Source organism: Pleurodeles waltl, chromosome 11 (assembly GCF_031143425.1).
Source record: "Pleurodeles waltl isolate 20211129_DDA chromosome 11, aPleWal1.hap1.20221129, whole genome shotgun sequence".
Lineage (NCBI taxonomy): Eukaryota > Metazoa > Chordata > Amphibia > Caudata > Salamandridae > Pleurodeles > Pleurodeles waltl.
The window spans coordinates 380,674,090-380,818,268 of record NC_090450.1 but is presented as its reverse complement, the minus strand read 5'-3'; positions in this window follow the sequence as shown (position 1 = coordinate 380,818,268).

Genomic DNA, 144,179 nt, shown 5'->3' with positions numbered 1-144,179 from the left:
TTGGTCCAAGTTCTGCTGGCCACCAGCTGTGTTCCCATAGGAAGTGTTCCTCCCGAAGATCAGAGCTCCTGTTTTGTTGGAGGTGAGTTTAAGGCAGTTGGCTCTCATCCAGTTAGCTGGACTGGTCATGATGTTGCAGAAGTTGGTTCTGGTGGTGGAGGGGCCTTTGGTGAGCGAGAGGATAAGATGACTGTTGTTCGCGCAGGAAATTATGTTGAGGCCATGGGATCTGACCCTGTCTGCGAGGGGGGCATGTAGATTTTGAACAAAATGGGGCTGAGGGATGATCCTCCCTCAGCCCAAAATAGCCCTTGGGTTTGGAGGTGAAGGGGGCAGCCGGATGCTCAGAGTGCATCCTAAGAGGAAAAAGGCAATCCAGTAAAACGTTTCTCATGGAAGACTGCACTTTTATTAGCACTAAGACTGCATTTTTACTGGCATTAGGACTGTGCTTTTACTAACATTAACATCTGCGATGAAAGTGAGAGGGATTCACGCATTTACCATCAAGGAACCTTTCCTTAGGTTTGCAAAGGACAAAGGGCCTGATTTAGATTTCAGCAGACAGGTTACTCCATCACAACAGTGACAAGAGTAACCCATCCGCCAAAATCCGTCGATAATTTGTAGAACCAACCTCAAGTTCATACCTTAGGCCCCAACTGACTTTTATTTGAACTAACCTGTTATTCTTCGATCTCCTTCCCAAATCCATCTAAGTCAGCAGAAGGATAATATTACTTACCCTGTAGCATCTGTTTGTGGCATTTAGTGCTGCAGATTGACATGCTGTGAATAGTCCTGCCATCTAGTGTTGGCTCGGATGTGTGCAAGTTGTTTTTCTTTGAAAAATTCTTCTTGAGTCACGAGATACTGTGATTCTACATCTTGTTTGCAATGGGCATGGTCATCGGCTACGTTGTTAGATTGTTTTCCGCACAGCGAGTGAGGATGAAACTGTAGCAGAGCGACACAGAAAAAACAGAGATAGAAAGATGAGCATGGAAGAGAAGTAGAAAATAATCCAGAGGCGCCTTTGGAGGAGAGTGGGAGCATGTGAATCTACAGCACTACATGCCGCAAACACATGCTTACAGGGTAAGTAACATTTTCAGTTCAAGGCATGTGTGGCTCTAGAAACACAAGCTGTGTACACTGTAAAGTAATCATTCCCTAAGCGATGGCTAGCTTGTGGATGTTGCAGAAGACTGAAAGAGGGTATGTAGTACAGCTTGACCAACATTTGCTTGTTGGCGGGCTAATAAATCTACGCAATAGTGCTTAGTGAAAGTGTGTGGTGAAGACCAAGTAGCTGCTTTATAAATATGCTCTATTGAAATGTTCTAAAGGAAGGCCATAGACACCACTTTCTTTCTGGTGAATGGGTCCTATGAGAAGTAGGCAAAACTTTTTATGTTTTTGCGTAACAGGTTTGGATGCATTTAACTATCCACCTGGTTATGCCTGATTTCGATAAGGCCTTCCCTTTATGTGGATCATAAAAAGCAATAGACATTTGTTGGGTTTTTTTAAAGGGCTTTGTTGTGTCTGCACACTACATTAAGGCTTTGTTTGAAGTCTAATGTGTGAAGATCTCTTTCTGCAACTAAGTCAGTTTGTGAAGAAAACTGTAAGTTAGACTAGTTTAGGTGAAAAAGAGAGACCACCTTAGGGAGAAATTTAGGGTTGGTGTGAAGGACCACCCTCTCACTATGAACTTGAAAGAAAGGTTCTTCCAAAGTTAAGGCCTAGAGATCACTACCACGCATTAGTGATGTGATCGCTATTAGAAAAGCTACTTTTCAAGAAAGAAATTGTAATGATATGACTAAAGAAGCACTAAGGGGTACCTATAAGTCTTGTGTGAATATTAAGATTCCACACCAGGGCTGGAGGCACCCGGGGAGGAATGACTCTTTTATGCCCCTCCATAAAACTTTAATTACTGGATTACTGAAAATGCAACAGATGTTGCCTCTTTTGGAGATAAGTAGCCACAGCTGCCAGGTATAATCGAGTGGAGGTGAAGGCTAATCCACACATTTGGAGGTGTATAGGGTAACAAACGATGTTCTGAACTGTGGCTGCCAGGGGGTCAATGTGGTTTGAGAAGCAGTAGGAGACATACCTTTTCCACTTAGCAGCATAGCAGGAGCGAGTAGTGGGTTGCGTGCTTCCTTAAGGTTGTTCATGCATTCTGGAGGTAGATTGAGATAACCAACGTCTAAGATTTCAGGAGCCAGATCACAAGGTTGAGACTCTTGGGATTGGGTGTCTGATTTCTCCATGGTTCTGTGTGAGAAGGTCTGACCTGTCTGGGAGCCTCTTGTGGAGATCCACTGAAAATTAGAGGAGAGTGATGAACCACAGTTGTCTGGCCTAAGTGGCAGCCACTAGGATGAGAATGAGGGAGGTCTGCTGTAGCTTCCGATACACAAGTGGCACGAGTGGGAGTGTGGGAAAAGTGTAGGCAAATGTGCCTGACCAAACCATTGATAGAGCATTACCCATGGATTGTGGGTGTGAGAATCCAGAGGCGAAGTTTCGACACCTTGCATCTTCTGCACTGGTGAAGAGGTCCACATCTGGAAATCCTCAGTGCTTGAAGCATCATAGGAGGGCGGCTGGATGGATTTCCCACTTGTGGACTTGTTGCCTCATCCTGCTGAGATGGTTCACAAAGTAGCTGTTTACTCCTGAGAGGTATTCTGCTAACAGGTTTATCCTGTGGTGGACAGCCCAGCACCAGATGGACTGAGATAATAGAGAAAGCTGAGGGGAGTGAGTGCCCCCCCTGCTTCTGAATGTAATACATGGCTGTCATGTTATCTGTTCTTACAAGAACTACCTTGCCTATTATGGGGAGAAGGGAAGCCTTGAGGGCTAGAATGATAACTTGTGGCTCGAGATATTTGAAATGGAGATCTCTGTGACTGGGACCCCACTGGTCCTGGACAATCACGTTTTGTAGATGCACCCCCACCCACTGAGAAATGCATCCATTGTGATGATCTGTGGAACTGGATCACAAATAGACTGCCCCTGCAACAAATTGTTGGTATTCAACCACTGCAGAGAGCAATGAGACAGTGGATGATCAACACTAGATCTTCCCAATGGCCCTCTAGGATAAGCATTCCTGCAGCGGGTGTATGAGCAATCTTACATGGGGTGCTATGGGGATGCAGGAGGCCATCATGCCTAGGAGGCACATAACAGTCCATATTGTGACCTGTTGATTTATCTGGAAAAGAGGCAGCAACGCTTGGAAGAAATGGACTCTTGCCAGACTGGGATTGGCTTTGCTGACCTCTGCATTGAGTATGGCGCCCAGATAATGTTGAATGTGAAGGGGTTGGAGATGGGACTTTACTGCATTGATGGTAAAGCACAGTTTGTGCAGGAGGTCTAATGTGGTTTGGGTATGTGCACAGCACTGCTGTTGTGTTGCAGTCTTTATTAGCCAATCATCCAGGTATGGGAATACATGGATGCCCTGTCTTCGCATGTGCGTAGCTACCTCTGCAAGGCATTTGGGGCCATATGTATGAAAACTGGGGTCTGCGAATCGCAAATAGCGATTTTTAAGAAATCGCTATTTCCGAGTCGCAATTGGCCATGTAACAAAATTGCGATTCGGAATTAGCGATTTCTTAAAAATCGATATTTGTGGTTGGCGAGGCCCATTTACCGAATAGCAATTTGCATTCTCGCAATTTTCGATTTTTTTGCGATTCGGTAAAAAAACGCAAATTGCGAGAAAGTTCGAGAATGCACACCTGGAGGAGCCTGATGACATCACCAGCAGGAAATGAGTCATCCCAGGCAGTTTCAGGTGCCACACTCAAACCAGCATCCTGAGAGAGAGCAGCCCAGCCACATAGAGCAGCACTCAGCAGGACCAGAAACACCTGAGCCAGGATGGAGACCCCATGAACATCACAGGAGAAGCAGGAGAGGAAGCGCAAGCTCAAGTTTAGTGAACAGGAGCTGGAGGTACTGACTGAAGAGGTTGTGAAGAGCCATGACCGCCTGTTTGGGAAATCTTCACTCCAGGTTCCTGAGAGCGAAAAAAGAAGGTTATGGCTGGACATCCAGGGAAAAATCTGCACCATTGGAGTGGCACAGTGCTCCATAGAGGAGATTAAGAAAAGGTGGTACGACCTGCGCTCCCGTGCAAAGGAGAGGGTGGCAAGGAGACTTGCGAAGGCCAGGGGCACAGGTGGCGGACCACCAACCGAACCACCATCCACACCACTGGAGGACCTGGTGGAATCCACACTCCTCCCTGAAGCTGTGACAGGGGTCACAGATATCGACACCTCCGGTCAACCGAGTACCAGCCAAGGTAAGTGCAATTTTGTTTGTGAACCCAATATGTGTATGCACAAAAGCCCCTTAGGAATTAGCATGTAATGTGAAGTAGTGTGTGAAGTAGTCCAGTCCACATCTTAGAAGCAGCACAACAATGCATTATGGGAGTTGCGGTCCACTAACTAGTACAGACAGTAGCATAGCAATGTAATGAAGCATAGTGACACCCAAGGTAACACAACACACACAACACCATGTAGAGCAGTACCTGTACCTTTATTGCCATTTTCAGACAGATAATGTAACATACAGAACTGACATGCTGCATATTGTTGTTGCAGGTGGCCCAGGCCCAGCAGCCACACACAGTCCATGTGTAGGGGAGACGGACACCCAGCAGCCCTCTGACAACAACACCAGTGGGTCCCTCCACATCTCCACTGTGCGCTGCAGGCCCAGGGCACTACCACTGCCAGACTTCAGCGGCGACTCGGATGTGCAGCAGGAAGGGCCAAGCACACCATCTGCACCAGACAGGCGCAGCCAGATACTGGAGGGCAGGGGTCAGCCAGCACAACGCAGGAGTGCCACAGTGTCCCAGCAGCAACCTCATGAGGCAGGTGAGGGTCCGTCCTTGTTCGGGGGCCTTGAGGCTGCTATGTTGCAGCAACAGTGCCTGCAAAACAAGCGCATACTTAGTTTGGACCGGAACCTGAGAGTCCACAATAGATACATGATGGGCCTGCATCGGCAACTGGACGCACTGAACAGCAACATCACACAGCTGCGTCAGGGACAGGTGCAGGCTTCTGAGGACACTAGGGACCTTACTAGTGCAGTGTGTGACCTCTGCCAGGAGCTGCGCCATGAAAGGGTAGCCGGCACAGACAGGAACACCGATTCAGGACAATGTTTGGCAGCTACTGCAGGTTCTCCAACAGGATGGCGAACTCCACAGCATTCATCGACCGTTGCGCTGTGGCGGCACAAGTGGAGGCTGCACACACCAGCAGGGACGTGGTCCAGGGCCTTGTGCACATCACTAATGTGATTGAACTTGTCATGGGGCAGAGATCTGCCACTCCCAGTGAGGTAGCCTTCGGGGACACTGAGGACAGTTCTAGCCTCAGTAGTGTGGCCTTACCTGCAGCAGACACCAGACGGCGCAGTGCCAGGCGCAGCACTGACACTGAAGGTGACATTCAAGGTGCCAGTGAGTTAACTGGGCACCCAAGTGGTGTGCGTGGGAGAAGAAAGTGACTCTTGCCGCATTTACACTGGTGTTGCCACTATGACGTAATAGTGCGTGACTCAGTTCTTTTGTTAATTATAGTTTTTTCCATCACCTGTTTACTTCATTTATCACTCATTCATTACCTGACGTAAGGTTATAAATTTCTATCACTACAGGAACAGTTGTCAGTGGATTTTTGTCATTCATACTCACGTCTGAAATGGTTGTGTGTGATGTCGCAATGCCTTTGCCTTCCCTCTGCTGCACTGGTCCTGTATGCTGGCTGTAGAGGTGGTATGGGATTGTCATCCTCATCTGATTCAGTGTCACTTGTTTCTATAGGTATGCCCCTGGTTGTAGCTATATTGTGCAAGATTGCACAAGTAGCCACTATTCTACATGTGGTTTCTGGACTGTACTGTAGTGCCCCTCCACTTTTGTGAATGCAACGGAAGCGACTCTTCAGAAGGCCAAATGTGCACTCCACAACGTTGCGGGTTGCCCTGTGTGCTGCATTGTATCTCCGTTCTGCTGGTGTTGCGGGATTGAGGTAGGGCGTCATCATGTAGGTGCGCACTGCGTAGGCACTGTCTCCTGGAAGGGACAGAAGGTGTGATGAGTAACTCTGCCATATGACATGGGTTTGTCATCTATGCGCCAGTGTACAGAGTGACATTACCTAGTAGATATCCTTCACTAAACTCCTCAGCTAGCAGTCTTGTGTGAATGCCGCTGTGGCGAAAGATGTAAGAATCATGTGTGCTCCCTGGGTACCTGGCCACGAGATCAGTTATGATATAGGAGGCATTGCATATCACCTGTATATTCATGGAATGTTGGTATTTACGGTTTCGGTACACATACTCTGTGACTGATAGTGGACATATTGCCACATGTGTGCCATCTATGGCACCTAGGATGTGGGGGAACTGTGCTATCTGGTAAAACTCTATTTTTGTCGGCTATATTTCCTGTGGGGTGTGGGGGAATCTGATGTACTGTTGGAGTTTGCTTAGCATGGCGTTGATAAATGCATTGAAAAATCTAGAGAGGGTACTCTGTGACACCCCCCCAGCCGCTGCTATGACCCCTTGATAGCTCCCTGAGGCTAGTAGGTGGAGAGAGCATAATACCTGCACATGGGTGGGTATGCTGTGAGTCCTTAGTGTTCTGCGCTGCAGTATGGGTTGTAGCTCAGCTATCAGATCAAGTATCATGGCTGAGTTCAACCTATACCTCTCCAATATTTCCTCCTCTGTCAGGTCAAAAAGTGTAATGCGCACTCTGAAAATGCGCTCCTGTCTCCTCCTCCCTCTCCTCAAACCTGCCAAGATCCTCATCCTCCTCACCATGACGTAGAGTGCAGCCATTGTGGAAAAGAGTCTGAGGCATTCTGAGCCTTTTTATATAGGTTGCACCTGGTTACCACCTGGTTTCACTCAGTGGTATTTTGCATGTGTAAAATGCCATTCTGCGAAAAATCGCAAATTGCGATATTTTGATGCATCTATGTGCGATTTGGATTCTGCGAATCGCATCGCATTTTGCGCCTCGCAATTTCCTACTGGAAATACTGAATCGCAAAATGCGACTCGCAAAACCAGGTCGCACCGCAAAAAATCGCAAATTTCGCGATTTCCTATTTTTGGTCTGCAAATGCCTTTCATGCATTGCAGACCACGTTTTTGCACTCGCAAACGGACGATTTTTGCGATTCGCACCGTTTGCGAGTGCAAAAACTTTTCATACATTTGGCCCTTGGTAAGTATGTTGGGTGCAGTGGTGACAGGGAAGGGCAGCACTTTGAACTAGTAATGCTGACCACTTTCTACAAACGGGAGTTAGCAATGATGCACCAAATGAATAGGGATGTGGAATTAGGCGTATTTGAGGTTGAGTGCCATCATGAAGACACCTTGCTGTAGCAGAGGTATGACATCCTGAAGAATGACCATGTAGAAGAGTTCTGACAGAGTGTACTCGTTCAGGGGCCTGAGGTCCAGAATGAGCTTGAAGGACCAGTCCTTTTTGGGAATGAGGAAGTAAAGGGAATAGAGCCCTGAGGCCTGTAGGTGTTATGGACAGGCTCTATGGCCCCTTTGAGAAGACGCACTTGGACCTCTTCCCAAAGGAGGAGTTGGTGTTCTTGAGAGAGGACTTACCTGCGGGTTTGTGTGGTAGTGGAAACCATGTGATGTTTACGATATGACAAGCAGTTTCTTTAAATCTATCATTTTAACTATTATATAACAGGACCTTCAAGGGAAGAATCTATTCTGATACCTTCAGTAAAGATTCAGAATAAATAAAATGCACAGTAAAGACGAAATCATCCACGTGATTATATTTTCGGAACACATCGGGTATCTCCTTCATAAACATGCAGAGTCAGTAAAGAGGAGGGACAATATTACAATGTGCCAATTCCCACGCGCTATAAAGATAACAATCCAGCATGCACGAGTCCCAAGGCACAGCCAAGACAAATGAATAACATTGGCTCAGTGTACGAAACATCGTGCATATATCACCACCTCAATTAGTCCAAACGCCAGAAGTCTAGCAGGTGTGTACTACAATCGTCGAATAAACCTAAAGTGCAGTAGTATGTGCCTACTGTTCAAGGAGATGGACTATATATGTGCTAAGCAATAGGACCATGGTCACCTGTTAGCGTTTGACCTAGAAAAGCCCACTAAGCATGCCTGGTACCATGGAAGCCAGGAGCAGACGCAGTATGGGCCTCCCTATGCATTTAGGAGAACATGTGTTTACAATTTTGCATAGAGAGAAACCGGCTTTTCTGGGTAAGCAGAGGTGTTAGGGCGTTATAAATCCTGTAACACAGAAACATGTCTAGTTTTATCAGCGCACCACAAGTCCCAATATCAAGCTCCCAAGCACAAAAGCCCAAGTCTAGACAAATGCCAGGACTCTACCTCTTCAGAAGCCAGTGGCTGGCGACAAATGATACTCAAAAGGAAAAAAAAGACGCTCGAGTCCTTTCCTATGGGCCAGGCAGCTCTAGCAGTATGCGCGATAGTGCACCACAATCAAAACTCATCCGGGTAGTCCAGTCATGAAAAGCACTGAAGTATTCAGAGGGCATGGCGAAACCGCTTCCTGCAAAATGGTGCTGCTACTGGAAAGCGAAGTCTTGCCATGCATTGGTGCAGGGCACCTGCACCCTCAGAGCGAATGGATTAAGGATATGCTGATGCGCAATGACGCACTGTACATATCAGCATTGATGCAACCCCAGGCAGGCATGAGAGTACCCTGTCCTTTACAGACATAACCACTAATTGAGTGAACTAGATAGGTGTTATCCTAATATATGCTGCACAGAGAAGACATTGCATTCTTGCTTGTTAAAGCCCTACCTGACAAAAATGTCTTGGGATAAGGGGTGCGCAGCGTTTCAGGAAGGACATTTGACAGTGTGCTAGGCTCTCGGAGATGGCCACCAACTGCCGGGTGCTGGAAACATCGTGTGTACAATATACATTTGTAATTGTGGCATTATGTCATACTCACAAATAACACCAAGATTGAATTGGTCGACTTCTGTGTATATTCTTATGATGAATGAAAACATTTTCAAAAAAGAGAAAGAGAGAAGCCTCCAGCCTAATTCGGTTGGGTAGGCGCGCTCCAATTTACTCCAAGTCATCTAACTATTATAGCAATAAGAAGGAAGAACCAGCATTTTCTTAATAGTTATGTGCCCGTCCAGCGGGGGCATGATCTAGTTAGCAACATGCTCCAAGCACCATCCTATAATTATATTCAAAGACTTTCGGGGCTACAGGATGCACTGTAGCGCCCAAGTGTCGAACTAAGTCTTCCATCAACTGGAGGAGCTCCAGGGCACGGCCAGATGCACTTTCAGTCGATGGAAAAACTAAAAGCACATACAAATGTATCCTGAGCTCATAAATAACGTTAACCTGCAAGTTTTCACTTAGAATACGGGAGAAATTGGCATCAGGGTTCCTAATGTAGAAGATTATCATCCGTCTTTAGAAATATTGCCATATGCCAACTAGCGTATCTAATGCGCCTGTGCGAATGGTTTTCGTGACATGCACATGCTAGCTACTGTAAGCAGTGCTTTAAATGGAAAAATAGAAGCGTAGGTACTCTGTACCAGAGTATCTGCTTGTTTCTGAGAAGTGCCGGTACTCTCCAATTAAAATTATTACGTTTTTCTTGAGATGCGCCGGTACTCTCCCTCTCAAAATAAAAAAGTGCTGGTACTCAGTACCGGAGAGTACCGGCCCATTTAAAGCACTGACTGTAAGGCTATACATCATACAACAATTCGAAGAGAGGACAATCTTGAACAGTGCCATGTTTAATGTCCAGTCAATTCGACAGGCCCTGTTCATGCTAACTTCAGAGTTATCATAAAGTAGCAATCATATCCACATCAGTGCACTAATGACTCCCAGTCTGGAGGGTAGCCAACTGATAACCCCACACCAGCAAACCCAGTGCCTTTTCTGTATCTAAAAGGCTGTAACAGCCTTCACATCTAGATTCATTTGATCCACAGAAGTGACAACTGTGTGCACGTTATGCAGGGAGGACCAGCCAAGAATAAAACCAGCGTGGTTTTGCAGAACAATCTATTGCTCATTATGCCGGTTGGTAAATAGGGCATTGACAAAAATAACTTTCAATTGTTTTGCAAAACAAGTCCCAGCATAAACGGGATGAGATGATTAGCAATCATCATTGCCAATATTTTAGTGTCTGTATTAAGAAGAGACAGGGGCTTGTAAAATACACACCAGATTTACCCAGTTACAAACATGATAATAATCGCTTCCCTAGTGAACAGCAGACTAAAGCCAGAGTTGTGGCTTTGTAAAACATATCTAGAATATGCCGGGCCAAGCCATCAATGATTTTTTTGTAAAAAATATGCAAACAGACCATCAGGACCAGGAGCATGGCTACCCGGCATCTTACTGGCTTGCTTCTTAAACTTCCTGGATCATGATCTGTAAAAACAAATATTCCTTATCCTCCTTCTCCATCTACATCATAGTTAATCTGTCAAAATATTCTTATACTTTAATAGCTGAGTGAGTCAACTGTGAAGAATAGAGATATCGCTGGAGTATGCTGGACCAGGCCAAAATACTAAGAGTGCTGTACAGCATAACTTTATCAGAAGAAGTAGGAGCTGTGATGTTACCAGTAGCCCATGTGGGCCTCAAAATCCTAGCCAGTGTCCTCCACAGCTGATTGCTATTACCATAGGCCTTGACCATTGCATTTTTTTCTCAAGATTTTATCCTCGTGTTTTGCAACATCACAGAATTACTATTACTTAAAGTGAATCTCGCAAACCAGTCCTTGGTAACCCATTGAGGGATGGTGTAACTCCTGACCCTGGATCTGTCTCCAAGAGATCCAGACTACCACAGTTTCATTTGAGAAAGCCTGAGTACTTAGTAACACAAACGTCCTGAATACAGACCTTAAGCATGTTTCATGGGCCACTAGAGAGACAGAACATGCGTTATGAAAATAGTCTACTATAGATTTGCCCATCTCAGATATGAAAACTGAACCTTGCAAGGCTTCCAAGGAAAACCACCAAGGACAGATCAGCTGAGCACACAATGGTAGCTCCAACCCCAAAACAAATGGGGCATTATCAGAAAGTGCGCAGGGGAGGGAAGAGCATGGACACCCACAGGTAAACATCTTGTATGACAACTTAGAAGTTGATGTAGGAGCACATATTACCACAGATGAATAAAATGTAAAATCCAGAGTAACATGAAACTTAACTCTCTAAATGGCAACTAAGTGTCCTGTTCAACTATCTGGAGTAAGCCTCTGGAAGCATTTAAAATCTGTCTACATCAATATTAAGAATAGTGTTAAAATTCCCACCTCATATCTGGGAGTTGAAACATTTATATACCAAATGCAGATGTCATCCACCTCCCAATTTACTTTTAAACTACCCTCTGCCCCTTCAATACTAGAATGGAAAGTTCTGAACTAAGCACCACTCCACTCAAAAGGTAATGTGTCTGTACCAGCGTTCAAAGGAGTGCTATGAGCGACGAGCATTTCTTGGGCAGATCTCATTTTCTTCCTTGCAATAAAGCCATTTTGTTGACATATCTTGATCATTCATTTGAACATTTCTACTAACCCTTTGGCTTGGGGAGAATGGAATGCTGTTCTATGATGTTTAACAGCCATATGCTTAAAAAAGTAAACTTCGTATGTGAGTTCAGAAACTAATATTACAACAGTAGCTGTGATAATCACTCACAAACGAATCCTTCCAACCCTAACAGATTTTGGGTCGTGACAATCTCAGAATTATTCTGCCAACACCCATTTAGAATAGATCAAGAACATATGGTGGCTATGCTTTTGTTGTTTGCACAACCAACATTTATCTCACAATTTTTAGGGGTGCTGTCATAGATAGAATAATATTCAATAGGTTCCGTCCTGGTGTAACACCAGTCACCTAGGGTGTAAATGTCAAACTGGAAAAACCGCGTTAGGCTAATAAGTCCAACACCATCACCAAGCACACATTAAATGTCCAAAGAGAGGCACGTCTGCTCTAAATACTCAGAACTCTCCAACACGTCTCGTATTAAAATGTGTGATTTATTCTCAAAGACAACTTATCCAGTGCGGCTGTACAATCGCACTGGATAAGTTAGCTACGATAATAAATCACGAATTTTCATTCAAGATGTGTTGGAGAGTTCCGAGTATTTAGAACAGACGTGCTTCTCTTTGAACATTTAATATGTGCCATGGTGATTGTGTTGGACCCATTTAGAATAGTAACCCACAATTATCAAAATAAACCATTCACTGGTTGGTAACAAGTCTGGTAATAGGTAGAGGGGAACCATAATATCCATTTTATCTTTTGTCTAAGGAATCAGTACTTCAACCAGCGACATAGGTACTTCATGTGTTAATTTGTATTTGGCAATGGCAGCACACTGATGCCATTCTTTCCCAAACTCCTCCAACCTGGCGTTCTTCTTGGTCCACAAGTAAACGTCTCTGACCTTCACTATGGTTATAGTCCTTCCTTGTTGACCTTCATTTACAAGTTTTGCAAAGTTTTCTCACAGTACAACTGGTGGAATTATTCTCTCGCTCCCTCTGCATTCACATTTAATTCTTCTACACTCCAGAATTCTTCCTCCCATATCGCCCTGCTTATTCCTTGTCGGCCAGCTTTATATCCCCCTACAATTCTCATTTCAACACTTTATATTCTGCCAGCGCCTGGGTTCCACTGTTCTTCATATATGGCGGTTTTTTTCACCAGTATGATCCTCTTACTTTCACCTTTACCAAATGTTCATTTTAGGATTTATACGGTACAGTTCTTAGGGGGAGTAGTAGATAGATTCACTATTCGTTGGGGTACACAGTGTCATTGGAGGTTGTATGGGGATTTCACACTATTGCATACATGCAAGCTTTAATACTTTACAACCAGCATGAGAATATAAATATTTACCAGAAGTAACACTGATCCTTTTTAAATTTGCCACTATACTTGACAGAAAATAGCATTACCGTGGACAATGCACATAGAAAAAAAGGATTTACTTTAGCATTTAATCAAATCAAATCAAATCAAATCATTAACATTTATAAAGCGCGCTACTCACCCGTGCGGGTCTCAAGGCGCTAGGGGAAAAAAGGGGGGGTTATTGCTGCTCGAACAGCCAGGTCTTTAGGAGTCTCCGGAAAGCGGAGTGGTCCTGGGTGGTCCTGAGGCTGGTGGGGAGGGAGTTCCAGGTCTTGGCCGCCAGGAAGGAGAAAGATCTCCCACCCGCCGTGGAGCGGCGGATGCGAGGGACAACAGCGAGTGCGAGGCCAGAGGAGCGGAGGAGGCGGGTGGGGACGTAGAAGCTGAGGCGTCTGTTGAGGTATTCCGGTCCCTTGTCGTGGAGGGCTTTGTGTGCGTGGGTGAGAAGTCAGAAGGTGATCCTTTTGCTGACTGGGAGCCAATGCAGGTGTCTCAGGTGTGCGGAGATGTGGCTGCTGCGGGGTATGTCGAGGCTGAGGCGGGCCGAGGCGTTTTGAATGCGTTGCAGGCGATTTTGGAGTTTGGCTGTGGTCCCGGCGTAGAGGGTGTTGCCGTAGTCCAGGCGGCTCGTGACGAGGGCGTGGGTCACGGTTTTTCTGGTGTCGGCGGGGATCCAGCGGAAGATCTTGCGGAGCATGCGGAGGGTGAGGAAGCAGGCGGAGGACACGGCGTTGACTTGCTTGGTCATGGTGAGAAGAGGGTCCAAGATGAAGCTGAGGTTGAGGGCGTGGTCTGTGGGTGTCGGTGCGGTGCCGAGGGCCGTGGGCCACCAGGAGTCGTCCCAGGCGGACGGGGTGTTGCCGAGGATGAGGACTTCCGTTTTTTCAGAGTTCAGCTTTAGGCGGCTGAGCCTCATCCAATCTGCGACGTCCTTCATACCCTCTTGTAGGTTGGTTTTGGCGCTGGCGGGGTCCTTGGTGAGGGAGAGTATAAGTTGGGTGTCGTCGGCGTAGGAGGTGATGATGATGTCGTGCTTGCGTACGATGTTGGCGAGGGGGCTCATGTAGACATTGAAGAGTGTCGGGCTGAGTGATGAGCCTTGGGGTACGCCGCAGATGATCTCGGTGGGTTCTGAGCGAAACGGAGGGAGGTAAACTCTTTGGGAACGGTTTGCGAGGAAGGAGGCGATCCAGTCCAGGGCCTGGCCTTGGATCCCAGTGGAGCTTAAATGGGCTTAAAAAATATAAAACAAATCGGAGTATAACAGCTAACAATATCCTTAGCACTTGAGTTAAACAACACATTTATTTCAGCCTGGTCAGATTGTAAGACAAAGGTATACTAGAGGTTATATCTGATAGGGTGAAACACAAAATACAATGAATTGAGTAACATGTCTTGGATACCATAGGAATGGACGCACGCTAGCCGTGCTAAATTTCCAAAAAGCAATAACCACAAAAAACTGTATTTCGGTGCTTTCTACCTAGTGACTACTACTGCAGTTAAATGTCAAGAATACTTTACAGGTTCTTCACTTGGTGGATAGAAATAAGGCAATTAGAGCTTGATTGTATAATCCCGTTTGTCTTCACAGCTATGTTTCAGGCTCCCTTTGAAGCACTGACGGCTCCAAGCATGTCACTAGCTTATGTGTGGATTACTCCTAAGCTGCAGCGCTTGACTGTCACCTTTGTGATGTTGTAATAGGCAGAATCAAAAAAGGAGAGGAGCATTGGTAACCAGGGTGTGTAAGTGTGACACGGAAGTGAGAAAATGAGAGCCTTATCAACGTAACTGATTGTGGTAGGACAGGTGGCAACTGCATCGTGCTCTAAAATAAAGCACCATCAAAGTCCTGTGTCAGAAAGCACGGTGATGGGGTTGAAAGCAGTTTGTGACTGTTGATTGCGTTGAACCATTGACCATTACCAGGCACAAAGACACTGCAGCTAGTGAAGGATGTCACCAGAGAAGCCTCCTCTTTTGAGCTATTCTACATCATAATAAACCCAAGCTATGTCCTGTACTGAAGAGACCAGGACATTAGCAGTCTGAGGTGAGGTATTTTTGGCAAGGGGGGCAACTGGGCACAAAACTTTTTGGGGACTAAACCTTCAAGCGACCAGGTAGAGCTATAGCAAGAGCCATTTCAAGACAACAAAGTGACAGTCTGCACATTTTAAGCATATTGGAATAAACCAATACAAATTGTTTTCGTGTATTTAACCCTGTGTATAGGCTACTGTCAGAGGTCGTAATAAAGAACAAAGCAGTTTTTTACATATTTCAGTAAAAAAAACATATTAGACCCAGTGTTCACAAAGTTATTTCAAGACAACCCTTTGCCAGGTCTGAGATTTGCTTTAAAGGACAATGGCCCTCATTACAACCCTGGTGGTCGGTGTTAAAGCAGCGGTAATACCGCCAACAGGCCGGCGAAAAAAAAAATGGAATCACGACCATGGCGTAAACTGCCAACATAGACAGCCACTTTAACACTCCGACCACCACGGCGGTAGAAACAAACACCGCGGTGGTAACCGCCAACAGACAGGCGGAGGACAAAGTACCGCCCACCCTATCACAACAGGCCTATCCGCCATCTTCTCCGGGGCGGAACCAACACCATCAAAAGCACGGCGGAAACAGTACACAGAAGGGAAAACAGTCACCTCTTGACACCCAACAAGGAACCAGGCATCAGATCGAAAATAAACAGGCACCTCAGGGGGAGGGGGAGTGGGGCACCTCAGCCAGATGAACGCACAACGCCACTGCTGCACGAGGGGGCTCCATGCCCATTGCTGTATCCTGGGGAGTGCAAAGCCACAGTCTCTCAAGTCTCTCCAGTGGGTGGTTTACCCACTGCTTTATCCTGGGGAGTGCAAAGACACAGTCTCTCAAGTCTTTCGAGTGGTTGGTTTGCCCACTGCTTTATTTTGGGGAGTGCAAAGCCACAGTCTCTCAAGTCTCTCCAGTGGGTGGTTTGCCCACAGCTTTATGCTGGGGAGTGCAAAGCCACAGTCCCTCAAGTGGATGTCATTCTCCACTAATTCTGGAGGGGGCCTGCTGCCCAGAGTGCTCCACGTGCAGTGTGGCCGGGTGTGTGTGCCACGAGATTGCCAAGGAACAGGTAGCATGATATGCCATAGAGGCAGCGACATACCCCACACTGCTGCGGCTTCGCCTTCCACCTGCAGGTGCAAACAGTGATGGAAGTCATGCCTCATGGAAACTGGCCAGGGTACAGGAACTCTCCTCCAGCCTCGGACGACAGACCACTCGGGATGGTAGCCATGTCAGCGGTGGTGCCGCCGTCCGAGCACGTCGCGGGCTGGTGGCGGTGCTTGCAGCGGTGTCTGTGAAGGCGGTGCTGGCGGTGGTGCATGGGTCAGCACCTGCTAAGGGACACAGCAGGACGTCTCCTGCAGCCTCAGACGGCTGCCCACTGGGGAAGATGCTGGGGACTGTCGCTGAGGCTGTAGACGTGCCAGGGCTGTGCAGGTGGCAGTGCAGGTGGCGGGGCAGCTTGTGGTGTTCGCCGCCGTACAGGTTGGTGTTGTCGTGGACAGAAGGGGTGACACTGGTCCCTCAGTCAGTGCCACCGTGCCCTGTCCTGACCTGCTCTTCTGCTTTTGTCCCTTCCCCACCTTTGATGGTGCCGCAGGTGTCTTGCCACTATCCCCTTTTGTTTTTGCGGAGCCCTTGGTGGCTGGTAGGTGCAGCTTCTCCCTCCGTGATGTGGGCACCTACTTCAACTTGGCAGGTGGCGGAATGTCCTCACCCTCGCTACGTGGCACACTGGCAGCCCTGAAGGGTGGCGCACTCTATGACCCCGCAGTTGCTGGCACCACTGTGCCTGGGGATTTGGTGGCTGAGGTGCTGGGTTGGGACCTAGAAAGCCTGGCCCTAAGGGAAGGACGGGGGGGAGGTGAAGGGAAGAGGTCAAGGGTTGCCAGGAAAAGTTTTTTAGACGCACTGGGACGGGAAGAAGGAGTGGGTTTGGGAGTAGAGGAAGAGGTAGTGGTTGTAGGAGGTGTACGTCTGCTGAATTTGGGTGAAGGTGCATGGGCCGGAGGCTGTTGTGAGGTGGATGGCTGTTGGGTGGGTGTGTGCCTGCGTTTGTGTACTTTGGGAGGACGGTTCACAGACACACTGGGAGAGGACACAGGGGATGTGTGAATGGTAGTGGGGGTGGTGAGTGCACGTGAGCGGTGTGTGGTGATAGGCGTGCTGGTGATGTAGGTAGTGGCTGAGGATGTAGTGCATGCAGGTGTGAGTGGAGATGAGACAGGATGGGAGGAGGAGGACGTGGAGGAGGGGGGACACAGTGGAGGCAGTGGCTTTTGCTGTGTCTGCATGGGGATGGTGCTTGTGTGAGTGCTTGTGGGATGTGTGGTGCTTATGCTTGCCATGTCCACTCTTGTGTGTTGATGAGTGTGCATGCTGGTCTGATGGTGTGCCTGGGATAGACTAAGGTACAGGGGATTGGGTCTGGGTAGTGGAAGTTGGACACAGGGACAATGGCTGCCATCAGTGCTGAGGTCAGAGCCTGAAATGCTCTCTGTTGGGCCGCCTGCCCAGAATGAATGCCCTCCAGGTATGCATTTGTTTGTTGAAAATGCCTCTCAACACCCTGGATGGCATTCAAAATGGTAGATTGCCCAACAGTGAGGAATCTCACGAGGTCAATAGCCTCCTCACTGAGGGCAGCAGGGCTGACTGGGGCAGGGCCTGAGGTGCCTGGGGTGAAGGAGATGCTCACCCTCCCGGGTGAGCGGACACAGGACACACGCTGAGGGGCTGCTGGGAGGGCGGTGCTGGTAGGGGGTGTGGTGGCTGTACCTGTTGATTCAGTGGGCACAGAGGTGCCCGGCACCGCAAGGGAGCTCCCATCAGAGGAGGAGTCGCTGTCACTGGTGTATGCTCTTGTCCCTGTCATAGAGCTCTCCTTGCCCTCCGTCCCACTGGTGGCTTCAGACTCCGTTGCTTCACCCTCCAGGGCCAAGTGGGTTGCAGCTCCCTCCTGCTCAGGTGCCACTGCTCCTCCGCCTGATGATGCTATTGCACACAAGAACAGGGAGACAACAAAAAGGGGGGGGGGGGAAGACAGAAGAAAAACATGTTCAGTGCATGCAACACCACTACCGTTGGCGGACACAACACACATGGAGCAGCCCTCAGCACTACGTCATGCACTAACAGTTCCTAGAAAATTCACATGCCCATGGGGTACGAGGCCTAAGCCCAATTGCTGCACACCTGGAAGTCATAGGAGCCTGACTAGGTGTAGATGGCTATTACCACTAGTGGGGTTGGGGTGCCACATAGCCTGCCTCACAAGGGACGTTGCCTACCAAGTTCGCCACGGCCTAGGGGAACACACTGCCCACCTCCCCCACCCAGACACCTCGTAATGCGCGCAGAGTCAACTGAATGAGAGTGTACTCACCCCCTTGTGGTTGCTGTGATGCCCGCAAGCGCCCATCCAACTCCGGATAGGCCACCGCCAGGATCCGGTACATCAGGGGGGTCATGGTGCAACGGGCACCCCTTCCACGTTGGGAGGCCATCCCCAGCTGGGCCTCCACCATCTACTTGCTCCAGCAGCACAGGTCCTCCCATCTTTTACGGCAGTGGATGCTCCGTCTGTGGCAGACCCCGAGGGTCCGGACGTCCTTGGCGATGGCACGCCAAATACTCTTCTTCTGGTGGGCGCTGACCTAGAGGAATGGTACAGGGGGAAAGGAATTTACTCACCCGTCCGGACCGCCATACTCATTGCCCAACAGTTCCCACCCATGCCCTGATGCACATACACTCACCATCCGCACATGCAGGCCTCAGCACCCCCATGTATCTTCCATCCACACCACTCAAGGCAGGCATTGCCCATGCAGCATGCTCACGGTGTACTCACCTCTTTGTCTGGAGGACCGTACAGTTGCGTGTACTGGGGGAGGACCCTATCCACTAGTTTCTCCAACTCCTCCGAAGTGAAGGCAGGGGCCCTTTCCCCAGACACTGTAGCCATCGTTGCTTCCAGACACAGAGCACTTGCAGTGTAGGTCCTCTCCTGTTGAAGGTCAGGTATCAAGTGAGTGAACAGACAGAAAATAGCGTCACGTCTGCGGCGGTGCGTACCGTCACCGCCGGCGTACATCGTCATTGGCTCCTGGGACCCATAGGGCCCAATGTTAACCAATGCAGAATTGCGCCGCGGTCTTCGACCGCCCACCGCAATGTTGTACAACTCCAGCGCAGTTACCTCATTTCCACTTGTCCCACCTTACAGGTCAGGCAGCTGCCATTTCAGGGAGCCACATGGGATGGATAAAAACTGCGTCACGCCTTTCTAGGCCGGGAATACAGACAGATACCGGCACATTGTGGAATACAAACGTTTCTGCAAATAACACATTGTGATACCTCAGTGTTATATGACTCTCTGCTCGCTGTTCTCCTCCATAGGGCACGTCTGCTGGGGCAGGTGATGAGATGGCGGCATCCTCCGGTGTACTGACCCCTGGTGGACCTGTTGACAATGGAAGAGAGACACATCATAATCACATACAGACTTGATTGTGCAACAATCCTGGAACTGTGTGCCCAGTTGGAGCCAGACCTGATGTCAACCATCAGCCATCCCACAGGAATCCCCCCTCTAGTGCAGGTCCTGTCTGTACTCCATTTCCTGGCCAGTGGGTCTTTTCAAACAACAGTGGCCATGGCATCAGGGATGTCCCAGCCAATGTTCTCTAACGTGTTGTCCAGAGTGTTATCTGCCCTGCTGAAACACAAGCGCAGCTACATCGTTTTCCCTCAGGTGGAGGATTTGCCCACAGTGAAAGGTGACTTCTATGTCCTGGGACATATCCTCAACATTATTTGTGCCATTGATGGTACACAAGTGGCATTTGTACCCCCGCAGGAATGAACAGGTGTACAGAAACCTGAAAAGCTACCATTCGATGAATGTGCAGATGGTGTATTTGGCAGACCAGTACATATCCCATGTGAATAACAAGTATCCTGGCTCAGTACATGACGCTTACATTTTGAGGAATAGCAGCATCCCTTATGTGATGGGGCAACTCCTGAGGCACCGTGTGTGGCTAATAGGTGAGGCCAAGGTCCCAAAACAGTTGACATAGGTGTCTGGGTATGGGGTTGTCCCTAAGGGTTAGTGTGTGTCTAACAGTTGTCCCTCGACATTTGCAGGTGACTCTGGTTACCCCAACCTTTCACGGCTACTGACCCCCGTGAGGAATCCCAGGACAAGGGCAGAGGAACGCTACAATGAGGCACATGGGCGAACTAGGAGGGATATAGAACGCACCTTCAGCCTACTGAAGGCCAGATTCCAGTGCCTCCATCTGACAGGTGGATCCCTACACTACTCACCGAAGAAGGTGGACCAGATAATCGTGGCCTGCTGTATGCTGCACAACCTGGCTTTGCGACGCCAGGTGCCTTTTCTGCAGGAGGATGGGCCGTATGGGGGTCTTGTGGCAGCTGTGGAGCCTGTGGACAACCGAAACAACATCATCATGCAATACTTCCAGTGAGACACAGGTAAGAAGATGTAACTGATTCCCACAACTCATACTATTGTTGGAGCTAGCATAAGTCACTCAGTGTATGGACACTGACTTGTCACTTTGACTTTCCATTTCACAGATCCGGGTCCCACTTTGTGCCCTCTGCTATGCTTACTGCTGGCCTACAGCTGTGTTACATTGGTAAGTGAACAAGTAATTTGACATTGTTATATTCCATAGACATTGCAATTATACATTTGTGAAGGCACAGACTGACTCCAGATTGTTTTGTGATTGAAGTGTGTTTATTTCTATGCAAATAAGTGGAGGGGGTTGTAACATGGGCTGGGGTGATGGAGGAATGTCCATGGCAGAGTCCAGTCTATTTGTTTCATAGGTACATTGTCCAAAGGGGCATAGGAAGGGGAGCAATGGCAGTTTAAGGTGGACATGGTGACATAGTGGGACAGAAGGGTGACATTCAGGGGGGTCTTATTTCCTGGCGGGGGTCTTGGCAATGTTCTCTGTCTTGTTCCTGGATCTCAGGGACCTTTTGCGGGGTGGTTCTCCATCTGCAGGGGGTGGGGTGCTGGTGTCCTGTTGTTCCTGTGGCAGTGCCTCCTGTCCACTAGCGCCGGTGGAGGTGGAGGGCTGTTCATTGTCCAGGCTAGTGTCAGTGGCCCATTGGTGTGCCACTGTGTCCCTCCTGGTGTTGAGAAGGTCTGCCACCACCCCTGCAATGGTGACCAGGGTGGTGTTGATCGACTTCAAGTCCTCCCTGATCCCCAGGTAGTGTTCCTTCTGCAGCCGCTGGGTCTCCTAAAACTTGGCCAGTACCGTGCCCATGGTCTCCTGGGAATGGTGGTAAGCTCCCATGATGTTGGAGAGTGCCTCGTGGAGAGTGGGTTCCCTGGGCCTGTCCCCACCCTGTCGCACAGCAGTCCTCCCAGCTTCCCTGTTATCCTGTGCCTCTGTCCCCTGAACCGTGTGCCCACTGCCACTGGCCCCAGGTCCCTGATCGTCCTGTGTTAGTGGGTTTGCCTGGGTTCTCTGTAGTGGTGGACACACTGCTGATTGACGTGTCCTGGGGACAGAGGGATGGGCCAGCTGGGTGGGTGCTGTGGTGGTGTTTCCTGAGGGGGGAGGTTCAGTGGTGGTTTGTGACTGTGGCAGGGGAACAGACTGTCCCGCGGTCCCTGATGGGCCGGGCTGGTCATCTTGATCCAGGCGTGCAGAGCTGCTGTCGTCACTGTGGGACTCTTCTGTGGGGGGACTGGACATATCTGGCACCTCCTGTCCAGTGACGTTGAGTATGGGTCCTGTTGGGGTGTACATGCATAGTTATTGTAACTATGTGTGCCATCTTTTGCAATGGGTGAGTGACCCTCTACTTCTGTGCTTGCATTATTGCCATGGCCCGTATGTGATTGGTGATTTTGGGGCATGAGTGAGTCTCTCTACTGGACATGCTTTGGTGATGGGTGTCCATGCATTGGTGTTACATGCAGGGCTTGGTTTTGGGATGTGTGGGTTGTGTTAGTGGGGTATCTGTGGGTTGTTGGGGTGATGGATGTGATGGTAAGGGTGGCGGTATGTGATGGCATGCAGGTGGGGTGGGGGTATAAAGTAGTAAAGATTTGCCTTACCAGAGTCCAGTCCTCCTGCTACTCCTGCGAGGCCCTCAGGATGCATGATAGCCACGACTTGCTCCTCCCATGTTGTTAGTTGTGGGGAGGAGGTGGGGATCCACCGCCAGTCTTCTGTACAGCAATCTGGTGTCTGGATACCATGGAACGTACCTTCTCCCATAGGTCGTTCCACCTCTTTCTGATGTCATCCCATGTTCTTGGATGCTGTCCCACTGCATTAACCCTGCCAACAATTCTGCACCATAGCTCCGTCTTCCTTGCAATGGATGTCTGCTGCACCTGTGATCCGAATAGCTGTGGCTCTACCCGGACGATTTCCTCCACCATGACCCTGAGCTCCTCCTCAGAGAACCTGGGGTGTCTTCGAGGTGCCACAATGTGGTGTGGGTGATGTGTGAGGTGGTGTCGGTTGTGATGTGTGAGGGGATGTGTTGGGGTGTTTTGTTTGAGTTGCGTGGATGTTGTGTAAGTGATGGTGTTGTGTGTCTATGGATGCTGGTGTTGTTTTAGGTAGTCTCTCTCTCCGGCCTTCTTTCAAGTTTTTGGTTGTAGGGGTTTGTGGGTGATGTGGGTGTGTGCTTTATATTGGATTGGGTGTGTGGATGTGGTGTGTGTACGTGTATCAGGTGTGTGTATTTGGAATTGTCCAAAGTGGTTGTGTTTTGTTAGTGTGTGTGTATTTTGAGCGCAGTGGTGTGTACCGCCAATTGTTTACCACGGTTGAATGACCGCCGTGTTGATTCGTGTGCGTGATAGTGTGGGCGTATTCTTGCTGCCGTGACAGTGTAGGTTTTGGTATCGCAAGTTTATCACTGACCTTTGGTGTGGCGGACTTGTGTGGGTGTCTGTATTGTGGCGGATTCCGAGCTGTGGGTCGTAATACCTGCAGCGGAATTCCGCAGCCGCAGAGGTGTGTTGGTGGTCTTCTGCACGGCGGAAAGCTGGATTTACCGCCAGGGGTGTAATGAGGGCCAATGTGTTCATGAAAAAGTAATTATTCTATATGCAGAAGTGCTCCTGCCTTCTTACTGACCAAAGTATGTTTTATAATGTGCTCTTTGAATGTTGCAGTCTATGGATGTATACAGGGGTGTGGAATTTTTATAAATGATCTGCTTGTCCATCGGACGAGACGCTTCACAAATCTACTTGTCGTGTATAAAAATACACTTGTTCCATTAGTGCTATGCAGCAAGGTGATGAATTATAGCAAACGTTCTAATTGAACTAGAGCTCTGAAAACAGCATCTCTTATTAAGCCAGATTTAATATTATAGCAGGGTTTGTATTTTAGCAATCCACTGATTTGTCCACTTTTCTGCAAATCTACATACTAAGGCTGGAAGAAGGCAGAAGGGGTAGTTCAAGGGTTGGAATATCCTTTTGAGTTTGTGCACTCCTACAAACTTGTATGTTTAATGGTTTTTATGAAGTCTTCTCTAATTGTTTCCCTCACTGGGATGCACTGGAAATGTATTCCTGATAACAGCAGAAGTAAAACATTTTTGAGGGCAGGGGAAAAAAAAGGGGTTGTAGGGAAAGTGAACTTAAAAACACTCAGCGGATTCTTGCATAAGCAAACATACACATACATATTTGCTTGTTCAAAAATGAAGTCCACAAAGGAGTACGGTTTCCAGGCCTACTGCTGTAAATACTTGTGAATTCATGAAAGTCGTAAATCTGTAGATATACTAGGACATATACCATGGGTGTAGTTTTGTGACTTGCGTTCATAACTGGGCCCCTACATACATACTACCGGCCCGGCTTAACATAATATATCCTGCTAGGGTAGTGAAATTTGCTTGTTGCTGTAGTGCCCCGCATTGCGGAGGCGGTGGGAATCACTATACCTATGACACCGGGAGCTTGTGTGTTGAGTATAATGGCGAAGTCTAAGGGCTGAAATTTCTCATACAAGCTCCTACAACTGGCGCTGCTTCTTGCTAAGCATAGAGTTGCTGTGGGATGGGTGGAATCGCGAGCTCTGAACGAGGCTGCATGGGTAAAGATGTTCTGGATTGGGGAACTGCAAAGTAGCAACCCCTGAGATTCTCCCGTACAGATGACAGGGTGGTGGAGTGTCTGGCGGGCAATGCTTTCAATGAACACAGCGATTTAGATTTAGAATCAGATGATGGTGTACAGACTACCTTGAGTATGACTGGTTCTGTCGCCAGGTGGGGTTACAATTTGCTCCTTTATACAATTTGTGTGATGACTTGATGCATGGGATGTTGTCCAATATGTGATAGTCCTGGTGAGTTACCCAGAGTAATATGTGATACGATGCCTGCACTAGTTAATATGTACTATTTGTTATGTTAGTTTTTCACATGTGTAACAAAAAGCATAAATAAAGGTTTAAAAAAAATAACTGGGCCTCTAATTATGTGTTGCATTTGCCAGGGAGTTTTATTTTTAATTAACATTTTAAACACACATATATACATCAATAACGTAAGATCTGATTTGGAGATGATGGGATACCAACACAAATATTTTATCATAAACATCAATTAAAAAAAAAAAGCATAGTCCATTTATTTCCTATAGAACACAAAGACATTTTTTGTTCCATTTATCTTCACAATGTTTATTCTTCTCAAATTGCCATTGGATAATCTTCACAGCCAGCTGAAAGTCTGTCTCGCTGCACGGCGTTCAGTTGCTTGAATCACAGATATAGAATAATATGAAGAGGAAATCAGAGCTTTTTAACAATTACACATGTAAGATCATAATTTCAGGAAAAGAAAATGGAAGATTCAGATTGAAGTGGATTTCAATAACAAAACATAACAATTGACAGAATTAAGGTTCTCTGTTGCATATTTTTAGCTAATCTGGTAACCTGATAAAGTGGGGTGCCCAAAAAACACATGCAGGCTAGTCGTGAAGTTTATCTGAAAGCAATTTAAGAACAATGGTTTTGAAGATACAATGAAGCAAAAAAATCTTTGTGTTCTATAAGAAAGGGGAGAACTATGATTTAAAAAAATTATTGACTGTTTATTAAAAATATATTTTTATTGGTATCCCATCACCTCCAAATCACATTTAATTTTATTTATCAATACTCCAATCCCTCTATATGATAACTAGGGAGCTGGTAGGTGAAGCGCCTGGCTTTTTCTTGGTTTAACCCATTAGACAGTCACCAGTAGGGAGTTATAGTTAGGACCTAGTTTCCATAGGAAAAGCGTTTTTTGTTTTGCCAATGACGTTGGACGAACCTTCACGAAATTTTCCAAACTAATTTGCCACTCATTCCAGCTGCTGTGTTGAAAGTTTCAGGGTGATTCGTCAAGCAAGGGCCAAGAAAAAGGGAGAGGTCTCAAAATGCGTTTTCTCCATGCATTTTCCCATAGCGTCCTTAGACACGACTACAGCCCGAACCCCTGAATAGAATTACACCAAATTTGGCAGAAAGATACATCTTGGTACGCAGATCGTGCTTTTTGTGATTTGGTGTAAATTCATTCAGTAGTTTCAGAGATATTAAAGGAAAACAAAATTTGTGTATCTAGGGACGCAAACCCTCTCCTGATCTATCAGTGATGGATTCTTGGATTCATGCGCTAATGCAGGTCCCTGATTGGCTGACTGCAACCTGACAGAAAAGTTGTGTCTGCCATTTTATTGTATAGGGAAATAGTCACTGTGGCTGAAATGTGGGCTGTAATTCATATGAAAGGTTAAGGGTAGAGGTTCCCCGACCCCATCTTGATGTTATGTCAGTGGCAAAAGTAAATGTAATGGGCAGCAAAATGCCTTAACCTTAAAATGTTTCTTTTAAACAAGCGCAAGATCTGCGAATCAGCCCAATGCAAATCAGCGACAGATCTTGATCAAAGAAAACATATATATAAATATATACTCATATATCCACTCTGACACTCAGACACCCTCATACTCACATGACATCCAGACACTCTCACACCAACTCTGACATCCACACACTCTTACACCCACTCACACTCCCTCAGACAAGACAGACACTCCCACACACACACAGATGCTTTCACGCCCAAACACCCACTCACATACCAAGACACGCACCCATTCACACATCCAGACCCACTCCCACCCCCACTGACACACCCAGATAGTCACACCCACTCACACACCCAGCTAGACACTCTCACACCCACTCTGACACCCAGCTAGACACTCTCACACCCACTCTGACACCCAGACAGACTCACACACGACTCTGACACCCAAAGACACAATCTCACACCCACTCACTCCCAGACAGACACTGTCACACCCATTCACACACTGTCACACCCAGACAGACAAGGCCGCACCCACTGACACACCCAGACACACACTCACACACACCCAGAGAGAAACTGTAACACCCATTGACACACCAAGACACTGTCATACACCCAGGCACTCTCACGTCCACTGACTTACCCAGACATACACTTTCACACCCACTCACACATCCAGCTAGATACTCTCACACCCATTCACACATCCAGACACACTGTCACACCCACTGACACACCTAGACAGATATTGTCACAGCCACTCACAAACCTAGATAGACACTCTCACAACTACTCAGACACTCAGAGAGAAACTCTCACGCTACTGACTCACCAACACGCACACACTCCCACCCACTCACACTGATACTGTCACACCCAATCACTCACCCAGACAGCCACTCTCACACCCACTCACAGACCCAGACAGAGACTACTACACACACTGACACACCCAGACATACTGTAGTATTGCTGGTGTGTATTATATGAGTGCTTTTGATTTGTGAATCCACGATGAATCTACAGATCCACATGAGGATTAGAAAATAGGGATAACAAATTAAAGTAATATGTCTTTGATAAAAGGATTGTCTCTGAAAGGAGCCTTTGTTTATGATGTGTAGGTGATTTCACATAAAACAGGATGCAGTTTTTCAAGTTCTTGAGGAACACCCTGTTGTCTTTCACTGTCAAGTGAACTCCATAATTTCTAAATATACCATCCATATCAAATTGTAAATTAGTGTTGTATAAAGAGCCCATGTTGTGGTCTCTGAGGAATGCAGAAACAATTTTATTAACATGTTTCCTGGATTTGTCTGTCTGTGGGCAGAATTCACTTGACTGCTTTTCACTTCTGCCTTTGGCAAATGTTGGAAAATACCAAGGCAGTGTGTGGAAAAAGTGCCATTAATTTTCCAAGTGTATCTTTCTTTGGGATTTCCAATCCTAACCCAGTAGACGTGCCCATGTCACTGCCACCACAGTGCACAATCATGAGGTCTAGATGTTAGCAATCCATAATGCTTTCAACCAAAAGCAGCAATTGATGCCATTCTAACCATCTCATGCCAATCCAAGTAACGTCCACATTAAGTAAACCCAGGTCCCAGTCAATACCACTCTTTCTAGCACTCACTCTCTCTGCCCCAAAACACAAAGCTACGACCCACAATCCACACTCTAACCATTTTGGAGGGAATCTGGAGTAGCACACAGGAGAAGGCTGCAGCTGAATGAGACATATTTGAAATGAAAGGCAGTTAAAATGGAGCCTATCACCTACAATTTAATAGAACACATTTGATTGGATGGTGTAAATATGCTAGTGTGTAAAAGTAGGTAGCGTTAGTAAGATAAAAGTAAGTACACATGTGAATATCCTTGGAGAAATAACAAAAAAGTATTGGTGTTTGGGATATGTGTGTAATTCTAAACACTTAACCACACCTGCCACAGTTAGTTTAGATGCATGATGCTCTCTGAAAGTGTTATGAACCTATGACCTACTCCTGCCAGAGAATATTTAAGTATTGGCCACTATGGTAAAAGAGGTACAGGAGCATGGGGGGAAGGGAAGAAAAAAGACTAGAATGTCAATGTGAAGGCACAGTGGTAATATAAAAAATGCTCAAGGAGTGTTTGGGTGCAAATGCAGTCATTTATATAAAATGGAGTATAAATGACATTATGTGTGAGCAGATAATGAAAAGTATTCTCAAGCTCCAATGTGGACCCACCCAAAACCCCTGCCAAACTGGGTTTTCTTTAGGGGAGTGTTAGAAAGGCGTAGCTATACTCACCATTCAGAAATGGTATAACAATAAGTTACATATGAAAGGGAGATTGTGATTTGTTTTCTGACTGAGTAAACTTGAAAGCAAAGTAGAAAAGGTTGCCTTTAATGGTTGCCTTGTATGGGAGTGGTGTACCATTCTTCTGCTTTGTTTTTCACATTTTCAGTGAGAAGAAACTCTAACTGATACTGAGAGGCAAATATACCGACCAACAAACACATTTAACAAGTATGTGAATTAAAAGTAGTTTAAGTTAAAATGGGTAAGAAAAGGCATGAGAGTGTAAGGTGGATGAAAGTGAGTAATATGTTCACAAACTGTAAAAGGAAATATAAACGGAGTGTATGTCATGAAAATAAGGAAAGGTACAGTGATTAGTACAGGAGAAACACAATTTTGTAAAGAGCAACAACATCCAGACATACACCAATTTGCACACTGGCACAGCTATTCAAACACTAATACATGCAAAAACACACCCAGGCAAACTGATATGTATACGCTGACACACCCAGGTATACATTGAGATATCCAAGTACATAGTCCTACAAACACTGAGACACCCAGGCAGACACTGATGGATATGCTGACACACCCAGGCACAAATTGATGCATACACTAACACACACAGGCAAACAGTGATACATACATTAAGATACTGAGGTACACCCAGATGCATACACTGACACACCCAGGCATTCACTAAATCATGCGCTGACACACCCTGGCAGATACTGTTGCATACACTAACACACCCAGGCACAAACTGATTTATACACTGACACTCCCAGGCACGCACTGATTCATACACTAACACACCCAAACAGACATTGATGCATACACTAACACATGCAGGTAAATACTTATGCATACACTCACAAACCTAAGCATACATTAAAGCATATGCTGACACACCTAGGCTGGCACTGATCAATACACTGACACACTCAGGCACAGACTCTTGTATGCACTCGCACTCACAAGCAGACACGGAGGCATACACTGAGACACCCAGGCAGACAACGACATATCGTAACACACCCAGGTACACACTGATGCAAGCACTGACACATCCAGGATACATTGAGGTATAAACTGACAAACCCAGGTACACATTGATAGATAAATTAATTTACCCAGGCAAAAACTGATGTATACACTAACACACCAAGGTATACACTGATGCATATACTGACACACCCAGCCATACCGAAACATGCGCTGAGAAACTTAGGTAGACATTGATGCTTAAACTAACTCAGCCAGGGACAAACTGACACATATACTGACAGACCCAGACACACATGAATGCATACATAAACGTACACATGTACATATTCTTTCACACACTAACATACCTATGTATGCACTGACATACCCAGGCAGACCTTAAGACATACACTGACACACCCAGGTACACACTGATACCTACACTGACACACCCAGGCACATACTCATGCATACACTGATATACCCTGACAAACACTGATGCATACCCTGACAAATGCAGGCACACACTAATGCATACACTTACATACCCAGACACACATTCATGCATACACTAACATACTGAGGCTGACACCTCTTATTAAGAGAGGTAGGAACGCAATGACCCTCATTATGACATTGGCGGTAAATGCTGCTTACCGCCGTGCTGACGGCCGTCAACTTACTGCCACGCTGGCGAATATCCGTTCACCATATTATGACACACACACACACCAATCCAACAGAATACTGCCTCAGACACAAATCCGCCAGACCAAAGGTCAGTGCCAAAGTGGCAGTCCCAAAACCCACACTGTTACACCAACAGAACAACGCTCATCACATTATGACCCACAAATCACCATGGCGGACATTCAACTGTGGTAAACAACTGGCGGTACATACCGCCGCACTCACAGTGGACACCCACAGACAAAACACCACCACATTGGCCAATTCAAACAACAAACACCTGACACCCACACACCCACACCACTATAAAACACACACCCACATTACCCACAACCCTTTACAAATACAATTCATTGCCACAAGACTGACACTAAGACCACTGCGACAACTAGACACACACACCACTCACACCCATACACCCCTCATGCACTCCACATCACACACCCCAACACATTCCCCAACACACATCACATAACACCCATGGCACCACAAAGGCACCCCGTTACACTGAAGAGGAGTTAAGGGTCATGGTGGAGGAAATCATCAGGGTAGAGCCCCAGCTCTTTGGAGCACAGGTGCAACAGATATCAATAGCAAGGAAGATGAATCTATGGCGGAGAATCGTGGACAGGGTCAAAGCCATGGGACAGCACCCAAGAACAAGGGACAGCATCAGGAAGAGGTGGAACGACCTACGGGGGAAGGTACATTCCAGTGCAGCAAGACACCAGCTCGCTATAAAGAGGACTGGTAGCTAGATTGAAACAGCTAAGACCATTGCAAATGAACTGTGCATAGAATGAGCATAGAATTACTGACCTGTAGCTGGCTGTTGTGATCACAACAGGAGAATGTGTCATATCACCAACATCTGAAAAATGTATATCCAGAGGTAACAGTAAGTAGTGCAAAGAAGTGGGTAATGCCAGCATGGCAATGCTACACAGAATACAACAATAGTCATAGAAATGTAAAGTTGCACTGTCTCACCTGTGTGTCATTGGAAGTACTGACATATCACAGATGTTCTTTTGTCCACATCCTCATCATCTGCCTCTTCATCCTCACTGTCCTCAGGGTCCACTGCTGCCACAGGGGCATCTCCAGTCTCCTCATCCTGCAGAAAAGGTACATGGCGTCTGAAGGCCAAGTTGTTCATCATGCAGCATGCCACTACTATCTGGCAGACCTTCTTGGGTGAGTAGCACAGGGATCGACCTGTTAGATGGAAGCACCTGAACCTGGCCTTCAGGAGGCCAAAGGTCCTTTCAATGATCCTTCTGGTTTGCCCATGTGCCTCATTATAACATTCTTCTGCCCTTGTCCTGGCATTCCTCACAGGGGTCAGCAGCCACAATAGGTTTGGGTAACCAGAGTCCCATGCAAATATTGAGGGACAACATCTAGCCACACACTATCCTTTATGGCCAACACCATAGGCATATACTGGGTGGGAACCAGGGCTCACCTATTAGCCACACCCTGTGCCTTTGTAGTTGGGCCATCACATTTGGGATGCTGCTATTCTTCAGGCCAAAGGAATCATGCACCGACCCAGGATACTTAGCATTGGTGTGGGAGATGTACTGGTCCACCAAGCACACCATCTGCACATTCATGGAGTGGAAACTTTTACGATTCCTGAACACCTGTTAATTCTGGCGGGGGGCACAAATGCAATATGTGTTCAGTCAATCGCACCTATTATATTGGGGATATGTCCCATTGCATAGAATCCGGCCTTCACAGTGGTCAAATCCTCAACCTGGGGGAAAGCAATGTAGCTGCACATGTGTTTTATCAGGGCAGACAAGACTCTTGTTAGCACGTTTGAGAACATTAGCTGTGACATTCCTGTTGCCGAGCCCACTGCCGCTTGGAAAGAACCAGTTGCCAGGAAATGGAGCACTGATAGCACTTGCACAAGAGGGGGGGATCCCAGGGGGTGACGGATATCAGATATCAGGTCAGGCTCCAATTGGGCACATAGCTCTGTGATTGTGGCCCTGTCCAGTCTATAGGTGAGTATTATGTGCCTGTCCTCCAGTGCAGCCAAGTCCACAAGGGGTCTGTACACGGTGGTATGTCTCCATCTCCTATATATCCGCAGCGGTAAGTATCTAAAGGACACAAGAGTGAGCAGGCTCTCACAAACTGAACAATGGAGCCACAAGAGCAGTCCGCAATGTGCAAACATGTTATGGGACAGTGTAATTAGTGAAGGATGTGCCTATTTAGCCAGTGACGCAGCAATAATCGATAGGCCTGTCACCCCCCCTGAAATGGCGACCACCTGTCCTGTGTGTAGGGACAGGTGGAGGTGAGGTAATGCTGCTGACGTTGTGCGCTGTGGCAGTAGGCTGCCATGAACTGCTGTGCAATTCATCATTGGTTAATATTGGGCCTTATGGGTTACAATGGCCAATGGTGATCTACGCTGGCGGTGACGGTATGCACCGCCGTGGACGTGACTGCCATTTGCTAACTGATTCCTCACTTGTTTCCTCACCTTCCATAGGAGAAGACCATCACTGCATGTGCTGCTGTGACCTGTGTCTGGAACCTACCATGGACCGTGTGACCGGGGAAAGGGCCCCAGCCTTCACTTTTGAGGAGTTGGAGAGACTGGTGGATGGGGTCCTACCCCAGTACGGACTGCTGTATGGGCCTCCAGACCAACAGGTGAGTACACCTTGGGCACGATGAATGTGGCATGAATGCATGGAGTTGTGTGTGAAGTCCTTGTGTAAAGGGAGTGGGTGGATGTTTTCTTGGTGGTGTACATGTTGTGGGCTGGGCTATGCGTGTGCCAACGGTGATGCAAACAGGTATGGTGGGCCATTTGTGTGACAGGCTGGACTGTTTGTCTAATGGTGTTCTCCTGCCTGTATTGCCTCTGCAGGTCAGCGCCCATCAAAAGAAGGGAATATGGCATGCCGTCGCCAAGGACGTGCAGACCCTGGGGGTCTATGGCAGGCGGAGCACCCACAGTCGCAAACAGTGGGAGGACCTGAGACGCTGAGCACGAAAGACCATGGAGGCCCAGCTGGGGATGGCCTCCCAACGAGGAAGGGGTGCCCGTCGGACCCTGACCCCCAGGATGGCCCGCATACTGGCAGTGGCCTACCCTGAGCTGGTTGGGCGCTTAAGGGCATCACAGCAGCCACAAGGGGGCGAGTACAGTGGCTATCATTCCAACTTACGGGCTGGTAGGGTGGTATCTGGGTGGTGGTGGTGTCTCCTTGGGTGCCCCTAGGCCAGGCCAGACATAGCAGCGTAGGTCCTCCGGTGGCTAAGCGTTTGAATGGGAAATACTGTTTACCCAGCTTGTTAGTATTCACTTCTGGACAGGGCTGCGTGGGTCCCAGGTGTGCTGCAGTTAGCGGTGGGTGCCCCTCCTCATTCCTTGGTGACTAGCCATTTCACTGGTAGTGCCATGCATAGTGTGTAGGCCTGTTCCCTGTGTGTGAGGGTGCTCTGTATGCCAACGGTGGTTTTGGTGCAGTCATTGACTCTGTGTATCCTTTGTCTCTCTCCCCCCCTTTCTTGTTTAGTCATCCTGTCCTTATGTGCATTAGCATCATCTGGCAGAGGAGCAGAGGCAGAGTCCACCGATACTGAGGGCACCAGTGGGTACGGAGGGTGAGGGGAGCACCACGACGAAGACTGGAGGGGACAATACAGACTCTGATATCTCCTCCGATGGGAGCTCCCTGGTGGTGGCAGACACCTCTGTGACCACCCCAACTACAGGTACAACCGCCACGCCCCCGTACCAGCACCGCCCTCTCAGTAGCCTCTCAGCCAGTTGCCATGCCCGCTCACCCAGGAGGGTGGGCATCTCCTTCACCCCAGGCACCTCGGGCCCCTTCGCCAGTGAGCCCTGCTGCCCTGAGTGAGGAGGCCATTGACCTCCTGAGATCCATCTCTGTAGGGCAAACAACCATTGTGAATGCCATCAAGGGGCTGGCAGCCCAAATGCAGCAATCTAATGCATTCCTGGAGGGCAATCATGGTGTATTGGCAGCCCAACAGAGATTGATTCAGGCTCTGGCCTCCTCTCTGATGGCAGCCATTGTCCCTGTTTTAACCGTCCCCCCTCCAACTTCCACCTCTCCATCCCATTCTCCTCAACCCCAACCCATCCCAAGCACACTGGCAGATAAGCATGCACACAAAACTACACACAGGCTAACGCAAGCACCACACTTCATCCCACAGGCACTCACACAAACACCATTCAGTTGCAGACATGACAACATCCACTATCTCCACTGTCTCCCCCTCCTCCACCTCCCACCCAGTTACATCTACACTCACACCTGCATGCACTACATTAATATCCACTACTAGCATCATCACCACACCAAGCAGAACACACACCTCACTGGCAGACACCTCCACAACATCCATGCACGCGTCCCCTTTGTCCTCTCCCACTGTGTCTGTCCCCCCTCAAAGTGCACAAACGCAAGCACTCAGACACCCAACAGCCATCCACCTCACAACAGCATACATCCCATGCACATGCACCCAAATCCAGCAGACAAACACCTCCAACAACCACTCCCTCATCCTCCACTCCCATTACTCCTCCCTCCTCTTGCCCCAACGTCCCTAAAAAGCTTTTCCTTTCCACAGTTGACCTCTTCCCTACCCCTCCCCCCTGTCCTGCACATATGGGCAGGATAGCAAGGACCCTGCCAAGCACCTCAGCCAAACAGTCCACGGACCCAGTAGTAGCACCACCTACTCGTGGTGGTAGGGATTCCAGGCCAACAATACTGAAGGAGAAGGAGCCTGCACCAGTTGCTAAGAAGGGGAAGGAGCCTGCAGCAGCTGCAAAGAAGGGGAAGGAGCCTGCACCAGCTGGAAAGAAGGGGAAGGAGCCTGCACCAGCTGCTAAGAAGGGGAAGAAGCCTGCACCAGCTGAAAAGAAGGGGGAGGAGCCTGCACCAGCTGGAAAGAAGGGGGAGGAGCCTGCACCAGCTGCAAAGAAGGGGAAGGAGCCTGCACCAGCAGGCAAAGGGGGGAAGAGCCCATCCACCAGAGCCAGGAAGGGTAAGGGATCCCCAACCCATGAGCAGGAGGAGAGGAGGCACTCTATGCCAGCGGAAGCACCCAACCAAACACCGCTACCACCACCAGCTGTCACAGGGCCCCCACCGCCAGCCGAGGTTGTACAGCCATAAGAGAGTGCAGGGGGTGAGCAGGAGCCTCCTCCAACCACCACCACAGTGCAGCCATCAGAGGGTGCAGGGGCTGAGCAGGAGCTTCCCACAACCACCACCACAGTGCAGCCATCAGAGGGTGCAGGGGCTGAGCAGGAGCCTCCCCCAACCACCACCACAATGCAGCCATCAGAGGGTCCAGGGGCTGAGAAGGAGCCTCCCCCCTGCCGTCACCACAGTGCAGCCATCACTGCTGGCGGACGCCATGTAGTCCGGCCTCCAAGGGCTGCTGTGTGGCCTGCCCCCACCAGACCCAGTGAGCAAGACACCCACTTGAGAGACTGTGGCCTTGAACTCCCCAGGACAAAGAGCAATTGGCATGTTGCCCCCTCCAGAACCAGTGGGCAAGACACCCACTTAGAGACTGTGGCCTTGCGCTCCCCAGGACTAAGAGCAATAAGCATTTTGCCCCCTCCAGAGCCAGTGGGCAAGACACCCACTTGAGAGACTGTGGCCTTGCACTCCCCAGGACTAAGAGCAATAGGCATGTTGCCCCCTCCAGAACCAGCGGGCAAGACACCCACTTGAGAGACTGTGGCCTTGCACTCCCCACAAAGAGCCATGGCATGTTGCCCCTTCCAGAACCAGAGGCCTTATTCCCGCATCCGGCTGAGGTGACCCCCCTCCCCCTGAGGTGCCTGCCTACTTGTCAACTGATGCCCCTGCAATATTCTATCAGGATTGGTGCAGGATTCGAGGGGGGCCTTGGACTGTGCCCTTGTAGGAGGCTGGACTGGCTTGTAGTGAGTACCAAGGGGTACTTGCACCTTGCACCAGGCCCAGTTATCCCTTATTAGTGTATAGGGTGTCTAGCAGCTTAGGCTGATAGATAATGGTAGCTTAGCAGAGCAGCATAGGCTGAACTAGGAGACGTGTGAAGCTACTACAGTACCACTTAGTGTCATATGCACAATATCATAAGAAAACACAATACACAGTTATACTAAAAATAAAGGTACTTTATTTTTAAGACAATATGCCAAAGTATCTTAGAGTGTACCCTCAGTGAGAGGATAGGAAATATACACAAGATATATATACACAATAGCAAAAATATGCAGTATAGTCTTAGAAAACAGTGCAAACAATGTATAGTTACAATAGGATGCAATGGGGAAACATAGGGATAGGGGCAACACAAACCATATACTCCAAAAGTGGAATGCGAACCACGAATGGACCCCAAACCTATGTGACCTTGTAGAGGGTCGCTGGGACTATTAGAAAATAGTGAGAGTTAGAAAAATAACCCTCCCCAAGACCCTGAAAAGTGAGTGCAAAGTGCACTAAAGTTCCCCTAAGGACAAAGAAGTCGTGTTAGAGGAATAATGCAGGAAAGACACAAACCAACAATGCAACAACTGTGGATTTCCAATCTAGGGTACCTGTGGAACAAGGGGACCAAGTCCAAAAGTCACAAGCAAGTCGGAGATGGGCAGATGCCCAGGAAATGCCAGCTGCGGGTGCAAAGAAGCTTCCACTGGACAGAAGAAGCTGCGGTTTCTGCAGGAACGCAAAGGGCTAGAGACTTCCCCTTTGGAGGACGGATCCCTCTCGCCCTGTAGAGTCGTGCAGAAGTGTTTTCCCGCCGAAAGAACGCCAACAAGCCTTGCTAGCTGCAATTCGTGCGGTTAGCGTTTTTGGATGCTGCTGTGGCCCAGGAGGGACCAGGAGGTCGCAAATTAGACCAGGAGGTAGAGGGGACGTCGAGCAAGACAAGAAGCCCTCTTAGCAGCAGGTAGCACCCGGAGAAGTGCCAGAAACAAGCACTACGAGGATGCGTGAAACAGTGCTCACCCGAAGTTACACAAAGGAGTCCCACGTCGCCGGAGAACAACTTAGGAGGTCGTGCAATGCAGGTTAGAGTGCCGTGGTCCCAGGCTGGACTGTGCACAAAGGATTTCCGCCGGAAGTGCACGGAGGCCGGAGTAGCTGCAAAAGTCGCGGTTCCCAGCAATGCAGTCTAGCGAGGTGAGGCAAGGACTTACCTCCACCAAACTTGGACTGAAGAGTCACTGGACTGTGGGGGCCACTTGGACAGAGTTGCTGGATTCGAGGGACCTCGCTCGTCGTGCTGAGAGGGGACCCAAGGGACCGGTAATGCAGCTTTTTGGTGCCTGCGGTTGCAGGGGGAAGATTCCGTCGACCCACGGGAGATTTCTTCGGAGCTTCTAGTGCAGAGAGGAGGCAGACTACCCCCACAGCATTCACCACCAGGAAAACAGTCGAGAAGGCGGCAGGATCAGCGTTACAGAGTTGCAGTAGTTGTCTTTGCTACTATGTTGCAGTTTTGCAGGCTTCCAGCGCGGTCAGCAGTCGATTCCTTGGTAGAAGGTGAAGAGAGAGATGCAGAGGAACTCGGCTGAGCTCTTGCATTCGTTATCTAAAGTTTCCCCAGAGACAGAGACCCTAAATAGCCAGAAAAGAGGGTTTTGCTACTTAGGAGAGAGGATAGGCTAGCAACACCTGAAGGAGCCTATCACAAGGAGTCTCTGACGTCACCTGGTGGCACTGGCCACTCAGAGCAGTCCAGTGTGCCAGCAGCACCTCTGTTTCCAAGATGGCAGAGGTCTGGAGCACACTGGAGGAGCTCTGGACACCTCCCAGGGGAGGTGCAGGTCAGGGGAGTGGTCACTCCACTTTCCTTTGTCCAGTTTCGCGCCAGAGCAGGGCTAAGGGGTCCCCTGAACCGGTGTAGACTGGCTTATGCAGAATTGGGCACATCTGTGCCCAAGAAAGCATTTCCAGAGGCTGGGGGAGGCTACTCCTCCCCTGCCTTCACACCATTTTCCAAAGGGAGAGGGTGTAACACCCTCTCTCAGAGGAAGTCCTTTGTTCTGCCATCCTGGGCCAGGCCTGGCTGGACCCCAGGAGGGCAGATGCCTGTCTTAGGGGTTGGCAGCAGCTGCAGTGAAACCCCAGGAAGGGCAGTTTGGCAGTACCAGGGTCTGTGCTACAGACCACTGAGATCATGGGATTGTGCCAACTATGCCAGGATGGTATAGAGGGGGCAATTCCATGATCATAGACATGTTACATGGCCATATTCGGAGTTACCATTGTGAAGCTACATATAGGTAGTGACCTATATGTAGTGCACACGTGTAATGGTGTCCCCGCACTCACAAAGTCCGGGGAATTGGCCCTGAACAATGTGGGGGCACCTTGGCTAGTGCCAGGGTGCCCTCACACTAAGTAACTTTGCACCTAACCTTTACCAGGTAAAGGTTAGACATATAGGTGACTTATAAGTTACTTAAGTGCAGTGTAAAATGGCTGTGAAATAACGTGGATGTTATTTCACTCAGGCTGCAGTGGCAGGCCTGTGTAAGAATTGTCAGAGCTCCCTATGGGTGGCAAAAGAAATGCTGCAGCCCATAGGGATCTCCTGGAACCCCAATACCCTGGGTACCTCAGTACCATATACTAGGGAATTATAAGGGTGTTCCAGTAAGCCAATGTAAATTGGTAAAAATAGTCACTAGCCTGTTAGTGACAATTTGGAAAGAAATGAGAGAGCATAACCACTGAGGTTCTGATTAGCAGAGCCTCAGTGAGACAGTTAGTCACTACACAGGTAACACATTCAGGCACACTTATGAGCACTGGGGCCCTGGTGAACAGGGTCCCAGTGACACATACAACTAAAACAACATATATACAGTGAAAAATGGGGGTAACATGCCAGGCAAGATGGTACTTTCCTACACCCCCCCCCCAAACGAAGGACAATAAGACTAGCCATGACCTGATGAGTCTTCATTGTCTAAGTGGAAATATCTGGAGAGTCCATCTGCATTGGAGTGGCTACTCCCAGGTCTATGTTCCACTGTATAGTCCATTCCCTGTAGGGATATGGACCACCTCAACAATTTAGGATTTTCACCTTTCATTTGTTTTAGCCAAAGTAGAGGTTTGTGGTCTGTCTGAACAATGAAGTGAGTGCCAAACAGGTATGGCCTCAACTTCTTCAGAGCCCAGACCACAGCAAAGGCCTCCCTCTCTATGGCAGACCAACGCTTTTCTCTAGGGGTCAACCTCCTACTAATAAAAGCAACAGGTTGATCCTGGCCCTCAGAATTAAGTTGTGATAGGACTGCCCCTACTCCTAATTCAGATGCATCAGTTTGGACATAGAATTTTTTAGAGTAACAAGGGCTTTTCAGGACAGGTGCAGAGCACATGGCCTGCTTCAGCTCCTCAAAAGCTTTCTGACAGTTTGCTGTCCATAATACCTTTTTAGGCATTTTCTTGGATGTGAGGTCATTAAGAGGGGCTGCAATGGAGCCATAGTTCTTAATGAACCTCCTGTAATACCCAGTGAGGCCTAGGAAGGCTCTCACCTGAGTCTGAGTTGTAGGGGGAACCCAATCAATATTTGTTTGGATTTTCCCCTGAAGTGGTGCAATCTGTTCCCCACCAACAAGGTGTCCCAGATAAACCACCTTCCCCTGCCCTATCTGGCACTTTGAAGCCTTGATAGTGAGGCCTGCCTTCTGCAGGGCCTCCAAAACTTTCCATAGGTGGACCAGGTGATCATCCCAGCTGGAGCTAAAGACAGCTATATCGTCCAAATATGCTGCACTGAAAGCTTCCAGCCCTTGCAGGACTGTGTTCACCAACCTTTGAAATGTGTCAGGTGCATTTTTCAAACCAAAAGGCATTACAGTAAACTGGTAATGTCCTCCAATGGTTGAAAATGCAGTTTTAGGTTTAGCATCTTCTGACAATTTGATCTGCCAATACCCTGCAGTCAAATCAAAAGTGCTTAGATACTTGGCAGATGCCAGTGTATCTATGAGCTCATCTGCCCTGGGTATAGGGTGAGCATCAGTTTTGGTTACCAAGTTGAGACCTCTATAGTCTACACAAAACCGCATTTCCTTCTTCCCATCTTTGGAATGGGGTTTTGGTACAAGTACCACAGGAGAAGCCCATGGACTTTCAGAGTGCTCAACCACTCCTAGTTCTAACATTGTCTGCACCTCTTGCTTTATGCAGTCCCTGACATGGTCAGGCTGCCTATAGATCTTACTTTTGACAGGTAAACTGTCTCCAGTATCTATAGTGTGCTCACACCAAGAAGTGGTACCTGGCACAGTAGAGAAGAGTTCAGAGAATTGATCTAGGAGATTTATGCAATGGTCTTTCTGCTCAGCAGTAAGACAATCAGCCAAAACTACACCTTCCACAAGAGCATCTTGTTCTGTGGAAGAGAAGAGATCAGGTAGAGGATCACTGTCTTCTTCCTGTCCCTCATCAGTTGCCATGAGCAGGGTGAGATCAGCCCTGTCATAGTAGGGTTTCAGGCGGTTGACATGGAGCACCCTAAGGGGACTCCTGGCAGTGCCTAAGTCAACTAAATAGGTGACTTCTCCCTTCTTTTCAACAATTGTGTGGGGTCCACTCCATTTATCTTGGAGTGCTCTTGGGGCCACAGGCTCCAAGACCCACACTTTCTGCCCTGGTTGGTACTGAACCAAAACAGCCTTCTGATCATGCCATTGCTTCTGGAGCTCTTGGCTGGCCTGAAGGTTTTTGCTGGCCTTTTTCATGTACTCAGCCATCCTTGATCTGAGTCCAAGTACATAATCCACAATATCCTGCTTAGGAGTTTTTAAAGGTTGTTCCCAACCCTCCTTTACAAGTGTGAGTGGACCCCTAACAGGGTGTCCAAAAAGAAGTTCAAAGGGGCTGAAGCCCACTCCTTTCTGGGGTACCTCCCTGTAGGCAAAAAGGAGGCATGGTAGAAGGATATCCCATCTCCTGCGGAGTTTTTCAGGGACACCCATAATCATGTCTTTGACAGTTTTATTAAATCTCTCCACCAGTCCATTTGTTTGTGGATGATAGGGTGTTGTGAACTTGTAAGTTACACCACACTCCTTCCACATGGCCTTTAAGTATGCAGACATGAAATTGCTTCCCCTGTCTGATACTACTTCCTTTGGGAAGCCCACTCTGGAAAATATTCCCAGGAGGGCCTTAGCCACTGCAGGTGCTGTAGTGGTCCTTAAAGGAATTGCTTCAGGGTATCTTGTGGCATGGTCCACTACCACCAAGATAAATCTATTGCCTGAAGCAGTAGGAGGGTCAAGGGGGCCAACTATGTCAACCCCTACCCTTTCAAAGGGAACCCCGACCACAGGCAGTGGAATAAGGGGTGCCTTTGGGGTGCCACCTGTCTTGCCACTGGCTTGACAGGTTTCACAGGACTTACAAAAATCTTTTGTGTCCTCAGACATCCTAGGCCAATGAAACAAGGGAACAAGCCTGTCCCAAGTTTTCATTTGCCCTAGATGCCCAGCTAGGGGAATGTCGTGTGCTAGAGTTAGGAGGAACTTTCTGTACTCCTGAGGAATCACTAATCTCCTGGCAGCTCCAGGTTTTGGATCCCTATGCTCAGTGTACAAGAGGTTGTCCTCCCAGTAAACTCTGTGAGAGTCACTGACATCCCCATTAGCCTGTTTGACAGCTTGCTGTCTGAGACCCTCTAATGTGGGACAGGTTTGCTGTGCCACACTCAGCTCCTCTCTGGCAGGCCCCCCTTCACCCAAAAGCTCAGCAGTGTCTGCTTCAAGCTCCTCTGGTGTAGGTTCTGCACAGGGAGGGAATTCTTCTTCCTCAGAAGTAGAATCCACTGTAGAGGGAGGGATAGTAGGAAGTGGTTTGCTTCTACTAGTCCTAGCTTTAGGGAGCACTTGGTCCATTGTTCCAGGATCCAAGCTTCCCTGTCCTTTTTGCTTTTTGGCCTGAGCCCTTGTCAAAGCAAAAATATGCCCTGGGATGCCCAGCATTGCTGCATGGGCCTCCAACTCCACATCTGACCAAGCTGATGTCTCCAAATCATTTCCTAGTAGACAGTCTACAGGTAAATCTGTGGCTACCACAACTTTCTTTGGACCAGTAACCCCCCCCCCAGTTGAGATTAACAACAGCCATGGGGTGGCTAAGTGTGTTGTTGTGAGCATCGGTTACTTGGTACTGGTGACCAAGTAGGTGTTGTTCAGGGTGGACCAGTTTCTCTATGACCATAGTCACACTGGCTCCAGTGTCCCTGTAGGCCTGAACCTCAACACCATTTATTAGGGGTAGCTGCTTGTACTTATCCATATTAAGGGGACAAGCAACTAAGGTGGCTAAATCAATAGCCCCCTCAGAGACTAACACAGCCTCTGTGGCCTCCCTAACAAGGCCAACCCCAACTAAGTTACCAATAGTGAGCCCAGCTACTCCCTTGGATTGGCTATTAGTAGGTTTGCTCCCACCACCACTGCTATTAGTAGGGACACTAGGGGTAGCAGTAGGGGTTGTAGTGGTAGGAGCATTGGTGCTTTTCTTTGGACAACTGGGATCTGTTGTCCAATGGCCTTTTATTTTACATAAATAGCACCATGGTTTCTTTTCCTTGTTCTGATTAAAAGAGGATTTGGGCCCACCACCCCCACCAGAGTGTTTTTGTGGGCCTGATGAAGACTCATTTTTAGATTTGTCCCCACCCTTGTCAGAAGACTTACCATCCTTCTTTTTGTTGCCATCTTTGTCACCCCCTGTATGAACTTTTCTGTTCACCCTTGTTCTGACCCATTTGTCTGCCTTCTTTCCCAATTCTTGGGGAGAGGTCAGATCAGAGTCCACCAAGTACTGGTGCAACAAATCAGACACACAATTATTAAGAATATGCTCTCTCAGGATTAAGTTATACAGGCTGTCATAATCAGTAACTTTACTGCCATGTAATCACCCCTCCAAGGCCTTCACTGAATGGTCAATGAAATCAACCCAGTCTTGTGAAGACTCCTTTTTGGTCTCTCTGAACTTTATCCTGTATTGTTCAGTGGTTAAGCCATAACCATCCAGGAGTGCATTCTTAAGAACTTGGAAATTATTGGCATCATTTTCTTTCACAGTAAGGAGCCTATCCCTACCTTTTCCACTAAATGATAGCCATAGGATAGCAGCCCACTGCCTTTGAGGGACATCCTGTACAACACAGGCCCTCTCAAGTGCAGCAAACCACTTGTTAATGTCATCCCCCTCCTTATAAGGGGGAACTATCTTGTGCAGATTCCTGGAATCATGCTCTTTTGCAGGATGACTATGGGAAATACTGCTGCTGCCACCATGGGTATCTAAACCCAACTTCTGTCTTTCCTTCTCTAGTTCAAAAGACTGTCTATCCAAATCCAGCTGTTGCTTTTTAAGCTTCAGTCTGGTTTGTTCCACCCTCAACTTATTGAGTTCCTTCTCTAACATTCTGTCATCAGGGTTGGTGGGAGGGACATTCCTAGATACAGAGGTATGATGGGAATGAACAGAAGGAGACCTGTCCCTTACAGAAGCCACCCTAACAGCTTGGCTAACAGAAACATCACTACCAGTGTGGTGAGAATAAATGCTTTTGCTATGATGTGAGACAACACTATTTGTATGGTGTGGCTCATCATCATTACCAACTATGCTAGACTGTCTAGTAATGGGCAGGCTAGGAAGTTTCTTTCCTGAATCTTTTCCTGGGGGAGTCCCTGAATCAGATTGGGAACTATTAGGTACTTTTTCAACAGATGGGGCACTTATAGCCTTATCTTGTTCTCTAAGCATGTTAAGTAACAATTCCAAGGAAGGATTCTTCCCTACACTCAAACCTCTCTCTACACAGAGACTCCTTGCTCCTTTCCAGCTAAGGTGGTCATATGCAAGTTTGGACAGATCAACATCTTGGCCTGTGCCAGACATTTTTAGAGAGAGTTAAAGTGATAGAAAAAGAGAAAAAAGTTTTCAGAACTTTTTAGAAAGACAGAAAAAAAACTTTTTAAACTTTTAAGAACTTTTTGAAAGTTTAGAAGTACTTTTCAGCACTTAGAAAAGAGTGAAAAAGAGGAAATGCAAAACTTTTTGGCTATGTGTATATACACTGACATTGTTTTGTATATTTTTCTCTTATGAAAAGTACAATGACAAGAGTGGTAAGTACTCTCAAAGCACTTATCCCACCACTGCACAACCAATGTAGGAGGCTGGACTGGCTTGTAGTGAGTACCAAGGGGTACTTGCACCTTGCACCAGGCCCAGTTATCCCTTATTAGTGTATAGGGTGTCTAGCAGCTTAGGCTGATAGATAATGGTAGCTTAGCAGAGCAGCCTAGGCTGAACTAGGAGACGTGTGAAGCTACTACAGTACCACTTAGTGTCATATGCACAATATCATAAGAAAACACAATACACAGTTATACTAAAAATAAAGGTACTTTATTTTTATGACAATATGCCAAAGTATCTTAGAGTGTACCCTCAGTGAGAGGATAGGAAATATACACAAGATATATATATACAATAGCAAAAATATGCAGTATAGTCTTAGAAAACAGTGCAAACAATGTATAGTTACAATAGGATGCAATGGGGAAACATAGGGATAGGGGCAACACAAACCATATACTCCAAAAGTGGAATGCGAACCACGAATGGACCCCAAACCTATGTGACCTTGTAGAGGGTCGCTGGGACTATTAGAAAATAGTGAGAGTTAGAAAAATAACCCTCCCCAAGACCCTGAAAAGTGAGTGCAAAGTGCACTAAAGTTCCCCTAAGGACAAAGAAGTCGTGTTAGAGGAATAATGCAGGAAAGACACAAACCAACAATGCAACAACTGTGGATTTCCAATCTAGGGTACCTGTGGAACAAGGGGACCAAGTCCAAAAGTCACAAGCAAGTCGGAGATGGGCAGATGCCCAGGAAATGCCAGCTGCGGGTGCAAAGAAGCTTCCACTGGACAAAAGAAGCTGCGGTTTCTGCAGGAACGCAAAGGGCTAGAGACTTCCCCTTTGGAGGACGGATCCCTCTCGCCTTGTAGAGTCGTGCAGAAGTGTTTTCCCGCCGAAAGAACGCCAACAAGCCTTGCTAGCTGCAATTTGTGCGGTTAGCGTTTTTGGATGCTGCTGTGGCCCAGGAGGGACCAGGAGGTCGCAAATTGGACCAGGAAGTAGAGGGGACGTCGAGCAAGACAAGGAGCCCTCTTAGCAGCAGGTAGCACCCAGAGAAGTGCCAGAAACAGGCACTACGAGGATGCGTGAAACGGTGCTCACCCGAAGTTACACAAAGGAGTCCCACGTCGCCGGAGAACAACTTAGGAGGTCGTGCAATGCAGGTTAGAGTGCCGTGGTCCCAGGCTGGACTGTGCACAAAGGATTTCCGCCGGAAGTGCACGGAGGCCGAAGTAGCTGCAAAAGTCGCGGTTCCCAGCAATGCAGTCTAGCGAGGTGAGGCAAGGACTTACCTCCACCAAACTTGGACTGAAGAGTCACTGGACTGTGGGGGCCACTTGGACAGAGTTGCTGGATTCGAGGGACCTCGCTCGTCGTGCTGAGAGGGGACCCAAGGGACCGGTAATGCAGCTTTTTGGTGCCTGCGGTTGCAGGGGGAAGATTCCGTCGACCCACGGGAGATTTCTTCATAGCTTCTAGTGCAGAGAGGAGGCAGACTACCCCCACAGCATGCACCACCAGGAAAACAGTCGAGAAGGCGGCAGGATCAGCGTTAGAGTTGCAGTAGTCGTCTTTGCTACTATGTTGCAGTTTTGCAGGCTTCCAGCGCGGTCAGCAGTCGATTCCTTGGTAGAAGGTGAAGAGAGAGATGCAGAGGAACTCGGCTGAGCTCTTGCATCCGTTATCTAAAGTTTCCCCAGAGACAGAGACCCTAAATAGCCAGAAAAGAGGGTTTGGCTACTTAGGAGAGAGGATAGGCTAGCAACACCTGAAGGAGCCTATCACAAGGAGTCTCTGACGTCACCTGGTGGCACTGGCCACTCAGAGCAGTCCAGTGTGCCAGCAGCACCTCTGTTTCCAAGATGGCAGAGGTCTGGAGCACACTGGAGGAGCTCTGGACACCTCCCAGGGGAGGTGCAGGTCAGGGGAGTGGTCACTCCCCTTTCCTTTGTCCAGTTTCGCGCCAGAGCAGGGCTAAGGGGTCCCCTGAACCGGTGTAGACTGGCTTATGCAGAATTGGGCACATCTGTGCCCAAGAAAGCATTTCCAGAGGCTGGGGGAGGCTACTCCTCCCCTGCCTTCACACCATTTTCCAAAGGGAGAGGGTGTCACACCCTCTCTCAGAGGAAGTTCTTTGTTCTGCCATCCTGGGCCAGGCCTGGCTGGACCCCAGGAGGGCAGATGCCTGTCTGAGGGGTTGGCAGCAGCAGCAGCTGCAGTGAAACCCCAGGAAGGGCAGTTTGGCAGTACCAGGGTCTGTGCTACAGACCACTGGGATCATGGGATTGTGCCAACTATGCCAGGATGGTATAGAGGGGGCAATTCCATGATCATAGACATGTTACATGGCCATATTCGGAGTTACCATTGTGAAGCTACATATAGGTAGTGACCTATATGTAGTGCACGCGTGTAATGGTGTCCCCGCACTCACAAAGTCCGGGGAATTGGCCCTGAACAATGTGGGGGCACCTTGGCTAGTGCCAGGGTGCCCTCACACTAAGTAACTTTGCACCCAACCTTTACCAGGTAAAGGTTAGACATATAGGTGACTTATAAGTTACTTAAGTGCAGTGTAAAATGGCTGTGAAATAACGTGGACGTTATTTCACTCAGGCTGCAGTGGCAGGCCTGTGTAAGAATTGTCAGAGCTCCCTATGGGTGGCAAAAGAAATGCTGCAGCCCATAGGGATCTCCTGGAACCCCAATACCCTGGGTACCTCAGTACCATATACTAGGGAATTATAAGGGTGTTCCAGTAAGCCAATGTAAATTGGTAAAAATAGTCACTAGCCTGTTAGTGACAATTTGGAAAGAAATGAGAGAGCATAACCACTGAGGTTCTGATTAGCAGAGCCTCAGTGAGACAGTTAGTCACTACACAGGTAACACATTCAGGCACACTTATGAGCACTGGGGCCCTGGTGAACAGGGTCCCAGTGACACATACAACTAAAACAACATATATACAGTGAAAAATGGGGGTAACATGCCAGGCAAGATGGTACTTTCCTACAGCCCTGTGACCATGTGGGCCAACTGAACTGTGAACTGGGCAGGGTCCCTTTTTTATACATGTGTACAGATCTGTTTCATGGCCAAATCGGATTGTTGATTTTATTGTTGGACTGATTACAATCATTTTCGTAAATTCATGTTGGCTTTGCATTATTCTGCAGATTTTCGTGGTCAAATTGTTTTTGTGATGCATATGGTTGTGTGTATGGCATGCATATGTCGGGTGTGTGTGGTGCGTGCGTGTCACTCTTCTTTCTTCCCACCCTCCCTTGTGTGCTAGGCAGCTGTACTCACTGTTGTCGTCTTCGATCGGCGTTCCAGGTGGAGCATAACATAGAAGATCATCGGAAAGACTTGCAATTCGGGTTCCATGGCAGCGTGGTTCTTCCCTGTGTCTTCAATGATGAGTCCTGTCACTTCTGTGATGTGTTTCCGCAAGGCTTTTGATAGCGTTGGTACCGCCCCAGAAAGGGTGGCGGTTTGCAGGGTCTTAATATGGTGGGCAGAACTTTGTCTGTAGGTGGCTACCACCGTGGTGACTGTTGTTTCCACCCTGGCGGTCGGTGTGGTACATTAGCTGTCTATCGGAGATATCACCGCCATGGTCATAATTTGGCAGTACTTACCGCCACCCTCTTGGCGGTATTACCGTCACTTTATCACTGGTCGCCAGGGTCATAATAAGGGCCAATTTGTCCTATCTATACAACAGTTTAGATGCTTAAATGACCACTTATGTAGTTAGTTAGTTGTTTACATTACCTAATGTAATACTATATTCTGCAGAGGTACATGTATTCTTTATTTGCTTTCCAGATATCTACTTCTATTTAAAAAAGAAGCATTACAATGTCTGACAAAACACAGAGAAAAAAGAAACAGAAACAATAGTACTACCTGGTTAAAACTGAGGGTAAAAAGGAAGATAAGGTGGAGAATGTGCGGAGAAAAAAAACAGTAGCTTGTTAGAATACTAAGGTTTTTCTGGAAAAAATATGCTGAAAAATGCAAAATGAGGGAAAAGTGTCAATTAAAAAGGGAAGTTTGAAATATACTGGCAAATAACATGTAGTACATGATTTTCAAAGTAGGAAATGTTTCAAGAAAAAAGGCAGTTAAAATGTTTTGAACTAGAGTAATACAGAATTTGCTAATGCAGGAAGGTGCCTCATTTGACATGGTCACACACCCCGCCCACTGCTTTTAGCCTGGTTTCTGGTGCAATTTCAACTGAAAGTGCTCTGGGTCCCTGCTAAACAGGTCTCCAATGCCAGATCTCTTTCCCTAAAACTGAACAGTCGCTTTTCCCAATTGGCAAACCTTTCGTTGCCACTGTAAGTCAATAGTAAATGGTACCCCTGGTACCTAGGGCATGGGGTACTAAAGGAAGGCCCCTGAGGGCTGCAGCACAGATTGTGCCACCATCAGGGACCCTCTTACTAAGTGCACACTGTGCTACCTTCGCAGGCTGCATGTCTTGGTGCAGATATAAAATAAAAATTGCGACAGCCTGTGTGCCCTGTCCCCTGCACACTGCATGCAATATATGTAAGTCACCCCTCTGGCAGGCCTTCCAGCCCTAAAGGCAGGTTGCATTATATCACATGTGAGGGCATACCTGCATGAGCAGATATGCCTCTGCTATGCCTCAGTCGATTCTCAGACATAGTAAGTGAACAGTGCAACCATTTTAAGTACATGTGCTGGACACCAGTCATTACGAGTTCCCCATCTACATGATAGATTCACTGAAGATAGAGCGGGATGTTTACTAACAAACATCTTGTATTAATAAACCCTCATTGAATCCAGTGATGGATTTAATAATACATGTACTCAGAGAGCATCTTAGAGGTGCTCCCTGAAAATCCTACAAACTGCTAGCATGGGCACTGACTTGTCAAAACCAGAGCAGTCACTTTAGACAGTGTTCTGGCCCCCTGAGGTGAGAGCCAATGCTCTTGAGTGCTCAGAACAAAGGCCTGCTCTGTGCAAAGATGTGACCTCCTCTCCCAGGCAGGATGGACATTCCAGGGTGGGGAGCTTCAAAAGAATTGTCGCCTTTGTATTGTAACCCAGGTCTCTCCAGATGGTGGAGATGACCAACCCCCCTCTCCGGGCCCCACTTTTGGTGGCAGCATAGGTGGGAAAATTAGTTAAATTAGGAGAAGTGCCCACTTCATACCAGTCTCACCCCTAAGGGGGACGAGCTGAAGTGGACACTACTTTTCAAATTCCTCCATCTTTTTTTGAATGAATTACGCCACTAGGGTTAAGGTTATGCCCACTTCCCAAAGGAAGTGGTCATAGGAAGGGTGGAGTCACCCTAAAGGTGAGTACCTCATTGGCTACCACTTGGCACTTCCTGTAATGCCCCCAAATTAAGTATTTAGGTGGCACCCCTGAACCCTAGAATCAGATTCTTGTCAACCAAAGAAGAGCTGGACACCACAGAAGTCACTCAGCAGAGAAGACTGAAGACACCAACTGACTTGGGCCCAGCCCTAACGGCCTGTCTGTAGCCTTCAAAGAATCCGCGCCCAGAAGACAACTGTCCTGCACCCCAGTGGCCTCCAAAACCTTGGGAGGCCTGCCTGCCTTCAATAAAGAACAAGAACTCCACTGGACAGCGGACCTGTCCAAAAGAAACATCCCCAAACAAGAAAGAGGTCTGCCTGAGGAAACATTCAACCACCGCCTGGAACCTCTGCACCCGATGCCCACAGCCTAAGTCCAAGTGGCTCACTAGTCCAGTGAAGGTTCTCCAGTGCTTCTGATCCAGATTCCATCGTGGACTGACAGCTGCCAGACTCCACAGCAACGTCTTCAACCTAAATCTGATGCCAAAAGACACCCCTAAACCCGGAGCCCCTGGGCCTTGGAGAGCTAAACTGTTGGTGTCCCTACGACCCCTGGCATCTTAACTTACCTAGGCAGCTGTGGGTTGACCTATCCCGGCCAGAGCCTGAAGCCGGTTTCTGAAAGTGATCACCTGCATTAACTAAAATTGGGAGCCCGACGCTGTGTTGGCACTCTGCACCCGGCCAGCCCTGCGCCGCTGGGGGAGTAAGTTTGGTGCTGGCTTGTGGCCCCCCCTTGTCCTTGCTTCAACCCCACGAGATCCACCCCTGACCCCGCTCTACTCACCTGTAAGCAGCACTGCAGCCTCGTCTCCATTTGAGAGCATTGGGCGCCGACGCTTTGCTGGCACACTGCACCCGACCATCCCTGTGCTGCTTAGGGGTAGGTTTGGTGCTGCCTTGTGCCCCCACCCCCCCAGTGCTTGCCTCAACCCCAGAGACCAACCTGTGGCACCACCTCTACTTACCTGGGAGCAGCACGTCTTCAGTTCCCCCAGTTCCAATTGACTAACATTGGCCACCGACTCAGACTTCAACCTTGGCACCCAGCCGCCCGTGCTGCTGTGGGTGCACTTTTGGCACCAACCTGAACCTTGCACGGTGCTAGCCTGAAACCCTGAAAACTGGGGTTGTAAGTTGGGTACTTACCTAAGAAAGTGCATTCTTATTTTCCTTCCATAGGTTAGCATTGAAGACTGAACATTGCACTGTCCATTTTTGAAACATCAAAACATTTTTAATTTAAAAACTGCTTACTTTGTAACAAAGTTCTTGGGTTCAAAGCATGTATACAAGCATTTGTTACTTCTCTAAATTGGTCTCAGATTTATTCTTTGAGTGTGTGTCACATTTATTGCCTCTGTGAGTACAACAAATGCGTAACATGACTCTAGCTGCTCGCCCACACTACCACACTACCACAAAAAGAGCACTAGACCTATCTATTTCTGCCTCTGCAAATCTGTGAGGATCCACCGGACTCTCTGCACAGTGTACTTCATATTAGTGCACTATATAGAGAGCCAGCTTCCTACATTGGTGGAACAGCGTTGGGATCTGCGACTCTGCATTTGCTGATACCACTTGTTCAATATGTGACTACGAGAGTAAATCCAAATTTTAACATTTTGTTACATCGCATTTTTTGACTTGGCCATTTTTCTAAATTCCTAAAAGTAACTGTTAGGGTCCTGGTTAGGTTCCTATTGCTTAACAGTAAAACGTTAAAAACTTCATATTGGACTGCAAACACTTGTATTAGGATTTTGTTTTAGCTGAAAATGGTCCCCACTTTTGTAAAATAATGATTACCTCAGAGGAGATGGTGTTGGAGGTCAACGCCACTCCCAAACTTAAGCTTTCTCACAAGCAGTTAAGGGCCCTCTGTAAAGGATACAATATAAAAGCAAGTTCAAACCCTACCAGTGCAACGCTTCAGGATCATACTGATGAAGCCAATGATCTTGGAGCTCAGGATCAAGGTGACCCAGGTGTGGAGGAAGAAAGGGACCCTCCTCGACTTGATGTAGAGGTACATGTACCCCAGGTATCTAGGGTACCTTCCTCTAGTGAGGATACTTCAGGTTCTTAAAGAACCAGGTATAGAACTTCTGAGGAAGATGTCCTCTTAGAGAGGTTAGCTAAGAGACTGGCCATGAAACACAGGATTTTAGCTATAGAGAGGGAAAGAGCAGAACTTGGTTTAGCACCAATGAGTGGTGGCAGCAATGTCATAAATAGTGACGAAGTAGAAAAGTATGACCCTAAAATCCCCAAAGAGATTGTCCCCAAATTTGAGGAAGGTGATGACATCACCAAGTGGTTCACAGTCTATGAGAGGGTCTGCGTTTCCAGAAAACGTAAGAAAGAGCACTGGGGAACTCTTCTTTGGAAACTGTTCTCAGGAAAATGTAGGGATAGACAGATTCCACTGAATGAGGCAGATGCAACCTCATATGATCTCATGAAGGCTACCCTGATTGAGGGATTTGGGTTGACTCCTGAGGAGTACAGAATCAAATTCAGGGAGACTCGAAAAACCCAGAGTCAGTCCTATGTTGATTTTGTGGACTTCTCAGTGAAAACTATAGGTTGCTGGTTAAAAGGTAACAATGTGCATGGTTATGAGGGACTTTACAATCTTTTGATTGATGAGCATCTGTTGAGTAATTGTGCTCAAGAAAGGTTACTCCAGTACCTGGTAAACCTAGGTCCACTTTCTCCTCAAGAGTTAGGGAAGAAGGCTGGCCACTGGATAAAAACATGACCAAAACTTCCACCAGTAGAGGGGACCACAAGAAAGAGGCCAAAAAGCCCCCACAAGGGAAAGAGGGTAACTACAAACAGGAAAAAACACAGATTCCTCTCAAGCCCCCCAAAACCCTACACAGACTCTTCCCAGCCCAAGGATGGGTACAAGGGGAAAAATTGGGATCCCAGAAAGGCTTGGTGCCATACCTGCAAAACCAATGGACACCAAAATGGAGATTCTAACTGTCGTAAAAAAGAATGCATCTAGTGCACCTGCAGTAAATGTAGTGGCAAGTTTCCAGATGGGATTCCAAGTAGGCCTTGATCATGTCAGTGAGCCTACTGAGGCAACTTTAGTCTCAAAGGGTGGGGCGGATGTAGCTGCCCTGGTTATCTGACCCAGAAGTCTGGAGATGCCTCATATAAATGGGATTGAAGGTGAACCACTGAGAGCCACTGGTGCCAGTGTCACCAAGGTGACTGAGCAACTGGTGTCCTAAGATCAGTATATTCCTGGAGAGACAAATACTGTTCTCAGTGCTGGCAATCAGGCTACGGTCCATCCCATGGCAATAGTGTCCTTAGAATGGAGAGGGGTGTATGAGGCTAGCCTGGCTTATAGTGGGTACCTTGTGGTACTTACACCTTGTGCCAGGTCCAGTTATCCCTTATTAGTAGAATAGAGGTGTTCTATCAGCTTAGGCTGATAGAGGTAGCTATAGCAGAGCAGCTTAGGATGAACTAGGAGACATGCAAAGCTCCTACTATACCACTTATATCACTTAGTACTATATCATAAGAAAACACAATACCCAGAGTTACTAAAGATAAAGGTACTTTATTTTAATAACAATATGCCAAAAGTATCTCAGAGGATATACTCCCTTAGGAGGTAAGTAATATACACAAAATATGCACACACAAACCACAATCAGGTAAGTAACAGTTAGAAAAGTAGTGCAAACAATGTAGAACACAATAGAATGCAATAGGGAGAAATAGGCCTAGGGGCAACACAAACCATACACTCCAAAAGTGGAATGCGAACCACGAATGGACCCCAGGCCTAGTGTAGTGTGTAGAGGGTCGCTGGGAGTGTAGGAAAACACTAAGGGTGTCCAAGATACCCCACCCCAAGACCCTGAAAAGTAGGAGTTAAGTTACCCTACTATCCCAGAAAGACAGTAAAGTCGAGATAGGGGATTCTGCAAGGACAACAACTGACTGCAAAACACTGAAGACGGATTCCTGGACCTGAGGACCTGTAAAGGAAGGGGACCAAGTCCAAGAGTCACGCAAGTGTCCGGGGGGGAGGGGGCAGGAGCCCACTAAACCGCGGATGAAGGTGCAAAAGGGCTGCCTCTAGGTGGAAGAAGCCAAAGATTCTGCAACAACAGAAGATGCCAGGAACTTCTCCTTTGGTCAGAAGGTGTCCCACGGCGTGTTGGAGAACGCAGAGTTTTTTCCACACAGAAAGACCGCAAACAAGCCTTGCTAGCTGCAAGATTCGCGGTTGAGGATTTTGGGTGCTGCTAGAGCCCAGGAAGGACCAGGAGGTCGCCCTTTGGATGAGGAGACAGAGGGGGCGCTCAGCAACACGGAGAGCCCACGCAGAAGCAGGCAGCACCCGCAGAAGCACCTGAACAAGTACTTAGAAGATCTGAGGACGACGGTTGACTCAGAGCAACAAAAGAGGTTCCCACGACGTCGGAGTCCAACTCAGCGAGTTGGGCAATGCAGGACAGAGTGCTGGGGACCTGTGCTAGGCTGTGCACAAAGGAAGTCTTGCAACAGTGCACAGAAGCCCGAGCAGCTGCAGTTCACACAGTACACAGGATTACTGTCTGGCGTGGGGAGGCAAGGACTTACCTCCACCACATTTGGACAGAAGGGCCACTGGACTGTTGAAGACGCTTGGACCTAGCTCCTGTGTTCCAGGGACCTAGCTCGTCAGGATGAGAGGGGACCCAGAGGACCGGTGATGCAGAAGTTTGGTGCCTGTGTTAGCAGGGGGAAGATTCCTTCGACCCATGGGAGATTTCTTCTTGGCTTAAAGTGCAGGAAGAAGGCAGACCGCCCTCAGAGCATGCACCATCAGGAAACAGTAGAGAAAGCCGACAGGATGAGGCGCTACAATGTTGCTGGTAGTCTTCTTGATACTTTGTTGCGGTTTTGCAGGCGTCCTGGAGCAGTAGGTGGTCGATCCTTGGCAGAAGTCGAAGAGGGAAGTGCAGAGGAACTCTGGTGAGCTCTTGCATTCGTTATCTGGTGAGATGCCCACAGGAGAGACCCTAAATAGCCTGGAGGAGGATTGGCTACTGAGAAAGGTAAGCACCTATCAGGAGGGGTCTCTGATGTCACCTGCTAGTACTGGCCTGTGGGGGATTGGGGCTGTGGTCCGGGATACAGAGAACGCAGACGCAGATTTTTAACCCTTAGCAGGGGTTTTTCTTGCTTTATTTTTAAGTTCTATGAGAGGGTGAACACAGTGATAGGATAGTAGCCTTTCTTGTCTCCTTTTTGTCCTTTCTCTTCCACTTCTGTGGGACTTCCGAGGTCTTTAAGAGTTTCTTTATTTTCTCTCTTCTAGGTGGCGAGTTTCAGAGGTCCTCCCCTTGGTCCACGGTTTCCCTCGGAAGAACAACAGAGGATACAGCAGGTAAGTGGGATGATATTTTCTTGGTCTACTGGCTTTTTGTGATTCGTGAGGGGAGAGGTGGGGCTGTGAGGGAAGTAGTGAGGGGTTAACTATACAAACTCTAATAATTTTGTGGAGTTTTTCTTTAGGGTGGATAATTAGGATTTTGTGAGGAGGAGGGGGGGGGTTTCTCTCTCTCTCTAGAAGTGAGTGGGAGGATGCCCTGGGTGTCTTTCCCGGCTTTCACCTCCTGTCTTTTCCCACCTTCCCTCTCCCCCTCCCCTTCGTTTCCCTGACTGTTGTTGCCCTTAAAAAGGGCCCGTACCTTGTATAGCCACGACCCTCCTGGGCCGTGGCAGGCTGCCTCGTGTCCTCTGGATATCGCTGCTCCGGCCGTCTTCACCTCGTCGGAATCCGCTCTCCGCTCTCCGCTCCTGTTCTCCTCGTTCGCGTTTGTCCGGGAAATCCTCCGGCTCCGGTTTCTCCTTTTCTCTTCCGGTCGCGGCGTTTTCAGTTTTAAATGTTTCGGCAACCCGGAAGTCGGGGGCCGATTGCCGTCTCCGCCCCCACGCGTCTCCATGACGACGTGGGCGGAAGTCGGGGAAGGCGTCGGGCGAACGCCAAGTCTGAATGTTTGTAGGCGAGGCGAGCGACGCCCGCCTACACACCCCTTCCCATGAACGGGACTGGTTGAGTACCGTGGAGTCCGGACAGCGGGAGAGAAAGTCAGCGGGACACTGTCTTGTCCCAGGTATGTGCCGGACCTGAAATGTAAAGGGTTGCAATTCAAGGAACCAGCGCAATACTCGTGAATTGGTATCCTTATGGGACGACAACCATGTTAAGGGGGCATGATCAGTGTAAAGGATGAAAGGACACCCCAGGAGGTAATATTGTAAACACTCTATCGCCCACTTTATGGCCAGGCATTCCTTCTCAATAGTAGGGTAGTTTAGTTCTCTAGGTAACAACTTCCTACTGATATATACAATGGGGTGATCATACCCCTGTTTGTCTGGCTGTGCTAATACGGCTCCCAATCCAACATTCGAGGCGTCGGCAAAAAGATGGAAAGGTCTGGAAAAATCGGGACATCGTAATATGGGTTCAGTAGCTAGGGCTTCTTTCAGCCAGTGAAATCCCTGGAGCTGCGCGGGGGAAAAAGGGGGAAGGGTGTTCGAGTACTGTTTCTTTAATAAATCAGTCAAGGGGGCTGTAATGGTCGAGTATTGAGGTATGAACCGACGGTAATAACCTACCAGCTCCAGGAATGAACAAAGTTCTTTCTTACTCTTCGGAAGCGGTATTTGTCTAATGGTGGCTACCTTATCTTTTTGTGGACTCAGTACTCCTTTACCGATGACATAACCTAGATAGGAAATCTGGGTCTGTCCTATGACACATTTTTTTGGGTTGGCGGTAAGGCCTGCTTCTGCTAACGCTGAGAATACTTTCCCTAGGTGTTGGAGATGGTCTGACCAGGTAGAGCTAAAAATGACAATGTCATCGAGATATGCAGCCGTAAAGTCATGGAAGGGTCTCAGAAGACGATCCATCAGTCGTTGAAACGTGGCCGGGGCACCATGAAGGCCAAAGGGGAGGACGGTAAATTGATATAACCCCGAAGGGGCAACGAACGCCGTTTTCTCTTTGTCTGAGGGAGCTAAGGGAATCTGCCAATATCCCTTCGTCAAGTCAATAGTGGTCATAAAGCGGGCTTGTCCGATTTTTTCTAACACCTCATCCACCCGGGGAATGGGATAGGTATCAAAAAGTGATACCTCATTGAGTTTCCGAAAGTCGATGCAGAAACGGACCGACCCGTCCGGTTTCGGTACCAGTACTATAGGAGAGCACCATGGGCTGGTGGACGTTTCAATAACCCCAAGAGATAACATTTTTGTTATTTCGTCCTCAATAAGGATTTTTCTCGCTTCGGGGATGCGATAGGGACGTTGGCGTACAATTTTGCCCTCCGGAGTTCGTATTTGATGTTGGACCCAAGAAGTTTTCCCTGGCAGTTCGGAGAAGAAACGGGCATGATCTTGGATTAGCTTCATTATTTGTCGTGTCTCCATCTCAGAAAGGGACTCGTTGACCCTGGGAAGTTTTTGTGGTTCTAAATGGGAGATGGGACATAGTTCTAACGATAGTGGTTGATTCGGGGTGATTAAGCATGCCCGTGCTGGTGTAGGGTTTCCATTTTCCGGGTCTTCCCATTTCTTTAATAGATTGACGTGATAAATTTGGGTTCGTCTGGGTTGGGTGTTTAATTCTACCAAGTAGGTAACCGGTGTGACTGCTTTTATAATCCGATATGGCCCTTGCCATTTGGCTATCAGCTTATGCTCTGAGGTGGGACGGAGGATTAATACCTTATCGTCGGGTTGTAGAACCCGCAGTTTAGTACCCTGATCATAGTAATTTTTTTGAGTGTCTTGTGCCTTTTCTAAATGTTGTCTCACATCCTCCCACACTGTCTGGAGATGGATCTTCAGTTTGTGAATATAGTCTAGGATGGGTCGCTCCTCGTTATTTTCCTCTTCCCATAATTCCGCTGCCATATCTAATAAATTCCTAGGTTGCCTCCCAAACACAAGTTCAAACGGGCTATGCCCGGTAGAGGATTGCTCGTGTGTTCTTATTGCATATAATACTAGGGGAAGTTTTTGATCCCAGTCTTTCCCAGTTTCGCTCACTGTTTTCCACAAGAGGGTTTTGATCGTACGATTGTATCCGTTTGTGGATGATATACTGATGTCTTAATTTGGCGAACACCTAGGGACTTACATATCTGTTTCATCAGTCCAGATACAAACGGTGTCCCCTGATCGGTAAGATGTTCTTCAGGAAACCCCACTCGGGCAAAGAATGCTATCATTGCTTGTGCTACCGCTTTAGTGGTGATACTAGTGAGTGGAATAGCTTCAGGATATCTACTCGCATAATCTACCAAGACGAGAATATGAGTGTGTCCTTTACTGGATGGCAGAAGGGGCCCTACTAGGTCCATACCGACACGTTTGAAGGGAATATCAATAATTGGTAGTGGCCGTAATGGGGCTCTCCTAATGGCTCCTGGTTCTACCAACTGACATTTCGGACACTGGGCACAATATCGGTGGATATGTGCATATACCCCGGGCCAGTATAACCGTCTTAGTAAATATTCCTCGGTTTTCTCCCAGCCACAATGACCTCCCCCCGGTTGATTATGGGCTAGGAAGAGAACCTGTGTCCTATAGGGCTCGGGGACTACGAGTTGTCTCTTTTCCCTATTTGCGCTGGTGAGTACTCTATACAGCAAGTCCTTGTATACCAAGAAGTAGGGACCTACCTCCCCAGTAGGGGCAATTTTGGCAGTTTTCCAGGCATTCACTAGTGTGGGATCTTCGTGTTGGCTCATTCTAAACGACATGGGGGCAGTGTCTATATTGGCCACCAATATCTCTTTATCTTCCCGTTTTTGTTTAGTTGCGAATTTATGTTTCTCTGCTCTCCTTTCTCTCCGGGTCAATTTTTTCCTTGTGGGCGGACTACATATGGAGTCCTTCCAGAAAGGGGCCGTGCCCCACCACTCGTCTACTGGATTATGTTTCCTGGTTTGATCTAGAATCTCGTCGAATCTCTGATAATCAGTCCCAATAACGCACTCCTCTATTAAGTTATCCATGAGCCCCACTGAGAGAAGGTCCAGGTGAGTGTTCCATCCGACTTCTACCCTTGCAAGTGGATACTGACCACGGTCTCCATGAATACAACATATAGTGACCCACTGATCATCAGTTTCTGGTGCCGGGTGTATTATACTACGACGAATCACCGACTGACTGCATCCGGAGTCAATCAAGGCCAGGACCGGAGTCCCATTTATCCTAAGGGGGTGTTTAAAGGACACATCACTTTTTCCTAGGCATAGAACTCTTCCCCGAGTAATGCCTATTTCCATCGGTTCCACCCCCTCATGCTTTTTTGGACATCCGCGGGCGATATGACCCCACTCCCCACAACTAAAACACTGAGGTTGATGCATGGGACTTCTTTCCATACTTCGTGAGGGGCCTGGTTCTTCAGTTACTCGTCTGGGAGGAAATGGAGGTGTAGCTATAGGCAATTTCCCCAAGGGTCAGGTTGGCTGATGTTTAACCTCCCCGGACCTGTGGTAGGCGTATGCTAGTTTGACGGCCATCTCAGTGTCTATTCTGGGGTGTTGCCTTATCCAGTTTCGGGTGCTGATCGGCAGGGAATCCAAGTACTGTTCTAGGACTATCACTTTGATAACATCCTCACGGTCAGTCCCTATGGGTCCCAGCCATTTTAATTCCAGATCCTTCACCCGGTAATAATATGTCCGTGGGTCTTCATTGGGTCCCCATAATACTTTTCGGAATTTGGCCCTGTAATACTCAGTGTCATGTCCCACACGTTCCAGAATACTTTTCTTTATTTCTGAGTATGGGGTGATACCACCCGGATTGGCAGCCTGATAAGCAGATTGAAGGGTGCCCGTTAGGAGGGGGGCAACGTATTGGCCCCACCTATCTTCAGGCCATTGGGCGGAGGAAGCGACTCTTTCGAAGTTCGTGAAAAAAGAATCAGGGTCTTCCCCCTCCTGATACTTTTGTAGTACCGAACTTGGCACATTGGGATGCACCTTGCTGGCAGCGATGGTGTCTGTCAGTTTTTTTAAAGCTGTCTCATGGACCAATTGGTTACTGGCCATGATTGTCGCCTGACTTTTTAGGGCGGATTGCAGGGCCTCTCTGTCCTCCTTGGCCTCTCTTTGTTGTGCTTCCCACACTAACTGGAGGTGGCGCTGGCCTTCCGCCAGTTGTTTAATCATGTCCTCGAGACCTGGTTTGTCCTCCATGGTAGCACTGTCTCTGTACCTCGTTGGGACCCTTCAATCCCACTTCTGACACCACTGTGGGGGATTGGGGCTGTGGTCCGGGATACAGAGAACGCAGACGCAGATTTTTAACCCTTAGCAGGGGTTTTTCTTGCTTTATTTTTAAGTTCTATGAGAGGGTGAACACAGTGATAGGATAGTAGCCTTTCTTGTCTCCTTTTTGTCCTTTCTCTTCCACTTCTGTGGGACTTCCGAGGTCTTTAAGGGTTTCTTTATTTTCTCTCTTCTAGGTGGTGAGTTTCAGAGGTCCTCCTCTTGGTCCACTGTTTCCCTCGGAAGAACAACAGAGGATACAGCAGGTAAGTGGGATGATATTTTCTTGGTCTACTGGCTTTTTGTGATTCGTGAGGGGAGAGGTGGTGCTGTGAGGGAAGTAGTGAGGGGTTAACTATACAAACTCTAATAATTTTGTGGAGTTTTTCTTTAGGGTGGATAATTAGGATTTTGTGAGGAGGAGGGTTTTTTTTTTCTCTCTCTCTCTCTCTAGAAGTGAGTGGGAGGATGCCCTGGGTGTCTTTCCCAACTTTCACCTCCTGTCTTTTCCCACCTTCCCTCTCCCCCTCCCCTTCGTTTCCCTGACTGTTGTTGCCCTTAAAAAGGGCCCGTACCTTGTATAGCCACGACCCTCCTGGGCCGTGGCAGGCTGCCTCGTGTCCTCTGGATATCGCTGCTCCGGCCGTCTTCACCTCGTCGGAATCCGCTCTCCGCTCCTGTTCTCCTCGTTCGCGTTTGTCCGGGAAATCCTCCGGCTTCGGTTTCTCCTTTTCTCTTCCGGTCGCGGCGTTTTCAGTTTTAAATGTTTCGGCAACCCGGAAGTCGGGGGCCGATTGCCGTCTCCGCCCCCACGCGTCTCCATGACGACGTGGGCGGAAGTCGGGGAAGGCGTCGAGCGAACGCCAAGTCTGAATGTTTGTAGGCGAGGCGAGCGACGCCCGCCTACATGGCCACTCAGAGCTGTCCATTGTGCCCTCACACCTCTGCATCCAAGATGGCAGAGGTATAGGACACACTGGAGGAGCTCTGGGCTCCGTCAGGGGAGTGGTCACTTTCCTTTGTCCAGTTTCACGCCGGAGCAAGGCTGGGGGATCCCTGAACCGGTGTAGACTGGCTTATGCAAGGAGGGCATCATCTGTGCCCTTCAAAGCATTTCCAGAGGCCAGGAGATGCTACTGCTCCCAGGCCCTTCACACCTATTTCCAAAGAGAGAGGGGGTAACACCCTCACTAAGAGGTAATCCTTTGTTCTGCCTTCCTGGGACCAGGCTGCCCAGGCCCCAGGAGGGAAGAAACCTGTCTGAGGGGTTGGCAGCAGCGGTAGCTGCAGAGGAGATCCCGGAAAGTTAGTTTGGCAGTACCCGGGCTCTATGCTGGAGACCCGGGGATGCATGGAATTGTAGCCCCAATACCAGAATGGTATTGGGGTGACAATTCCATGATCCTAGACATGTTACATGGCCATGTTCAGAGTTACCATTGTGACACTACATATAGGTATTGAACTATATGTAGTTCACGCGTGTAATGGTGTCCCCGCACTCACAAAGTCCGGGGAATTTGCCCTGAACAATGTGGGGTTACCTTGGCTAGTGCCAGGATGCCCACACACTAAGTAACTTTGCACCTAACCTTCACCAAGTGAGGGTTAGACATATAGGTGACTTATAAGTTACTTAAGTGCAGTGTAAAATGGCTGTGAAATAACGTGGACGTTAGTTCACTCAGGCTGCAGTGGCAGTCCTGTGTAAGAATTGTCTGAGCTCCCTATGGGTGGCAAAAGGAATGCTGCAGCCCATAGGGATCTCCTGGAACCCCAATACCCTGGGTACCTAGGTACCATATACAAGGGAATTATAAGGGTGTTCCAGTGTGCCAATGAGAATTGGTAAAATTAGTCACTAGCCTGCAGTGACAATTTTAAAAGCAGAGAGAGCAGAAACACTGAGGTTCTGATTAGCAGAGCCTCAGTGATACAGTTAGGCACCACACAGGGAACACATACAGGGCATACTTTATGAGCACTGGGGTCCTGGCTAGCAGGATCCCAGTGACACACAGGCAAAAACAAACATACATACAGTACAAATGGGGGTAACATGCCAGGCAAGATGGTACTTTCCTACAAGAGGTTACTGTCCAAAAGAAGGTGGTGGTATCTCCTGCTATACCTGTCTTATGTCTGTTAGGGAAGGATCTGGAGTCTTCAGCCTGGGCTAAGGTAGAAAGAAAGACCCATGCAACTGTGCTGGGTATCCCTGAGTGGGTATGCATCAAAAACCGAGCACTGAGCAAAGCACATGGGGGAGTAGAGTTGGAGCCTGGGATAACGACTCAACCTATCAAGAGAAAGGAAGGAATACTGGGGGGCCAACTTCCAAACAGATCACAGAGCAGGATCTCTCTCCTCAGGGAGAAGACCTAACAGCCCCAGAGGAAACTGAGCCTCGGGAGCTTGGGCCTTACACTGCAGAGGTCCTAGGAACAGGGGGACCATCTAGGAAAGATCTGAGCCAGGGACAACAAACCTGTCATACTCTTGAAGCCCTAAGGCAGCAGGCTGCTGCACAGGAAAAAAAGGTGATCTTAGTGGTACTCACAGGACCTATTGGGAGGAGGGGCTCCTGTATACTGAGGCCAGATACCTTAGACCTGGTGCCACCAGCAGACTGGTAGTGCCTCCGCAATTCAGTTTCTCCTAACACTGGCCCATGACATCACCTTAGCTGGGCATTTTGGCCAGACAACATCTTGGAGTCAGTTAGCCAACCACTTCTACTGGCCAGGCATGTCCCAGAAAGTAAAGACGTTTTGCCAGTAGCAAGACAGGTGGCCAACCAAAGTGTTGTAGTTTGTCTCTCACTCTTATGCAAGACTCCTGATTTAAGGATGACAGCACTTTTGTTTGTAGGTGACGGAGTCACTCCTACAAGTTGCAACTGTCGGCCCAACACTCCTGGCTCACAAGCAGTACCTCACCAAAACTCAGAAAGCAAAGGTGATTTCTGGCAGCCTTATGCATGGACTCTAGATCAGACCTCTCAGGGAAGTCGTGGTGGAATGGAAGTTACCCTTTTCTCTCATTAGCAACAAGTCTCATATACGTATAGGCAATGCAGGAGTTGCAGGAGCGTTTTAAATATATTTGTTAAAATGACTGTAATTCACGATAAAATGCATGTACTGCAATGATAAGGATAATGAAGAGTAAAAGAAGCAGAATTGTGAAGATGAGAGTTTTTAATATAAAACCTCCCACCATTTTACAATAAACATAAGGTATAAAATTCCTGGTAAAGAGAACCTAATCTCTGCCCTAATGAGAGCAAGGTATAATAAACCTAATCTGCCAATACCATGTCCATGAGAAGCACCCTCCAGCCCTCGTTACCTTGGAATGAAGTCTCTAGATCAGACTCTGTGGTGACACAAAGGCTGAGTTCTGCACCTTGCTGCAGAACTCAGCCTTTAATGAACCCCCTTTAATGACCTTGTCCATGTGAGGTGTATTTATAGAGATCATGTAGGATCTCTGAGGCAGGTATGTTCCCAAACAACTGATAATGTGGCAGACTTGTTGTCGGCAATTGCATAAACAATCCCTAACAAGCGCGCATGATATTCTTACCACACATAAGTGGGAAAGGGACATGATGAAAATACCTACATGTATCACTGATAGTGACGCCAATAATGATGCCTTCTCAGAATAGCACTGATAATGAAAATCAAAACATTTTTAAAATAATAAAATAAATAAAATAAAACAGAGCAAGCTAAGTAGGCAAAAAGGTCACTAAGTGACAGGGGCACAGGCCTGCAAGCCAAAAGCTAAGCTGACTTCTGTGTCTCAAAGTGAAACACAAATGGATTCACCAAAAAAGGCCCCCGTAATTCCACTTCCAGTGGTTCGGGTTCCCTTTAAAAAGGCAGGGATTGACATTATTAGAGCCATTGACCCTCCAACAGCATCAGGGAACAGATATATATTGGTGTTAGTGGATCATGCCACTAGGTACCCTGAAGCAATCCCCCCTAAGGGCTACTTCTGCCTCTGCAGTACCTAGATCACTCAGTGGCATTTTTACCAGAATGGGTTTTCCTAAGGAGAAGGTGTCAGACTGAGGTATGAACTTCATGTCTGGCTACCTGAGGCACATGTGGGCTGAGTGTAGGGTAACCTACAGATTCACCACCTTCTATCATCCCCAATGCAATGGTCTTTGTTAGAAATTGGGTCTCTATTTGGCAGAGGTATACACCCTTGTCTAAGTGTGACCCCAATCATAGTCATGGTAAGTCACAACACAACCCAAATGGTCCTGTGCTCACCCTCTGGTAGCTTGGCATAGAACAGGCAGGCTTAACTTAGAAGGCAATGTGTAAGGTATTTGTGCAATAATTTATACAGTGACACAGTGAAAACACTACAAAAATATATCACACATGTTTAGAAAAATAGATAATATTTATCTGAATAAAATAAGGTAAAAACAATGAAAATCCAATGTACATAAGCAAAGTTATGAATTTTTAAAGATTAAGGGGGTCATTATGACCCTGGTGGAAGGCGGAGAAGCGGCGGTAAGACCGCCAACAGGCTGGCGGTCTTTTTGTTTTGTATTATGACCATGGCGGTTACCGCCATGGTCATCCGCCGGTTATCCGTTCCGCCCACCAGGGCGGAGACGACCGCCGGGCTGGAGACCTGGGTCTCCAGCCCGGCGGCCATCACTATACCGCCGGCGGTATTTTGACCCGGCTTACCGCCGTGGATTTCCTGCAGTTGGAACCGCCATGAAATCCATTGCGGTAAGCACTATCAGTGCCAGGGAATTCCTTCCCTGGCACTGATAGGGGTCTTCCCCACCCCCCACCCCGACTCCCTCCACTACACCCCCTACCACTCCTGCCACCCCCCAAAGGTGGCAAGGCCCCCCTCCCCACCCCGACCCCCAACATCAGAGAACTCACACACACACACACGACACGCACGCAGGCACACACACCAACATACATGCCTACATCCACACACACAGTCACACACGCACACCCACATACAAACATACATGCACACATCCATACAGACATACCCACAGACATACACGCACTCATTCCCAAAATACGCAACACCCCCGCAAGCGTACACGCACTCACACACCCCCTCTACATACACAGACGCACACCCCCATGCACCCACACAACACCCCCCTACCCCCCTCCCCTAACGGACGATTGACTTACCTGTTCAGTCGATCCTCTGGGAGGGGACGGGAGCCATGGGGGCTGCTCCGCCGACACCACTCCGCCAACAGAACACCGCCACGCCGAATCACAGGACGTGATTCAGTGGGCGGTGTTCTGTTGGCGTGGCGGTGGAGGTGGAGCAACCTCCACTTCCCCGCCGCCCGCCAGTACGGCTGTTGGCGGCTCTCCGTTGGAAAAAGGACGGAGAGCAGCCAACAGTCATAATACGATGAGCGGCAAACCGCCACTACTGGCGGTCTTCCGCACGGCAGTCCCTCGGCGGTCCCTCGGCGGTCTTATAAAAAGACTGCCGAGGTTGTAATGACCACCTAAATCCCACTAAAGTGCTTATAAACTCAGTATCTCCAACTGGGGCTCTCACGGCATCGTTGACAGAGTTGCTCCCAATAATCCAACACCACAGGCAGTGGTCATGGAGTTGCTCGGACCCCCAGGCACATTACCTTTGAAAACGAAGAAACAAAGACATCGCACAGAGTTGTGGAAATGAAGCATTGCTGGAGCCGGTGCAGCGTTGGTCCCTTACGGGGTCTGGGGAGGTGAGGCTTTGGTTCCGTATTGGAGGCAGGGGGTGTGAGGCGTTGGTTCCATCCGGTTGCAGGGGAAGCCGGTGCAGCATTGGTGGTGAGGCGTCAGTTCCTTGTGACCTGGCAGGGTCGATGAATCCAGTCACGGGCAAAAAGTGATGGGTCAACTTCGCAGTGTTGCGCTCACACTGCGTGACGTCAGAGGCATCATGGCAACGTCAGACTTGTGTTGCAGGCTGCGTTGTTGTGAGCAGTGAGGTCCACAGGGCGGGAGCAGCTCCGGCATCATTGCTGGCGTCGCTGAAGTCGTTCTTGTCACTGAAGTCAGAAAACTAGCTAAAAGCTAGCTGGTGAAGTCTTTGTTGGCCCTGAGACTTCAGAAGAGAAGGAAAGCTCAATCCAAGCCCTTGGAGATAACCTTTTGAGAAGGCTGAGTCCTTCCAGCACAGTCAGAGGCCAGCAGGTAGCAGGGCAGCAGTTCTGCTCAGCAAAGCAGTCCAGAAGAGTCCTATGGGCAGCTAGACAGTTCCTCTGACAGAGTTCAGGTGTAGATCCAGAAGTGTCTGATTTGGTGGGGTCAGAGACCCATATACACAAAGTGCCTTTGGAGTGGGGGAAACTTCAAAGAGTGGTTTTGAAATGTGCAAGTTCCCCTTTCAGCCCAGTCCTGTCTGCCAGGATCTCTGTGGGGGGAGGGGCGGAGCATCAAACCTGAAGTCTGCAAGATGCTGGAACTGGGAGTTAATGAGCACTCAGAGAGCCCCTGGGCCAGCCCGGTCATGCTAGTCCTCAAACCTTTTTTTAACGGAGCCAGTTGATTAGTTAGGCAACGACCAGAACAGAGCTGAGGCGGACGGTTCTCATGATATGTTTGGCCTAGTCGGGTCCTGGAGTCTCGCAACATATCCTTGAAGGGCTTTCTTCTTCAGCCCCACAAGGGAACTCAGTATTCAGTCAAATGGAGTGACGCAGAGCAGACATAGTTAGAGGCAGGGCAGCAAGCAGGACAAAGGACGCCGGAGCGCTGTGCACATTCTACGGCCATGCGACAGGCGACCTCAAAGCCCCGACCCCTCCCACAGCAAGGAGGAGGCGGGGGACCACTGTCGGAGAGCTAGGTGCCGGGAGGGTCAGAGGCTCGCGTCCCAGAAGTGCGCGGAATGAGCATGGGGAAGTGGAGAGCGCACTGAGCAGAGCCATGTGAACTGGGCAGCACAGTGGCAACCATGTGAAGCGGCAGTGAAGTGATGGTGCCCTCAGAGTCCCAGTGAGACTCGGGGAGTCCCTGGTGTGCATGCCCATCTCTGCACATTCTTGCCTACCTACATCCTTGCCTGCCTGCCTGCCTGTCTGCCAGCCTGCCTGCCTGCCTGCCTCCGAAAGTGATTGAAAGAGACTGAAACACTGAAAGTTGGTTAAGCAGGGGACCGGTTAGACCGGTTAGAGCTCAATGGCCTAGCGCTGCCTAATAGTTTTGAAAAGGTGCTCCACATAGCCCCCTGCCAAAAACAATATCTCTAAGATTATCACAAGGGGCAAGGGGCAGCAGCTACAGTGACAACAGAACTCTAATACCTGTGACTAACATCGAAGATTGAGACTGAAAATGTGATTGCGGCCCAAGCAAAAAGGTCAAGGACATAAAATTTAAAGAAAACAGAGATCAATTACAGGCTACGGAGGGTAGTGTGCTCATGCCCCCCACCATAAGGGCGGGTGTGGTGGCGCTCAATCCGCTCAGCCCATGCAGCCCGACCAAGTGGCACCCCCCTTGCAGTCCCCGAAGGTTCTACTAGGTTTATTGCAAGCACCCAAGCACCAATAGGAATGAAGCACCACGAGTGGGATGACAACCAACTAGGCGTCACAGCAGGTCAGCCACCAGCAGATGAGAACAAAGCCCTGAAGGATTGCAAGATTGCCCTTAAGCTGAAGGTTCCGAACTCCAAGAAAATTTATATCCACAATTACTTCACAAGAGCAAGGAGCGGGGTAGGAGAAGGAGCAGGAGAAGGAGAAACCACTATACTTATGGATGACTCCCGCACCACAGGCGCCATCCATCCTTCCATCCCTGATACTGGAAGTTCACCCAGTACCAAGGCCAACACGAAAAGAAACGGAAACGAGAACAAGAACAGGAACAAGATTCCGCCAGCTGCGCGATAAGCTTTGGTATGGATTCCTCAATAATTGGAGAGTTGGTAGAATTGGCAGACACTGCACTGGAAGAGAGCTGGAATAGTCCCAACGATAAAAACAAGATTTGCGAGAGAGCTAATGGGGGCAACATTTGCCCTGTGAACATTGAGCACAAACTTGAGATAGCAGGACCAGCACCCACCATGGCGAGAGTCAAATTGGAAAGGAGGCAGCTGGAACCTCCAAGTAATAACAACTGCGAAACAGTGGTACAGATCCACCAGCAGACTCGATCACAAATAGAGGAGGTTCAGGCATATGAATTCATAGATATTAGACGATCTTGCTCCACTCCACTACAAGGGATAATAAAAGCTCCATGGGAGTGGCCAACCATAATAGAGCAAGACAGTCGGCCACTGCGAGAAGCAAATATGGGGGTACCAGGTTTCGAGAAAGGGACCAAGGGATCCCAGGAGAAGGCTGCGAGAGAAGAAAATCCCCCTAAATTCCCCCCAACAAGGAAATGGGAGAAGTGGGCAGATCAGATTACATCATAGAGCCTATCAATGCTTCCCTCCTAGCTGCAGTTAAAGCCTTAACCTGGCAGTCACACAGAATTAACTAGAATTAACCCACAAAGTGTACTAACACTAGACAGAAAACTGAACTCGCTTTGTGGGAAACTAGATAACTGGGATAACAGATGGAAAGAGGATAAGCTGGTGGAGGGGTCACAACATGACGAAATAATAGATAAACTAGCGACCCTGCCTGACTTACTAACAACTTACAGTTTTATCCAGCACTGTGAAGCAGCCACCAGAAACAACAACAACAAAAACCTGGCAAATGGGCAGTGGAAAACCAGTAGGAGACAGTGGCCCTCATTCTGACCCTGGCGGTCTTTGACCGCCAGGGCGGAGGACCGCGGGAGCACCGCCGACAGGCCGGCGGTGCTCCAATGGGGATTCCGACCGCGGCGGTAAAGCCGCGGTCGGACCGGCACCACTGGCGGGGTCTCGCCAGTGTACCGCGGCCCCATTGAATCCTCCGCGGCGGCGCAGCTTGCTGCACCGCCGCGGGGATTCCGACCCCCACTACCGCCATCCAGATCCCGGCGGTCGGACCGCCGAGATCCGGATGGCGGTAGGGGGGGTCGCGGGGCCCCTGGGGGCCCCTGCAGTGCCCATGCCACTGGCATGGGCATTGCAGGGGCCCCCGTAAGAGGGCCCCTACATGTATTTCACTGTCTGCTGCGCAGACAGTGAAATACGCGACGGGTGCAACTGCACCCGTCGCACAGCTTCCACTCCGCCGGCTCGATTCCGAGCCGGCTTCATCGTGGAAGCCTCTTTCCCGCTGGGCTGGCTGGCGGTCTGAAGGCGACCGCCCGCCAGCCCAGCGGGAAAGTCAGAATTACCGCCGCGGTCTTTCGACCGCGGAACGGTAACCTGACGGCGGGACTTTGGCGGGCGGCCTCCGCCGCCCGCCAAGGTCAGAATGAGGGCCAGTGTCTACTGAACCATCCTACAAAGAGGGTTTCACCGTTCTTCCAGAAGGGGGGAATGGAAGCAGGGAGACAGAACCAAATAATATGCAACAAACAGTGAAACTCCCAACACTGTAGCCCTCCGTAGTTACAAATGCTCCTGGAAACAGTACAGAAGAGCATGACCCCGAGTATACAGGCTTTATCTCATGGTGATTTAACACATTGCCTTCTACGTTTATTTATTTTCAATAGTAACTCTTATGTTTGCATCACCATTTTCTATCTATTGGTTTCTACTATTATTATTTCTTTGATTATTATTAGCGTTTGTTAACATAACGTACTTATTATGTTTATCGATTGTTTCCTTTGTTTTCCACTACCCGATTTAAATCTTCGTTTCACCTTAATTTTGAACCGTCAGCGTAACTCAGCCTGACTTTATAATGGCGCTACCCATTTAGGCCTAAAATTAGTCCTTTTACACTTTTTGCACCTCGTCATAATCAACGAGGTAGGACTAGCAGTATTTTCCTATCCGGTGGCATAGTCTATAAGTATGCCACCGGCGTCTTCGCGAGCGTCCCGGTTTTTTACTCGGGAGACGGACGCGTTTCCTGGTATGTCCCTGTCTGTTCGAGGTGAGTCTGGTGGCCTTAATTTCTGCACCACCGTAACCCTATCTTTGCCTTTTTTCTTGATTTAATGAGGCAATAACTCAAGCCTCTTTCTCTCCTCGATACACATTGTAATAATACAACTATTTTCTTTTATCGGTTAATGCGGTAGCCTTTTGCTAAATTGGGACTTGAAAGTGATTTGTATTGGATAAGTCTTCAGGCTTCAACTCCTTATGTTATGTTCTTTATTTAAGTTAGCATCTTACAATTAATTGGGCACATCATTAACTAATTACGAATTGTTACAATTTGAATTCATTGTTATTTATGTACTGATATTCATTCCACACCGTGTATATCTATTTGCATGTATTTTTTGTGTATTTTTTACAGATTAAGAACTCACACATTGTTTATTCCGTAATAATTGCTTATATTGCTGCACTTCAATTGACTGGTATGTTTCCTCAAGTCGTTCCATAGCTTAACTTTAAATTCTCTGTTTCACACATCAAACTCTTTGTTTCACATATCAAATCCCTTAGTCTGCACGCGCAGTTCACTTTTATGCAGTAGGCAGATATAATCTTTTATCTCTTAATCATAGTACCTTATCTGTTTCCACTGTTAATACACCTTCACATTTCACATATTTGAACACTCTTATCTCCTCATGTATCTATTGTAGGGCTTCACATTTATAGGGGTTTCCCTTTATATGCTCTTTTGAATTTATGAGCTCACTATAATTTTCATATTTACACTACTGGCTAGTTAATCATTAACAAGCAATGTGTGCATTGGTCTTTTTCTCCCTTGTTTTCTCCTGGTTTCTTTCTTTCTCTTGCTTTTTCCATTTTTGACAATAATGACGTTTCGTTCTTTCTTCTCTGGGACCACTTAATTATGTAACACTAATCACTAAGTATACACACTGGAACTTTTCACCCCTTGGTGTAAGGTGTAGTTTAAGATCTGTATCATTATGTATATCATTCTTAGTTGGATTCTGTTTTACTTTTCTTTTAGCCTTGAGAAAGCCCCGGCTTACGTGCCTCTAGGGGCGAAACACGTGTTGGCTGACGCTTCTGTCGTTGTTACAGACTTATCATTGATGTTTGGCCGATACTTCTATGTCATCGTTATGGACTTATCACTGATGTTATCAACTTTGGAATTATTTTGCTCACAATAAATAAGGAACCTAGAGGATCAGGTTGACGCTTCTGTGTCGTTGCTACGGACTTCATTATTGATGTTTGGCCGATACTTCTATGGCATTGTTACGAACTTATTATTAATGTTATCAACGTTGGAATTATTTTGCTCACTATAAATAAGGAATCTAGTGGATCAACAAAGATATAATTCTGTTCACCATATTGTTTCAGAGGGACTTTTCCACAATTCTAGTTCAAGACCCCGACGTACACCACAAGTCACGTGGGAGCAAGATCCCAGGATCAAGCATCAACCACAGCTAACAAGATGACAGAAAAAGAAGTTACAAAAAACATTTAAAGCCAAAAAAAAAAAAAACAATAGACAGAGCTGCATTAGGAATAATGCACAGGAATCCAGGCAGATTGAGACCTACTCAATCTTCCTGCAGAGACCGCAACCAAGGGTGACACAGGAAACCCATGCTCACGCATACATTAGTATAGCAATCGATCATGCTGGGGAAGGGAGGCAAGAGTCTCATAGATACAAAAACATAGAAGATAGCCATAACTCTGGGACAAAAGAATATAAAGCAGACACTGATCAAGTGCTCTCTAATGCAAAGACAGCGGAACAGGAAAGGACAACTCAATCCCAACAGGAGAAAAAGCAGCTTCACTGACCAGTGAAACAGAATCTGCGATGGGCCTAGAGCAATTGGCCATGGTTGAGGAAGGTGACGTCCCCTTAACTCATCATAAAGACCCAGACGGAAGGAGGAGCATGTCCTGGGCCAAGGGAGAAGGGACCCCCTTACACGTAAACAACGATGCTCCTAAATCACAAGAAAGGTACAATAGAGAGGTCATGACAACTCCAGGAAGTATCCATTCAAGGCCCCAGCAACCAACTCATCAGAATGGAACAGGAAGGGAGACAGGAGGAATATCTCTGGGAATCTAGCCTGGGGGGAAAAAAAGCCAACTGAAACCGCAGAAGAAATAACTGTACACATAGAAGCAATGGAGTTTGCTCAGGTGGATGCTTGGAGCAGAGAGCACAGACAGCAAATACCCGTACATACCACTGTACGAAAACATCCTACTACATTCAGGTTAGAGAATGAGTGGGAACACCAAGGGTCTTCAAATACGAATAGTGCAAATTGGAAGGAAACAGATGAACAGCTGACAATAATATTCTCTCTCCTATATGCATCACAGGGTCCTTGGGATATACTTAATAGGTCAAACATCTTGAGATTACTGCATCACATACCATCACTCTTGAAATTACATCAGGGGACCTCTTAACAGTAAATTTCAATAGATATGCATGGATTTGCCCAAAAGAATCTACATTAACATCTTGGTCAAACCAGGGCATGGTTGATAAAATATTCGAATATGAGGGACTCCTGGAAGACTGGAGAATAAAAATCAGCAAACCAGGAAAAGAGCGCTACCCTCGAGTGCTGACCATGGGAAACCAAGTTACACGCCCGTCCAAAAGATCATTCAGTGGTCTGAGGGGCACCCCGGTGGTAAAACCAGTGGTAATAAATAAGAAAATCTTGGTACAGTTGACAAAGTACGTTGGAGGGCCCCAACCGGAGAACGCAAGAATTGATCACAGCACCACGGGAAGGCAGGCCTGGGACTGGCTTCCCACAGCCCTGAACACCAAAGGAAAAACATATTTTTAACACTATAGGACCCCTACCAACTAACTTAGATAAAGCGATCAAGGTTATCAGTTGGAATGTGGTGGGGCTGGCCTCTCTTATTGCCAGCCCTAACATTGAGGGCTTTCTAAAAAACGCTATACTTGGTTTTGTAACCACTCAGACTCCCACAAAAAAGAAACATTTGTTCGGAAGACACATGGGCGGGCTTGCAACATATGTCAAATTACCTCTAGCAGTTAAACTAGTCACTTGGGAAAAATCAACCAGTGATGTCCATTAACACCGATATCTATCATAAACATATATAAATCCAAATCAAGAAGCCAAACAGATAAAGCTCAATTCAATCCTGTCTACACTAAAGGAATACTTATACGAGTATCCAGATCATGAACATTTAATCACTGGTGATTTCAACACCCGACACCTTGGACAGGTGGTGAGACTCCCCAGCGATTCCTTAAGATCCACCCTAGAAACCTTCTTCAAAGAATACGAACTGAGATCGTCACATTCCAAGACCACGAAGCCGGGCCCACCCATTTCAACATTTAAAAATATTTCCACACTAGACTATATTTTTTTGAGCCCGGCTTTATGGCACAGATGCCTAAACTGTGCGGTGACCAAGATCTGAGAGTGACCCAAATCCTGTCACAACAGAAACAGACCTTGAAGAAGCAAGGCAACCGTCTTATATGGCCAGCGGCCAGCAATCTGCAACTAGTTTATGCCCATTGACAAGGAGGATCAAATCAAGTGAGAAGGACAAGGTAAAATATGATCTTTGGAAGCAGACCTAGGGACCATCAATTTTTGAAGGCGAGACAAGCAACATTCGCAAACAGTAGGCACACACAATAAAGAACTTACACGCTTCACTAAGCTGCCCAGAGCAGCAATGGTCCACAGAAAACCAAAGACAAAAGGCATGGTTGTTGACCACAACAAATGAATACATACAGAGCAAAAGAAAGTGCAGGCAGTTAGAAAAGAGATATAGAAGGAGACAGGCAAGGAAAGATGGCAAGGGAATGACATGTAAACTAAAGCAAAAGGAGACTGAAGAATGCTAGATCCGTCTACATGCATTGCTGCCTCAAAACAAAAGTAGAGAGTTTCGGGACTATGTTAACTCGTTGGAACATGCGTCAGCAAGTAAGCCCAATGCAATAACTGCCAGCGTCTAGGAAAAATATGTGGGCTCTCTTTATGTGGATCCAGGATGCACCGAAGCCCAGGGCACCAAGGGGTAGCAATTAGATCTAGATGGCCTAGAAAACACTGTGCTAATGGTCACCGCTAAGTCGACCGAAATGTTCTTTAGCAGCATCAGGCGCAATGGACCTCCAGTACCAAATGAACTCCCTGGGAGCATATTCAGAGATGACCAAGACTTCTGGGCCGCCCCCTTGACCACTATTTTTATCAACTGCCTACATCACTCAGTTGTCCCAGAAGCCTGGAAAGACTCAATATTGCATCCAATCTTCAAAAAAGACTAAACTATAGGCTAATAACTCTATTGGGTGTGGACACTAAGGCCTATGCAAGGGTCCTGCTTCAAAACTGGAACACTGGATCACTGAAAATAACATTATACCAACATATCCAACTGGCTTTAGACCATGCTCATCCACCATGGACAATGTCCTTGCGCTCACATATTTAGGGCAGAAAACATTGAAACCAGCTGCTCAACCTCTTTTTGCGTCCTTTGTCTACTACAGTGCGGCCTTTTACACTGTAGTACGTCACATAGTCTGGAAGAAGCTGGCCTCCTGGGGGATACCAGGGAACTTGTTAGCGGTGATAATGGCACTTTACACTGACACATGGGTGAGAGTCAAGATCACGAATACGCATGTAACCAAAAGAATACACACCAATAAAGGCCTAAAACAAGGATGTGTCATCACTCCTACCCCTTTCAATCTGTATACTGCCGACCTTGGCAAGGATCTACTTAGAGAAAACACATTTCCCCCGAATCTGGGAAAGACAGTGCTTCCCATAATTCAATATGCGGACGGTTTAGTCCTGCTTGCCCAGACTCAATTAGGGTTGAAAAGGTGTCTGGCCATCTTGCATGGTTATAATGTAAAAAATGCACTGAAGGTAAACGGGGTAAAAATCAAGTTTCTGATGTTCGGAGGTCAGACGCATAAACATCAAATAATATAGAAACTTGGCACACTAAAAATAGATACAGAAGAAAAGTACCATTAACTTGGAGTGTAGATATCCAACACCGGGAAAATACTACACCAGGCAACAGCACTGAGAACTAAGGCAGAGAGAACTACTTATGCTCTAGCCAAACTCCACCTCCGGCTCCAATCACCCACATCAGAATCAATTAAGAGAGTCATAAAAGCAAAACTTCTACCTGCCATTACTTATGGCCATCTTGCATATTCCGGCAGGAATTCTTTGAGCTAGTCCATGCATACTCATTGGACCACCGAATATCGAAGGACCACCTGAAAAAGATATTGAAAGATCATGGCGTGCAAATCTCCAGAGAAAAGGACATCGCCATGATTAGGGAAATTAGTGGGGCAGAGGGCTTAGCCGAGTTGTGTAGCTCCGCTAACGTCCAGCTGTATATGAAAGCAGCCCTGGGAGCCTGAGCTTTTCTGAGTATTCTGCACATGCAACTTATAACACTACCTGCCTTGGAATTCAGATGCAGCTAGAAGCCAACGTGGGGATACTGTCAGGAATGCAGCCAATGCAGCTACACATTAAATCTATTAGTCACTTACTATGCTGCTGCCCGGGCCTGGCCACAGGGAGACGCAGACTTTTAAAACCTCTTCTTTTTTAAACATGGCTTAAGAACATGTAAAGATGCTGTCAAATACATATTCACAGCTGAGACTCCCATGGAATTGGCCCGGTTTGGGAAATTGTTTACCATCATGAGAAAGACCCTGCTGCTTGCACGTGGTTATCAACAGGGCAGGGATCCGCGGGCAGCAGGGCACCTCAGCAATCCAGAGGAGCTGTTCCTTGCAACAGTCAGTCCAGGCAGAGTGGCAACCCTTACAGCACAGCAGTCTTTACTCCAGCAGAGTTCTTCCCAAGTCCAGTAGTGATCTTTTTCAGGGGGTCGGAGACCCAGTACATATACCTAAAAGTGCCTTTGATGTAGGAGAAGACTTCAAATGATCTCTCTGAAGTGGATAGGTCCCCTGCAGGGCTACTTAAGTGGTTGACATAATCAGTGCTGCAGGCCACTAGTAGCATTCAATTGACAGGTCCTAAGTATATGGTATACCACTTTAAAAGGGACTTACATGTTAATTAAATATGCCAGTTGTGAATACACCAATATTACCATATTTAGGGGAGAAGCACATGCACTTTAGCCCTGGTTAGCATTGGTAAAGTGCTGAGTCTTAAGGCCAACAAAAAGATACAGCTAAAAACAGGAGATGAAAGGCAAAAGATCTGGGGTAAGACCACCCTAAGGATGTCAGGTCTAACAGTAAGGATGAAAAGTTAGAATACAATTTAAATAATTTGATGGTATGTCAACGTAGTACCAACTGTATTGGTATGGTCATCATGGAGAACTGAAATGTATGTTGTGAAATTTAGGGGCACCTACTTGGTTTGTGTCTCAGTTTTGCAGAGTACATGTGGGATGACTTACTTGACATTTTGAGAGAGGCAAAAACTCAGACATTAAGGACGTCAGCGTGAATACAGCAGGAGAAACTTTGCTTTTTGGATCCTGCTAATGTTTGTAGATATTTCAACTACAGGTTTCAAGCTATGCTCTTGTTCATCTGCAAAAAAAACGAATCCTCCTCTTGGTGAAGTTACAGATTTCTTCTGCCGTAAAGAGTACCAAGCAAGAGGTGCTCCTCATTTTCACATACTGTTATGGGTAAAAGATGCACCAAAATTTGGAAGAGACAGTGATTACTGCATACTGTCTTTCATAGAACAGTGTGGTATGCGCCATCCCGAAAAACAATGATGATCAAAGGCCTAAGACAACAAGTTCAAAAACACAGATGTGGCAAGTACTATTGTCGAAAATACAGATGTAAAGAAAAATTGTATACAAGGTGTTGTTTGGATTTCCAAGCCCTATCATTTCCAAGTAAAACACATATAATCTCAGAAGAACAGAGGCCTCTAAGTATATTAATGACTATGATCCTGTGATTCTGAAAATGTGGAATGCAACTATGAATATACAATTTGTTGCAGACAACTCCATAGCTGTTTCTTGTTATTTCACTTCGTACATTACAAAATCAGAGAAGACAGAGATGAAGGAGATGTGGGAGGAGATTTCTGCAGAAAAGTCTCTAGGCAAGAAATTGTACAGCTTTAGCTTGAAAATGGTTTCGCATATGGAGATAGGCTCCTATGAATGCTGTGACCAGATGAGCTCAGACAATTTGTACTTAAAGTCAAGGGAAATTGTTTGGGTAAGTGTAGGCCTTGCAAGCACATTAAACACAGTCTTGAAGTCTTTCCCTGAAATTCAGTACCGAGAAAGTACAGATATTGTGAAAACAAATATGTTGGATGCTTACTATCTAAGAAGGAGTCTACACCTTGAAAAGATAGTCTTTACGAGATACTTCAACATATAGATACAGAAACAATGTAACAGAAAACACAGATGAAGGGAAATATGCAGTAGTTGGTTGCGATGTTTGTTTGGCTCAACACAAAAAGTAGTTTAATAAACCACCAAAAACTTAATTGCCAAACTTATGATAAAAGGGAGATTTTCTATTTGGCACTTTTGCAAATGTTCAAGCCTTGGCGTTCTGAATCAGAGTTACTTGGGCCCTTTGATTGCTTCGAAGATTCTTTCAACGTTGTGAAAGACAACATTCAGTGTTTCCCAACTATTTGAAAATGTTAAATGATGAGATTGAACAGGAGGAAATAATGGTTGCTGAGACAGCTAAGGATAGTTCACAAAGGATCCAAAGTTCAAGACCTCTACGTGAAGATCCTCTTGGACAACCAATTATTGAAAAATAAGCTACCATCACCATGAAAGAGGTGGAGACTGCACTGCAACAAGCAAAACAGTGTTGATTTGGAGCAGTTAGTTGGACAACTGAACAAACAACAACCAGAAATAAATATATATGGAGGTAAAGAGAAAATAGAGCCTGGATTCCTCCACAAGAAGAATGAATGTAAATGTTCATCATTTAAACCAATACTATTATATGTCTGTGGTCAAGCTGGCACTGGGAAAAGCTTTTTAATTGAAGATCTTACCACTTACCTACAGAGGACTACAAACTCACATTTGTCATTAATAGTAACAGCACCAACTAGATTAGCTGCACACAACATTAAAGGAATTACTTTGCATCAACTTATGCTACCTGTAGAAGATGACAATAAACTAGAGTACCAAAAGTTATCTGGTGAAGCTTGTCATGAAGTCTCCAGAGAACTGAAGAAATATAGACTTTTAGTCAGCAATGAGGTGAGCATTGTCTCAAACTTAATGCTTACATTTGTCCACTTGAGAATGCAACAGATTCTGATGGCTGACTATGACTTACTGTATGGAGGAAAGCACTTAATTGTATTCAGCGATCTACTACACCTTATCCCTGTGAAAGGACAGCCTGTGTTCACAACACTTCTATATGAAGAAACTCTGAATTCTTTGGGAAGTATTGGAAATGTAAACATTTGGCTACACGTCTTAATCAAGGAACTACTTAGGAATATGCATCAGGCATCTGACATAGGCTACAGAAATGTTCTGAAGGTTATTAGCGTAGGAGTTCTCACAAAAGAGATAAAACATTGCCTAAAAAGTTGAGTTATAAAGAAACTATTTCCTACAAAGAAGTCAGCAGCACAGCTAATGTTCATTTTAACTGAATAAGGGAAATCCGTTGTCTGCCTAATGCCTACAGTTCATGAGTGTTCCTGTATCAATTAACACTTAATAAAACTGGAGAAAGAAGACATTTTGGAACTTACAGCAATCGACAAAATAGAACACCAGGGAGTGACAGGGCTGCTAAGTGAAAAACTGCAAGCAAAATTTGATTCATTGAAGAAATCTGTTACTGTAGGGTAATTTTGCGGCGTAATTATTTACATTTTTTGGAAGGATTAGTTAATGGTGCAATGGGTAAAGTAATTGATTTCATTTTTTTCCTAACAAGAATGCGGTTGAATACCTAGTAATAAAACTGATCAAGTTGAAGGTGTAAAACAGATTGTAAGATCTGTTGCACGTTTCTTGTTTGTAAAAGACTTGTATGTTCAGCAGAAGCAGTTTCCAGTGTCAATAGCATAGGGTGTAACAATTCAGAAATCTCAAGGTTCAAGTGTAGATGCAGCATTCATTAATATTGGTAATACTTTGTTTAAGGAAGGTATGTCATATGCAGCCTTATCGCGGGTTAGAACATTGTCCAGTTTATATCTGATAGACTTTGATGACAGTAAATTAAATGCTGATTCAAATTGTGTCAAAGAGTACAATTGATTTAGAAGTGTTTATGCTCTTCGTTTAAGACAGTAACCAGTGATGAAAAACCTACCATCTGCCCGAAGCAAAAGCTTTTGAAGCATCGTAGTGATGTTGCTGAGACGAAGTGCAACAAACAGAACAAGGAACTTCTTAAGGTAAAAAATAGGGACAATGTTGGTGATATGGCAGAGGCTGCCCCTGAAGGGGGCCGGCACAATAACAGCTGCAAGAGACCCAGATATTACCAGTTTAAGCCATCATAATGGCAAACAACAAGGGAGGAGGCGTCCCACCCACCCCCACCTATCAGGGAAGAAAAGCTCACCACAGTTGGTGTAAAAATTCCAGGCCACTGGGAGCCCAGGCAATGTTTGAACCTCCCTATGGGGGGACACCACTGCACCTCAAGTGGGGAGCAAAGGGGGGGGGGGGTCTGAAAGGACATTGCTGCACCTGCAAATGTTACGTTTGTGGAGCAGGGGCAGTGCACGGGAAATTCAGTTTTGTGCCCTCGGGCTGTTCATAGCCAGTGGTGGTAGAGGGTCGGCTTCACATCAGGCCCGCTATGGTGATGGTGGGTGGGGATCAGGGAGACTATCTCATTCCCCTGCGCACAGACATTAAGCTCTGTACCGCAATGCCCGCTTTTCAGGGTTAATCAGTAGTGATTTATTTGGTAACTCCCTCAATGAATTTGCCCGATTTCGAGCTACCTCCATTCCCCATGGTTTGTGCCCATGCATGGTGGCTTGGAAAGGGTGAAGCGGTACCCATGAGTGTTGTGCCACTGATGATGTGCACGGTGAGTGATGGTGGAGTTTCAGATTTTGACGTCTGTTGGATGAGCAGGAATCAGAGAATGAGGCAAGATGTTTTGTTTGGGTAAGTGTCCTGTGTGAAAGTATGCGTCGAAGTGGCTTCTTTTCTGGAGAGGTATTGACATAAAAGCAGCTATATCTCAGTAGACCACAAAGATGAGATACGCAGAGAACCAGGGGCTGAAATCTGTTGACAACCAAACAGTAAAAATGTAACTTTCGCTAGGCAACTCCTGCCACAAAGACACCACGATCATGTGCTCTGCGCAGCTGGTGTGTACGAGCTCAGAGATGTGGCCTACCAGCCACACCTGCCCCTTCTTGCAGCTGGGGAAACAGGTTTGAGTCTTGTTGGCTACATAACATCCTGTGATTCATGGCACATCACCTAGTTTCCCTGTGTCTACAAAACATGAAGTTGACGTTATGTAATGTAGTCTGGTGCTCAAGTAAAGCATCCTAATGTCATTTCGAGACAGTGAGAACCTGCCCCATTGATTTGAGGTGCTGACCAGCCACCCTGAGTCGGGGCTTGTGGGATGGGGCTCAGCGGTGGAACCCAGGCACTCTGGTGGGGGGGGGTCCTGCGGCCACCGGGGCACTGTGCCCCTGGTACGGCACTGGGCAGAGGGTGATCTCAGGCGAATGGGGACTTCATGGGATCCTGTTGACCCCTGTAGGTCTTCTTCACCAGTGAAGTGAGTGCAGACTCAGCACAGTCATGGGGAGAAGATGTGGCGTAATGGCCAATGCCACCAAATTTCAAGCTGCAGTATAAGGTTCCATTCTCAGCATTGGCTGAAGAAATCACCTGATCCCCTCCGTGCCTTTGGGAAATGATTGTGTAGCAAAACACACACAGCTCAATGAGCGGGTTCACCGCTGGAAAATAAAAGATACTCTGATTAGAAGGTCACAAGATTGAATCCGGCTCAAGCTTCCATCTTCCTAAATTGAGAATGATGAGTAGGTAACAATAATGTCTGCTAGTTAGGGCAAATGTGCGATATTAAGCGCTACATAAACAAGGTTATTATCATTATTTGCTTTTATTTTGTGGAGCGCTACCATACTTTCGGGAGGAGTTTGCGGTGTATAGGACAGCAAAAACAAGCAGATGTTTATGGCAGGAAATGTGCTTTTTGTGTTTTGACGAGGGGGGAAATCCAACTTGGACTGTCTGAATCGGGCAGGCAGCGTAATTCTGCTGCCATGTAACAGACCAGCTGTTGGACCTGACCCTTTCTGCAGGGTTATCCCCTAACCTTTTGCCTTCTTCCAACTATTTCTTCTGACCTGTTTTTGTTGGCTTTAGGACTCTGGACACTTTACCACTGCTAACCAGTGCTAAAGTGCATACGCTCTTTGTCTGAATTGTATTGGTGATTGGTTTATCCATGATTGGCATATGTGATTTACTAGTAAGTCCCTAGTATAGTGTACCAGGTATACCCAGGGCCTGTAAATAAAATGCTACTAGTAGGCCTGCAGCACTAATTGTGCCACCCACATTAGTAGCCCAACAAACATGTCTCAGGTCTGCCATTGCCATGCCTGTGTGTGCAGTTTTAAACTACCATTTCGACCAGGCAAGTGCACCCATTTCCCAGGATCAAACCTTCCCTTTTACTACAGGTATGTCACCCCTAAGGTAGGCCCAAGGCTGCCCCCTGGGCAGGGTGCAGTTTATTTAAAAGGTAGTACATGTATTGGTGTGGTTGACATGACCTGATCGTGAAATACTGTTACTGCAAGGACTACCTCTCCCATAGAGTAACATGGGGATTGCCTTGAAATATCTTTTAAGTGTAATTTCCCATCTGGAGCAGATAAGAATATTGAGTTTGGAGGTCTCTGAACTCACAGTTTAAAAATATTTCTTTTGGTGAAGTTCGTTTTTGAACTGAGAGTTTGAAAATGTCACTTTTAGTAAGTGGGCATTTTATTGCTTAACCATTTTGTGCCTCTGCCTGGCTGTAGAATACACGTCTGGGTCAGGATGACAGTTGTGCTTTTTGTAGATTCACTCTAGACAGTCACACTAAGGGAGCTGAGGCGTGCCCAGCATATTCTGGTGTGTCTTCCTGGGCTAGAGTGGTGGGAGGAGCTGACACTTGCACCTAAATAGGTAGGTGCTTGTCCTTACACAAAGCAGTCTCCAACCCTCTGGAGTATATCTGGGGCCAGGGCGGGGAAAGACAGGGTCTTGTGCACTACAAAGACTTGTCTTTGAAGTCTGCCTACCACAAAAACAGAAATGGTTATAAGTACTGGACCGCTGACCCCTACAAAGTTGTAAAACCTCTGGACTGAGGTCATTCTGCCAGGAGGAAGAGCTGGATTCTGTAGTGGGGACTGCCACTCTGCCTGTTGCTTTGTAGTGCTGGCCTGCTGCTTCTGTCCTGGGAGTGAAAGGACTGGACTTTGCTTTGTACATCCTGCTTTCCAAGGTTCTTGAAGGGCTTGCATTGAGCTTGCCTCCTGTTAAGAAGTCTCAGCGGCATCCAAGACTTCAACTGCCAGCACCTGGGCTCATCTTATGGGAGCCCTGTTCTGCCAAGTGGTACCAAATCCAGTCTGGGCCCTTGTAGGAGGTCTTTGGTGCTACAAAGAGAAAATCTGCAGCAACTCACTGCGTCATTTCGAGCCGACGCATCGCTGGAAGGATTTGACGAATCACTGTTGCCTGCTTCAGACCGTGGTCCCTGCTTGACACAACAACCTCGGTTTTCAACGCAGGCCGCAGCTTTCTGTTGCAGCATGTCAGAACCACCACCGCTGCATGAGTTTTGAACACCGCATCACTGAAGTCCGTGACTCACCATCCTGACTCTGATGAAGTGCCTGCTTCATCGCTGTGAGAATGACGCATCGCGGCTTTACTTCCAATGCATCACCAACGCATCCTCCGTGGGTGCCATTTTCTTCATCCACGCCGCACTGCAGTAAGGGACCGACGCTTCATGACACGAATGATGCATCACCTCCCCTGCGGCAGTAAGGAACCGACCCATCACCTCCCATGCCTAGCAATAGGAACCGATGCGTCACGTCCCCTGCAAAAGTAAGAAACAGATGCATCTCTGGCTTCTTGCAATGCATCATCTCCCCTGCAGCTCACATCATCTTTGTTTTAGAATCATCGCAGGTACTTTGCCTTACTCTAGTGCTTCAATGATTTCAAGGAACTACAATTGCATTTAATCTTTTAAAAGTGATATCTTTGCTTGTGTATGTTGGATTTTTGTCGTTTTGGTCTTGTTTTACTCAGATAAATATTGGCTATTTATCTAAATTGGTGTGGAGTACTTTTGTGGTGTTTGTACTGTGTTACTGTGTCTGTGTGTGTGTGTACAAATACTTTAAACATTACCTCTGAGATAGGCCTGACTGCTCGTGCCAAGCTACCAAGGGGGTGATCCGGGGTTATCTTAGAATTCTGGCTCCCTTACCCTGACTAGAGTGAGGGTTCCTACTTGGATAGGTTGCAAACCACTGCCAAGTAGAGACCCCATTTCTAATACCAGTCACCGCAGAGGGGGCACCACTGTCATGGTGGGCATTGAAAGCAATATATCAGATCACTCTCCTAAAACCACTGGTAACTGCTGGACCTTTCAAGTGAAAAGCAATGTGAATAATCAGATTGGCAATCTATCGCAAAATATTTGCCCAAAACACAAATTTGTGATTGCGTTGGCGATTGCATCACTCCTATTGGTTTTTCTGACACACTGCTTCTTTTCCCTTGGGACACCTAATTGTCTGAACTATTAGGGCAAAAAAATGTAAGTGCAAATCAATGATCTGTATGTTAGTTCGGTAGTAACTGCATTCCACGGGTTAGGCGAATTTTAATCGTCCCGAGAAGACTTGTATTTAAAGGTTTTTTCTGTGTGTAAACTGCTCGGCGAGGCTGTCGCAACCAGCCTGTACTGTACACTAACCATTTGCGGGCCATCGGGGACAATTCGTAACTCTCAGCCCCAGTGCCAAGTATAGGGCGGATGCCTCAAAAGGATACCTGCATGTTACCATAAGAAATACACGCGATGAGCTAAGCACTACTTCGGCCGGAAAGGCTATGACCTTGAGCGCCTGACTGTGCAACTGAGCGTCCATCCACTTTCTTCCATGTGTTACTGAGCAATTTTCGAATGGGACTATTTTGGAAACCGGGCCGAAAGTGATGCGTGCCCGGAATGCGTTCTTGAGTTAAGCTAAAGTATGGCACCGCAGTGCAGCACCGTTATGCGTTAATCAATCTTTACTGAAAAAAGGTAGCATTGCTAATTGCAGCTGCGCCTTAATGCATCACCTCTGTATCCGTGATTAATCCTGTGCTCGCAGGGCAGTGTGTCAGTCGCCCTCAACATCAGCACATGGCGGCAAGGCCTGCGCAGGGAACGCGTAGGTTTTTGGAGCAGTAGGAATGCAGCCAGGCCAGGGTTGGACACAGTAAGACAGGACTAGAACGTGTGCCACATCAAAGACCAGTAGAATTATGTGAATCTACTCTTGGCTGGTCTTCCACATACTCTATCATCTCCTGTATGAGCTGCAGTATGTCACCTAGCGCAAAGGGGAGTGAAGGAATGGAAGGCACCAGAACCACAATCAATCAATTACAAGATTTATAAAGTGCACTAATCACCCGTTAGGGTCTCAAGGCGCTGGGGGGGGGGGGGGGGGGGGGCTGCTACTGGTCGTAAAGCCATGTCTTTAGGATTTTCCTGAAAGTTAAGAGGTCTTGTGTCTGGCGAAGGTAGAGCGGTAGGGAGTTCCAGGTATTGGCGGCCAGGTGGGAGAAAGATCTTCGTCTGGCAGTGGTCCGGCGGATGCGAGGAACGGAGGTGAGGGCGAGGCTGGCGGAGCGAAGGTTGCGGGTGGGGGTGTGGAAGGTGCCTCTTGAACGGGGCTCTACATACTGCCACCATCAGCAGGCTCATAAATGTCTCCCACACACCCAAATGGCACCTAGTGCAACATTGGGCTACAATCAGAGCGGGTAACATACTTCTTGGCTAGGACAGCCACATCAGTGTCCATAAATTTCGGAAGCAGCGGTTTGTCTTGCTGCCCACCCTCCTAAAAACAGTTTCACATTGCCTCAGAGCTGGCCCTTGCATTCAAAGCCCCGAATCAGAAACCTCACTCCACGTGGCAGATCGTCTTATGCATAGGGTAGACAGGAAGCCTGAACTTAGGAAAAGGGCTGGTAGTTCCCCATAACCTCCGTTTCGGACAGCAGGTACCCACCCCTTTCTTTTTCTGTTGAATAAAGAGGGGTATTGCTGACTCCAAGTGCCAGAGAACATTATCTAAGCAACTGGCATTACTGCTGATGATTCAGCTCCTCAATATTGTATATAAGGTCACTTGTTAGCAGTCTACGCAAACAAAAGCTTTTAAAACTCTATAAATGTGAAGGAATTTGAAACAGGTGGCAGCAAGCCTAAGACTAGGGCAGTGGAGTGCTTCATTTTGTGGGCTTACTGGCAGTAGGAGACAAAATCCTGGGCGCAAGGCCACCTAGGGCTGGTGGCCCTACATACTGTCCAGTTTGCAGCTTCCGCAATTACTTAGTAGTGTGGGCCGCTGGAGAGGGCTTGCTCTTAAAACATAAGCATGGTGATCTATTAAGCAGATTTCCATAACCTGCTCCATGGAGTGGGTAATCAGCCAATGGGTCTGCTGTATGACTCTGCTGTATGGATGGCATCAGATCAGGTCCTGGCTTTAGACCCTGAAAACTCACCCCAGGGATAGATTTTCTCCCTCACACGCAAACCAGGGCTAAAATGCAGCACACAATTCTTCAACGGCCTAACGCTGCCCCCCTTTTTGACAACACCACAGGGTATTGTCGCTCATGAGTGCCTGTAAGCATTACCTAATTGACTAGCAACATGGCTGGGGTTCAACTACTCAATGCCAAATAACCTTTGCTAAGCAGTTCGATTCCCAAGAGTTGTTGGACATGAAATAAATGGGCTGGAATGTGAAGAGATAGGTTGGCCAGAGTGAAAGGAACTGCCAAAGTTTGGGAAACCCTTGACAGCATTGTGAAGGCAACTGCATTAAGTAATATCAAGAGCACCCCATGGCCGCTGGAAGGCCTAACGAAGGAGAGGGTTGCCAAACTGGTGGGCCTTGGGATGCATAATGGTAGAGACACCTGGAGAGGGTAACTAATGGAGCAAATGGATGCTCTCAAATAGAGAAAGGGGGAGCCACCTGGAGATGTAAGCCCCACAGGCAGCATGGCGGTTCCAGGGGAACGGTGGTTGGTAAAGGAGGCACACCGGAAGGCCACTTACCTGGGGATGCCTTATGACAGTGTAAATAGGCGAAAGAGGGGAGTAAGGGGAGCATGGCACCCATAGTCCAGAACTGCCAGTTGGCAGGGCACAAAATGGACGGACAAGAGTCCTACCCCCTCCGCCCCCAATCATGATCAAAGAGAAAAAAAACAACAAAAACTTTATGACCTCAAAAAAGCGAAATGGAGAATGGCCTCAACAATGAAAAGATGTTGTAACTATGACAAGCAAAGGACAGGATTGAAGTGACACATGGCAGGGATGATTTATGACCTGTCAATCGTTGATAATTTATGACTTGTCATCAAATAGTCTTGATTGATATATGGCAGCGATGATTTATGACCGGTCACCGTTTGGTGATTTATGACCTGTCATGAATGATTATTTATGATTCTTCTGAATATTTATGTAAGGCAGAGATGATTTATGACCCATCAACTGTGATGATGTATGACATGTCACGTAATTATGATTTATGATCCTGTCAGAATGATTTATGTCACTAAGAATGATTTATGTCAATGTAATAATGATTTATGGCCTTGCCATCTGGAAGAGGACTGGCCACTCTGAGGACGAGGTCAATGACGAAGCATAGAGACCATGCATGTAATAAAACTGTGGCCAAGTTTTTCCACAAGAATACAAACATACGGCTGGTATGATTTTTATTTGTAAGTGTATAAGTGGAAGGTGTACTAATTGGAGTGGGCCAAGTGTGGGGTTTATGGCGGAGGCCGCCCCGGAAGGAGTCCTTAGGAGCCAGTGCAATAGTGCAATAACAGCCACCAAGGACCCGGAAATTACCAGTTTAAGCTGCCATAGTGGCAAACAATGAGGGGGTAGGCGTCTTGGCCGATCCCCCTCAGAGGAGGAAAAGTGCACCAAGGCTGGCACAAAAATTCCGGGCCAATGGGAGCCCAGGCAATGCTTGAACGCCCTATAGGGGACACCACTGCACCTTGGCTGGGGGATAAAAAGTGGTCTAAAATGACATCACTGTCTCTGCAAAAGTTATATTCGTGGAGCAGGGGTAGCCCATGAGAAATTCGAGACCCACCCACACCAGAAGAGTAACATTGTTGCAGGGCTGAGAGGGCAGGTGGTTACAGGGGTACGTTGGTTGGTAAAGGAGGCACACCAGGGGGCGGTGTGCAGGTGGATGGCCTCTTACATGGGGATGCCTTACAGCCGGGTAAGTAGCCCAACAGGGGGAGTAAGCGGAACACGGCACTCACAACCCACACCCGCCGGTTGGCAGGGCACAAAATGGACAGACAAGGTAGCGAGTTGGGCCTAACAGCAGAAGAGGCCACCTCCCCTCACGATCAGTAAAAAAAAAAAAAAAAAAACAACAACAAAAGCTTTACACTTAAGAAAATGCACAAGATTTTTTGATAGTAGTGTTTGATGTCTTAGAAGAAGAGATGGTACCGATTGACATCGTATTTGGACTAAGGGCCAGATGTAGCAACTTTGCAAATTGCGAGTTGCAATTTGCGAGTCCGAACGACTCGCAAATTGCAACTCGCAATTTGCAATGCAGAACGGTGTCTCAGACACCGTCTGCGAGTCGCTATGGGGTCGCAAAGACGTACCTCATTAATATTAATGAGGTGGGTCGCAAATTGTGGCCCCATAGCGACTATGGGCACTCCCGGGTATGGAGGCCTGCTGGGAACAGCAGACCTCCATGTCCGTGACTGCTTTCAAATAAAGCAGTCTTTTTTTTTTTCAAGAGAAGCCCGTTTTCCTTAAAGGAAAATGAGCTGCACTTAAAAAAAAAAAACGAAACGTTTAGTTTCGGATTTTTTCAGGGCAGGTAGTGGTCCCTTGGACCACTACCTGCTCTGAAAAAATATTTTGGGTCCACTTACAAAGGGGAAGGGGTCCCATGGGGACCCCTTCCAGTTTGCGAGTGGGTTACCATCCACTTCAAGTGAATGGTAACTGCGACTCGCGGTCGCAAATGGAATTGCATACCACTGCGAGTCGCAAATAGGAAGGGAACTCCCCTTCCTATTTGCGAGTCGGAAATGCATTTTGCGAGTCGGTTCCGACTCGCAAAATGTATTTCTGCAAAGCAAACCCACGTTTGCGACTCGCAAACGGCGATTTTCGCCGTTTGCGAGTCGCAAATGGTTTGCTACATCTGGCCCTTAGTTACTCATGGGACCACAAATGTGAGAATTGTTGTTTTTCATCAAAAACACAAATAGATTCAGACCAGTTTATTTACTTAACTCTACCGGACTGCAAAACTGTCAGTTTTGACAGGTTGTTTAAAGAAGCTTCACAGAAAAATACCTGCAGAAACTGTCAATCAGATTTAGCAACTTTGCATACACAAAGAAGTGGCACACATCTTATTATAATGCTACAGCGATGTGCAGCAGGTGGGTGCAGATAGGGAAACATACATTACAACTTTTAAAGCAGGATAAAGATCTAGTTCTGGAAAAACATAGCTATTATTTTCCATGAAGGAATAACTATTACATCTGGACATTACACCATCTATTTAAAAACAGCAACTTGATGAACAGATTGTACCAACAGCAACCTCACTTTGAATAAAAACCTGTCTTTTAAACTACCAAATTCCTATCTTCTGTTTTTCTAACATACTTTTTTAACAAAGACTAGAACTGATAAAATGAAACAATATACTAGTTACACTTCTAATACAACTACTTATGACATCCTAGGGCCTACCAGGGGTGATGCCTACATAAGGAACTCAAAACGCTGATATACAGTTAATGGTACAATGATAAGGAGAAGATGCCAGTAAATTGGAAACAGTCATTTCAAACTGAAAACCAGGAAAAAAACTGTTTTATGGGTAAAGAAAGAGTACTAAGGTTTTTTTTCTTTAATAAAGGACTTACTGATACCTCTGGATACTGCATTTTGTATTTAAAAACTAAAACCGGATGGACACAATATAATGAGAAGAAAGTCATAATCAAACAGTTATTGCAACATGACCTACAAAGTTAGAAGAAGGATTTGAATTGGTAAACTGAGATAGTCTACTTCTAGTTCACATATTACCATCATACAGCCTACCAGGGGGATGTCTTTATAAGGCTCTCTATATGCTAGAGACCTTCATATATATTAATTGTATTATAACACTCTTAATAAAACAGTGGTTACCTTTAGCATACGTTTCATTACACTAGTTCAGTAAGTATATCTAAAACAATAGAATCTTTAGGATTGTTTTTCCCCCACTGTTCAATGATTTTTCTTTATATAACATATCATTTATGATGTAAACGTATGGAAGCTAAGAACAGCAAAAAAAAGGAAAATAAAATGCTTAAATTATATCTACGATTGCTTTACAGTTGGACAAATGTGTTGGGCTTTATTCGTAACATTACCTTTTACATTGCAGAAACGTAAACTTTGAAGTGTACATTTATAACATTAACTTCTAATTTCTTTCTTTTTACACAGATCACTGGACCCATTTATTGCAGTACTGTATGTAGTTAATTACACTTTTTACCATTCATAATACATCCAAAACAGACACTCAGACAGCCATTTGTGCATACACTAACACACCCTGATACACAGTGATACATAGAGTGACACATCCAGGCACACACTAAAAGATGCCCTAACACACCCAGGCACACACTGTCACATACATGCATACACCAACACACCCAGTTACACACTCATGCACACACTAACAATTCCAAACACACACTTATACAGACACTAACATACCCAGGCAGACAACTGATGCATGCAGTAACACCCAAGCACACAATGATACAGATAGAAACACACTGATGCATGCAATAGCACACCCAGACACACAATGATACATACACTGACACACTCAGGCACACACTGTTGTATGAACTAACACACCCAGGCACACACTCATACATACACTAACATACAGAGGCATGCATTTATGTATATACTAACACACCCAGGCACACACTGATACATACACTAACATACACAGGCACACACTCATGCATACACAAACACACCAAGGCACACACTGACACATACAGCGACACACACACACATGCAAGCACTGACACACCCAGGCAAGCACTGATACATATACTGACACACTGATACATACGCTGACCCAGGCACACACTCATGCATACACTAACACACCCAGACACACTGATACACCCAGACATACATTACTGCATACACTACCACACCCAGGCACACACTGATACATACACTCACACACCCAGGCATACACTAACACACCGAGGCACACATTCATGCACACATTAACATACCCAGGCACGCACTCTTACATACATTGACACACCCAGACACACACTGATACATATACTGAAACATCCAGGCACACATTCATGCATGCACTAACACAGCCAGGCACGCAGTGATACATACACAGACACACCCAGGCACACACTCATGCATACACTTACATGCCTATGCACACACTCATATACACACACTGACACACCCAAGGACACACTCATGCATACACTGACACTTCCAAGCACACAGTGATGCATACACATACAGACCCAGGCACAGACTCATGCATATACTGATACACCCAGAGACACACTGATACATACTCTGACACATAGAGAAACACATGTATGCATACACTAACATTCCCAGGGACTCAGATAGACAACATATATACCTTAACGGAATAGAAAACACAAACACAGCTCTTCTTATGATTTAATGATGTGGTTCTAAGAAGAACCTTTTTTATGAACAGGTTTTATATTCTTTTCATAAATGCACCAAAAAAAACATATGCAAAACTGTAGAAAAATAACCATAACAGAAAGCAACAGGCTTTCTAAATGAAAAACAGTGCAGAAAAGTTGGATACAGAAAAGGAAAAACAAATAACACAAAGGATTGTTAATTGCATCTAGATATTCTGCTACAGATGCTGTGTTCAAGCCAAGTGGCATCTCAAGCAGTGGCTCTTCATGTGCCCTAGGTTAGGACACATTGCAGGAACAGTGATGTGGCTCAGATGGATGGGGTAGGCAAAGTGGCTGTATATTTTGAAGCATCACCAGCAGTTTCTCTTTTGTGTACCAACCTCAGGTATGCTCTTTCGTGGATTGTTTTATGGATCAAATCTGTTTATTCATAGTTTACGATACAAATGACATATTACCCAGCCATGTGCCTACAACCACATGGGCCGGCGGCGTTTCACATCTGTTGTAAACAAGCCCCAAGTAGAAGCTCCAATGAAAGGGCTATACAGCCTCAACTAAGTGTGAACTTTTCCCTCCCACCCAGAGAACCCCAAACTTGCACCAGACCCAGCAAGTGCTGAAGCCCCGTCTGAAAGTAAAGAAACAAAGAAAAGGCACAAACAATCATAACAAAAGACATAACAAACCCTTCACAGCGATGCTCAGCTAAGCTCCTCCCCGCACCCATCCGCCCCCCCCCCATTCCAGGTCTCACCCATCCAGCACCCTCCAGACCCCGGTTCCAGCTCCCAACTAGTCAGCTCCCAGTAACCTCAGCACCCTCAGGTATACAGGGCATGTGAGCTCGTTAAATTCAGCAGATAGAATCTGAATGAAAGGTTTCAACAGCTCAGCTAATGCATCTGCTCTCTGGTCAGCAACTAAAGTTAATTTCTCCATGGCTAGGATATACCAAAGCTTATAAAGCCAGGAGGTATAGCTCGGGACCCCATCCGTGCCCCACAATCCAAGGATCACCTGATGTGCCGCACTGAGGGCAAGGGCAATCTGCCGACCCTGCAGAGAACGAAGGGGAAAGGTGAGAGGGTTGGATAAACCCAGAATAGTGTATGCTGGGAACCTGGGGATCTCTGTGGAAAACACTCTGTCAATCTCATCCAGAATACTCTTCCAGTATCTCGTCAGCTTCGGGCAGTGCCACATCAAGTGGATGAGCGAGCCCAGGTTCCCACACTCCCTCCAGCAAAGCCCAGATTTCGTAGAGTCCCATTCATGGATTCTCACAGGAGTATAGTACCAGGAAGTAGCAAGCTTGTAGGTCGTCTCAACCCCCGGGATATGGTGCGCCGCGTGGTGCACCCTAAAATAGATTCCCTCCCACTCCTCCTCCGATGCTCCGTATGAGCTTCCCCTTGTGAGGAAGAGCGCACCATCCGCACTACAGAGGCGTGTCTCTGGGCCCTCAACTTCCAAGCCAGAAACCTCGCACTTCTGTTGCCCCCAACATAGTAATTATGCCTAAGGCACGCTAATGCAAACTTCGTCCTATCCCAGTCCAATCTCTTCAACTGCAATCGAGTCCGCTCCAGCTCCCTCCATATTCTAGGAGCTCCCGTGGATTTATGGGAATGCTCCAGAGCTGCCACTCGCCACTCCAGGGTCTCTCGCTTGTCCCTCCGGGCCTTGTTTTCTTCAGCCGTGAGAGAGATCACCTCCCCCCGCACAACTGCATTAAGCGCTTCCCACAATGTTCCCATGCTAGTCTGTCCATCGTCATTCTGTTCAAGATAGTGTCTAATCAAACGGCGCAAGGAGTCCACCATCTCCCCAGACTGCAACATCGTATCCCGGAAGCGCCAACCCGGACCCCGCACAGAATCCGCCTCCACGCTAACCGTCACAGTGATAGGAGCATGATCTGCCAAGGCGCGTGGCTCAATCACCGTCTCTTGAACTCGTGCGCGGAACTCCGAGGAGGCTAAAAAATAGTCAATGAGCGCATATGTTCTAGACGCTGCCGAGTAAAACAAATAGTCTTGCAGACCTGGATGGCCCGCCTGCCAGGTATCCTCCAAACCACAATCAGCAAGCCACTGGAGCCCTGTCGGGGTTAAAGCCCCAGTCTGTCCGTACCTATGCCCCGATCGATCTAAATCATTGTCCAGAACAATGTTAAAGTCCCCGCCAACTAATAAGTTGTCCGAGGTCGTAAACGTCGAAGAGAGCACCTGCTCTATAAAGCTTTCTTGCTGAGTGTTGGGTGCATATATATTAGCTAATGTGAAGTGGAAAGAGCCTATAAGGATTTTCAGAGCCAGATATCTACCCCTGACCTCGTGGATCTTAGCTACTACCTCCCCACGAAAGGACTTTGAAAACAAGATCGCCACACCACCTTGCTTCGAGGCCGTAGAGGACCAATACTGCCGCTGAAACCACATAGAGCGCATACAGTGCGTATCCGCAGCTAGTAAATGCGTTTCCAGCAGCAGACAGATCTGACTCCCAGAGCACTCTAAGAAGGACAGGATCGCCAGCCTCTTCGAAGGGTTATTGAGGCCACGTACATTAAAGCTCAGACACTTAAGTTTAAACCCATGAGGAGGGGACAGGAACAGCAGCTGCCGAAGAAATAACCATAAAGCCAGGCACGGAGGTGGCCCGGACCAATGCGAACAGGGAATCCCGCCATGATCCCCAATAATGAGCAAATGACCTGTAGAGGGGTACAGTACAACCAGACAAAAAGGCACAACAGGTGCAAACCAACCAGTGTCCAAGTCCTCCGTGATACATCCACAGCGAGGAAGGGTTCCACCCGAAATCGGGGACACAACATCGGGCACGCGTCAAACTCCCAGGAGCCCCGCCACCCAGGCTCTGCCCCAGTCCAATCCGCATCACCACTGCTGGGCGGCCCACCAGCACCTTCCTCCCCCAGCACTGACCATCAAGGCCTACAGGCCAGCACTGGTGGCGACACTGTTCAAAACCGCTTGCCTCTCCCGCGCTCGTTCTCTGGATGACGGTCGCAACGGCCTCCACTTCTTCTCTTTGCGTCGCCATCCGGGCCGACTCCCAACAGGGCCCCTGCCAGGGGACCCATCTCGCTTCTCCACCTCCTCCAGCCCCAGCATCCGACGGGCCTCCTGGAGCATTCTCACCTGTCTCAACTGATCGCCTCATCGGAACACCAGACGGAAGGGATGACCCCAGGTTTAGGATGTGGAGGTCGCCCGGAGATGGTCCGTGATAGGCCTAAACTCCCTGCCCCTCTGCAGCGTCAACACAGAGAGGTCTTGATAAAGCTGCAGGGTATGCCCCCGAAACTGAATCTGCAGCAGATTCTGCGCCTTCTGAAGTATTGCTTCCTTGACCTGAAAGTTATAGACGCATGCCAGAATATCGGGAGGGTGCACCCCGACACTCCCCCCTCGACTCACTCTATGAACCTGATCCAAAAGGATCTCCGGCGGGCTCTCAGGCAACAAGAGGGAGCTGAACAAAGCTGTAACAAACTCTCGGATATTGTCTCCCTCGGCCCCCTGTGGGACCCCACTGATGCGAATATTGTGGCGCCGGGAGCGGTTTTCTAAGTCTTCAGCCATGAGCTGCAGCTGTTCCTGCTGTTCGCGCAGATGGAGTATCTCCTGCTGGAGTTGCTCAACCTCCTACCCTCTGGAGACCTCATTATCCTCAATGATGGACACTCTTTCCCCCAGAGAGGTAATGTCAGACCTCAATTCTCGCACTTCCTGGGATATATCTCTGCAAAGTTCCTGCAAGTCTACTCGCAGCGAGTCGAACAGAGAGGTAAGGAAACTCTTTGTAAAGGGGCCTCACCCTCCGCCTCCACGTCGCCCAACTGGTCAGCTCCCCATGTTGAAGCTGCGGCCTCCGCCTGGCGGCTCTGTGCCGGGTGTGATCTAGTTAGCATCTCTCGAACCGACTGGTCGCTTTTAGGCTTGGAAGATGCCATCACCACTTCCTCCGTTTCCACAAAGCTGCTGGTTGTGTCCCCCAAGCACGTCCTCTCCGCAGGCTCTCTGCCCTCTCGCCACGGGCCGCACGGTCCCGCTGAGCCTCCAACGCCGTCTGCAACGTCTCCTGCCCCCGTCTGAGGCTGTCCGATCCACTACTACCACAGCCGGGAGGGCCTTCGCCGCCGCACTCTTCCCAGGGGCCACCTCTGGGCCCCGGGGCTCACCCAGGGCCAGCCGGCCTCAGTCGCACAGCTCCACAGTCCTCAGCTTCTCACAGCACACCTTCTCACTTTGCTGCGCCACACCACGACGCGCCACGCCACCCTGTGGGTCGACCAGTCTTGCTGATCCCTTTATGGGGCTAGTGCGGCATGCTCGAGGGCACCCCCGCTCACCACATCGCGGGGAGGGCAAGCAGCCCCGCAGCGCCAACAGCTCCTCAGGGCCTCGTCAGGTGGCAAAGCCCATTATCTCCACCCGCTATGGGCCGCAGGCCCAGGCCGCGCTCCACTGCACGCGCCCTTTCTGCTCCGTGAGTGTCGCGGGCCCCACTCACCGCCACCTCCGGGGCCCGCAGACAAGGGCCTTCACTGCCGCCGTCGCTGGGCCGAAGTCCGGCCGGCCGCCCACACCATCCGCCGGTCCACGGACCCGGCCGCCGCCGCCTCCTCCAACTATCACTTATTTCTATTACATAAGAAATAGTAATTTAACTTATGAGTAGCTTATTATATATTTTAATATATAAATACATATATATATATATCTTAAAGTCTCAGAAACGTTTACAAAACACTGACCATATCATGAGTGATGTAATACGTGAGGTCATAAGCAGTGCATTGTGGTGGTTTCAGTTATAGTTGGGTGAGGTAACTATAACTGTTGAATTTCTATGGTTTTGTACATTTGAAATGTGAGCCTAACTATAACGTCCCTGCAACCTATGTTTTTTAGTGAATTTCTAAGGTTTTTTTAAGTTTGTCAAGTAATTATAACATTGTATTAATACTTTTTTTGTGAACTACAAATATATATATATATATATTTAAATATACCTAAATATGGATATACATATAGGCACTCAGAAAACTAAGGGTTAAAGCAGTGCTATAGTAAGGTGAAGATATCAGTTTAACATCTTTAACTAAAAAAATAAATAAAAAAAAACACAAAAAGAAAACTGGAATTCACCAGAGTTAACTCAAGAAACTATAACGCCCCCCCACTTGCAAAGTATTGTCATTAATGATGCACTTTAATTTCTCATCAGTATGAGTATTGTAATACACGAGGTCATAAACACTGCATGGCAAGAGCATGAGTCATAGTTTCTTTTATTAACTATAACTAGTGAATTTCAATGCTCTTTTTAGTTTAAGATGTTACATTTACACTGACATTTGCACCTGTCTAGAACATCACTTTAATCTTTGACTACAGTTAATTTCTAAAGTTTCTTTTTAACGTAAAGCAAAATTGTATTACTATACTCAACTAGAACGTCACTAACTTTTTTTTTTTGAATTTCTAGGATTTGTCTTGAAGTAAGAATTTATTAACATACATATTTATGCCAACCTCCTGCCACACATACCGTAAGGTTGACTGCAAGGCCTGGCCTATGGCCTGGCAACCTCCCCCCTAACCTGAATGGACACCAACACACCCACCCCTTTTTAGGTTTTGCCTGCACAGCAAAATCTCATGTACTTACCATTGGCTGGGTCCCACGTGGGCTCCTGCCTCAGTTTACTTACCATTGGCTGGCTCCCTCCTCACTGTACTTATCATTGATTGGCTTCCATGAAGGCTCTGTCACTCAGTTGGTCAGCGATTCCTCCAAGCCTCCTTTGTCCTGCTGTGGAGTCTCGACCAAGTACTACTTCCGGCAGCCAATGTGCGTGCACATGCAAAGGTATTTTTTTTTATTTTCAAGACTAGTACTCCATTAGACAGCATTGTTTTGTATGCTGTCTTTACGGCCGCATTTGTTAATACTTCCACTCTCGCCCCAACCAACTCCCTCCAGTCTTTGTTATTATTATTATAGTCAACAATATCACCGGAAAGGGGGCGTGGGTTGGCAGCGCATGGACTAGGGCGGTGAATCCCAGAGCGCCGCTGAAAAAAAGATGAAGACTGAGAGGATCCCAGTGCCTGGGACAACTGGTGGGCAGCCAGAGCAAACCTTAAATAAGCCTTCGAAAACAACACCTTCTGCCCCCCACACTTCAGGATGTCTTACAGGCTATAGCAGTGTCACAAGAAGCTCTGGAAGTTAAGATTGATACGTTTAGCATAGACCTGGAATTGTTGTGTGATGACCACAGACATCTATCGAAGAGAGTCACTGCGACTGACAGGAGAAACACTACCAAGAGTGGTAGCCGCATAAGGACGAATGGACCCTATGGAATTTAGACTGCACGCCCTTGAGAACAGAGCAGAGGATGCAGAAAACAGATTGTGCTAGACCAGTGGCAGCATGGTTGCTTCATTTTAAAGACAGGGGCCACATACTGTAGTGTGCTTGGATGGGTGGCGACCTCACAGTGGACAACAATAAAATCTACATCATTCCTGACTTTACAAGGGAAGTGCAACGTCAAATGGTGGCCTTTACATCAGTGAAAAGAATCATCTCTTCTATGCAATTTCCTGCACGACTCAGAGTAGTAACACCCAAGGGAGCACAATTTTTCACTACGCCCCAAGAGACCTGGCACTGGGTGGAGGGACAGCCCAACCCGAGCCCAAGCAGACCAACTCGCCTGCAGAAAAGGAAGCGCCTCCTTCGCACACGAACACAAGATCAGGCGACGCCATCTGGGTCACCAACGGTACAGGAAGCGCAACAAGTTTGGCAAGCAGCCGTAGCAGCGGTGGCAATCTAAAGGGGATCATCACCAGAACCCGGACCCTTGTTGAGGGAAGTGAGTGACGATGGCACAGATTCAAATAGAGTCTCAATGACTTCAATGCCCACCAGCAGGATTTTACCGGTGGTCACCCCACGCACCGCAGATGAGATTATTTAGTCTGAGACCAGTCTGTGCAAGAAATACTACTATGAACATGGCAACACAGATGATTTGGTTTCAGTTTTGTAAGTGACTTGTCTACAAAACCGATCCGTGGATAGCAAGAAGTCGCTAATAGCACGGCTTGTGACATTTTATTCTTAATACACACCTTGGAGACTCAGGTGGGCGCCTGGAGAGCCCAGGGCTGAGAGCAGATGGAGCTACTAATCCCACTGCTGAACTAGGCCCGAGTGTTAGAGGGCACGAACATGGTTGAATATGTTATGGTTGACTGTTTGAGTGAATGGCTCACACTGTTTGCCCTGGGGAGTGGGAGTTGGGTACGTTTCAAGTTCAATATGTTGGGGGCTGTCCACTTCTGCATATGTCTGTACTTGCTAGTGACATTGTGGGAGGAACTCCAGATAGAGAAGAACACAGGCGCTTTGCGGAGCCCATTCACTGTCCTATACTTCTTTAATGGCTGACCCCTCCACTCTTAAAGTGCTCACATGGAATATCAGGGGGATGCATTCCATGATTAAGCGACAAAGTATGGTCTTACCTCACTAAACGAGAGATTCATATAGCCCTATTACAAGAGACACACTTAGATGCCAAAGAGGGGAGAGCACTGCAACGTAAATGTCGAGGACAAGTTTATTATACTACCTACTATGCTTATGCAAGAGGGGTCCTTATCTGCATTATGCTTGGAATACCTTTTGAACACATTGAGGGGGTCATTACAACCCTGGCGGTCGGTGTTAAACCGGCGGTAAGACCGCCAACAGGCTGGCGGTCTTACTTTGTGGAATCATGACCATGGCGGTTACCACCATGGTCATCCGCCGGTTCTCCGTTCCGCCCGCTGGGCTGGAGACCTGGGTCTCCAGCCCGGCGGACGTCACAATACCGCCGCCGGTATTTTGACCCGGCTTACCGCCGTGGATTCCCAGCGGTAGGAACCGCCATTAAATCCATGGCGGTAAGCACCCCGACTCCCTCCCCTATACCCACCACCACCCCTGCCACCCCCCCAAAGGTGGCAGGGCCCCCCTCCCCACCCCGACCCCCGGCATTACCTTACACATTCACACCCGACACGCACGCAGGCACCACCAACACACATACACGCGCACACACCGACATACATGCCAACATCCACACACACAGTCAGACACGTACACCCAGATTCAATCATACACGCACACATCCATACAGACATACCCACAGACATACACGCACTCATTCCCAAAACAAGCAACACCCCCGCAAGCATACACGCACTCACACACCCCCCTCCATACACAGACACATACCCCCATGCACCCACACAACACACAACACCCCACGCCCCCTCCCCTAACGGACGATCGACTTACCTGTTCCGTCGATCCGCCGGGAGCCATGGGGGCAGCTCCGCCGACACCACACCGCCAACAGAACACCGCCGCGCAGAATCACAGGACGTGATTAGCTGGGCGGTGTTCTGTTGGCGTGGCAGTGGAGCAACCTCCACTTCCCCGCTGCCCGCAAGTATGGCTGTTGGCGGCTCTCCGTCGGAAAAACGACGGAGGGCAGCCAACAGTCATAATACGCCGAGCGGCAAACCGCCACTACTGGCGGTCTTCCGCACGGCGGTCCCTCAGCGGTCTTGTTAAAAGACCGCCGAGGTTGTAATGACCCCCTGAATCTGTCATAGATCCCTTGGACAGATATATCCTAATAGCAGGGAGGTTAGATGGTCGAGACATAGTGATAGGGAGTATTTATGGACCGAATGTTGATCAACCTGGATTCTTGAGGACGCTTTCCAACCATCTGGCCAACCACCTTCTCGGAGCCATTTAACTAGGCGGCAACCAGAATGGGGACTGATATATTCCTGGCGCACTCACCACCCAGACTCGAGGGATTACTTCTTTTAATCCTTTTATTCCCCATTGTATGATCTACATTTGCGATTAGATATCTTTCTTTGCTCCCCTGATGTCCATGAGTTGACCAGCGCAACTGAGTATTTAAGCAGTACATTCTCAGACCATAACCCCTTATTGTTAAGACTGCATTGGGCACTCCCTGCCCTCCAGTGCTATTGTGGCGACTTAGGCCGGAACTGTCAGAAGACAAAGGCCCTCATTAAAACCCTTGTGGTAAATCCCACTTACCGCCGTGCAGAAGACCGCCAACATACCACTGCGGCTGCAGAATTCCGCTACAGGTATTACGACCCACAGCTCTGAATCCGCCACAATACAGACACCCACACAAGTCCGCCACACCAAAGGTCAGTGATAAACTGGCGATAACAAAAACGACGAAATCATGCCAACAAGAATACGCCCACACTATCACGACCCACAAATAAACGCACCGGTCTTTCAACCGCGGTAAACCATTGGCGGTACACACCGCCGCACTCAAAATACACACACATTTACACAACACAACCACATTGGACAATTCAAAATACACACACCTGATACACATACACCCACCACACCCACACACCCAATCCAATATAAAACACACACCCACATTACCCACAAACCCTTACTGACAGAAATTTTAAAGCAGGCCAGAGAGAGACACTACCTAAAACAACACCATCACTTACACAACATCCACGCACCTCAAAGAACACACACCAACACATCCCCTCACACATCACAACAGACACCACCTCACCCACACCACATCATGGCACCTCAAAGACACCCCAGTTTCTCTGAGGAGGAGTTCAGGGTCATGGTGGAGGAAATCGTCTGGGTAGAGCCACAGCTATTCGGATCACAGGTGCAGCAGACATCCATTGCAAGGAAGATGGAGCTATGGCGCAAAATTGTCGACAGGGTAAACGCAGTGGGACAGCATCCAAGAACACAGGATGACATCAGGAAGAGATGGAACGACCTACGGAGGAAGGTGCATTCCGTGGTATCCAGACACCAGATTGCTGTACAATGGACTGGCGGTGGACCCCCACCTCCTCCCCCAAAACTAACAACATGGGAGGAGCAGGTCTTGGCAATACTGCATCCAGAGGGCCTCGCAGGAGGACTGGACTCTGGTAAGGCAAATCTTTCCTACCTTATCCCCCCCACCCCACCTACATGCCATCACGTACTCCCACCCTTACTCTCACACCCATCACCCCAACAACCCACAGATACCCCACCAACACAACCCACACATGCCAAAACCAAGCCCTGCATGTAACACCAATGCATGGACACCCATCACCCAAGCATGTCCAGTACAGAGGCTCACTCATGCCCCAAAATCACCAATCACACAAGGACCAAGCCAATAATGCAAGCACTGGAGTAGAGGGTCACTCACCCATAGCACACAATGGCACACACAGATACAATAACTATGCATTTACACCCCAACAGGACCCCTACCCAATGTCACCGGAAAGGAGGTGCCAGACATATCCTGTCCCTCCACAGAAGAGGCCCACAGTGATGACAGCAGCTCTGCACGCCTGGATCAAGATGACCAGCCCGGCCCATCTGGGACCTCGGGACAGTCGGTTTCCCTGCCACTGTCACAAGCCACCACTGAGCCTTCCCCCTCAGGAAACACCAGCACAGCACCCACCCAGCGGGCCCATTCCTCTGTCCCCAGGACATGTCAATCAGCAGTGTGTCCACCACTACAGGGAACCCAGGCAACCCCACTAACACAGGATGATCAGGCACAGGATAACAGGGAAACTGGGAGGACTACTGTGCGACGGGGGGACAGGCCCAGGGAACCGACACTCCACGAGGCACTCTCAAACATCATGGGAGCTTACCATCATTCCCAGGAGACTATGGCAACGGTACTGGCCAAGTTTCAGGAGACCCAGCGGCTGCAGGAGGAACACTACCTTGGGAATAGGGAGGACTTGAAGTCCATTAACACCACCCTGGTCACCATTGCAGGGGTGCTGGCAGACCTTCTCAACACCGTAGCGACACAGTGGCACAAGGGGTCCCTGACACTAGCCTGGATGATGAACAGCCCTCCACCTCCGCCGGCGCTAGTGGACTGAAGGCACCGCCACAGGAACAACAGGACACCAGCACCCCACCCCCTACAGATGGAGAACCACCACGCAAACGGTCCCTGAGATCCAGGAACAAGACAGAGAACATTGCCAAGAACCCCGCCAAGAAATGAGACCCCCCTGAATGTCCCCCTTCTGTCCCACTATGTCACCCTGTCCATCCTTAAACGGCCATTGCTCCACTTCCTATGGCCCTTTGGACAATGCCCCTGTGAAACAAATAGACTGGACTCTGCCATGGACATACTTCCACCATCACCCCAGCCCATGTTAAAACCCCCTCCACTTATCTGCACAGGAATAAACACAATTCAATCACAAAACAATCTGGAGTCAGTCTGTGCTTTCACAAATGTGTAATTGCAATAACTATGGAATATAGCAATGTCAATTTACTTGTTCACATACCAATGTTACACAGCTGTAGGCCAGCAGTAAACATAGCGGAGGGCACAAAGTGGGACCCAGATGTGTGAAATGGAAAGTCAAAGTGACAAGTCAGGGTCCATACACTAAATGAAAATGACAGACTTATGCTAGCTCAAACAATAGTATGAGATGTGGGAAGCAGTGACATCTTCTTACCTGTGTCTCACTGGAAGTATAGCATGATGATGTTGTTTCGGTTGTCGATATCCTCTTCTTCTGCCTCCTCTTCTTCACTGTCCACAGGCTCCACAGCTGCCACAAGACCACCATCTGGCCGATCCTCCTGCAGAAAAGGCACCTGCCGTCGCAAAGCCAGGTTGTGCAGCATACAGCAGGCCACGATTATCTGGCACACCTTCTTCGGTGAGTAGTATAGGGAGCCACCTGTCAGATGGAGGCACCGGAATCTGGCCTTCAGGAGGCTGAAGGTGCGTTCAATCACCCTCCTAGTTCGCCCATGTGCCTCATTGTAGCGTTCCTCTGCCCTTGTCCTGGGATTCCTCACTGGGGTCAATAGCCATGACAGGTTGGGGTAACCAGAGTCACCTGCAAATGTCGAGGGACAATTGTTAGATAAACACTAACACTTAGGGACAGACCGATACCCAGACACCTATGTCAACTGTATTGGGACCTTGGCCTCACCTATTAGCCACACATGGTGCCTCTGGAGTTGACCCATCACATAAGAGATGCTGCTATTTCTCAAAATGTAAGCTTCTTGCACAGAGCCAGGATACTTGCCATTCACATGGGAGATGTACTGGTCTGCCAAACACACCACCTGCACATTCATAGAATGGTAGCTCTTCTGGTTTCTATACACCTGTTCATTCCTGCAGGAGGGTACAAATGCCACATGTGTCCCATCAATGGCACCAATGATGTTGGGGATATGTCCCAGGGCATAGAAATCACCTTTCACTATGGGCAAATCCTCCACCTGAGGGAACACGATGTAGCTGCGCATGTGTTTCAGCAGGGCAGACAACACTCTGGACAACACGTTAGAGAACATAGGCTGGGACATCCCTGATGCCATGGCCACTGTTGTTTGAAAAGACCCACTGGCCAGGAAATGGAGTACAGACAGGACCTGCACTAGAGGGGGGATTCCTGTATGATGGCGGAAAGATGAAATCAGGTCTGGCTCCAACGGTGCACACAGTTCCTGGATTGTTTCACGATCAAGTCTGCATGTGACTAGGATGTGCCTCTCTTCCATTGTCAGCAGGTCCACCAGGGGTCTGTACACCGGAGGATGCCGCCATCTCATCACCTGCCCCAGCGGATGTGCCCTATGGAGGAGAACAGCGAGCAGAGTCATCCAACACTGAGGTATCACAATTTGTTATTTGCTGAAACGTTATTAATCCGCAATGTGCCGGTATCTGTCTATATTCCTGACCTAGACAGGTGTGACGCAGTTAACATCCATCCCATGTGGCCTCCTGAAATGGCGGCTGCCTGACCTGTAAGGTGGGACAAGGGGATATGAGGTAACTGTGCTGGCGTTGTACACCGTCGTGATGGGCGGTCGAAGACCGCGGAGCAATTCTGCATTGGTTAACATTGGGCCCTATGGGTCCCAGGAGCCAATGACGATGTATGCCGGCGGTGACAGTACACACCGCCGTGGACATGACTGCCATTTTCTGTCTGTTCACTCACTTGATACCTGACCTTCAACAGGAGAGGACCTACACTGCAAGTGCTGCTGTGACCTGTGTCTGGAAGCGACGATGGCTCGAGTGTCTGTGGAAAGGGCCCCTGCCTTCACTTCGGAGGAGTTGGAGAATCTAGTGGATGGGGTCCTCCCCCAGTACGCGCAACTGTACGGTCCTCCAGACAAACAGGTGAGTACACTGTGAGAATGCTGCATGGGCAATGCCTGTTTTGAGTGGTGTGGATGGAAGATACATGGGGGGGGCTGAGGACTGCATGTGCGGATGGTGAGTGTATGTGCATCAGCACATGGATGGGAACTGGTGGGCAATGAGTATGACGGTCCGGACGGGTAAGTAATTTCCTTTTCCCCTGTACCATTCCCCTAGGTCAGCGCCCACCAGAAGAAGGGTATTTGGCGTGCCATCGTCAAGGACGTCCAGACCCTGGGGGTCTACCACAGACGGAGCACCCACTGCCATAAAAGATGGGAGGACCTGCGCCACTGGAGCAAGAAGATGGTAGAGGCCCAGCTGGGGATGGCCTCCCAACGTGGGAGGAGTGCCCGTCGCACCATGACCCCCCTGATATTCGAGATCCTAGTCGTGGCGTATCCAGAGTTGGATGGGCGCTTGAGGGCATCACAGCAGCCACAAGGGGGTGAGTACACTCTCATTCAGCTGACTCTGCGCGCATTACAAGGTGTCTGGGTCCGGGAGGTGGGCAGGGGGGTCCCCTAGGCCAGGGAGAACTTGGTAGGCAAGGTCCCTTGTGAGGCAGGGTATGTGAAACCCCAACCCCACCAGTGGTAAGATCCATCTACACCTAGTCAGGCTCCTGTGACTTCCAGGTGTGCAGCAATTGGTCTTAGGCCTTGTACCCCATGGTCAGCTGAAATTTCTAGGAACTGTCAGTGCATGGCGTAGTGTAGAGGGCTGCTCCATGTGTGTTGTGTCCTCCGACGGTAGTGGTGTTGCATGCACTGAACATGTCTTTCTTCTGTCGCCCCCCCCCTTTTTGTGGTCTCCCTGTTTTTGTGTGCAATAGCATCATCAGGCGGGGGAGCATTGGCACCGGAGCAGCAGGGAGCTGCAACCCACTTGGCCCTGGAGGGTAAAGCAACGGAGTCTGAAGTCACCAGTGGGACAGAGGGTGAGGGGAGCTCCACGGCGGGGACAGGAGCAGACAACAGTGACAGCGACTCCTCCTCTATTGGGAGCTCCCTTGCGGTGGCGGGCACTTCTGTTCCCACTGCATCAACAAGTACAGCCGCCACCCCCCCTACCAGCACCGCCTTCCCAGCAGCCCCTCAGCGTGTGTCCTGTGCCCGCTCACCCAGAAGGGTGGGCATCTCCTTCGCCCCAGGCACCTCAGGCCCTGCCCCAGTCAGCCCTGCTCAGTGAGGAGGCTATTGACCGCCTGAGATCCCGCACTGTTGGGCAATCTACCATTGTGACAGCCATCCAGGGTGTAGAGAGGCATTTGCAACAAACAAATGCATACCTGGAGAGCATTCATTCTGGGCAGGCAGCCCAACAGAGAGCATTTCAGGCTCTGGCCTCAGCACTGATGGCAGCCATTGTCTCTTTGTCCAGCCTTCCCCCTCCAACTTCCTCCACCCAGACCCAATCCCCTGTACCTCAGCTTATCCCAAGCACACCATCAGACCAGCATGCACATACATCAACACACAACAGTGGACATGGCAAACATAAGCACCACACATCCCACAGGCACTCACACAAGCACCATCCCCAAGCAGACACAGCAACATCCACTGCCTCCACTGTGTCCTCCTCCTCCACGCCCTCCTCCTCCCGCCCTGTCTCATCTCCACTCACACCTGCATGCACTACATCCTCAGCCACTACCTCCATCACCACCATGCCCATCTCCACACATCGCTCATGTGCACTCACTACCCCCACTACCATTCACACATCCCCAGTGTCCTCTCCCAGTGTGTCAGTGAGCCCTCCTCCCAAAGTACACAAACGCAGGCACACACCCACCCAACAGCCATCCACCTCACAACAGCCTCCGGCCCATGCACCTTCACCCAAATTCAGCAGACGTACACCTCCGACAACCACTACCTCTACCTCCACTCCCAAATGCCCTCCATCTTCTTGTCCCAGTGTGTCTAAAAAACTTTTCCTGGCTAACATTGACCTCTTCCCTACACCTCCCACCCCGCCCTTCCCCTAGGGCCAGGCTTTCCAGGTCCCAGCCCAGCACCTCAACCACCACATCCCCAGGCACAGTGGTGCCATCAAATGCGGGGTCATCGAGTGCGCCACCCATCAGGGCTGCCAGTGTGCCACGTAGCGAGGGCAAGGACATTCCGCCACCTGCCAAGGTAAAAAAGGTGCCCACATCCCGGAGGGAGAAGCCAAGACTACCAGCCACCAAGGGCTCAGCAAAAACAAAAGGGGATAGTGGCAAGACAACGGTGGCACCATCAAAGGTGGGGAAGGGACAAAAGCAGAAGAGCAGGTCAGGAGAGGGCATGGTGGCACCGACTGAGGGACCAGTGTCACACTTTCTGTCCACGACCACGCCAACCTGTATGGCGGCAAACACCGCTAGCTGCCCCGCCACCACAACTGCCACCTGCACCGTCACCTCCACCACACCCGGCACGTCTACAGCCTCAGTGACAGTCCCCAGCCTCTTCCCCAGTGGGCAGCCATCCGAGGCTGCAGGAGACGTCCTGCTTTGTCCCTCAGCAGGTGCTGACCCATGCACCGCCGCCAGCACCGCCACCACAGACACGGCCGCCAGCACCGCCGCCACAGACTCCGCCACCTGTACCGCCCCCGGCACGTCTCCAGCCTCAGCGACAGTCCCTAGCCTCTTCCCCAGTGGGCAGCCGTCCAAGGCTGGAGGAGACGTCCTGCTGTGTCCCTCAGCAGGTTCTGACCCATGCACAGCCGCCACAGACACCGCCGCAAGCACCGCCGCCACAGACACTGCCGCAAGCACCGCCGCCACAGACACCACTGCAAGCACCGCCACTGGCCCAGCGGTGTCCTCGGACACTGGCACCACCGCTGACATGGCTACCATCCCCAGTGGTCAGTCGTCTGAGGCTGGAGGAGAATTCCTGGACCCTGGGCAGCTTCCATGAGGCATGACTTCCATCACTGTTTGCACCTGCAGGTGGAAGGCGAAGCCGCAGCAGTTTGGGGTATGCCGCTGCCTCCATGGCGTATCATGCTACCTAAACCTCGCCAATCTTGTGGCAAGCACACCCAGGTGAGGGAATTGTACTGGCCACACTGCACGTGGAGCACTCTGGGCACGATGCCACCTCCAGAACCAGTGGAGAGATACATCCACTGCCTCAGTCCTTGGCAGGATGAAGCACTCTGGGCACCAGGCCCCCTCCAGAACCAGTGGAGACTGTTATCCACTTGAGAGACTGTAACTTTGCACTCCCCAGGATAAAGCAGTGGGCAAACCACCCACTAGAGAGACTTGATAGACTGTGGCTTTGCACTCCCCAGGATACAGCAGTGGGCAAACCACCCACTGGAGAGACTTAAGAGACTGTGGCTTTGCACTCCCCAGGATCAAGCAGTGGGCAAACCACCCACTGGAGAGACTTCAGAGACTGTGGCTTTGCACTCCCCAGGATAAAGCAGTGGGCAAACCACCCACTGGAGAGACTTGAGAGACTGTGGCTTTGCACTCCCCAGGATACAGCAGTGGGCATGGAGCCCCCTTGTGCAGCAGTAGCGTTGTGCGTTCATCAGGCTGAGGTGCCACTCCCTCCTGAGGTGCCTGTGTATTTTCAATCTTATGCCCCAGCAGTGTTCTCTCCGTTTCGAGACAGGTATCATGTGTGGGCTTCGCCCATGCATTTTGGGCTCAGTGGTCCACGGACAATGATTGGTACACTATCCGGACTTGTGTAGTTGGTGTACATATTTGTATATAATGAATTTTGACTTTTGACTAATGGATTTTTCATGATTACAATTGTTACAATCATTTCCTTTTGTCCCTACGTTCTTCCAGGGGTGGGGGGGTGTATATGTAATGTTGATGCATGTATTTGTGTGTATGTTGTGTGTGAGGGTGTGGGTGGGGGTGTTGCGTGTGTGTGTCACTCTCTTTCCTCCCCCCCTCCACTGTGTTGTAGGTGCGGTACTCACGTAGTAGCCACCGCCGCCATTCGTACCCCTGGTAGAAGAGGAGGTAAACCAACATAGGTAACACCTGAAGTTTGGGCTCCATGGCGTCCTGGTTCCTCGTTGGGTGTCGAGAGGTGAGTGGTTTCCCTTCTGTGTACTGCTTCCACCGTGCTTTTGATAGCGTTGGTTCCGCCCCAGAAAAGGTGGCGGATAGGCCTCTTGTAATACAGTGGACAGTACTTTGGGGGTTATTAAACTTTGGAGGAGGTGTTAATCCGTCCCAAAAGTGACGGTAAAGTGACGGATATACCACCAGCCATATTACGAGTCCATTATATCATATGGAACTCGTAATACGGCTGGTGGTACATCCATCACTTTACCGTCACTTTTGGAACGGATTAACACCTCCTCCAAAGTTGTAATAACCCCCTAAGTCTTCCACCTGTCTGTTGCCGGTTACCGCCGCGGTGTTTGTTTCTACCACCGTGGCGGTCGGAGTGTTAAAGTGGCTGTCTATATTGGCGGTTTCCACCACAGTCGTAATCCCTTTTTTTTTTCCACCGGCCTGTTTGCGGTATTACCGCCACTTTAACACCGACCGCCAGGGTAGTAATGAGGGCCCAAGTCTTTAGGACAGACATTGCTGCGACACAACTGCCTACTTTAATGATAACGAGAGCACTATAGACACAAGACTTCTAGAATGGGACGCCTTCAAGGTCGTGATAAGGGGGAAATGTATTTTAGATGCATAAGGGGTTAGATATGTATACAACGAGATATAGGGAGGTCGGAACAAGAATTGAGAGAGATGGAGAGAGAGTACCCAAGACAACCAGGTCTCCAAGCATTCGTTTAAGATACACGGGAGAGGGTTGCAGTCGGAGCTGAAAGACAAAACCTACCTAGCGAAAACACATGCTGGCATGGCTGGCTAACGCAGCAAAAAGGGGGTTGAGCATAGCGGAATTGGATACATCCATGGGCCAGCAGGTCAACAGTCAGGCTGCAATCAATCAGGAGTTTTGTAAGTACTATTTAAAGCTTCATAAAAGTAAAACGCACACAACTGCAGATATCCAAGAGTATTTATCACACATCAACCTTCCGACGGTCTCGGAACAGGAATCTGAGGCCCTAGGACAGGCAATAGAATTATCAGAAGTGAAGGTGGCTATGGATAGCATAAGACGGAATAAAATGCCGGGCCTGGGCAGTCTACCAGTCAAATTTTACTCCGCTTTTATGACTACCCTGGGACCCCCGACTGGTTAGCATGTATAAAGAAGCTCAGTTGGCTGGGATTCTCCCTTCATTGGCGTAGGAGGCCCTCATTGTTCCCCTTCTGAAACCTGGGAAGCCACCCAGTTAGGTAACCTCTTATCGACCCCTATTAATGTTGTCTGTGGACTACAAAATCCTTACTAAATTAATAGAGACATGCCTCTTACCATATATATGTCCAGTTTGATCCATACTGATCAGGTGGTGTTTATTCCCGGACGATATACCGCCATGAATGTCCGTCGACTTTTCTCGTTACTTGAAGATAGTTCCTATAATAGAGCAGACGCAGTGGTCTTTGAGAAGACATTCAATAGTCTTAAATGGTCATATTTATACTAAGTATTACTCAAATTTGGCCTTGGTGAGAATTTTATAGCCTGGACGCGCTTATTATATGCTGAGCCAAGAGCCGCAAGTTCGTACAGGCAACACCAAATCAGGGACTATCAAGTAGAACGGGGCACCAGACAGGTATGTCTGCTCTCCACACTCCTCTTTGCCCTGGCCATAGAGCCCCTTGCAAGCATTGCCAGGGGAGGTAACACGTATAGAGGACTGGAGATAGGGAACAACACCCATTATATGGTCTTATACGCAGATGATCTACTATTATTCCTAGCAGACGCAGATGATGCACTGAGAGGAGCGCAACAACTACTAGATCGGTTTGGATCAATATCAGGTCTTCAAGTTAACTGGGGGAAATCTAGTCTATTTCCTATGACCCCGGACCGAGAGGCCACAGAAGATCTGAGGAGCCTATAGTGGGAGCCTGTAGGAGGCTAGCCTGGTTTGTAGTGGGTACCGTGTGTACTTACACCTTACACCAGGTTCAGTTATCCCTTATTAGTGAAATGTAGGCAGTGTTCAGGCATCTTAGGCTGATAGAGGTATCTATAGCTGAGCAGCTTAGGCTGAACTAGGAGACATGCAAAGCTCATGCAATACCACTTATAGTTACACAGTACTTATAGACAAGTAAAAACAATACTCAGTATTACCAAAAATAAAGGTATTTATTTGGGTGACACAGTACCAAAATTATCTTAGAGACAATACTCCTTCTGGAGGTATGTATTATACACAATATATACACTAGACACCAAAATTAGACAAGTAAGTAGTCACAGAACAATGCAAAACAGTAGGAAATCCTATAGAATGCAATGGGAGAAAATAGGTCTAGGGGCAACACAAACCATAGACTAAAAAAGTGGAATCTGAATCACAAATTCTCCCCTAGACAAGTGTAGTGTGTGCAGAATCGCTGGGCGAGTAAGAATACAGTAAAGGTAAGTAAATTACCCCACCCTAGAGCTCAGAAAAGCAGGAGTAAAGTACTGCAAGTTTCCTTAGGACACAATACACCCCGTTTTGGGGATTTTGCAGCAGTCAATCAAGGCTGCAAAGAACAACTGCTAGATTATTGGACCTGAACACATGCAAAGGAAGAGGACCAAGTCCAGAAGTCAAAAGCAGTTCCAGGAAGGACAGGAGCCCCAGAAGAGGGTGCAAAAGAAGAGTCCCTAGTTAGTAGAAGATTGCAAATATGCAGCCTAGGAAGATGCAAGCGGGTTCCTGCATGATGCAAAAGATGTCCCACGGCGTGAAGATCTTTGCAGACGAGATTTCGTGTTGGAAGGCGCCAGCAAGCCTTGGCTATGACAAAAGTGTATTTTTCATCAAAATGGCGCTCGATGGACCCAGAAGGGACCTGGGGGCCTCAACTCTGTGTGAGGAGGAAGAGGGGGCTCTCAACACTTTAGAGAGCCCTCTGTATGCCAGCCAGCACCCCAGAAGTCGCAGCATCTGTGTTCAAAGGAGATGCAAAATGCGGTTGATGCAGCACAACAAAAGAAGGTCCCACGCCGCCGGAGAACAACTCAGTGTGTTCAGCATCGCGGGTTGGAGTGCTGGGGACCTGGGCCAGGCTGTGCATGAAGGAATTTTACAAAGAGTGCACAGAGGTCTCAGGAAGCGAAAAAGACACAATACACAGGGGTACTGTCGTACTTGGGGAAGGTAAGGTCTTACCTCCTCCAAATTGTGTCAGCAGGACATTCTATGTTGATGATGTCCACCCTCTGTGTCCTCAGGAGCACGCTCGTCGCCGTGAGAGGAGTCCCAGGGTACCGGTCGTCGCCTTGGAAGGAGCCTCCTTGGAGCAGGGGACTCCGTCACTCCACAGGAGATTTCTTCGGTCCTTCTGGTGCAGGATGAAGACAGGGAGTCCCCAGAGCATGCACACCATGGAAACTGTTGCAGTTGCTGACTTGGAGCTGAGGTTGCTGAAGAAAAGTGCCTCTTGTAGACACTTTTTTGCAGTTACAGCGTTTCTTGGAGCAGGCTGCGGTTGATCTGAGGTCAGAAAAGTCTGAAGTTGTTGCAGAGGATTCCTGAAGGAATCTTGCAAGCAGAATCTGAAGAGAACCCACAGGAGAGACTCTAAATAACCCTGAGAGGGGGATTGGCTACCTTATCAGGTATGGACCTATCAGTAGGGGTCTCTGAAATAACCTGCTGGCACTGGCCACTAAGAGCCCTCCAGAGTGCCCCCACACCTTGCAAAGCAAGATGGCTGAAGTCTGGGACACACTGGAGGAGCTCTGGGCACCACCCCTGGGGTGGTGATAGAGAAGGGAGTAGTCACTCCCCTTTCCTTTGTCCAGTTTCCCACCAGAGCAGGGGAGAAAGGGTCCCTGAACCGTGTAGACTGGTTTATGCAAGGAGGGCACCATCTGTGCCCTTCAAAGCATTTCCAGAGGCTGAACGAGGCTACCCCTCCCCAGCCTGTAACACCTATTTCCAAAGGGAGAGGGTGTAACACCCTGCTCTCAGAGGAAATGCTTTGTTCTGCCTTCCTGGGACTGGGCTGCCCAGACCCCAGGAGGGCAGAACCCTGTCTGTGAGGTGGCAGCAGCTGTAGCTGCAGTGCAAGCCTCAGAGAGCTGGTTTGGCGGTACTGGGGGTCCATGGTGGAGCCCCCAGGATGCATGGAATTGGCTCCCCAATACCATATTTGGAATGGGGGGACAATCCCATGATCTTAGACATGTTACATGGCCATATTCGGAGTTACCATTGTAAAGCTACATATAGGTATTGACCTATATGTAGTGCACATGTGTAATGGTGTCCCCGCACTCACAAAGTCCGGAAAATGGCCCTGAACTTGTGTGGGTGCACCTTTGCTAGTGCAAGGGTGCCCTCACACTTAGTAACTTTATACCTAACCTTCAACAAGTGAAGGTTAGACATATAGGTGACTTATAAGATACTTAAGTGCAGTGAAAATGGCTATGAAATAGTGTGTGCACTTTTTCACGCAGGCTGCAATGGCAGTCCTGTGTAATGGTTTGTCTGAGCTCCCTATGGGTGGCAAAATAAATACTGCAGCCCATATGGATCTCCTGGAACCCCAATGCCCTGGGTACCTAGGTACCATATACTAGGAACTTATAAGGGGGGTCCAGTATGCCAATTGAAAATGGTAAATGAAGCCACTGGCCTACAGTGACAAATGTAAAAGCAGAGAGAGCATAAGCACTGAGGTTCTGGTTAGCAGAGCCTCAGTGACACAGTTAGGCACTACACAGGCATACACACTAGGCCATAAATTATGAGCACTGGGGTCCTGACTAGCAGGATCCCAGTGAGACAGGCAAAACACACTGAAAAATAGGTTTTTATCTATGAGCACTGGGGTCCTGCTTAGCAGGATCCCAGTGACACAGTAAAAACACACTGACACACACTCACAAACAGGCCAAAAGTGGGGGTAACCATGCGAGAAAGAGGCTACTTTATCACACAAACCCCCCACCCCCAAACGAAGACGAAGGACAATAAGGCTAACCTTGACCAGTTGAGACTTTATTGTCTAAGTGGTGATAAATGGAGAGTAGATCTGCAATACAGTGGTTACTCTCCCTTTATCATCCACTATATGGTTACTTCCCTGTGGGGATGTAAACCATCCTGTTTGGAGATGTTTACCTAACCAACAGTGTGAGTGTAAATTCTCAGAGTTCCTATTAGTATGTTTTAAAGTTGGGCAGTGGGATTGGTCCACTGGGCCTATTTCAAATGCAGGAAATGCTAGACAGGGATGCTGTCTCAACAAAGCCATAGCTGGGCAAAAACATTGTCTATATGGCTTTAAGAAAGAACAGGGTTGGTGTTGCTCTTGAGTTGGAGCAGGGCAGGGTTGCTGTCTTATAAGCTCCTAGACTAGGGCTGCTGGCCTAAGTGTTTAGAGGTAGTGCAGGGCTGCTGCACTAAAGTTTATCTGGGAGGCCTGGAGGGATGCTCCATATTTACTAAATTAGTGCAATTTTGCACATCTGACTTAGTAGTTCCACAGAGTGGTACGTTTACCTCTGGGAGTCCAGGTGTGGTAACTGATGGCTCCTTTGGTACAGGTTCCGCCCCAGGAGAGGTTTCTCCCACCACAGGAATAGTATCCTTAGTGGTAGGGTGGGGAAGGGATACTTTGATACCCTTCTTACCTGTTGGTGGATAGGGATCCTGAGATTTCAGGCCTTTTTCTCTTCTTTGCTTTTTCATTTCACCAGAAATGAGAGGAAGCAATTCCTCAGGGATACCCAGCATGGATGCATGGGTACTAAACTCTACCTCAGCCCAACCTGAGGCCTCTAGGTCATCCCCTAAGAGACAATCTACAGGTAAGCTAGGTGATACCACCACCTGCTTAGGGCCAGTAACTCCACTCCAACTAAGTTAAACTACAGCTAAGGGGAGAGACTGAGTGGAGTTATTGACATCAGTAGCTTGGTATTTCTGTTAAAGGAGGTGTTATGCAGGTGACACCAGGTTTTCAGTCACCAAAGTGATATTGGCACCTGTGTCCCTGTAGGCCTGGGCCTCAACACCATTTATTAAGATTGACTGCCTGTACTTATCCATGTTAAGGGGACAAGCAGCCAAGGTGGCAAGGCCAATGCCACCAGGTGTGACAGAAACTAACTTGAGACTGTCTACCCCAGTTTCTATTATGGTCCCAAAAATGAACCCAACTACACCTTTCGTTTGACTATTGCCAGTAGTCCCACCACTATTACCACTACTGCTAGGGGCACTAGAGTCTGATGTCTTAGTGGTGGTAGGCTCAGGGGCTTTACCTGTTCTGGACTTATCCCCTGGCCAATGGCCTTTATTTCTACACACATAGAACCAAGGCTTTTTCTGATTGTGTGAAGAGTTTGAAGAAGATGAAGAAGTTTTATCCCACCCCCAGAGGAGTGTTTTGGACCTGAAGAAGGACATTTATGTTTATTTGTATCCCCATGCTTGTCCTGAGATTTTTCACCATCTTTCTTCTTGCCATCTTTGTCACCCCCTGTATGAGCTTTTCTGCTCACCCTTGTTCTGACCCATTTGTCTGCCTTCTTTCCCAATTCTTGGGGAGAGGTCAGATCCGAGTCCCCAAGATACTGATGTAACAAGTCAGACACACAGTTATTCAAGATATGCTCTCTCAGAATCAAGTTATATAGGCTTTCAACCTTCTAGGGCCTTCACAGAACAGTCCACAAAGTCTGTGCAGTCCTGTGATGACTCCTTTCTAGTCACTCTAAACTTAAGTCTGTACTGTTCGGTAGTTAAGCCCAGACCATCTAAGAGTGCATTTTTAAGAACCTGGTAATTATCTGCATCATCCTCTCTGACAATCAGAATTCTGTCTTGTGCAGCAAACCACTTGTTGATGTCATCACCATCCTTGTAAGGAGGGACAACTTTGTGCAGATTCCTAGAATCAAATGAAGGTTCCCTAACATTTGTATTTCTAAAACTGCTGCTGCCACCATGGGGAACTAACCCCAAACCCTGCCTCTCTTTCTCCAAAGCCAGGGATTCCCTGTCTAAGGCCAACTGCTGCTGCATTAGCTTCGGTCTGGTCTCCTCTAACCTCAGCTTTCTGAGTTCCCTATCTAGGGACTGGTCCTCAGGTTTAGAATTATGTGAAGCCTCTGAAACAGAGGTAAGATGAGAGTGTGCAGAGGCAGACCTATCTCTAACAGGGGCCACTCTAGTGACCTGGCCTCGGAGGGTGAAGGGAGCCCTACTTGTGTGTGAACCCTTACCACTGCCAGTTATACTAGGGGGCTTGTTGACAGATAGGTCTGTGGAAGGACCCTCCCCAGGATTGTCATCTTGCTCCTCTGAGCTTTCCTGGTTGGAGTTATCCTCTACCTCTTCCCCTGTCTGATCTGGACCAGTGCTGAGTCCCTGGTCATCCTGGAGGAGAAGAGTTAAGAGGAACTCCTTATTGGGGTTCTTCCCAATCCCTAAACTTCTTTCAGTGCAGAGATCCCTCAAACTTTTGAAATTTAGATTCTCATAGGTAGTCTTGACAACTCTAGGGGTAGCTTCTAGAGAAGACATATTGAAAGAACAAAAACGTTTAGGAAAGTGAGTAAAACGTTAGAAGAATAACAGAGCTAACTTTTTAGAGAAAAGAGAAAACTTTTCAGAACTTTGTAAAACTTTACGAAAGTTAGAAAATAGTTTCTAGGTATATATTATATATGCTCTAAGGATTGGAGGAAGCTTTTCTTGTGAAAAGCACAGCTAACAAAGTGGTAAAGCAATTGAAGTACTTATCCCACCGCTGCACCACCAATGTAGGAGGCTGGCCTGGTTTGTAGTGGGTACCTTGGGTACTTACACCTTACACCAGGTGCTATTATCCCTTGTTAGTGAATGTAGTAGTGTTCAAGCAGCTTAGGCTGACAGAGGTAGCTATAGCAGAGCAGCTTAGGCTGAACTAGGAGACATGCAAAGCACATGCAATACCACTTATAGTTACACAGTACTTATACACAAGTAAAGACAGTACTCAGTGTTACCAAAAATAAAGGTATTTATTTGGGGGACACAGTACCAAAAATATCTTAGAGACAATACTCCTTCTGGGGTTAAGTATTATACACAATATATACACTAGACACCAAAATTAGACAAGTAAATAGACATAGAAAAATGCAAACAGTAGGAAATCCTATAGAATGCAATGGGAGAAATTAGGTCTAGGGGCAACACAAACCATATACTAAAAAAGTGTAATGTCAATCACAAATTCCTCCTTAGACAAGTGCAGTGTGTGCAGAATCGTTGGGAGAGTAAGAATACAGTAAAGGTAAGTAAAGTACCCCACCCCAGAGCCCAGAAAAGCAGGAGCAAAGTATTGCAAGTTTCCTTAGGACACACTACACCTCATTTGGGGGATTTCGCAGCAGCCAACCAAGTCTGCAAAGAACAACTGCTGGATTATTGGACCTGAAGACTTGCAAAGGAAGGGGACCACGTCCAGAAGTCGAAAGAAGTTCCAGGAAGGACAGGAGCCCCTGCCATCCCAGAAGAGGGAGCAAAAAAAGAGTCCTCGGTTAGTAGAAGACTGCTGAAATGCACCCTAGGAAGATGCCAGCGGGTTCCTGCATGATGCAAAAGATGTCCCACAGGGTGAAGATCATTGCAGACGAGATTTCGTGTTGGAAGGTGCCAACAAGCCTTGGATATGACAAAAGTGCATTTTTCATCATAATGGTGCTGGATGGACCCCGGAGGGACCTGGGAGCCTCAACTCTGTGTGAGGAGGAAGAGGGGGCTCACAGCACTTTAGAGAGCCTCAGTATGCCAGCCAGCACCCCCAGAAGCCGCAGGATCCGGGTTCAAAGGAGGTGCAAAACGCGGTTGATGCAGCACAACAAAAGAAGGTCCCACGCAGCCGGGGAACAAATCAGCGAGTTGAGCGTCGCAGGGTGGAGTACTGGAGACCTGGGCCAGGCTGTGCACGAAGGAATTTTGCAAAGAGTGCACAGAGGCTTCAGGAGGTGAAGAAGACACAATACACAGGGGTACCGTCGTTCGCGGGGAAGGCAAGGTCTTCCCTCCTCCAAATTGCGTCAGCAGGACCTCAGGACAGTCTATGTCGATGATGTCCACCCTCTGTGTCCTTAGGAGCACGCTCGTTGCTGTGAGAGGAGTCCCAGGGTACCGGTCGTCGCCTTGGGAGGTGCCTGCTTGGAGCAGGGGAGTGACTCCGTCACTCCACGGGAGATTTCTTCAGTCCTTCTGGTGCAGGATGAAAACAGGGAGTCCCCCAGAGCATGCACACCATGGAAACTATTGCAGTTGCTGATTTGGAGCTGAGGTTGCTGAAGAAAAGTGTCTCTTGTAGACACTTTGTTGCAGTTACAGCGTTTCTTGGAGCAGGCTGCAGTTGATCCGAGGTCAGAAGAGTCTGAAGTTGTTGCAGAGGATTCCTGAAGGAAACTTGCAAGCAGAATCTGAAGAGAACCCACAGGAGAGAACCTAAATAGCCCTGAAAGGGGGATTGGCTACCTTATCAGTTATGGATCTATCAGGAGGGGTCTCTGACGTCATCTGCTGGCACTGACCACTCAGAGCCCTCCAGAGTGCACCCACACCTTGCAAAGCAAGATGGCTGAAGTCTGGGACACACTGGAGGAGCTCTGGGCACCACCCCTGGGATGGTGATGGAGAGGGGAGTGGTCACTCCCCTTTCCTTTGTCCAGTTTCCCGCCAGAGCAGGGGAGAAAGAGTCCCTGAACCAGTGTAGACTGGTTTATGCAAGGAGGGCACCATCTGTGCCCTACAAAGCATTTCCAGAGGCTGGGGGAGGCTACCCCTCCCCAGCCTGTAACACATATTTCCAAAGGGAGAGGGTGTAACACCCTGCTCTCAGAGGAAATGCTTTGTTCTGCCTTCCTGGGACTGGGCTGCCCAGACCCCAGGAGGGCAGAACCCTGTCTGTGAGGTGGCAGCAGCTGTAGCTGCAGTGCAAGACTCAGAGAGCTGGTTTGGCGATAGTGGGGGTCCATGGTGGAGCCCCAAGGTTGCATGGAATTGGCTCCCCAATACCAGATTTGGAATGGGGGGACAATTCCATGATCTTAGACATGTTACATGGCCATATTCGGAGTTACCATTGTGAAGCTACATATAGGTATCGACCTATATATAGTGCACATGTGCAATGGCATCCCAGCACTCACAAAGTCCGGGGAAATGGCCCTGAACTATGTGGGGCACTTTTTCTAGTGCAAGGGTGCCCTCACACTTAGTAACTTTGCACCTAACCTTCAGCAAGTGAAGGTTAGACATATAGGGAAAATGGATGTGAAATGTTGTGTGCACTATTTCCCGCAGACTGCAATGGCAGTCCTATGTAAGGGTTTATCTGAGCTCACTATGGGTGGCAAAAGAAATGCTGCAGCCCATATGGATCTCCTGGAACCCCAATGCCCTGGGTAGCTAGTTACCATATACTAGGGACTTATAAGGGTGGTCCAGTATGCCAATTGAAATTGGTAAATGAAGTCATTGGCCTACAGTGACAAATTTTAAAGCAGAGAGAGCATAAGCACTGAGGTTCTGGTTAGCAGAGCCTCAGTGACACAGTTAGGCACTTCACAGGCATACACATTAGGCCATAAATTATGAGCACTGGGGTCCTGGCTAGCCGGATCCCAGTGACACAGTAAAAACACACTGACACACTCACAAACAGGCCAAAAGTGGGAGTAACCATGCTAGAAAGAGGCTACTTTCTCACAGAGCTGCACTGTTTGATTTACCTGGGGGTGCATGTCTATCATAACAGGACTGACTTGTATGAAGGCAAGATAGGACGAGCATTGTGGGGACTTAGAGGTAACATGAACTTCTGGGGGTCATTGCCTCTATCAGTGGCAGGACGAGCAGCACTACTGAAAATGATTGTTCTGCCACAGTTGCTATATTTCTTTGTTACACTACCTTTAAGGATACTGTGGCGGCGAACGTAACGGTAAGGACATACAAAATGACTCGAGAGGTTAGGTTTGCGAGAGATGTGTACTTTATTGATAATTCATAAGTCCTCTCTATGAGTCTTTTTAGTTTCTTCCCTCTAAATGTAACATTCTCTCCTTCTTCTCTCTTTCAGGTCCTCTGGGGTCCCGCCGAAGCTCTTGTGGGGAACGCCGTCGCCAGGGAAGCCGGGAAAGGAAAAAAAGGTAAGGTAAGTCGTGACTCTGTTCTTAATTCCTTGAACCGTGTTAGTATAGTGAGAGAATCAGGGGAGAGCGGGGTAAGGTGGACTACAAATGAAAAGGTGTTGGGGAGAGAGAAGAAGAAAAAAAATAAAAAGTTTTTCCTTTCTACCCAATATTAAATCACCTTAGTGAAATAAAGTTTTTTTTCAGGAGGACCCGTCAGCTATATCTCACCCGTGTTATTAAGGTAAGTTTAAAAAAAAAAAGTTAGTCTCTGTACTTCATTTCTTAGTCCTCCAAGTCAGCTCAAAACAAGGACCAATGGTGCCAATAAGGGAAGAGAAAGGGGGAAAAAAAACAAGAATTCTTTCTACCAGCCTCTGTCTGCTATTCCCCTTCTTTATCCATTCCCTTCCTCCCTCGCCCCCTTCCCTCCCTCTATCCCCTTCCCCTTTCCCCAGCAAAGTGTTTATCCTGTTGTGGAAACAGAACCGTACCTCCTGGAGCCTCGCTCCACCAGGGACGTTGCGTGTCTCGGCGTTTCAGGGTTCCTTTTCCCTTCTTCGGGCCTGTCTTCAGGATTCAGCTGCCCCAGGTAGCTCCGCTCCGCGTGGGGTTCTTCTCCTTGTCGCTCTCCCGTTTCTCCGGTCTCCGACTCCGTCTTTTCTTCTCCTCTTGCGTCGGTCTCTCTTCGGATCTCCCTCTTCTTCCTGGTTCCTCGCGTCCTCTTCCGCCCTCCATGGACGAGCTGTGGTCATTTCTGTGACGGGAATCCGGATATCCGGATTCCCGAGGGGCGTGTCTTCCGGTTCCGACCCGCGGTGCCTCTGGGGTCCTGGTCGGGCAGGAGGCCGCCGTCTTAGGTAGCCGGGTGTTCCAGTACCCAGCTACAGATACCCCGGGATTTTTTCAAGGCCCTGAATTCACTGATCATTGGGTTCCTGTGGGGACAGGGCAGACGTCACCTAGCACCTGAGCATCTCCAGAGGCCAAAAATGGTGGGGTAAGGTGGTGCCTGACTTTGAGGCCTATTATCTTGCAAGCCAGCTGCAATGGCTGGCCAGGTGGATAGCCAACCGGGTGCAGCCAGACACGACGGCGACACCGTTTACTCCAGACCTATCGCCCTTGGCACAAATGGTTCTCCGGTTTGGCCCCCCAGGCATGATGTTACCAGCAGAACTCAGGGTGTTACGCTCCTGCTGGTCGTGCTACCTTTGTAGAGCACATGTACCTCCGCTTTATCCCCAGGAGACCACAATGCCCTTTTTATCAGTTTTACGGCGTGGTGGAGATTGAGGCGGAATAACATCCTGGGTGGAGGTGGAGATGGGAGCGGCATCCATGGGGACGCTGTTTGGGGCAGACGCAGTACTACCCTTTGAGGAGTTCAGAACACGGTGCGACATACCACGGGGGCATTTTCTGCTCCACAAAGCGATTACAGAGGCAATCGCTAAACACTGGCACACAGGACGAACTGAACCTCCCTTATCCCACGGTTGTCAATATTTGACTAGTAATGCAGGTACATATAAAGCTGTGACTTTATTATATGGGAAAATTAGAAAAGTTATCTGTCCATCTCATACAGGCCTTAAATGGAAGTGGGAAGAGGACTTGGGCACGGAGATACCGGAGGTGGCATGAGAAAACATACTGACATGGGTCCCCAGGGCATCTTGGAATGCCCAGTTCAAGCTCATTAACTTAGACATATTCCACAGAATATACTTAACACCAGGGAGACTTCAACACCGTTTTAATATTATGGAAGCCAAATGCCCGAGAAATGAGGAGGAAGCAGTGGAGTGTTTTCATATGTTATGGACCTGCTCTAGGTTGGAGGACTTCTTGCACTCAGTGGTCATCGCACTGGCAGAGGTCATCGAACGGGAAGTTCCTTATGATCCCAAATATTGCTTACTCAGCGATTATAAACACATGCCCAAGCAAAAGGTGACTAACCAATTTCAGGACGTAGGACTCTTGATAGCCAAACGGAAGATATCTAGAAACTGGAAGCAAACGCAGGGCCCCCAAAACGAGACCTGGAAGAGGGAGGTAAGAAAGTGGGCAAAAGCTGACGAGGTGGTGAGAGACCGAGAGGTCAAACGAGGACAGGAGCTGGTTGAGAGAGTTCGGGCCTGGAGTGCATTAGTGGGTCAGATGGAAGAAGTAAATAATACCCCAAATGATGCTATACTATCTCCTTGAACAATGGTTACTACGATATACCACATGGGTTTTGTTGAGCTGTGAGTGCTGGAAGCTGTCACGAGGAATATGCCCTGCAAGGGCAAACAAGATTGTAGGAGTAGAGCACAATGGAGAACTCTGAGGAGTATACGAGACCTGGCCCAAGAGTATACAATGCACTTAGAAAGGCAGTGGACAAGTCGAGGGGAGGGAGGGAACAAGGGGAGGCACCAGAGCAGAAACCTGTTTGCCATATGAACAAATGTATAAGAGATGATTCATTGGAAGAAATCACGGAGAATTAGAGATCAGTTTATATATCTTGATTGATGACACGGATATTATGCAAAATGATTTCACTACTGTGCTACAGTGAAATGTGTATATTATGCAATCTACTGTTAATAATCGATTCGTGTTGAATGAAACATACCATTGAAGAGCTCTGGAAGTGCCTAAATATTACTATTAAAACTTCTATAAAATGTGTTTTAAAAAAATAAAAATACCACCGGAAATGCATCCGTCATCTCAAACACGCCCTCGTTATATTTAGAGACATTTCACATTAAATTTCCGCAGTTACTCTGAAAAACGCCTCTAAAAATCTGTTATTTTAGTCGCACACCTTCATGCATTCCATCCTCCACTGAGGACTCATACAAATAAAGTTGGAGGTGGCAGGTAGAACATGTTTGCTGACTGCGCACAAAATATCCTGAACATGCACATATCGTGCTTTGCCATGCATTTGTTTGCTTTCTTTACTTGGGTAAAAAGCTCAGAAGAACATATTTCTAAGCAACTATACCCGCTCTGCTAGAAACGAGAGAGTAGTTTGAGATTTTTAATCGCATCGAAATTTGATATAAGGAAAACACACACCTCACCGTCAGCAAAGAAAACTGATTGAATACCAAGATAAAATCAAACTATATCGAAATTTCTGTAATTATTTTCTTTTCTTGATCAGTTTTCATAAAAGAGGAGCACAGTTTTCAGCACGTCGTCATTTCTTAAGAGATTGCTAAATAGGTGACATTGCCGTCGGATCTCCAGTAACTGCTGCTAGATCCGCGTGGGATCGTCTCGTGTATATAGCATCTTTCAGAGTCCCTCAGCATGTTTTATCTCACACCGACCCGTGACTGCCCAGCAACAGATCCCAGCCACCAAGGAGGGTGTTGGACAAACTGTCTCTTAATGCCACAGCTGCGTTACAGTAAAAAAACGCAAGCTGCAGTAATTACAAACAGATGGAAATGTCACCACTCCAGCCTGCAGAGGCACTGTTTTGTCTGGGAGAGGAAGGTGTGCAAACTCAATAAAACTAGCATTTTTAATGCAATAGGTCTCGCATTTTTTTGAGTTAGAGCTATTGGCATTGTAAATTTATAACTGGCCTTTTTTGCCATATAAATTGGTTAATCCTGCGTCATAATTTTGTCTTTTCCTGCCATTTAATTCCAGTGGCCCTGCATATAACTAAAAGCACCTCTATTTTTCTTTTTCTTCTTTTCTTCTATCTGCAGCAAAAAATAAAAATGTTTCCATTTAGCATTCTAATTTAAATATGCCATGCAATGCTAATCCGAATTGAATACCACTTTCACCACCCCAGCATCAGAGTTGCTGTGTGGTATATGCAATTTTCCAATGAAAAACACTAAACACCCACATTTTAAAAACAATAGGTTTAGCAATGTTTGCTTGTGTAAGGTTGCGCATAGAATTAATGTATTTGCTACTTATGAGAATCTAAATATATGTTTAGTTTAAGTTAGCGATTGTTTCTAAAATTAACCTTCAACATTTTATAACAGTATAAATAATAAAAACAAGCACAGCCTCTAGCCGCATTCGGCATAATACATTTTCTCAAACAGCTAAAACCGTTATACGCAGTAGCAAAGCTGTATATACTGCCGCCTGCCACTAGATGTGTGCAGCAAGGAAGCCTATATACATTGGAAGCAAGCAGGCTTGTCAAGGTCCCTGCTTAAAAACATCAAAAGTGCCTTAATTGTAATCTTTAGCTCTTTAAGGGTTAGGCCTGACAACCTTTCCAAGGCTTGCTGAAGGAAAAAGGTGCAGTGATAGAGCAGCTTCTGTCCCTGGGCCTCAGAGGGCTGCTATGGTGTTTGAGTTTAGAGGAAATGTATAGTTTCTTCAGAACTATCCTGCTGTCAACTGAACTTATCGGCACTCTGATTCCGTTTTTTGAACCGGAAGCCTTCATTGCGAATCTCAGCTTTTAGACTGGCTTTAAATAAATAATTTATGTGTTTTAAATAGTTTTGTAATTTAGCGATATTTGCACGTCTACCACTAACTGTGCATTTTCCAGGATGCTTCCAGAGTAAAGACTGCTTTTCTCGCATTTCGTGAGCCATATTATAAAAGGCTACGTTGGGCAGACAAATGATTAAAATGCGCTTACACCTCCCTCGTCATCGAACCAAGAAGCCTGCACAACAAAAGAGTGTGAAGGGAACCGGCAATAGGAACAATAAAGATAGCTATCTTTATTGTGACCAGATGTAAATGTGATTCACACACAGACATTAACTAACTTGTCCGACAACACAGCAGACAAAATCTTCCACCCGAGACTAGTTCCCAAGGTTGCCAAATGTTTGATACAACTACGAAGCAACAGCTGGTGGTATTGTCGTTTTTTTCTCTAAACCAAAAAGACAAAAACAGGAAATAAATGTATTACTTATTTAACTACCAGTAAGAAAAACACTGGCTATTTGATAAATTAATATTTAACATTATTCTCAGTGGCGAGAATAAATTAATTTTAGCATGTGAGTGCAGTACCTTTAGAACGAAACGGATGATCTAACATACACAACAATAAACAGTATAACACACAGTAAGCAAAGCAAAAATTAAAAAGACACACATTTGAAAACACTGTAACAAAATAAACATAACGGCATGTATGAAGCCACTGAAAACAAACACACACACATAAACCAAATATAACGGCATGTACAAAGCCACTGAAACATAACAGCACGTACAAAGCCACTGAACACAAACACACACACATAAACCAATTCAGAACAGGATCGTACATCTACAAACACAGTTCCATGTGTACAAAATTGTTCAGCTGTACCAAAAAAGTCCCTTAACAGCATGTAATAAAGAAAAGGTGGTAGACTTCATGTCCTGCAACAATTCTCCAGGGGAGTGAACAACTTTAAAACAAGCATTTGAAATGCAATAGTCTTGTGTTTGCTTGAGTTAGAGCACATAGCGTTGTAAATTACTGACTGGACTTTTATTTCCACACAGACTAAAACTAAAACAAACATTTGAACTGCAATAGCTCTCATGTTCGCTCGAGTTTCAGCTATTAGCGTTTTCTTGCCACAAACTGAAAATAAAAAGTAAAACAGTTGACATAAGCAGCCGGTTCAAAGCGCTGCTGAGAGCTCGCAGAGACAGCCAAAAGGAACAAGCATTTGTAATGCAAGAACAGAAAATGTGCGAGGGAGAGTAATGAATGGAATAAACAAAGTCACACATCACTGCAGATGAAAAGTAAGTAATAGACTAGAGCCCTGTTAACAGAAACAGACTGGAGCCACTGAAACATCCAGCGCTCTGGTCAAATGCTATTAGCCTTTGAACAAAGGAATCCCTAAGCACATGCTTCCTAGGCACAAGTGGAAGGGTACAAGTACTTGGGCCATGCTCCAGGGGAGTGTACAACTGTGGAAAAGGTGGGACAAAGAGCAAGGATTGACCACTAGCAAGCAAGGATTTTTTGAGGACACTGAAACAAACCAGTGAAAAAGCAGAGACCCCACAAAGAAGTATAGAAGTATATACTAAAGTATATACAAGAGGCCTCGAATGCTCGACCTAAAAACAACTCGCCCCAGTCTTGCACTAAGGCACCACAGAGGGCAACAGTAACCATAGGACGCGTGTGTCAAGGAGAAACTGTACTTTGTATACAAATTAAACTGATGCTTATACGTGGATGTGCTGCAACAGATACAAGCTGTTTTTTATTCTTCCCACCCGACCCACTCTGTTTTACTCCATCCTCCTGCCAAGTGCTTCTCCCTCCTTGTCTTTCTTTAGATTTTTTTAGGGTCGAGCCTGCGTTGCATGTGCTTGCGCATGCGTTTCGCTAAGCGAGATGCTTTAGGAATTAAAAAGGGCTCGGAGCCCCGTCCATGTCACGTCAGTGTCTTTCATTGGTTCGTGGGCTTGCCTCTTAGAATCTGCTTGATTTAATTAGTGGAAGGCACGCATACGTCATGCCTTTTCCGGTGGTTAGCCCTTCTCAAGCACATCGACCAAGTACAGAAAACACACGAGGCTTGCTGTTTTCTGTCCGGTTCATGGACTACTTTTTCCTCTATTTTTGCAGCACGATCTCGCTTGGCAGAAGTCGAGTGCTTTCATAATATCGACCCCGTTACACAGTTAATTGCACTTTTTCCGGTTCCGTACATAATTGCACTTTTGCAGATAGGTTTCATTACGAGTGAAAAGTCCGGTTAGGAGTTTACAACGCTATTAGCTCGTAACACGAGCAAACGCGAGACCCGTTGCATTGCAAATGCTTGTTAAAATTCTTCTCACCTCCCTCTGGTCCGTTGCTCTGCCACCTGCTGCTCTCCTCGTCTGCTAACCATTGCTTCCCTTCCAACCACTCCTTCATTGCTCCCTCAGGGTCCCGCAGCTACCATTTGTACCAAGGTTGCTTCACTTTTAAACAAGCATTGGCAAAGTCAATAGTTTTACCTCTGCAAAATATATTGGTTCTGTAAAACAAAATGTTGACATGCTACACAGCAGCGCTAGGGTGACCACCTGGAATTAAGGCAAATTCTGGACAGGACTGTAAAAAATTAAGGACAAATGTTCAAAATTCAGGACAAAGGGTCAAAATTCAGGACACAAATTCAAGAATAAAGGTAAGTTTTACAGTCACACACAAGAGAGGCCATGCCTCCCTATGTTGTCAGTGCATTTATTTACTCTTTTTTAACATAGCACTATTTATTCACTGTGGTCTTTTTGTGATTGCCTCCTGGTATGCTACATTCAGGTGTCACATCACGTCCTTGTTCAGTAGCATAGACTAATCACCAAGGCCATCATCCCTACCCAAATCTACCCAATCTTTCTTGAAAGGAAAGTAACAGCAACATTTTGATTATGTTTCTGACCATTTTAAAACCCTTGGCAAACAGTTTGGGAAACATTAAGGTAATTAACCTTATGCTAGTTTAAACAAATTGAACAAAAACATCTGGCTTATCCCAACTGCCCATGGACTTTCAACCTATTTTTTTTTTAAAGGGGCAGGGCAGATGGTGTGGGCGACAGTCTCACACCTAATGTCAGGATGTGAGGTACCCACAACTTGTCTGTAGTCTCACAGCACGAGAGTGTATGTCTGGGACTCTACATTTATCTCAGAAATTGGAGCCTGGACTACCAATCAGAGATAATAAAAGAGGAGGATAAAATTGAGATCAAATGGGAGATCCACAGCAAGTGATTCAAAAGGTTGTTGCTCAGAACTGGATAAATAAGGAAGAGAAGAACAAGATGGGACTGTTGCGTAGGCGTTCATTATCCTAATTAGACTACTGGATTTGAGCGGCAGAATCGCCTGCAGTGTGAGGGACTGAGTCTAAGCCACTACATGTTACACCTGTGGGCATAATCCAGGTTTTGCTCCGGCTAACTAGCAGTGCCTCATCTCCACCGAAGAGCGGGACGATTGGGCAGCCGAGTGCATGACACAATTGATTCCTCAGGGAAATTGTGGTCACTCAGAACACATCTGTTTCTCTCATTTACATTAGTCTCACACATACAAGGACAATCAGAGGTAGTATGTGTTTCAATAAGGTTTAAATGAAGCAACTGCATCTTAGATAATAAAGCATGTACTGCAATAACTAGGACGATGAAGCATGACAGGATTAAAATAGTGACGAGGAAAGTAAAGCATAAAAATAGCGCTACCATATTGCCACTAGAGTCATTAAAATAATTCTTACCTAGGCTATACTAGAGCACAGCATTTAGTTCTGCTCTTCAGGTTCCCCTGGGAAGACATTATCCCTCATACCTGAGCAAGAGGCCTGTAGCCTACGGAAGCAGCTGTAGCAAAGCGTTCAGCAATCAGCATGCAGTAGTGGTCATCTGGCTGGAATCTCCCGCTAACATGTATGGGACAGAGAAGTGTTTTTATAATAAAACAGCTGATGTTCTGAGAAAATTTCCCTACATAAGGATGTGTATGTTTCTATGAATACCAGAGACAAATCGTTACCACGTTTACCGGCAACCTATCTTACTGCAGCCTTGAGAAAATCACAGAGTGAAAGAAATGTCTTGTTTAAGAATGCAATGCTGACCTAGGCAAAGAACAGCTAGATAAAGAGAAATAGAACAAGACCGCAAATGTGGCTATTGTTAAAATAATAAACAAAGCTGAATAAAATATTTCTAGGTAAAAGTGCACAGCGGCAGGCATAGTTTGCTAAAATAATGTGTATGGAGCTATAACTAAAGTGGCTACACAACAGGACAGTTCCTAAAATTAGACAAGATAGGTCCACGAAGACAATCGGAAGGTACTGGGTGCCTGGAGAGTTTTTCTCTGCACACAGGGGAGAAACAGAAGAGGCGCTGTCAAGTGGTTGAACAAGCAACACCTACCTGAGATTTGGGTAGACCATTTTACCCAACATTATGCTGCACCTGCAACCCCTCAGCTGGATATTCTCCGACACACGATCCAACTACCTCACAGCTGGTTGGCCCGGGTGATTGTTTTGATCCATTAGTTTTCTCTATAGAGGAAACTATAGCCGAAATCAATTCCTTAAAATCAGGGAAAGCTCTTGGGCCCGACAGATACCAGGTGATTTATACAAATCTGAAATAACTATCTGGTCCCGGTATATTAATCTGATTTCAAATAGAATCGCCGCTGGTGGTGCAAGCCCTAGCACCTGGAAGGGAGGCAAAATAATCCCCATTTTTAAAAAAGGCAACGCAAATTCCCCAGCTAACTATAGACCCATTAGCTTGATCGATAATTTGCAGAATTGTTTTGCTAAACGAACTGCTAGAGAGGCTAACTAGTTGGGTTCATGACCATCAGGACCTTTCCACATTGCAAGCGGGCTTTTGTCCTCAAACCAGCACAATAGACCAGGCTTTTAGACTGGTTCTCCTGTACTGGAAATACGTGGTTCTCGCTAAACAATCCATATATGTTGTTTTCGTGGACCTCAGGTCTGCCTTTGATCTGGTTTCAAGGGAAAAGCTTTGGGAAGCACTACTCCAGATGGGTGTTCCTACTAATATAGTCTTCATCTTACAGCGGCTACACGCTAACACGTATGCACAAGTGAGGTGGGGTGACCAAGGAGAATTGACAGACAAAATCCCCATACAGAGGGGAGTCCGCCAGGGTTATGTCTTGGCCCCTATTTTATTCACCTTATTCATCAACAAAGTGGTACAAATTCTGTCTGCTTGTTCTAACGACGCTCCAACTTTGAGCGAACAGAAGATCCCAATACTGTTATTTGCTGATGATTCTCTTCTTATTTCTAAGACCCCCATGGGTCTCCGAATCCTTGTAGATAGATTCAAATCTTTTTGCAACGACCATGGTTTGGAACTGAATGTCAATAAAACAAAATTGATGGTGTTCACCTCCGGCTCTCGTCGGAGATGCACCATCAATCTGCATGGGGCCCTATTAAGCAGAGTTAAGACCATAGACTATCTGGGCATGAGGCTTTCAAACAATCTGTACTGGGAGGAACAAATTAGTAAAAGTATGGGACTCCTCCATCATAGAGCGGCTGCTATCCTGCGCTTTTATAGGAATTCACTATCCAAAGCTGTGTCTCCAGCCATCAAAATCTACCTAGCAAGGGTGAATGGCGCTGCCACTTATGGTGCTGAACTATGGGGATTCTATGAGAGTAAAAGATTAGCTGTAGGAGAGAATAACTTTGCCAGGGCCCTAGTTGTGTGCCCCCATAGTACACCCCTGATTCTTATGTTCCTGGACCTAGGCTTCAATCGTATAGCTGATTTGATAGCCCTAAGACCCTTGCTATACTGGGTAAGGATTTGGAAAGTCCCGGAACTTGTTGTATAAAGAGATTCAGTCCTCGATATACTAAGGCAGCCGGAAGTGGCTACTATTCCATGGGTCAAGCATGTATCAAATTGGTTCCACATTCTGGGACTATGAAGTTTCTGGAAGGAGCCACACTATCTGGAGAGGTCCGATAAAACCATTTTGAAGGCAGTATACTGGTCCCATGTAAGAAGCAACCTGGTTTGCTGTGTATCTCATGGTCGGCTGACCAACTCATTCATTGATTTCAAGTGGTATCCCCAGTATGAACAATATCTTGATTTAATTCCTGATTTACTGGGGAAGGGCCTTTATGCACGTTTTCGCTTTGGAAGCCTCCAACTGTTGTCCCGGACTAAAAGCTGGGGAACTATTCCATCTACTGATCTCTGCCCAGCTTGTTCTGGTTGCACTGAAACCATTGAACATTTTATGTTCTTTTGCCCTGCTTATACTATTCCAAGGTTAAAATGGATTCGTGCAACCTGCCGAGACTTGGGCCTGAGTCAGTGTTCCACAGCTATTAGGATTCTAAAGAGCGATAATACCAAATCTGTAATCCTTGCGGTTAGCAAGTTCCCTGTGACCGCTTGGAGTATACGGCATCGCTCATTGAAATAAATCTCTCCTTCTTTTGATACTAACTATTCTAGGACACAGAAACTGGAAGATGTGAAGCAAAGGGATCTATTTTTATCACTGTTAAGTTTCAATTTTGTATATATATATATATATATATATATATATATATATATATATATATATATATAACAAGTTATTAAGTCCAGGATGTACTATTTCATTTTAAAGTCTTTTAGATCTTGTTATTTATTGTATTTTTTATGCTTTGATGGCCTCACATGACTGAATAAAGCTATTGTTGATGATGATGATGATGATGATGAAGCAACACCTATCCACCTTGGCAAACTCTTCAGGTCCGCTGTTCGTGCTTGTGAGCTGGGGCCAGACCCCTTGCAAGGTTGTGCAAGGCAATTGCCCGCTTTGTCCGTGTCTTTAAATGGTTTTGAAATTGAGCAAAAGCCAAACTAGTGATCTGGGTTATTCGTAAGTGTCAAGTACACATAGAATCTTCAAAATATTTGGGATATAAATTGCAGAAACAAACTGTAAAAACTTGAAAATGTAATTAGTGTTTCTTTAACATATGGCACTGTTTTACCCTTTATATACAATTAGATCTCAGATTGAACTGGGAACCAGCTACCTTTCGATAAATAGTGATTAATATTTACCATTCTCCCACTGATTTGCAGGATGGAATTCTCAGCAGATTGTCACGATCCTTCCAAGCCCAGTTTGATTATTGGTTTTCTCTTCTGCTTTCTGTGGTGGCCACGTGGAACTAGTGAAGATGGTGTGCTACCCCAATGATAGTATTATTTTTCAAAACCTTCCCCTGCTCGTCCTTCGTTCCTTCTTCAGATATGCCACACATCTGATTTGGTCGCTGCAGCGCTGCCGGGTAGCTTTTTTCACTTTAAAGCTGCCCGTGACTGCGGATGGATTAGGTCTTCTAGACCAGAACGCTATTACTCAGCTGCACAGGTCCAATGGGTGGCTCGCTGGCTTTCTGCCCACCTTCCTGCATGAGATAGGGTCTATCAGTAAAGACTTTTAAGGAAGGCTTAATGCTCTGCTCATTGTTTCCTACTGTCCATTCTACGGATCACCATCCGGGGTTATCATGCACAGCTTTCTCTTGCCTTGCTAGAACCTGTAAACTTACTGAAACGAAGAAACCCTGTGCTCCTGCACTACCTTTCCTAAGCCTTCCCTCTCGCACAGGACTGCTGTGCTCAGAGCAACTCCATCAGTGGCATGCTGCAGGTATCTTAAAATTGGGGGATTTGTTTCTGGACTGCGAGCTAGTAAATTTCCAAAGCCTTCTGGCAGACTACCATTTTCACCCAGGTCAACTCCTTACTTACAACCACCTTAAATAATCATTAAATGCCCTTTTTCATGTCTGCCACCTAGCACTAACCCTACTAGAGATGTGCCAGATGCTCTACACCATAGGAACTGATGGCAAACTGATAGAATGGGTGTACAGACCTTTCCTGCAACATGGAAATCACTCCAGGTCTTCTTGTCATACTACCTGGGTGATTGATGTGGCCAAATCTCTGCAAGATAGGGACTGGACAAAGTATCCCACAGCTGTCAGGTTTAAGTACATTTATAGTGCTTCCTTGGGAATGCATTCCGCCCACTGCTTGCCACTGGCCTTATGGTTTGTAACTCACATTTTGTTGCTTTCAATTTGCTGGCTTTATTTGTTTTAGGCTATGCAGCTTGAGTTAGTTTCTTCCCTTGCCCAAACCTTATTTACAGTATCCTTCCGAGTGCTCTCTTTCTGTAAACAGGCCTGTAAATCTTGTTCTTATCTCATCACATTTGCTGTGCACTCAAAGAAGAATGTCAAATGTCAGGCTCTGTCTTCAATGGAAACGTTGGGCCTGATAACAACTTTGGAGGAGGTGTTAATCCGTCCTAAATGTGACGGATATACCACCAGCCGTATTACAAGTTCCATAGGATATAATGGACTCGTAATACGGCTGGTGGTATATCCGTCACATTTGGGACGGATTAACACCTTCCTCCAAAGTTGTAATCAGGCCCTTAGTGTGTACTTTTATTTCTCTGACTTCAAAGTAAGAGGATTTATGTGACAATCTTGCTGGATACTGGGGTTAGGAAAGAGTTTGTTCTATCACTTGAAAACATTTAAATAAACTTCAGAATATATCAGAATTAGGAGTACAAATGAAGCACATTTTTGTTAATTTTGAACTGTGCTGGAAACAAATACCTTTATATGATAAAAACAAATCATTGCATTAGGTGATGCAATTTCTACACATCATCTTCTGTGCACAGTATAGTTTGATTTGAAAAACTGTATGTCTTTGCAAATGTAATGGTCATTTCAATCAAAAATGTGTTGTCTGTAATCGCAGTGTGTTACCATACCATGCCTACTCAACTCCATGCTGCTCTGCACCACTCCACACCACTGCACCCTACTCTGTATCACTCCACTTTACACCACTCCACGCCACTGCACTGCACTCTTCTCCATTCTGAACCACTCCACATTTTGCCACTGCACTTTATGCTACTTCGCACTATGCCTCTCTACTCTACTCTGTTCCACTCTACTCTATGTCAATGCACTTTGGGGGTCATTCTAAGTCTGGTGGGCGGCAGAGGCCGCCCGCCAGACTTCCCCCTCCAAAATACCGCTCCGCGGTCGAAAGACCGCTGAGGGTATTTTGGGATTTGCCCTGGGCTGGCGGGCGACCGCCAAAAGGCCGCCCGCCAGCCCAGGGCAAATCATCCTTCCCACGAGGACGCCGGCTCAGAATTGAGCCGGCGGAGTGGGAAGGTGCAACGGGTGCAGTGGCACCCGTCGCGTATTTCAGTGTCTGCAAAGCAGACACTGAAATACAAAGTGGGGCCCTCTTACGGGGGCCCCTGCAGTGCCCATGCCATTGGCATGGGCACTGCAGGGGCCCCCAGGGGCCCCGCGGCACCCCATACCGCCATCCTGTTCCTGGCGGGAGACCCGCCAGGAACAGGATGGCGGTATGGGGTGTCAGAATCCCCATGGCGGCGGAGCACGCTCCGCCGCCATGGAGGATTCACATGGGCAGCGGAAAACCGGCGGGAGACCGCCGGTTTTCCGCATCTGACCGCGGCCGAACCGCCGCGGTCAGAATGCCCTGCGGGGCACCGCCGGCCCGCCGGGGTCAGAATGACCCCCTTTGTGTCTCTCTACACCACTGTGCTCTGCTACTCTTCAGTCTAGGCAACGCCAATCTAGTACGCACAACTCCACTCTATGCCACTCTGCAACACTGCACTGTACACCACTGCACTCTAAGCTAATCCACTCTATGCTAGTGCACTTTACTCTGTAACACTCAACTCTATGCCCCTGCTCTCTACATCAATACACTGTAAGTCACTTTAATCTACTCTGCACCTCTGCACTCTATGCCACAGCACTCTCCACCACTTTACTATATGCCATCACACTCTATGCCACTCTATGAAACTCCATTCTACCCTGCACCTCTCCACTCTAAGCCACTTCACTCTACTGTGAAACAATCTACTTTGCGCCACTGCACTCTGTGCCACTGCATTCTATGCCACTGAACTATACCCTGCACCTTTCCACTCTATGCAACTGCACTCTACCCTGAAACAATCTATTCTACGCCACTGCAGTCTATGCCACTCTGACCACTGCACGCTGACACTCTACTCTGCAACACTGCACTGGCCGCCAATATACTCTACACCACTCTACTCTGTACTACTACATTCTGCACCAATACACTCTATTCCACTGCACTCTATGCCACTCTACTCTGCCCCATGCCACCATGCCACTGCACTCTAAGACAGTGCACTCCAAACAACTGCACTGTATGACACTGCCCTTTACTCTGTGCCACTGCTCTCTGTGCCACTCTACATCACTGCACTGACACTCTACTCTGCAACACCGCTACTGTACTGTACACAATCTACTCTGGACTACTACATTCTACGCCGCTGCACTCTAAGCCACTCTATCCTGCATCATTCGACTCTATGAAACTGCACTCTACAGCACTATACTCTGCACTGCACCACTCTACACTACGCCACTGCGCTCTCTGCCATGCAAGTCTACTCTGCACTCTATGCCACTGCACCACTCTACACTACTGAACTCTCTGCCACTCTACTGTATGCCATTCTATGCCACTCTACTCTGCCCCACGCCACTCCATGTCCCTGCACTCTAAGCCACTGTATTCTACACCAATGCACTCTAAACAACTGCACTGTACCCCACTGCACTATACTCTGCACCACTCGGCTCTACACCACAGCTCCTATGCCACTCTACTCCACACCACTTATGCTACTAACTTTTAGCCATGCTGAACAGCAGCCACTCTGGTGTATAACATGGCTAAAACACATGGGCAAAGCCAATAACGTAGACGAGACCTATTGGCTTTGCCAATATTTTTTAGTACTATGAGGTAACGAGGTCCCTGAAAGAACTGTGAATGTGTAAGTCCTTATTTTAAACATGCATTTAAAGCCTCGTCAGGGGTAGTAAGCGCTATATGAAAACAATTACATCATAATTTAGGCTGCTACAAAATGCGCAAATACAGTTCGCGTAAATTTTAAAAAGGTGCTTATCAAATACAGATTTGAATAATATACAGTTTATGCCTAGTACTAACATTTTTTATAATACTCCATTAAACCCATACACTCCACAGCTCACCTTGGTACACCATTACAGTGCCTCTCTAAAAGAAAATATCTTTGCCATCAGAAAGCTTCAAGTGACTCCTTTTATTAAAGTCAATGCAGGTTTTCAAGCCCCTTTGCATTTGCAGATTTACCAGTTGTCCACATTTTCATTTCTTTAGTGGGGGAGACACCCTGGAAAGAAGGCCTTCTCTTATCTGTCTGCCCTTCCCTCTCTCAGAGCACAGGAGACTCCCTGCCTTTCAATCCAGCTGAGGAAACTGATCTGCCAGTAATTTCGCCCTGACGTCCGTTGTTCTTTTGGTGAAAGGCTAAAATTACACACAAATGCTGTCCGTTAAGCCTTTCATCAAATACAACGGACGGCAGGGCGAAATAACGGGCAATCTGTGAAATTTACAGACGGGTGGTCACCCTAAGCAGCGCAAGCACACCAGCTTGCACTACTGCATAACATGTCTAAAAAAACATTGACAAAACCAATATATTTCACAGTGGCGCAACCTATTGGCTTTGCAAATGCGTGTTTTCAATTGTTTGCCAGATCCTAAAGGACTCAGGCAGGAGCAAGAAGGCTGAGGCAGGAGCAAGGAGGCTGTGCTGAGTCCAAGGGCTTGCCCAGACTCCCACAGGATCTCAGTACACCAACAACAAAACCTTTTTTTTTATTTGACCCCCAATGAGGTCCTATGTGAACCTCGTGCCCCAACAAGGTCCAAAGGATCAAGGGCCCTACTCTGCCCCCCTAAATCTTATTTTCTATTCATTTTCAGGACACTGGGATCACATCTTGTACTGCCAACTATAACATTTCTCCTTATGTTGCAGCCAACCAATCAGAGTGCAAGCTCACACAGGAGCTCCATGCTCCTGTGAGACCAACGGGGGAAAAAAGCCTCCTCAGCCAATCAGATCATTATTATTTGAAGTCCATGCCCGCCGGACTACCGTGAGAGGCTCAGTTTCTCGAAATCTACTGAATGGATTTACACCAAATCACAAAATGCTTTCTGCCAAATTTGAGGCAATTCCATTCAGCCATTTGGGCTGTAGCTCTGTTCAATAATCCCTAAGGAAATTGCGTTTTGGGACCCCGCTTGACAGCTCACCATGACATTTTCAAGGAAGGAGCAAAGCTATATGATATTTTTGGGGAGAAAAGTTTTGTGAAGATTTGTCAAATGGCAACAAAGTTATTAGCATACCAAAAAAATTAATGTTCTATGGTAGCTAGGTCCTAACTATACCTACACATTGGCATCTTCGCCATCACTGTATAATTTTATATATATATATATATATATATATATATATATATATATATATATATATATATATATATATATATATATATATGTATATATGGAAAATGTCACTTACCCAGTGTACATCTGTTCGTGGCATGTTCTGCTGCAGATTCACATGCTATGCACAGGTCCTGCCATCTAGTGGTGGGCTCGGAGTGTTACAAGTTGTTTTTCTTCGAAGAAGTCTTTTCGAGTCACAAGACCGAGTGACTCCTCCTTTTCGGCTCCATTGCGCATGGGCATCAACTCCATCTTAGATTGTTTTCCTGCAGAGAGTAAGGTAGAGGTGATAGAGTGTAAAGAAAGAGATGTCTATGCAATGGAATAGAGATCTATATACTTATGTACAAATCTAAATTTAACTTAAACGGCTACAGGCTCCTGGGGAGGACGCATGTGAATCTGCAGCAGAACATGCCACGAACAGATGTACACTGGGTAAGTGACATTTTCCGTTCGATGGCATGTGTAGCTGCAGATACACATGCTATGCATAGACTGCAAAGCAGTTCTCCTCCCATAAGCGGTGGTCAGCCTGTAGGAGTTGAAGTTGTTTGAAATAGTGTTCTTAGTACAGCCTTGTCCTACTGTGGCTTGTTGTGTTGCTAACACATCTACACAGTAATGCTTGGTAAATGTATGGGGTGTTGACCAAGTGGCTGCTTTACAGATTTCTGTCATTGGTATATTTCCTAGAAATGCCATTGTTGCTCCTTTTTTCCTAGTGGGATGTGCTTTTGGTGTTATTAACAGCTGTCTTTTAGCCTTTAGGTAACAAGTTTGGATGCACTTTACTATCCATCTGGCTATGCCTTGTTTTGATATAGGATTACCAGTATGGGGTTTTTGGAATGCGACAAACAGCTGTTTAGTCTTTCTGAATGATTTTGTTCTGTCAATGTAATACATTAAAGCTCTTTTAATATCTAATGTATGTAGTGCTCTCTTTGCCACTAAGTCTGGCTGTGGGAAGAAGACTGGAAGTTCCACTGTTTGATTTAAATGAAACAGCGAGATGACTTTAGGTAGGAATTTTGGAATTGTGCGAAGTACTACCTTATGTTTGTGAACTTGTATAAAGGGTTGTTCAATGGTGAATGCTTGTATTTCACTAACTCTTCGTAATGAAGTGATTGCCACTAGGAATGCTACTTTCCATGTTAGGAATTGAATTTGACAGGAGTCATGTATCCATGTCGTGTTTTGGGCCGTTTTCTGTTGTGGCCACATGGCTTAACCAGACATGCGAGGTACCATTTTATTGGAAGACTTTGAGGAATGCTATGTGGAAGGACGTTTTTTGGCTCTCCACAGCTTCAATAAGTTTTCCAAAATGTGTCTTTTAGTAGAATTTTAAGGTTTGCAAGGCCCCCGGGTAAAATGACCTGGTAATAGCCACGCAAGTTATACACCCTTGGACTACCCTGATTGTCTAGTTTAAAAAAACTGTGCAAGTTTGCCTAGGTGCTGACTGAGCTACGGCCCAAAATCCACAGCTACCCACATTGCAAAAGAAAGGGTCCGTTTTCAGGGTAAAAATGTGATGTGTCCGAGTTGTGTTTGGGCTGTTTCCTGTCCCAGGCACTGGCCTAAGTGAGTAACCATAAGTGAGGAACCATTTTTACTGGGAGACAGAGGGGAATGCTGGGTGGAAGGAAGTTTGTGGCTCCTTGCAGATTCCAGAACTTTCCATCACAGCAATGTGGGGAAAATATGTTTTTTTAGTCAAAGATTGAGGTTTGTAAGGGATTCTTGCTAATAAAACCTGGAGACTGCCACATAAGTCAATCTACCCTGGATTTCCCCAGGTGTCTAGTTTTTCAAAATGTGCAAGTTTGCTAGGTTTCCATAGGTGCCGGCTGAATTAGGGCTCAAATTAAACAGCTACCCACTGTTTAAAAAAAAAAAACAGTTTTGAGTGGAAAAATCCGAGGTATCATGTTGTGTTTTCACCCATTTCCTACCGAAACAATTGAGGTACCATTTTTAATCGGAAGACATGTGGGAGCATAGAATAGTAGAACATTTGTTACTACCAATTGGATTGCGCCATCCAATTGTAAGCCAGTGTGTAAGAAAGAAGATGTTTTGAAACATACCCTCTAAATTACATGCTAGTATGGGTACCACAAATTCCGAGATGTACAAATAATCACTGCTCCTAAATGCTATATATTGTGCCCATTTCAGAAATACATAGGTTTACTTAATATCTATTTTTCACTCTACATATTTCACCATGTGAATTGGTCTATACTCATCACGGTACGGTGCAGCTCAGTTGTTGGCTTTGGGAACCTTGGGTTCTTGGAGAACCTTCAAACCAATTATAGCCCAACAACCAGAAGTGCCCAGCAGGTGTAATGGTATATTACTTTTGTAAATTGGCCATAATAACAAAAAGTTACAGATCAAAATACCACAAATAGTCACTTGTTTCCTTCTCACTTTCAGTATTTATTTTTTTCAACAGTTATTTTCTTTGGGAGAACCTTGAAGGATCTACATTTATGACCCCTTGCTGAATTCAGAATTGTGTCTACTTAGCATAATCTATAGCATTCCTGGATCATCCATGGGTTTCACACTGGTTTCCAACACAAACCGGAAGTAGGTTGAGAGCACAAAAAAAAAGGAAAAATGGGCCACCTTTTTGAAAAATGCCAAAATTGTGGATAAAAAAATGCTTTTTTATTCAGCACTGCATGTACCTGAAATCTGGGAAGATGGTGAATTTAGCATAGAAAACGATTTGTTGATGCCAATTTTAGAAAAAAAGAAACCAGACATTTACCTGGAGCACTTTTTTCCTATTTTACGCCAAAAACTCAACATTTACCTCTATTTTGGCAGTTTTCTGGGTCTCCTCCAGGGGGATCCACAATTCCTGGGTATCATTAGAACCCCCGGGGTGTTGGGGGGGAAAAAGGACATACATTTGGTGTGGATAGCTGATGTGGGAAAAAAGTTATGGAGCCCTAGCAGCAAACTACCCCAAATAGCCAAATAAGGCTTAGCACAAGGGGGATGAATAGGCCCAGCAGTTACAGGGTTAATGTACCATAAATACAAGTGCTAACAGAATGAACATATGGATACAAATCTAACCTCAACTGCAGCCAATGCTCTTCGCAGATCCATAATGTGGTACTGTAAACTGGCACCAGTGGGTTTGTGCTTCAGGGCGCTGTGCCTGCTAGCCCAAAGGACAAGATATACACATGGAAATTTGATGTTCTTGACTCCAAACAATATGTTCTGGGTGCAGGGCAACAAGAATTCCACACCTCTATTTGGTTACATGCGCATACAGGTATCGAGAATATTGAACTGAGTAGTTTAACACAGCTTAAACTGGTTATGTTACTAGCAAGGCATTTGTTTGATTCCTTTTTCATCTTCCCTCCCTCCTGAAATTGATTGAGTGCCACTCTGTTGGCAATATTATAGCTTCTTAATTGCTCTGCTATAACTTTCTACTATACTATAAAAATAAAATAGTTGCTGTTAGCCTACCGTATTGAGCAATCACCACATGCAGTGCATATCTGAGCTAAGTCTACGCAGGAAGCCACCAAGCCTAAAGTGCTGACAAAAGTTAGAATCCTTGAAAAAAGATTTTCAAAGAATGGTGTTCTGAAGTGCAAAGGATACATGTATTCTTTCAAACGTCAGGACAATGTGTAGAATATGTGGGCTGTTATGCAATATTTTAAAAACAGGTTACTACAACAGAAATAGAAATAGTGTATTTTAACAACGTACGTTATAACAACAACCATGCTTTAAATTCTCTTCTGAACCCCACAACACACAAAATGGTACATTCACTAAAATATCCATGTTGTCTTTACATCTCGCAGAAGTAGTGTTGGTTATACATTGCTTGATTTGTATTAATTTATCCAAAACATCTTTAGGGAGAATCATGTTTTCTGTAATGATTGTTCTGAAATATCTATACTAATTATAACAGAAAGTGTTTTATGTACCTATTTATATATTTGGAAAGTGTTGTGCAAAAGTGGAGCATTTTCCTTGCACATTGGAAACAGTTTATCCATCAACACACTGTCAGACTTCTGATGTTTCTGATGCGCTCAAGCTTCATTTGATGCAGATTCAGGCTTTACGAGTATTCTGCTGTCAAACTACACTAATTTGAAAAGATAGGACACATTGGTGCATTGCCTATACTACACAAAGCTGCACAGACACTATTTTAGGAAAACATCTAGACACGCCTTAGAGTAAAATCTACATCTGTCTTACACTGCACTGCTATGAGAATCTGATCACAGAGGTGCCTGCCTTAAGAGGCACAGGTCTCCCTCAGGTTACACAAAGGTTACATGCTAAGGTCTTTCATAACTGAGTTATCTTGTCTACCCAGGGTAAGGCCCAGACACCTGAGCTATCCCTCAGCTGACAATCCTTCACCACAAAAGAAAACAGCCACAATCCATAATGTATTCTGAAATTGCTACATATACTATGTTTAGTGCCTGTGGGGAGTCAGTGAACTCACTGAAAACCTGGGCATGCCAGGTATAGCTAGAATAGAGACCAAGGGGAACACAAAACTGTGTTGAACTTTACGAAAAATGCGCTCCACCATGAGAGATGCTGAGAAAGTCACCATTTAAAAAATTCTCAAAATGCCCATTTCTACAGTCTTCAGGTAATAAATTTGGGCTCGAGAGGTATACCACTATCAAATAAATTCCTCAAAGGTGGCAAAATATTAAAATGTATGGTTTGTTAAGCTGAAACTACCTCCAGCCTATGCTATTCCCTAAGGAACCATTTTCACGGTTTATCAGAACATTTTTTGGTGTCTTATGTTTCACTATTATCACATGCTGGCAGTTTCAATGCACTAGGAGCAAATAATAGGTGAAGGCTATAAGGCTGTCTATGCAGGCCCTGTTAAATTGTAATCCTTGTGCAAACACCTTTTCTCCATTTGGTATTTCTGTCATCCATTTGGTTTCAATGAGGAGCTAAGCTTTTGGGTGCAAGGGGCATCGGTTTCAGAGAAATGTATGTTTGCATATTGCTAGGTTCCTCAGAAACTACTCATATGCAGATATTAATCTTGTCAATTTGTTTGTTCCACTAGACTTGACACTGCTCAAGACTATCTGTTAAATTTTTGTGGTGCACGTTTTTGTATGTATTCAGGCAAATGTTCCACTCCCTGAATAACTTTTTGTTTAATCGGAAACTGAGCTAGCACTGTGTTCGAGGGAAGGTAGTTGCACCTGGCCCTATTTCCTGTATACTGTCTTTCTCTTTGCATGCAATGCCTGGTTTCGAAATGAGGTGTATCCTTTAATGTATTGCAATGACATGACTTTTGTATATAAGCTTGTGTGAATCATGAGCGAGTAGCGTACACTTGGGAACTGGATGTTCCATGTCCCCCTTAGCTCGTGCTAATAAATACTCTGAGTGTACTTTGAACTTGTGTATGTTTCTTTTCTCTAGGAAATTAATTATTCTTTTACGAGATTGGAGGCACTACTGAGAGTTCACCAGGCCTAGTCCAGCCAGACAGTGGAAAGCCATGGTCAAGGGGCCAGAAAGGTCCCTCTCAAGTTCTAATTTCCCAGTGTCAAAACCGGTCGAGGGGCCTACCGTGAGACCCCGAGTCATGAGACGGGAATGACTGAATTCTGAAATGAACACCAAGGTGCAGTCATCGAGAAAGGGTATGCAAATACATGTATGTACCGACAAATGATGATGATGTTAAAGGCCTGTTTGAGATGAAAAATGATAAAGGTTTAATGATGATGAAAACCTTATGATGATGTATATGATGATGCATGATGAAAGGTGTTTTCTCTAGCTATACCTCTTGAAACTTTAAGTTTAAGACCAGATGGGTAACTTGTGTACTAAATACTCAAAACTTAACCAAGTCTAGACGGCACCTTGTAAAGATTTGTCGGCTTTGGAAATAATAGCAAAAAAGGGTTTTGAAACAGGATTATGTTTACATAAATGGAATAGATTTGCCGAAAATAATAGTTCATCACAATTTCCTGTAGAGGGTACTTTTGATTTCGATAAATTATGTTATCTTAGATAAATACTTTCAGAGAAAGGTCAAAGGAAAGTGAGATTAGAACAATTTGAGATTCTGAACAAGTGGGAAGCACATGCCTGAGAAAGAATGGTGAAAGAATCAGTGTACAAATGAACTAACAAATGAATGAAAAAATTGGTGTGCAAACAGAAAAGTAGAAGCTTTAGAACGAGCCCGGGCAGATGCCTTATAGGAAAAGGGCTGTACTAAACAACGGTTCACCCTTAGGGAGTTAGAGGGCCATGATATGGAAGGCATTCTGTCAGGGATATAAAGTCCACCTCCCTATATGGAATTGGCACAAACAGCGAAGGAAAAAGACAAGAAGAGTAGTGTAAATGGATAGGAGAATGGGGATGACAAGGAAGTAGTTAATGGGAACCACAAAATTCACATTAAACTGGACCAAGTTAAACAAGAGACCGTGATCAACTGGACAGGCAAGGTACAGGACATAGGATCTAAGAATTTCTCTCAAGGAAAAGCACAAGTCTCCATGAACGTTGATGCAATTATGGATAATTGGGTCCTGGCAGGCAGCTATAAATATTTATTTGAGACACCGTGATGAAAAGGGAATAAGTCCCAAATTTAAATTACCCAAGGGCTATTTTGACATTGATGAATTTGTGAAAGAATATAAAATGGAAGCCAACAAGAAAACTGGTTCCTTAAAACTTGTAGTGGGGTGGATAGATCATTTTAATGACCTCCAAAAAGAAGGAGTATATTCCATGAGAGAAGTGCCAGGGTATAATAAAGATCATACTACTTTTTTTTGTTCACGCACCCTGGTATAAATTAGAATTGATACTTTTTGCTAATTAATTTCCCGACATTCAGAAACATCCCGATGAATGCTATACTAAGGTAGTGTCGTAGTTTGACTCTTGCTCTAGGCAAGACTGCTGGTTTAAGGATGACAGTACTTATGTGTGTAGATGACTAGGCCAATCCTACAACAAGTCACAACTGTCATCCCAACCCTCCTGGCTCACAAGCAGTACCTCACCAAAGCCCCAAACAGTAAAAGGTGATTTGTAGCAGCCTTTACGAAAGGACTTGAGAGTGCTACATCTCATGGAGGTCGAGATTAAACGGAGATTACCCCTTTCTCACATTAACAACATGTCTCATTCAAACACAAGCAATGAAAGAGATGCAGTAAAGTTTAATAGGTTTTATTAACAAGACTGCAATCTAGGATAAATTGCATGGGCTGCAATGATTAGGATAATGAATAATACAAGAACCAGAAGTGTAAAAACGAGAGTCATGAATACAAAGACCCCCACTATCTTGCAATACCACGAA